At 28.6% G+C, this 109,186-nt stretch overlaps 20 protein-coding genes across 20 annotated transcripts; 11 read left to right on the top strand and 9 right to left on the bottom strand.

The window, feature by feature from the left end:
* Positions 1 to 22,489: 22,489 nt before the first annotated feature.
* On the bottom strand, positions 22,490 to 23,733 carry OCT59_013881 (uncharacterized protein; the record flags this gene model as incomplete). The annotated part of the gene is made up of 4 exons (XM_066141808.1): positions 22,490 to 22,902; positions 22,980 to 23,235; positions 23,425 to 23,637; positions 23,704 to 23,733. The coding sequence occupies 4 exons, from the start codon at positions 23,731 to 23,733 to the stop codon at positions 22,490 to 22,492; spliced, it is 912 nt and encodes a 303-aa protein (XP_066001903.1).
* A 53-nt stretch (positions 23,734 to 23,786) lies between these two features.
* OCT59_013880 (uncharacterized protein) lies at positions 23,787 to 24,305 on the bottom strand (the record flags this gene model as incomplete). The annotated part of the gene is made up of 2 exons (XM_066141807.1): positions 23,787 to 23,984; positions 24,057 to 24,305. 2 exons carry the CDS (start codon positions 24,303 to 24,305, stop codon positions 23,787 to 23,789), a joined length of 447 nt encoding a protein of 148 aa, XP_066001902.1.
* A 1,092-nt stretch (positions 24,306 to 25,397) lies between these two features.
* On the top strand, positions 25,398 to 26,473 carry OCT59_013879 (uncharacterized protein; the record flags this gene model as incomplete). Its single annotated transcript, XM_066141806.1, has 4 exons — positions 25,398 to 25,468; positions 25,576 to 25,655; positions 25,870 to 26,269; positions 26,470 to 26,473. 4 exons carry the CDS (start codon positions 25,398 to 25,400, stop codon positions 26,471 to 26,473), a joined length of 555 nt encoding a protein of 184 aa, XP_066001901.1.
* Positions 26,474 to 28,036: 1,563 nt separating this feature from the next.
* On the top strand, positions 28,037 to 28,766 carry OCT59_013878 (uncharacterized protein; the record flags this gene model as incomplete). Its single annotated transcript, XM_066141805.1, has 2 exons — positions 28,037 to 28,470; positions 28,763 to 28,766. 2 exons carry the CDS (start codon positions 28,037 to 28,039, stop codon positions 28,764 to 28,766), a joined length of 438 nt encoding a protein of 145 aa, XP_066001900.1.
* A 3,518-nt stretch (positions 28,767 to 32,284) lies between these two features.
* OCT59_013877 (NADH dehydrogenase subunit 1) lies at positions 32,285 to 32,542 on the top strand (the record flags this gene model as incomplete). The annotated part of the gene is made up of 1 exon (XM_025331195.2): positions 32,285 to 32,542. The coding sequence occupies one exon, from the start codon at positions 32,285 to 32,287 to the stop codon at positions 32,540 to 32,542; it is 258 nt and encodes an 85-aa protein (XP_025171569.2).
* Positions 32,543 to 35,240: 2,698 nt separating this feature from the next.
* On the bottom strand, positions 35,241 to 35,918 carry OCT59_013876 (uncharacterized protein; the record flags this gene model as incomplete). Its single annotated transcript, XM_066141804.1, has 2 exons — positions 35,241 to 35,359; positions 35,495 to 35,918. 2 exons carry the CDS (start codon positions 35,916 to 35,918, stop codon positions 35,241 to 35,243), a joined length of 543 nt encoding a protein of 180 aa, XP_066001899.1.
* A 582-nt stretch (positions 35,919 to 36,500) lies between these two features.
* OCT59_013875 (uncharacterized protein) lies at positions 36,501 to 36,866 on the bottom strand (the record flags this gene model as incomplete). The annotated part of the gene is made up of 1 exon (XM_066141803.1): positions 36,501 to 36,866. One exon carries the CDS (start codon positions 36,864 to 36,866, stop codon positions 36,501 to 36,503), a length of 366 nt encoding a protein of 121 aa, XP_066001898.1.
* A 161-nt stretch (positions 36,867 to 37,027) lies between these two features.
* On the bottom strand, positions 37,028 to 38,313 carry OCT59_013874 (uncharacterized protein; the record flags this gene model as incomplete). The annotated part of the gene is made up of 2 exons (XM_066141802.1): positions 37,028 to 37,876; positions 37,954 to 38,313. The coding sequence occupies 2 exons, from the start codon at positions 38,311 to 38,313 to the stop codon at positions 37,028 to 37,030; spliced, it is 1,209 nt and encodes a 402-aa protein (XP_066001897.1).
* Positions 38,314 to 43,907: 5,594 nt separating this feature from the next.
* OCT59_013873 (uncharacterized protein) lies at positions 43,908 to 44,309 on the top strand (the record flags this gene model as incomplete). The annotated part of the gene is made up of 1 exon (XM_066141801.1): positions 43,908 to 44,309. One exon carries the CDS (start codon positions 43,908 to 43,910, stop codon positions 44,307 to 44,309), a length of 402 nt encoding a protein of 133 aa, XP_066001896.1.
* A 935-nt stretch (positions 44,310 to 45,244) lies between these two features.
* Positions 45,245 to 45,739, top strand: OCT59_013872 (uncharacterized protein; the record flags this gene model as incomplete). The annotated part of the gene is made up of 3 exons (XM_066141798.1): positions 45,245 to 45,248; positions 45,342 to 45,652; positions 45,716 to 45,739. The coding sequence occupies 3 exons, from the start codon at positions 45,245 to 45,247 to the stop codon at positions 45,737 to 45,739; spliced, it is 339 nt and encodes a 112-aa protein (XP_066001895.1).
* Positions 45,740 to 51,875: 6,136 nt separating this feature from the next.
* OCT59_013871 (uncharacterized protein) lies at positions 51,876 to 53,092 on the bottom strand (the record flags this gene model as incomplete). The annotated part of the gene is made up of 5 exons (XM_066141797.1): positions 51,876 to 51,881; positions 51,950 to 52,223; positions 52,298 to 52,530; positions 52,600 to 52,871; positions 53,053 to 53,092. The coding sequence occupies 5 exons, from the start codon at positions 53,090 to 53,092 to the stop codon at positions 51,876 to 51,878; spliced, it is 825 nt and encodes a 274-aa protein (XP_066001894.1).
* Positions 53,093 to 54,838: 1,746 nt separating this feature from the next.
* OCT59_013870 (uncharacterized protein) lies at positions 54,839 to 55,240 on the top strand (the record flags this gene model as incomplete). The annotated part of the gene is made up of 1 exon (XM_066141796.1): positions 54,839 to 55,240. The coding sequence occupies one exon, from the start codon at positions 54,839 to 54,841 to the stop codon at positions 55,238 to 55,240; it is 402 nt and encodes a 133-aa protein (XP_066001893.1).
* Positions 55,241 to 55,959: 719 nt separating this feature from the next.
* OCT59_013869 (uncharacterized protein) lies at positions 55,960 to 58,265 on the top strand (the record flags this gene model as incomplete). Its single annotated transcript, XM_066141795.1, has 5 exons — positions 55,960 to 56,407; positions 56,462 to 56,914; positions 57,034 to 57,405; positions 57,569 to 57,689; positions 57,773 to 58,265. The coding sequence occupies 5 exons, from the start codon at positions 55,960 to 55,962 to the stop codon at positions 58,263 to 58,265; spliced, it is 1,887 nt and encodes a 628-aa protein (XP_066001892.1).
* Positions 58,266 to 58,359: 94 nt separating this feature from the next.
* OCT59_013868 (uncharacterized protein) lies at positions 58,360 to 58,737 on the top strand (the record flags this gene model as incomplete). Its single annotated transcript, XM_066141794.1, has 3 exons — positions 58,360 to 58,449; positions 58,520 to 58,654; positions 58,723 to 58,737. 3 exons carry the CDS (start codon positions 58,360 to 58,362, stop codon positions 58,735 to 58,737), a joined length of 240 nt encoding a protein of 79 aa, XP_066001891.1.
* A 4,010-nt stretch (positions 58,738 to 62,747) lies between these two features.
* OCT59_013867 (uncharacterized protein) lies at positions 62,748 to 64,145 on the top strand (the record flags this gene model as incomplete). The annotated part of the gene is made up of 3 exons (XM_066141793.1): positions 62,748 to 63,396; positions 63,580 to 63,833; positions 63,900 to 64,145. The coding sequence occupies 3 exons, from the start codon at positions 62,748 to 62,750 to the stop codon at positions 64,143 to 64,145; spliced, it is 1,149 nt and encodes a 382-aa protein (XP_066001890.1).
* A 496-nt stretch (positions 64,146 to 64,641) lies between these two features.
* OCT59_013866 (uncharacterized protein) lies at positions 64,642 to 65,312 on the bottom strand (the record flags this gene model as incomplete). The annotated part of the gene is made up of 3 exons (XM_066141792.1): positions 64,642 to 64,962; positions 65,026 to 65,145; positions 65,241 to 65,312. The coding sequence occupies 3 exons, from the start codon at positions 65,310 to 65,312 to the stop codon at positions 64,642 to 64,644; spliced, it is 513 nt and encodes a 170-aa protein (XP_066001889.1).
* A 6,247-nt stretch (positions 65,313 to 71,559) lies between these two features.
* OCT59_013865 (uncharacterized protein) lies at positions 71,560 to 73,846 on the bottom strand (the record flags this gene model as incomplete). The annotated part of the gene is made up of 10 exons (XM_066141791.1): positions 71,560 to 71,730; positions 71,875 to 71,943; positions 72,025 to 72,158; positions 72,220 to 72,322; positions 72,386 to 72,510; positions 72,590 to 73,013; positions 73,093 to 73,226; positions 73,292 to 73,351; positions 73,424 to 73,466; positions 73,676 to 73,846. The coding sequence occupies 10 exons, from the start codon at positions 73,844 to 73,846 to the stop codon at positions 71,560 to 71,562; spliced, it is 1,434 nt and encodes a 477-aa protein (XP_066001888.1).
* A 12,816-nt stretch (positions 73,847 to 86,662) lies between these two features.
* Positions 86,663 to 86,923, top strand: OCT59_013864 (uncharacterized protein; the record flags this gene model as incomplete). The annotated part of the gene is made up of 1 exon (XM_066141790.1): positions 86,663 to 86,923. The coding sequence occupies one exon, from the start codon at positions 86,663 to 86,665 to the stop codon at positions 86,921 to 86,923; it is 261 nt and encodes an 86-aa protein (XP_066001887.1).
* A 5,187-nt stretch (positions 86,924 to 92,110) lies between these two features.
* On the top strand, positions 92,111 to 92,520 carry OCT59_013863 (uncharacterized protein; the record flags this gene model as incomplete). Its single annotated transcript, XM_066141789.1, has 2 exons — positions 92,111 to 92,114; positions 92,207 to 92,520. The coding sequence occupies 2 exons, from the start codon at positions 92,111 to 92,113 to the stop codon at positions 92,518 to 92,520; spliced, it is 318 nt and encodes a 105-aa protein (XP_066001886.1).
* A 1,416-nt stretch (positions 92,521 to 93,936) lies between these two features.
* OCT59_013862 (uncharacterized protein) lies at positions 93,937 to 100,540 on the bottom strand. The gene has a single exon (XM_025321259.2). The coding sequence runs from the start codon at positions 100,417 to 100,419 to the stop codon at positions 94,420 to 94,422; it is 6,000 nt and encodes a 1,999-aa protein (XP_025169390.1). The 5' UTR covers positions 100,420 to 100,540; the 3' UTR covers positions 93,937 to 94,419.
* Between the last annotated feature and the right edge of the window lie 8,646 nt (positions 100,541 to 109,186).

Below are 109,186 nucleotides of genomic sequence, written 5' to 3'. Positions count from 1 at the left end.
ACCAGTTCGAGATTCAGCGAATTAATGAACTTGACTCCAAAGTACCTAAAATAAAAAAGTAAAAAAGAAACGTTAGAACGAACATTTCTTAGTAAAAAACAAAAATAAAATTAAGTTTTGTAATAAGAAACTTACCATTATTTTACTGTTTTGGAATGTTAAATCACAAAACCTACAAAAAAAATAAAAATAAAGAATGTTAGAAACGTTCCTTTTAAAAAGCAAAAAAATATTTTAAAGTTTCATAATGAAATCTGTACGAAACATATTTTGAAACCACCCGTAATAGCAATCCGAGATCAAAGTTACCTACAAAAAAGAATAAAGAAATGTTAATAAGACATTTTTAGAAAACTAAAAAGATAGCTTCTTCGAAGCTTACCTGGCATTCCAACCCAAAATCGAAAGCTGAAGGGAACCTACAAAAAAAATAAATAAAGAAACGTTACATTTCTTTAAAAATATTAAAAAAAAACTGAAGATTTGAAGTTTCAAAATGAAACTTCGAAATCTAATCACATAATCTGAAGAGTACCTACAAAGAACAAAAGAAGAAATGTTAGTATAACATTTCTCAAAAAAAAGAAATTAAAGCTTCACAATAAAATGAAACTTTGCGAAACTAACCATTTGGACCATTTCTCAGTTTTAAAACCGAAACGAACCTACAAAAAAAAAAGAAATGAACAATATTTCTTACAAAAAAAATAAAAAAAAAAGATACTCGCCTTTCAAAGAACGGCCGTCTATAAAATAAAAGTAATGAACAACTAGTTAGTAAACTTTGTTAAAGAATAACTTAAAGTAAAAATATTTAGCCTACCAAAATCCCAAGTTAAAAAAAATTAAATACACTAATCTCCTTTTCAAGACCGAAAGAAACGCCTAAAGAAAGAAGAAAAAATGAATGTTAACTTTCATTAAAGAAATAAAGAAAGAAAAATATCATCATATTGTCTTACTGAAATCCCTTGTTGAAGAGCTGAAGAACCGCCTAAAAAAGAAAAGAAATGAACTTTTAGTAAATTTCGTTAAAATAAAAAAAAATTAATAAAAAATTAGTGTTTTGTTAAATAGTAAAATCCTGAGTCAAAAAGCTGACGCGTTACACATTTTTTGGCCTTCTAAACAGAAACGCAAATTTCCAAACGTCTGAAGGCTAAAATAAAGACAAAATCTATAAAAAAAAAGAAGATTAGTACTAAATGCGAAAAAAAAATAAGTTTAAAATCTCAAAAATTGACTTACATTTCTACAAGGGACCACCGAAATGAAAACATAACTTAAAAAAAAATTTATAAAGGTGTTTAAATTAAGGGGAAGGTTGAAAGAGAGGAATGAAAGAGAGGAAGAGGGAGAGGGGACTAAACGGAATGAAAAAAAGGAAAGGGAAAAACAGAAGTGAGCCAAAAATGAAAAAAATGGAAAAATGAAATGAAACAAAAGATGAAAATGAAAAAAAAAAGAAAAGGAAAGCGTAAAAAGGGGTGAAGTGGTGAAAGGGAAAGTGTGAAATAGAGATAGGTTAGAGGGAGAAGGAAAAAGAAGGGTAGAAGAGTGTGAATGGGAAAGGACGAAAGAAATGTTTAATTAAACTTTAAAAAAAAGTTTAAAAAAAATACTTATCGCGTCACGTCTTAGGGTAGTTAAAATCAACGGAAAGTCATGTCACATAATATGATACACGTGATTGTTAAATAAAGAACCTCGTAACTTTAATTTTCTTGTGATTATGTAACAATTGTAACAGGACCCCGGATATCTAATATAAAGGTTATAATGGACTTTTGGCCAAAAACACCCCTTTTTGCTGAAACTCAAAAAATCGTTTTTTGTAAATATCTCAGCATCCAGTAATTCAATTTTAATGAACATTTTTTTATTTTGTAGCCCCCATTTAGCTCTACAATTTAAAAAAATGTTCATCAAAATTGGACCACTGGATGCCAAGATATTTACAAAAAACGATTTTTTGAGCCCCTGAAAAATGGGCCAATCTGCCAAAAGTGTGACTTGATCTCGATCTGCCAACTCTTTCTTGTAGATCCTTGGTCAAAAATTTCGCGGAAGAAATTTTTATTCTTCATATTAACACATCTCTTATTTTACTATTAAAATGCCTCCCAAAGGTAACAAAAAAGCTGGCAATAACCCTAACGGGGGACCTGCCAAGCGTCAAGACAAACGAAATAAAAATAAAGACTCTGGCTCTGACATTTCAAACTCTGATAATGAACAAACAAACAATAAAAACAACCCTTCCAAACGTACTCGTACGCTCCCAGATAATCCTATGGAAGAAGACTACATCGCCGACTCAGCGGCTGACGCTGAAGGTAGCAATACTACTCCTCCTCAACAAAATATAGCTGATAATTTTTTGTCTCCTCCTCCTAAAGATACTACTGCGCCTTCTGCGCCTGGTTCTGTCGCGTCTGGTACTGACGCGTCCATGCATGCTCCAAAAGACAAAGAAACTTCCCCTTAGACGCGTCTCCTAATAAGGACATTATGGATACCAATGATACTTCTCCTCTTCCCCCTGACACGCCCACTATTTCTATTCTTAGGCATGATTATCAGGCTGCTGCAGCACCTAATACTTCCCCTGAATTTGTCAAAAAATATCCTACCAATCGGGCTATGATTGATGCTGTCAACAATCTCCTTTTGGAAACCTATCACTCTTATACTGGCCGTGCTCGCATGTCTGGTTCTGGTGACCTCAAACGATTGGTTATCCATTTTAATTCAACCACTAAACGTAACGCCTGCCTTTTCCTCCAACATGATGATCTTACTGATCTAAAATTCTTCCTATATGACCCTCAGCAACTCCGAACCGATGAAGATCTCCAGGCTATTCAAGTTACTGACATCCCATTTTTCATCAAAAAAAGATGATGTCATTGCTCTTTTTAAAAAGTATAGTAACATACAATCCTGTCGCCTCTATACACGTGCCAATGCTAAGGTCCAACAAGCTCGTATCATTTATGATGATGCTTCCTCCATTCAACGCTTCATGGATAAACAGTGGGCGATCTATTGTTATTCCACTTGTTTACGCATTATGCCGTGCTCTCTCTCCCTTGATCAAAAGAAATCACGACGTGAATTCGTCGCTGTATTATCTCAGCTCCCTCCTAACACTAAAGATGTGCATTTAGCCCCCTTGGTGCGAGCAGTTGGCGCTATGGCTGTTAATATCCCCCTGTCTCTTAATTCTTATAAACCTAAACAATAAGCTTATATTACCTTCAAATCACAACAAATGATGGACACTGCAATGGAATAATCAATCGCTTTGCAAGGTCATAGGCTTCAATGGGAACTTCCTGAGAATACAAACAAGCTTTGCCATAGATGCGGTAAACTTGGTTGCGCTCCTACTGCTTGCCCGTTGAATAACTCTCAAGGTCGCTCGCGCACCCGTAACCCTGTAGCACATTTAAAAGAACGTTTTAATATTGGACAACCAAACAACCATAACTCTTCTGCTAATCGCAGTAGACGTCATTCCCGTTCTCGATCCAATGATCGTTCTAATTCTCGACAACGTAATCGTTCAGCCAATAACACTGGACGAAATAATAATTATAATAATAATACTTCTTCGCCCAATTCCTTTAATTCCAATAATTCTGCCCAATCTGCACAATGATCTCGATCTAATGAGTGTAAAGGCAAAGACCGTTCAGTTTCTTTTTCTACTTCCCAACGTAATAATACCTCTACCCCAACTCATCTGGTCAAAAACCTCCCTTGGTGGATCCTAATTGTTCCCAAATTCAAGAGATCCTTTCAGTGCTCAAAAGCCTTCAAGAAAATATGGCTAGTGTACGTGCTAGAATTCATGCTCTTGAATTAGCTGATCAAAGGATGTCTCGGTTAGAACTCCGTGTTTTTGGACATATACAAGACGATGTTCTCCCACCTGATCCCAATGATTCTTCACACTAGCCCGTAGGCCTGGGCGTTGCCCCGGGTTCGCCAACGTTGATGAAATTTTAAGGTATAGTTTATAAAGAGGTTAAATTAGAAAATAAATTGTAAGAATAATTATTTTTAAATTCAAATTTATATAAGATTAATATTAGTAATTTACTATTATAATTTAATATTATGATCAATTTTTAAATAATTTAATTCTAATCATTGTACTAAAATCCTAAGTCTAATAATCAATTTATTTTACTTATTCTTTTTAAACTTAACTAATACTAATTCTAAATCTCTTACTAATATAATTAGTGAAATTAATTTTGTTAGTATAATTTACTATGCAAAATATCATCTGAACTGCAAAGCAGTTCAGATAATATTTTGCATAGTAAAAGTTATCCAAATAAGATTTTATATATGAATTATATCAAATATATAAAATAAATTACTTTTTATTTTTATAAAGAATTTTTCTAATTAGGTGATGATTACTGGTAACTGAAATTATGATGATTGACTGGTATTATTAATAATTCTGGTTAATGGTGATAATCATTCTAATGATTTGAAGTAAAAATTTTTTATAAATGTAAAGAATTTTTAAATTATATATATAATATATTAAAGAATTTTATTATATACAATATTTTTTGTATATATATTTCATCTATTAATATTTTTTTACTAAAAGTTTAATATTATTTTTTAATTGAATCATTAATAATATTACTATAATTGTCATGAGCAAATATAGGATTAATTTTATATATATTATTATTTGTTTTTGAATTTTATTGATTATTATTATAGTAAAGGTTAAATAACCTGGAAATTAATTATGTACTAATTAAAATGATAAATATTGTTTGAGAAATATATATGATTTATTAAAATTTCTGCATGGAGGTCTGTATTAACCTCTATTTTAATTCTGTCTGACCTGCACTTGAAAATTAACCTAAAGTGTTAGCCTAGCTCAGACTTAATATATTAAAAACCCAGCCTAGATTGGACCCAGATTATTATTATAACATTTATTGTAAAAATAAAAAAAATCGGTAACTTAATTTTGACTCAGTTTAATTTCAGTCAAAATTAAAAAAATTTTAGTCAGAATTATGAAAATCTGGATTTAACGAAAAATCATGTGCCAGGCTGGATCCAGCCCAGGTAAATTTTGAAAAAAGTTTGCCAGCCCAAATCTGGATCTGGGTTCAAGGTAGTTAGGGTTTCTGGGTTTTAAATTCCATTTACAGACCTCTATTTCTGCATCTATTACATGTTGTTGAAATTTTTTAACTATTAATCTGGTATTATAAGATTCTTCTATTGGACTAATATTTTTTAAAAGTATAATAGATATAATAACTTTAAAAATCAATTTATGAAAAGGAGTTTTACTTGTTAAAGTGTTTAAGAATTCTATAGGATAAAGATTTTGATGAACTAAATCTTTATCTTTAACTGAACCTGCTAATAAGAATTCTTTAGCTTCTTTAAGAAAAATATAAAACATCATTTTTTGTTGAAAATATTACTTTATTTTTAATATAATTAATATTATTATCAGTATAATTAGAACATTCTAAATTAATTTTTAGTTTAATGTATTCCTTCCCTTTATATTAAAAATTTTAAAATAATTTTCATTATCTTAATATTGTTTATATTTGATATATAAGAATTAAGAAGTTATATGATAGATAACTAAATATTATGTCATATCATTAAGGCTACACCTCTAATTACAATACAACTATTTATTACTATAAGTCACGTCATAGACATATGTTGGATGCAACTCTAAAAAATAAAAATTTTATATGAAAAAAAGTGACGTGACATAATAATTAGTTAAGTCATGTTATAGACGTATATGGGATATAATCCTAAGGAGAGCATAAGACTGCACTTTTAATTGTAATATGTCTATCATCAGATAGATAAAATTAGATTTTTGACTTATAACCTTGAAGAAGTGTCATTGATTTAAAGTTTGGTATAATGCCAATTTATATCACTGGTAAAAAAATGGTCTATCCTACACATATTCTACACATATCTTACATATATCGGGTACTCAAAATGTAGAAAATCATACACAAATAATACACAATGTGTATGATATGTGTATTATTTGTGTATGATTTTCTACATTTTGAGTACCCAATATGTGTAAGATATGTGTAGGATAAATCATTTTTTTACCAGTGTATGTCATATATGCTCTTTAATTAGTAATAATAATAGAAATAATTTATTTATCGCATGTGCGATGCAAATTTTTGTGTTTATCATTGCCATTTTAAGGGGGATGGCGATGTATAAGCAGGTTGATCAACATAAATAATTTACAAAAGGAAAGAAAGTGCATGCATCGCACGTGTGATGAATAAATTTACTCATAATAATAAATTATTGATAAATAAATTGAAATATTTATAAAACATTGTTAAATTTAAATATTGTATTTTTATTATTTTTATTTATTAAAAATTAATTGTATTTATTATAGAGTATTATTAGAATTTTAAATATTGTATTTTTATTTATATAGAATTGTAATATTGTTATATAGTATTGGAATATATAGAGATTGTTATATGTAATATTAAATATTGTATTTGTATAAAGAATTAACGTTAAGTGATTTGCATAAGAATTTCGAAAATTTGCGTAATGTCACGTGATAGAGTTTTGCTGAATTAAATAAATCTTTAATTCCGGCCGGAATTAATTGATCTGCACAATAATTTCCTTTTTAGGAAATTTTGTGTAACCCAAAACTTTATTTTTCGTTAAAAATAAAATTTCCTTTTTTGGAAATTTGTGTGTACGACATCACGTGATATATTTTGCCACTTTCATTGCTTCTTTCATGGCTTTGTTCGACTTGCTTACGCGCATTTACATACACTTTATCACGTGTACATACTCTATATCTGATATGCACTAACATGAACGTGCGTATAATGCCCTTTTAAGTTGATAAAATTTGGCTTGATTCGCTTGATTGATCCTTTAAGCCGATATACTTTGCCTTACGATTTCGCTTGATAAGCCAATACAAGTTGGCTTGGGCGGCTTAAGTTCGGCTTGGCTTGCGGCTTGATCGGCTTGGCTTTGGCTTAAAGGTCCGAACCCACGATCTTGCGAAATACGTCAAAAAAATATATGTCAAAAAAATATATGGATTCGAACCCGTGTCTCGTGACCTCATCAAAAAAAAATGTAAAAAAAAATCATCCCCCGATTCGAACCACTGCGTCTTGCCTTCAACATGAAAAATCAGTGATACAGGGGGATGCGACGCGATCTTCACACCTTCCCCGTGACCAATCACATGCCTTCAATTTAATTAGTGACAGAGAATTGCCAGATATATATAGTGGTGACTAGTCCATAGAGGCCCCAGACGTTCTGTCGATCAACGTTCGATGAAATTTTAAGGTTTAGTTTATAGGTTTATAAGAAATTAAATTAGATGTTTTATTATAAATAAATTATAAGAATATTTTTTTAACTTCAAATTTATATAAGCTTAATATTATTAATTTACTATTAATTTACTATTATAATGAATCAACTTACTTTATTTTCTCTCCCTAAACTTAACTAACTTAACTAACACTAATCTTAAATCTCCTACTAATATAATTAGTGAAATTAATATTGTTAGTATAATTTATTATGCGAAATATCATCTGAACTGCTTTGCAGTTCAGATGATATTTCGCATAATAAATTATACTAAATGTAACCTAAATAATATTTTATATATGAATTATATCAAATATATAAAATAAATTACTTTTTATTTTTATAAAGAATTTTTTTAATTGGGGTGATGATTACTGGTGACTGAATTATAATGATTGATTGGTATTATTTAAAAAATATAGTACTAATAAAAATTAATAACTCTGGTCAATGGTGATGATCACCCTGATAATTTGAAGTAAAAATTTTTTATAAATGTAAAGAATTTTTAAATTATATATATAATATATTAAAAAATTTTATTATATACAATATTTTTTAAATAATACTACATATAATTGCCATAAGTAAATACAGAATTAATCCTACATATATTATTAGTATTTTTTTTTGGATTTTATTGATTATTATTATAGTAAAGGCTAAGTAAACTGGAAATTAATAATGTATTAATTAAAATGATAAATATATATATATGATTTATTAAAATTTCTGTATAGAGATTTGCATTGACCTCTATTTTACAATTCAGTCTGGCCCGCACTTAAAAATTAACCTAAAGTGTTGGCCCAGTCCAGCCCAAATTTATATTAAAAACCTGGCCTGAATTCAGATTATTATTACAAAAAAAATCAGACAACTTAATTTTGACTCAATTTAATTTTGGCCAGAATTAAAAAGATTTTGGCCAGAATTATGAAAATCTGGGTTTAATGAAAATTATGTGCCAACCAAATGTGCAGGTGAATTTTAAAGAAAGTTTGTTAGCCTAAACCTGGATTCAGATCTGAGCCAGTTAGGGTTTCTGGGTTCTGGGTTCCATTTGCAGACCTTTATTTCTGCATCTATTACATGTTGTTGAAATTTTTTAACTATTAATCTGGTATTATAATAAGATTCTTCTATTGGACTAATATTTTTTAAAAGTATAATAGATATAATAACTTTAAAAATCAATTTATGAAAAAGAGTTTTACTTGTTAAAGTGGTTAAGAATTCTATAGGATAAAGATTTTGATGAACTAAATCTTTATCTTTAACTGAACCTGCTAATAAGAATTCTTTAGCTTCTTTAGGAAAAATATAAAACATCATTTTTTGTTGTAAATATTACTTTATTTTTAATATAATTAATATTATTATCAGTATAATTAGAACATTCTAAATTAATTTTTAGTTTAATGTATTCCTCCCCTTTATTTTAAAAATTTTAAAATAATTTTCATTATCTTAATATTGTTTATATTTGATATATAAGAATTAAGAAGTTATATGATAGATATAGTAATAAATAGTTGTATTGTAATTAGAGGTGTAGCCTTAATGATATGACATAATACTTAGTTCGTTTCACGTCATAGCATATGTAAAAGTGACGCGATGTAATAATTAGTTAAGTCATGTTATAGACGTATATAGGACATAACCCTAAGGAGAGCATAAGACTGCACTTTTAATTGTAATATGTCTATCATCAGATAGATAAAATTAGATTTTTGACTTATAACCTTGAGGAAGTGACATTGATTTAAAGTTTGGTATAATGGCAATTTATATGTCATATATGCTTTTTAATTAGTAATAATAATAAATTATTGATAAATAAATTGAAATATTTATAAAACATTGTTAAATTTAAATATTGTATTTTTATTATTTTTATTTAGGGTTTTGTTTTTTATCGCACCCGCGATATGTCGCAAGGGCATGCGCCTCCTAATTTTATTGGCGAAAAATTTTTTTGTGGCGCGTCAAATTTCAATTGTAACACGATCTTAAAAAATTTTTTTTTAAAAAATTCTTCGATCTGTTTTGGTTTCTTTGTCCCTACCCTTTAATAAAAACAAACCTTTACATTTCTTTTCTAATTACGTTTTCATTAAAAACATTGTTTATCATGTTTATATTCGATGGTTGGTTTCTTTTTTCTTCTTTTGCTTGTGTTTTAAAACTACACTAAAGGTTTTTTTTTCTTTTTTCAGGTCCTTTGCGTTGTGGATTTTGACGTTAATATCATTTGAAAAGAGACTTTTCGTTCTTTAAAGACTCGGTAGGTGAAGTTTAATACACCGTGTTTAATAACCTTAAAAACACTATTAACGATTTTTTTTTTTACTTTAGATTCTTTCACTTTAGATTCTTTTCACAACGGAAGTTTAATGTCAATTTCGTTACTCTTCCTTCTTCTCATTTGGAAAAAATATTGGTAAGTGTCGGTTATATAGACTATGAACTAATTTAAACGGCCTCTTCAAAGTTTTTGTATATGTATTAACCTCTTGTAAACAATATTAACCAATTTTTTTTCTTTTTTTTAGGTTCTTTAATTTGATTTCCTTTCTAAAGAAGACCTCTTACTTTCCACTTTGGCGAAGTCTCGGTAGGTGTTATTCAGGTTGTTGGTGTACGCGAAGCTTTTAGAAACAACACTAACAGGTGTTTTTTCTTTTTTTTTTAGGTTTTTTTTCGTTGTAAAAGCTAAGATTTACCGCCAATTGTGTTTTTTTTCATTTCGGTAGGTGTTATATAGGTTAATAGTGTATGTAATAACCTGTTATAAATGATATTAATGAGTTTTTTTCTTTTTTTAGGTTCTTTCACGTTGTTAAAGCCAAACTTTAAAGCTGATCTCATTTTTAAGGTACCTTTGTTACCTTTCACTTCGGTAGGTGTTATATGGGCTAATGGTGTATGTAATAACCTATTATAAATGATAATATTAATGAGTTTTTTTTTCTTTTTTTAGGTTTTTTTCACGTTGTTAAAGCCAAACTTTAAAACTGATCCCATTTCTAAGGTACCTTTGTTACCTTTCACTTCGGTAGGTGTTATATGGGCTAATGGTGTATGTAATAACCTATTATAAATGATAATATTAATGAGTTTTTTTCTTTTTTTAGGGGTTTTCACGTTGTTAAAGCCAAACTTTAAAGCTGATACCGTCAGACGAAACATACCAGGTAATAAAGGACTAGTAGAAATTGTTTGGCGGAAAAAATTCTAACGCTCTACCAGGGATAAATGGTATAAATCCTTTTTTCTCCATTTTTTTGGTACCTTTGTTATTTTTACTTCGGTAGGTGTTATATGGGCTAATGGTGTATGAAACAGCCTTTGGAAATGATTAAAGTATATAAATTAGGAACCAGGATGCTTAACAATTTTTTTAATAAAGTAATTAATTACATACACATAAAATTCTTATATAGAAAAGGTCTAATAATTAATGATTAATCCTTACTTTTCTTACTTTCTTGATGGTATTGTCTTTTTATTTTGATAGAGAGTTGGTAAATATTATATTAAAAGACTTCTTTTATTGCAGAAGCTTAATTTTAATTTTAAATCTTGTTAAAAAAAGACTTTTCATTTTCGGTAAAGTGTTGATAGGACTAATAGTATATGTTATTGCTTTTATAAATGTCATTAACTTGGTTTTAGTTCTGAATAAACGAAAATATTAGTGTGCGGACAATGCTTAATTTTATTGGCTAGTAAATATATGAATTGTGATTGTAACACAAAAGTTACTATTTGTTTACCTAATTTTTTTGTACGTCCCTTTATTTTTTTTTGCTTTTTACACACCTTATACCTTTGTTTACTACAATGCAACAAGAAAACTCTGAACCAGTTTTGTATCAAGGAAAGGCTTTCACCACTTGGAAGCAAGCATTTGAAACTATTGAAAGTCGGGCAAAGCAGCAAGGGTTTAATATCATATATAGTCGTGTTGAGAAAAAATCTGATGGAACTTTTCGTAGACGTACTGCACAATGTGAACATCATGGTAATTATGTTACAAAATCCAATAAAGAGACAACAACAAAACGTCTAGGCTGTGCTTGGCATATTAATTTATCAGAACCTACCTCTAAAAATCCTTTTAAATATGTTTATATTACAACACTTCATGATATCCATTCACATAATCTTAATCCTAATATCATTCAATTTGGAGATAACAAATACATACCTCCTGAAATTATGAAGGAGATTGAATTTCTTACTATTAAATGCAGAATGGGAGCTGCTACACAAAGACAATATCTTGAAGCAAAGTTCCCAGGACAAATAATTTATGATAATGATTTGTATAAAGCAATTCAACATTTTCGTCCACAAAATAAAGATGATAGTAATGATGCAGCTAAATTGTATACGAAATTACTTGAATTATCACAAAATAATCCAATGTGGAAGGTTGCGATCAAATTTGATAATAATAATACTCTTACACATTTATTCTGGATGACGCCATCTCAGTTAGAATTATGGTATCGGTATTCAGATATTGTGGTACAAGATGTAACTTGTAAAACCAATAGGTATGAGATGGCTTTAAGTTTATTTATTATTCTTGATGAAAATCGGAATGTAAGACTTGTTGCACAAGCATTATTAATTGATGAAACAAAAGAATCACATGAATGGTCATTTGAACAACTCAATTTAGCAACAAATAATGTGTATCCACAAGTAATAATGACAGATGCAGATCCAGCCGTACATGCTGCGATTAGGTCTACATTTCCTACCACATACCCGATGCATTGCACTTTTCATATTAGCCAAAATTTGATTAAAAAGGTTCAAAAACTAATTGGAAATAAATTTCAAGAGTTTTTTACAAAATTTCATGCTGTACGTAATACACTAAACACACTTTCCTTTGAATCAGAATGGAGAAAATTAATTACTCAATATCCTGAAATACAGCAATATTTGATAAATACTCTTTATAATACTAAAGAATCATGGGCTCATCCTTGGACATGTCACCAATTTACTGCAGGACTCCATGCATCTTCTCCTGTAGAAAGCATTAATGCATGGATTAAAAGTTATATTTTTAACTCTAATATTTCTTTATGTGAACTTGGGGATGTAATAGAGAGAAGACAAATGGCAGAAAACAAAAAATATCAACTTGTGTTATGGAAAGCTGCTATTCCCTGTATGCCTACTCAGATTTCCACTGCTGCGTTCATGTTTACTTCTATTAACCAAAAACTTGAAGAATATTTGCCTCCTGCCATATTAGAACTTCAAAGAGATGAAATTCGTCAGTGTGTTTTTTATAATGCTGTACAAGTTACCCAAGAAGTAATTGATGAATTTGATAAAGTATATATTACAATAATAATTGTATACTTATTATATTTGTATTTTACTTGATTTAACATTGCTATTACATGTGTTTGCAGTATGATCTCTTATTAGGTCAATATTTGGAAGATGTATCTGATGCTCGTCAAATAACTGCAGCATGTATGATTTCCAACATTAATAAAGATCAAATTTCATCTATGTGGGCTGTAAATGTTGAAAACAAACTTGTTGAGAAACATTTTATTATCTTATTAATAAATGGATCTCATTATTGCTCTTGTCTATCTCTTATTAATCGAGGAATTATTTGCAGGCATTATTTTCAAATAATGCTTCGTAGTCCTGCAGCAAGATTCCATTTAAGACTTATTCCTTCACGATGGTATTATAGAGATAAAGATCCTAGTAAAGAGCAATTTTTAGTTGCTAGCAAATTTGAAAATGAGATTACACCTCTTATTCCTCAACATAATGTTCCATTTTTAACTGCAATTTGCAAAACATCACAAGAATTTATTACTCGGCATGAACAACTTACAGACATACAATTATATGGTAAAATTGCTGGCTTATCACATAAAGCTACTATGAAAGCTGTTAGTAAAAGGGATATACGTATAATATATATTTTGGAGAATTACTTAAAAGATGTTGATGAAGAACAAGATGAAGAACAAAAATGAAAATATCGAATTAGAAGATACAAAAGATGATGAATCTGATAAGGAAAATTTTCCTTTTATTCTCAATAATCAATAATAAACCAAGAGTCTAAGGACGCCCAAGAATACAAAACGAATTAAAGCAAGCCATGAAAAAGAAAAGGCTACGACTTCAGTAAATAGTAAACAATATAAATGTGGAAATTGTGGTGATATGGGTCATAATAAGCGAAATTGTAATATTTTAAGATAGTTATCAAATGCTAAAGTATCTTTAAATTTGACAATAAAGTTTATTAAGCCTCCTAATTAAATCTTCACTAATACTTCCCAAAGATATACATACACCACTAATCTATTTATTATCTCCGAAATAGAAGACATCAGAGTTTACGTGCATTTTTCATGTTCACTAGTCCGTACTTCGTTACACTTGCTGTATCATCATTGTCGGGTGAATTACATCCGTATGAATCTAAAAAAGAAAAAAAACCATTAATTCATTTTAAAGACTACTATATAGTACATACACCATTAGCCCATATAACACCTACCGAAGTGAAAGGTAACAAAAGTACCTTAAAGTGGGATCAGTTTTAAAGTTTGGCTTTAACAACGTGAAAAAAACCTAAAAAAAGAAAAAAAACTCATTAATATTATCATTTATAATAGGTTATTATGCACCATTGCCCATATAACACCTACCGTGAAAGGTAACAAAGGTACCTTAAAAATGAGATCAGCTTTAAAGTTTGGCTTTAACAACGTGAAAGAACCTAAAAAAGAAAAAAACTCATTAATATCATTTATAACAGGTTATTACATGCACCATTAACCTATATAACACCTACCGAAATGAAAAAAAATACAATTGGCGGTAAATCTTAGCTTTTACAACGAAAAAAAACCTAAAAAAAAGAAAAAACACTTGTTAGTGTTGTTTCTAAAAGCTTCGCGTACACCAACAACCTGAATAACACCTACTGAGACTTCGCCAAAGTGGAAAGTAAGAGGTCTTCTTTAGAAAGGAAATCAAATTAAAGAACCTAAAAAAAAGAAAAAAATTGGTTAATATTGTTTACAAGAGGTTAATACATATGCAAAAACTTTGAAGAGGCCGTTTAAATTAGTTCATAGTCTATATAACCAACACTTACCAATATTTTTTCCAAATAAGAAGAAGGAAGAGTAACGAAATTGACATTAAACTTCCGTTGTGAAAAGAATCTAAAGTGAAAGAATCTAAAGTAAAAAAAAAAATCGTTAATAGTGTTTTTAAGGTTATTAAACACGGTGTATTAAACTTCCTTCTACCGAAGTCTTTAAAGAACGAAAAGTCTCTTTTCAAATGATATTAACGTCAAAATCCACAATTCGCAAAGGACCTGAAAAAGAAAAAAAAACCTTTAGTGTAGTTTTCAAAACAAGACAAAAAAGAAGAAAAAAGAAACCAACCATCGAATATAAACATGATAAACAATGTTTTTAATGAAAACGTAATTAAAAAAGAAATGTAAAGGTTTGTTTTTATTAAAGGGTAGGGACAAAGAAACCAAAACAGATCGAAGAATTTTTTAAAAAAAAATTTTTTAAGATCGTGTTACAATTGAAATTTGACGCGCCACAAAAAAATTTTTCGCCAATAAAATTAGGAGGCGCATGCCCTTGCGACATATCGCGGATGCGATAAAAAACAAAACCCTTTTATTTATTAAAAATTAATTGTATTTATTATAGAGTATTATTAGAATTTTAAATATTGTATTTTTATTTATATAGAATTGTAATATTGTTATATAGTATTGGAATATATAGAGATTGTTATATGTAATATTAAATATTGTATTTGTATAAAGAATTAATGTTAAGTGATTTGCATAAGAATTTTGAAAATTTGCGTAATGTCACGTGATAGATTTTTGCGTAATTAAATAAATCTTTAATTCCGGCCGGAATTAATTGATCTGCAAAGAAATTTCCTTTTTGGGAAATTTCGTGTAACTCAAAAGTTCATTTTTCGTGAGGAACAAAATTTCCTTTTTTGGAAATTTGTGTGACATCACGTGATATTATTTTGGTTCCATCGGTGGTTCGGCTTAGGTAATTAGATAAACTGTACTGTACGGTCAGCTAAACTGTACTGTACAAAAATATTTTTGCTAATCATAGCTCATTGTATACTTTTCAAATTTTTTAAATTTTTTTGATTTATCGTACAGTAAAATCTGATTGGTGAGTTCTCACTTCGTACAGTACAGTTTAGTAACCGTACAGGTACAGTTTATATGTATACTCGTTCGCTTAGCATGCGCATTTACATACACTTTATCACGCGTGTACGTATACTGCATTTCCACTAACACGAAAGTATACGTGTATGAACGCCCTTTAAGTTGGCTTGATTCGCTTCGCTTAATTGATCCTTCAAGCCGATATACTTTGCCATGATTTCTCGATAAGTAATATCGTTAGGCAGGTTAATGAAGTTCGGCTAGAAGCGGCTGATCAAGGCTAGGCAGCTTAAAGATCCGAACCCGTGATCTTGCAATATTTATTTATTTTATGTGTGATCTTGCGAAATATGTCAAGTAAAAGAAATATCCCTGGATTTGAACCCGTGTCTCGTGACCTCATCAAAAAAAATGTAAAAAAAAAATCATCCCCCGGATTCGAACCACTGTGTCTGGCCTTCAATTTTATTAGTGACAGAGAACTGCGCAAAATATAGTCAACACAGGGGGATGCGACGCGATCTCCACACCTTTCCCGTGACCAATCACATGCCTTCAATTTAATTAGTGACAGAGAATTGCCAAATATATATAGGGTGACTAGCCCGTAGGCCCAGGCATTGCCCCGGTTCGTCAACGTTCGATGAAATTTTCAGGTTTGGTTTATAGGTCTATAAGAGGTTAAATTAGATGTTTTATTATAAATAAATCATAAGAATATTTTTTAACTTCAAATTTATATAAGCTTAATATTATTAATTTACTATTATAATTTAAACTGTAAACCCTATTATTTTTCTATTATATAAATTTAATATTATGATTAATTTTTAAACAATTTAATTGTAATTATCATACTAAAATCCTAACTCTAGTAATCAACTTTAACTCTAAACTTAATTTTAAACTTAATCTTAATTCTAATTCTAACTATATCTCCTACTAATATAATTAGTAAAATTAATTTTTGTTAATATAATTTATTTTGCAAAATATCATCTGAACTGCTTCGCAGTTCAGATAATATTTTGCATAATAAATTATACTAAAAGTAATCCAAATAATATTTTATATATAAATCATATCAAATATATAAAATAAATTATTTTTTATTTTTATAAAGAATTTTTCTGACTGGAGTGATGATTTATATATGAATTATATTAAATAAAATAAATTACTTAAATTGGAATGATGATTACTGGTAATTGAAATTATGATTATTAACTGGTATTATTAAAAAAATATAGTGCTATTAAAAATTAAAAATTTTTATAAATGTAAAGAATTTTTAAATTATATATATAATATATTAAAGAATTTTATTATATACAACAATTTTTTTATATATATTTCATCTATTAATATTTTTTTACTAAAATTTTAATATTATCTTTTAATTGAATTCTTAATAATACTACGAATAATTGCTATAAGCAAATACAGGATTAATTCTACATATGTTATTATTTGTTTTTAAATTTTATTGATTATTATTATAGTAAAGGTTAAGTAAACTGAAAATTAATAATGTACTAATTAAAATAATAAATATTGTTTAAGAAATATATATGATTTATTAAAATTTCTGTATAGAGATCTGTATTGGCCTCTATTTTACAATTCAGTTTAGCCCGCACTTGAAAATTAACCTAAAGTGTCAGCTCAGCCCGGCCTGAACTTAATATATTAAAAAACCCAGCCTGGGCTGGATTCAGATTATTATTATAACATTTGTTGTAAAAACAAAAAAAAATTGGTTAATTTAAATTTTGGCATAGTTTAATTTCAATCAGAATTAAGAAAATTTTGGCAAGAATTACAAAAATCTGGATTTAACAACAAATCATATATTGGCCTGAATTCAGGCAGGTAGAAATTAAAAAAGTTTGCCAGTCCAAATCTGGATCTGGGTCCAGGCCGGTTAGGGTTTTTTTGGTTTGAATCCCGTTTGCAGACACTCATTTTTGCATCTATTATATGTTGTTAAAATTTTTTAACTATTAATTTAGTATTATAAGATTCTTTTATTAAACTAATATTTTTTAAAAGTATAATAGATATATTAACTTTAAAAATTAATTTATGGGAAGGAGTTTTACTTATTAAAGTGTTTAATAATTTTATAGAATAAAGATATTGATAGTAATTTTTTTTTTATTTTATTTTATTTTAATTTTAATTTTAATTTTAATTTAAAAAATTGAAATAAAGAAGAAAATACTTAAAATGTTTTTTTTTTTTTTGTGATAAACTAAATTTTTATTTTTAATTGAATCTGTTAATAAGAATTCTTTAACTTCTTCAGAAAAAATATTAAATATCATTTTTTGTTATAAATATTGCTTTATTTTTAATATAATTAATATTATTATTAGTATTTTTATAATTAGGACATTCCAAATTAATTTTTAGTTTAACGTATTCCTTCCCTCTATTATTCCTTCCCTCTATTTTTAAAAATTTTAAATATATATGTTTATTTCCTCTCTTTTCTGAAATTGGGTATGGATGCTTTTCAGTAGAAAGGGATGAAACTACTAAATATTAAATCTGAATAAATTATAGCATTTAGAATATTTTTGCCATATAAAAGAAAATTTGAATATTTTAATAGTTTCATTCTTTTTTACAGCAAAGCATCCTTATACTGAATATTTCTGATTTTACTAAAAACTTCCAGGAATTTTGATATGTTTAAATATCATATTTGTTTAATTATTTTTTCCCCCTCAAATTTTTTAGTTGAAAAGGATGTTAAATTAATTATTAGTTTGGAATGGCTTTATTATTAATATTAGAAAAGATTTGAACCTTATATATTATAATGAATTTCTTTTAAAATGAACTTTTTTTTAATATAAAAAAAATTTTTGTAAAATAAATTTTAATATAAAGGGCAGTTTGATATGAAGTTTTTCTTAAATAAGCAATTTTTATCACTTTTAATTCATTTTATTAAAAGATGGATAATTTATATTTTGAAGTTTTCTTGAATATAACATTTTATAAATGTTTTGATTTTTCTTTATTTTACTGCATTATACTAAAATTTTTCAATACTGAATAATTTATTATAACATTATTGAATTTTCTTATAATGAAAGTTTGATAAGCTTGGACATCTATTTTATTATATTGAGAGCTAATTATATTTTCATTAATCTGAAGATTTTATTAATATGGATTTGTATTTAGTTGTAAGATGAAATATTTTTTGAAAATATATTTTGCAAGTATTATTGTTATGTTAATATTCTTTATATTTGATATATAAGAAGTTATGTGTTAGATAGTAATAAATAATTATATTGTAATAAGATAAATGAAATTAAATTTTTGATCTAGAAAGTCTTATAATTTTACCGGTTAGAGTGTTAGTTGAATTGTCATTAATCTAAAGTTTGGTATAATGTCAATTTATATGTACTTTTAATATATGCTCTTTAATTGGTAATAGTAATAAATTGTTAATGAGTAAATTGAAATATTAGCTTGATAACTGTACTGTTAAAAAAATCAAATATGAAATTTTGTATTGTTAAAATTTAAATATTGTATTTTAATATTTTTGTTTATCAAAAATCAATTGTATTTATTACAGTCAAACTTTTATATAACGATATGTCGGGACATATATGAAATTTTTAGAAAATATCGTTATATCAAAGTTATACCGATATTTATATGTCCTCACATATAGTGGGAAAATAAAATTTTATCGGTATATCAAGTTTTTAATAGTATATCGGTATATCGAATATCGGTATATCGAGGTTAGACTGTATAAAGTATCATTAGAATTTTAAATATTGTATTTTTATTAATATAGTATTGTAATATTGTTATATAGTATTGGAATATATAGTATTGTTAAAAGTTAAATATTGAATTGTGATTTGCATAAGAATTTTCTTTTGAAAATTTGCGTAATATCACGTGATAAACCTTGTGTAATTAAATAAATCTTTAATTCCGGCCAGAATTAATTGATCTGCATAATAATTTCCTTTTTAGGAAATTTCGTGTAACTCAAAAGTTCATTTTTCGTGAGGAACAAAATTTCCTTTTTGGAAATTTGTGTGACGTCATGTGATATATTAGCTCCATCGGTTAGGTCGGCTTGTTTGCGGCTTATTTATACGTTTACATACACTTTATCACGTGTACGTGTCTTTACGTGCACTAACACGAAAGTAACGTGTATGAATGCCCGCTTTAAGTTGATAAAATGTGGCTTGATTCGCTTGATTGATCCTTTAAGCCGATATACTTTGCCATGATTTCGATTGATAAGCCAATACGGGTTGGCTTAGGTTGGCAGTAAGTTCGCCGCTTGGCGCGATTGATCGGCTTGACTTGGCTTAAAGATCTGAACCCGTGATTTTGCAAAATATGTCAAAAAAATATACAGTATGTAAAAAAATATCCCTAGAGGCCTGGATTCGAACCCTGTGTCTCGTGACCTCATCAAAAAAATGTAAAAAAAATCATCCCCCCGATTCGAACCACTGCGTCTCGCCTTCAACAGAAAAAAAAAAAAAAAAAAAAAAAAAAAAAAAAAAAAAAAAAAAAAAAAAATCAGTGATACAGGGGGATGCGACGCGATCTCCACACCTTCCCCGTGACCAATCACATGCCTTCAATTTAATTAGTGACAGAGAATTGCCAAATATATATAGTGGTGATATGCTTGTTGACGATCACCAACGCACCCCCCCTTATCTAACACAATCTAACCCGCCCACCTCGACCAAGCCTCTTTCCGGCCCGGTTCTCCCTTCTCTAATGGTCCCTGTTCCCTGTTCCACTATTTCCTGCTCCCCCATCCCTGAAACTGCCGATGAAACTACCATTAATAAAGAACATGCTGAAATTTATTCCTTCCAACGATCTTTAGATAACAAATTTGAACACTTATCCGGTTCTATTAATAGATTTATTAGCTCTATTTCTGGTAGCTCTTCCTCGGACTTAGTCAATAAGATTTCGTCTGATTAATTTGTTATCCTCTTCTTTCACCCCGCAGTTTCTATCATAGTGTAATAATGATGAACAATAATATAGATTATGATACCTTTGTGCGAAATCCCCCAACCCCGTCGATTTTAGTGATATTTTTAATGATCCTTTATCTGATACATTATTTTCTTCTTCTTCCTTTACTTCACCCATCCCCAATTCTTTTAACATTTCTTCCTTTAATGTTAATGGTCTTAAAACTCCTATAGCGTTCATTTAAAATACCAAATTTTTTTCTTTTTTTCTTTTTTTTCTCATCACCATGTTTCTTTTGGTGGTATTGTTGATACTCATTTATCACCTAAACAAATGAAATTTTTATCTAAGCGTGTTTGTGATTATACTTCTTTCCATTCTGATTTGGATTCTACTAAACATGGCCGTTTTTCTGGTGGTGTTTCTTTGTTCGTACACAACTCTTTAGCTATTCACACAGGTCGAACAGATGTCATTGTCGCAAAATTTGCCTGGAATTTTTCTGGCAAATTGAGAATTATCCCGGTAAATTAGGGTAAATTGTGTTACAATTTTGGGATAATGGAGGTCTTACAATTTGGCAAATTTTGTCAAAATGGCGGAATTCCTACAGAATTCCTAATTCAAATGTTGAGAAATTTTTCAGTAAATTATCATCAAATTGTGGGAAATTTTAGGCAAATCTTTAGTAATGATATGCAAACGAAGTGCAAATTGTGGTGAATTTAGTTAAATTTTTAGTAATTTTATGCAAACGTAATGTAAATTGTGGTGAATTTTAGGCAAATTTTTAGTAATTTTATGCAAACGTAATGCAAATTGTGGTGAATTTAGTTAAATTTTTAGTAATTTTATGCAAACATAATGTAAATTGTGGTGAATTTAGTCAAATTTTTAGTAATGTTATGTAAACGTAATGCAAATTGTGGTGAATTTTGTTAAATTTGTAGTAATTTTATGTAAATGAAGTGCAAATTGTGGTGAATTTTGTTAAATTTGTAGTAATTTTATGTAAACGAAGTGCAAATTGTAGTGAATTTTGTTAAATTTTTAGTAATGTTATGTAAACGAAGTGCAAATTGTGGTGAATTTAGTCAAATTTTTAGTAATGTTATGTAAATGTAATGCAAATTGTGGTGAATTTTGTTAAATTTGTAGTAATGTTATGTAAACGTAATGCAAATTGTGGTGAATTTAGTTAAATTTTTAGTAATTTTATGTAAACGAAGTGCAAATTGTGGTGAATTTTGTTAAATTTTTAGTAATGTTATGTAAATGAAGTGCAAATTGTGGTGAATTTTGTTAAATTTTTAGTAATGTTATGTAAACGTAATGCAAATTGTGGTGAATTTTGTTAAATTTTTAGTAATTTTATGCAAACGTAATGCAAATTGTGGTGAATTTAGTTAATGCTATGCAAACGAAGTGCAAATTGTGGTGAATTTTAAGCAAATTTTTAGTAATTTTATGCAAACGTAATGCAAATTGTGGTGAATTTAGTTAATGCTATGCAAACGAAGTGCAAATTGTGGTGAATTTTAGGCAAATTTTTAGTAATTTTATGCAAACGTAATGCAAATTGTGGTGAATTTAGTCAAATTTTTAGTAATTTTATGCAAACGAAGTGCAAATTGTGGTGAATTTAGTTAAATTTTTAGTAATGTTATGCAAACGAAATGCAAATTGTGCTGAATTTTGTTAAATTTGTAGTAATGACGCCAAATTTACCAAATTTGAAATAAAAATTGTCAAAAATATTACATATATTTTGATATTTATTATATAATCCATTAATATCCCTACATATTCTTCCTACACCCCTTACTGTTCTTTTTCTTTTTCTTTTGAGGTTCTCTGGAACATTATCGTGAATATGTTCCGTTCTTGGGACGATGGTTTGGATGATGATTTTTTATTTGTTTTTTTCGATTGATCACGCATGTTGTCAATAACTTCCTGCAATTCATCAAGTGCTTCGTTGTTTTTGTTTGTGGATTTTTTATTTTTTGAAATTCTTTTTGATGATCGTGTTTGTTGAGAAGTTTTCCGTGATGATGGGGGTTTTTGCAGTGGTAATGGTGGGATTTTGGAGGATTGTTTAGATCGTTTGTTTGATCGTCGTCCCGATGTCTGTAATAATGACGTTTCCTCTTGCTCCAGCTCGTTTGCCTCATCCTCACCCTCTTCTTCTTCATCAGATTCAGCATTTATATCTAATTTATCGACGTTGAGACCTTAAAAGAAAAATTTAAAAAATTTTCTAAAAATTCCGTTCCATAAAAAAAAAAAGAGAACGGTAATACTCAATTACCATAACTTCGTTGACTTTGTTGACTTTGTTCCTCCTCTTCGCTCTCCGATTCCGACTCATCATCTGATTCTTCGTCAATAGATTTATGGACTGAGGGAGATTCTCGCTTTCCGTCTTTAAGTGTCCACCAAATTAAATTTGGTGGTGCTTTCTTATTTTTCCAAAATTCATCTTTAAGGATACGAGGACGTACTCTCTTATTTTCTGGAAAATATTTTTCCACGTACTTGTCAATTGAATGTAGAAGGTTCGTTAACTAAAAATAAACGTGTATTAGAAATAGATAAACTTCTGTTGTTTTTGAGGTTTGGCATTTTTCCAAAATTCGAAAGCATGCGAAGGAAATTGATATGTCGAGATTTGGCGAAACCAGAAGCACCAATCACGTATTGATAAAGACATTTTAGTGTCACTGCGCATAAACAAAATGAATTGTCTGACTTACTTCATCAGATCTCCATGATAATTTGTAAACAAAAAGGTTTTTGCGATCTGTGGATGCGTTTGGATCATTCTTCGGATCACTCTCTTCAGGAGAGTGGTATTCGTTCTTGTTTAATATTTCATTAATATCCTTGATCCCACGTTTTTTAAAAGATTTTCGATAATCGGGGTGATTCTTCATGGCTAATGCGCCCTTCATCCTTCGTTCCCGTTTCTGAAATTAAAATAACTATTATTAATTTTCAATATTACCTAAAAATTTGGAACTTGATTAACTTACTTCTGATAAACGGTTGATTATATGGCTCATTATTTTTTTTGTTTTATTTTTGCCTCGTTAAGCTGGCTTTCTTTCCATTTACGTCAGCCATTTTTATGCAAATCTGAGAACACATCCCGAACTATACTTAATATTGCACGAATACCACGTTGTTCAAGAAGTGATTGGATACGGGGGATCAGATCCTTTTCCAATTGTGGTGCAATCTCGCCGAACTTCTTCGTATAATCGATGGGAATTTCATCGATTTTTGCGCTACGAATTAGAATTTTAATTTCGTTCTATAAAATGAAAATTGATAAAATTAATGAGTTTAAACGTTACATAAATAATAAAAATATACCAAAACAAACTTTTATTTTTTTTCGATGCTTCTTATTATATTGTTTTTGTGCTGTCTCTTGCAACAAATGTAGATCTTTTTCAGGGATATATTCCTCATTGTCTTGTTTATCAAGTTCATCTTCATCATCGTCATCATTAACCTGAATATATTCTATTTGTCGATTTTGTCGTGAACGTTCTTGTGAGTTCAGAGAACGCTCCAGCATTCTCGTTATTTGCCCGAACCCAGTAGACATTTGTTCTTGAATTGACGACATTCCCCGTTCAAGTCGTGAAATACGTTTTTAATGTACAAAAAAAATAGTAATTTTTAAATTAAGTTTGCTATTTAATCAAAATTTCGAATGATCTGCCAAATTATCCGCCAAAACGTAAATTATACCTTCAGTATCCAGACTTGATGACCTATTTAATCGATTACGATTGTGTATTTGGTCGATGGATTTGGCTGAATTTAAGTGTGATAAAGAGCGAACTGTCCGAATGCCCTGTCCATCATGAGAAGCGTCGATGGATAAAGGAGAATGTAGTGTACGAGTACGACACGTTAACAAACTTCTTTTTTTGGTCATTATCAGAAAAGAAATGAAGTAAAAGCTAGAAATGTGGAAGGAACGAACGTAAAATTGAAGAAACGTAAAGTAAAAAAAGAGTTGAGTAAAAAAAAATTAGAAAGGAACAAAAATAAAATAATTTGAAAATTGTAAAGACGATTTTAATGTAAAGGAACAAAAATTGCAAAATCGACGTTTGTATTGTAAAAAAAAAATCACTCTTTATATATTTATTCCAATTAAATGTTTTCTTCGCGTAATTGTTTGAAATAATTAAATAATTTTTGAATTGTTCTATTTTGGTCATCGCTGATTTTGGAAAATAGTTAAATAGTTAAATGATTTGAATTGTTCTATTTTGGTCATCGCTAATTTTGGTATAATTAAGAATAATTTGGAATTTAATATATAAATTTAGTCAAACAAGGTTACGAGGAGTATACTGAAAGTTAAATTTATTGTTATCGCTGATATATTTAAGTATATAATTAAGAATAATTTGGCTATAAAAAGTTAAACAAGGAGTATACTGAAAGTTAAATTTTATTGTAGATCTGTTAAAATGTAACGTATTCACTTTCGATTATGTATTGATCTACAATTGATGTATTGATGTTCGAAAAAAATATACAATTGATGTATTGAAGCTCGAAAAAAAATAAAAATGTATATACAATTGATGTATTGATGTTCGAAAAAAATAAAAATGTATCGTCTGATTATTTATTACAGCGAAATGCTGGTATTTTGGTTAAATTCACATTTTGTAAAATTAAATCAAAATTTGAAAAAATGATGAATGTTAATGAAAGACGCGTTAAAACAAGAACTAAAGAAAAATGTTATTGTAATAAATGCAACGGAAAGTATGTTGATCCAAGAACCAAACAAAAACATTCGAATGTCTAAGTCTTGATGATGCAACTACTTCAAATGACCCTAACGAGTATTGGATTGTCATTCGTTAATGAAGAAATCTCTATCGACCCTCAAGAAAGCACATCATCATCAGAAAATTTGTCAACATTTTCTTCGAAAAGGAAAACGAAGCAGGTATAATACTTATTTGGAGCGTGACACTCAAATGCAAAATATAAATGACAGTGATGATAACAATGACAGTAACGAAGAAACTGATAATTATGGCGATAGCGATGATGGGGATGATAGCGATGATAATGATGATGGGGATGATGGAGATGATAACGATGATGGGGATAACGATGATGGGGATGATGGGATGATAACGATGATGGGGATGATGGAGATGATAACGATGATGGGGATAACGATGATGGGGATGATGGGGATGATAACGATGATGGGGATGATGGGGATGATAACGATGATGGGAATGATGGAGATGATAACGATGATGGGGATAACGATGATGGGGATGATAGCGATGATAACGATGATGGGGATGATGGGGATGATAACGATGATGGGGATGATGGAGATAATAACGATGATGGGGATAACGATGATGGGGATGATGGGGATGATAACGATGATGGGGATGATAGTGATAATGGGGATGATGGGGATGATAATGGCGAAGAAACCAACATTTTTGAAGATTACTCTCCACCGAATTATGATTTTCCAAACAATATTAATGAAAATCTGCAAAATATTGAAGATTGGATAATTGTATTTGTTTTGAGGTATCAAACTAGGTTTCAACTAGCAGATACCGCAATCGATACATTAATTAAATTCATCAAACATATTTTAACAAATTTTAATTACGATCGTTTTAAAGATTTTCCTACTTCGTTGTATACTGCAAGAAAGAAATTAGGATTGAAGCATCAATTTGTCAAATTTTCCGTATGTCCTTCATGTCACAAATTACATAATATAGATGATGTTAAACAACACACAATCCAACAACACAAAGCAATAAAAAAATGTGGTCATGTACAATTTCCAAATCATCGTTCACTTCGACAATGCAATGCTCCATTATCGGAACAAAAAGAACTAGACGATGGTAAAGTCGTTAATGCGCCATTATTAATTTATCCGATCTTCCCAGTATAAAAGAGCAACTTTTACAAATGTATCAAAGGCCAAACTTTGAAAAAAATCTTAAATTATGGGCCGATAGAAGCGTCGACGACCGAGTCTTATGTGATGTATATGATGGTGAAATTTGGAAGAATTTCTCAAATAGTGGAATAATAGTAGATGATGAATCGACGAACAAAGATTTTTTAATAAAGAACATGCGGATGATCATTTGGGTATTATGATTAACGTCGATTGGTTTCAGCCATTTGAAAGGACAATTCAATAGTTCTGGTGCTATATATGGAGCTATTTGCAATCTCCCAAGAGAATTGCGCTTTAAACCCAAAAATATGCTCATTTTAGGATTAATGCCAGGCCCTAATAAACCAAGCCTACATCAGATAAATCATTACTTGGCACCAATTGTTGATCAATTTCAAACTTTTTGGGAAGGAGTGGGATTAGACAGAACTTCTGAACATTTATCCAGAAGATTGATAAAATGCGCAGTAATTGCTTGTTGCTGCGATATACCAGCTGCTAGAAAATTATGTGGCCATTATTCAGCCAATGTGCTCGTCGCAGATGCTTAAAGGTTGCAAGAAATAGAAATTTTAGTGGCATGGATGATATTGACGAATGGTTTGTTGCTAAAAGCGTGAATAGTCATCGAGAAATGGCTTTGGAATGGAGAAAATGTAAAAGCAACGAAGCTAGAAAAAGACATGCGAAGCAATATTACGCAAGATGGTCAGAAATGCTCCGTTTGTCTTATTTCGATCCGATACGATTTTTACCTGCGAATTCGATGCATAATTTATTTATAGGAATTGCATCATTTATCGTAAAACGGCTTTGGTTAGGACATGGTAAAATAAATATGGATGATCTGACGAAAATTCAAAAAAACATGAACAATATTTATCCACCATCAGAAATCGGTCGAATTCCTCATAAAATAGATATTGGGGAAGGATTTTCCAATTTAACGGCTAACGAATGGAAAAATTTTTTCCTGATTTATGCCAGAGTCGTTCTTTGGGATTTTTTGGACCAAGAAGATCGGAAAATCTTAGTACATTTCAGCCAAGCTTGTTCTATATTAGTCCGAAGGATTGTTACAATCAAAAATTTAGATGACGCACATGAACATTTAATTGAAATTTTGAAACTTATCGAAACGAATTACGGAGAAGTTTCAATAACACCAAATTTACATCTTTCATTACACTTGAACAAATGTTGTAAAGATTACGGTCCTCTTTACTCATTTTGGTGTTTCTCCTTTGAAAGGATGAATGGAATTCTTGGTTGGTATTTACAATAATATTATTCAAATTATTCAGAATTATTACTTACGATTTTACAATTATACAGGGAGTTTACCTAATAGTAGACGAAAAATTGAACCGGAAATTATGCGATTTATGATGCAGAGTTCTCAAATTGAACGAAGATTCAATACATTGGCTCTAAATCATCAGGCCATTTTTCAAATACTTGATTTAAATGATGATACAACTGACGATAACGAAAATGAATCTCTCGAAAGTGAGGAATTACAGGCATTTTTAGACATATCCGAAAAGCTGGTTTCTGGCGGGGCAACAGGAACAGAGGAATATCCTGGAGAACTTTTAAGTCCGATAAAATTGAATGTCATATTACCGGATGATATTTTGGATTTACTAGTTGATTACTACAATCGCGCTTATGAAGAATATAATTTTAGCCGACCACAGTTAGATCCTTCTTCATCAACCGAAAATTACATTGCTGTAACTGGAAATATCACACAATGTGGCAGATTGCGCATCGGTGCAGAATATTTTGGGTCAATATTATCCAAAAGGTATATTAGAAGCTCTTATATTTTAGCACGTTTTATAGAACAACGTGGAAATGATATAGACACATATCCCGGCCAGGTACAATTCTATTTCAAACATACAGTTCATCTTCCGAATGGTCTGACGGAACATTATTTGGCTTTTGTGAATTGGTATAAACCCGCTGCGACCGCAAACATCAGATTTTTTTTTCCAGCGAAGATTCTGATGATTTTACGAATGATCCGGAACTTTGGAAAAAGGAGTTTTTTAATTCTTCGGTTGATAGTATAATTCCGGTTTATCACATATTAGGTAGATTTGTTCCAGCAAAATTTAAATACAAACGTACTGAATACTTGGCCATTTTACCGTTAAATAGAAGATTTCACATTTAAATTTACCATAATAAATAATTTTTTTTTTTTTTGTGAAATTATCCGATTATTATATCAAATTACTCAATATTCAGTAAATAATGTCGCATTTTTTTAGTAAATGATCTAATTTTTCGATAAAATGTTACATCTTTCTAGAAAATGTCAACAAATGTACATTTTGCAAAAAAAGTGTCGAAAAAAAATAACATTCTAACGAAAAATGTAACATTTAACCAAAAAAACATGAAATTTGCATGAAATTTGCTAAAAAATGCGGAATTTTCATAAAAAATGTACCATTTGGCAGAAAATCGGAATATTTGACAAAAAAAAAGCAAAATTAGATTTTAATTGACAATGTTATTACAATGTTATGAAATGTTGTTACAATGATATTACATTGGTGGCAAAATGTGGAATTTTCATAAAAAATGTACCATTTGGCAGAAAATCAGAATATTTGACAAAAAAAAAGCAAAATTTGATTTTAATTGACAATGTTATAACAATGTTATGAAATGTTGTTACAATGATATTACATTGGTGGCAAAATGCGGAATTTTCATAAAAATGCACCATTTGGCAGAAAATCAGAATATTTGACAAAAAAAAAGCAAAATTTGATTTTAATTGACAATGTTATAACAATGTTATGAAATGTTGTTACAATGATATTACATTGGTGGCAAAATGCGGAATTTTCATAAAAATGCACCATTTGGCAGAAAATCGGAATATTTGACAAAAAAAAAGCAAAATTTGATTTTAATTGACAATGTTATAACAATGTTATAAAATGTTGTTACAATGATATTACATTGGTGGCAAAATGCGGAATTTTCATAAAAATGCACCATTTGACAAAAAAAAAGCAAAATTTGATTTAATTGACAATGTTATAACAATGTTACGAAATGTTACATTTGAGGTGTAATGTAGCATTTTCCCAAAATTTCATAAGATTTGCTAAATCGAACAATGTTGTAATAATGCTATTCCAAAAAATTGCTCAGCGTAATGTAGCATTTTCCACAATTTCCCACCATTTTCCAGAAAAATGGGGAATTTGCATTTTTTGAATTTTGGACAATGGTGCCCCTTCGACCTGTGCCACGTCCAATTTTACCAATCCCATTCTTCCCGAATTCTTTCTGTAGACTTATTTTTTAAAGGCAATGTTAAATTGCGTATATTTGTAGTCTATATTCGCATACAAATGATCTTGTTAATACCAATACGAAGTCGTTGATCAATTAATTCCTTATTTCTCAAACTTATTTCTACAAAATTTTCACCATGCTATTTGCGGTGATTCAACATGAATTTGGAGAAATTTTACCCCATATTTTTGCATCAACCTCAGGTTGCCGTTAAAAGAATTCATAAATTATTCCATTATTTGCTTTCTCATAATTACGAGGATTGTATTCCCCTTAATTTATCTAGTACTTTAGGTACTTATCACCACTTAAACACTATTACCCGAATTGACTTTGTTTGGTCTTGCCCGCTTCTTCGCCGCTATATGTTAACATCAACTATTTTTGATGCCTATGATCTACACATATGGGCTGATTTGATTACTCACCCAAAATTTAAATTTTAATTATTTTTTAATATTTAAGTATTACCAAAGCATCACATAATATGCAAAATTTTTATATTATTGACTTGAAAATAAAAATTAATACATGCTACTATAAAGTTAAGTTTTGGCTGAAATTATGTTAATACCGGCCAAAATTTACATTGTTTAGGCATTACGATAGAAAGTGAAATTGATATAAAATAATGCAAAATAACATTTTGTTTTTTACTTTCATTTATTATTTATTTATTTAATTTACAATTATTTATATGTTGCTATAACTACAAGAAACCAACCAAAAATCCAACTAAAAATCCAACAAAGGACCCAATCCAATAAAGAATGCATGTTTACTTTAGTCTTCTTACTTGTTGTCTATGGTGTAAATGTAATTCCAGCTGGCTTGACTCCATAGTTTTTTATTAACCTTTTAAATTCTTCACGACTTCAAATTGCAGAAATCCTTAAATCATTTTAATTTTAGTCCAAATCTGAAAAATATGAAAAAGGTATTAATAATATTTTATAATACAGTCATTACTCATCCGTTTACCCCAAAAAACTTACTTTTATCACTTAATCTTCTAATCTTTCAGAAAATCTGAAACCTAAAAATAAAAAAAAGACATTAATAAATGTCTTTAACACCATTATACCATCACATTTAGGAAACTTGTTTAATCTTCTAGAAAAGTCTGTTCAAAATCTAAAAAATAAAAAAAAGAGAGGATTAATGTCATTTATAATGCTATTACACTACATACTGCATATTCACTCCACTAAAAAAAACTTACAAGATTATTAATTATTTCTACAATTAACATCAACCGGTTTAAAGGCAAAACTAACCGTTCCTAAAAAAAGAAATTAAGTGTTATACTTCTTAAGTCAATATTGAATAAATGAAAACGTACTATAGTTCTTATTTGTTGTTCAAGGTGTGGACAAGTTCCAGTTGGTTCGACTCCAGCAAACAACAAAATACCTACTCGTATCCTTGGTACTCCCAACCTAACCAGTAACCAATCCGGTAATATTTTCGCTGTCAAATCTTTCTTGATATCGCTACTTGTGATAGAGACACTTCTAATCGCTCTCCTCTGTTTTTCATTTTCTGTCTAGTTAATATGGCAGTACCACTAACAGCTAACTTCTTAGGAGAGTTCCTTTCTTTTGCAGGTGCCTATCAACGAAACCCATTTATCTCCATATTGGCCTCTTCCTCAGTAGTCTTAACTGCAGCATATACTATTTGGACTTACAATTGGGTTTGCTTAGAGAGTCCTAGCCGTTACCTTTATCCTTGTCTAGATATCTCTAGAAGAGAGTTCTTCATACTACTTCCTTTTCTTCTGTTAATTTTCGTACTAGGTATTGTTCCTTTCGTCATCCTAGATTCTCTGCATTTTTCTGTATCATCCCTTATTTACTCCAAAATCTCCCGTAGTTAGAACGGGCTAACCTAGGAAACTCCCTTTTTAACCAATACTTGCTAAGCAACGAAAAGGATAGCCAATAAGGAGAGTAGTTTAATGGTAAAATGGTAAGCTCCAAGCTTCTTGTTGGGGTTCGATTCCTCCCTCTCCTGATAGCATCTATTAACTTGATATTATTTGATTCCTAAGATAAAATCAAGGTATTCCTCTCACTGTTGCCAACCTTGGCTTGGTTACTTAAAAAATAGTTACACTTTTCCTTATATCTACTCCCCTCACTAACTACCCAGTCTCTATCTGATGTACTTACTCCACTTTTATTATTGAAAATACCCCTTACTTAGTGATTTATCTTCCCAATCTGTTTAATATGCAATTCTTCTTACTGGAATCCTTCATAATTCTACTACCTTTGTTAGGGAGTATTGTTTTCATGACTCTTGCTGAACGGAAAGTAATGGCTTCTATGCAACGAAGGGTAGGACCTAATGTCGTAGGGTTTTACGGGATTCTTCAACCTTTTGCTGATGGGTTGAAACTTCTGTTTAAGGAAGCTGTAATCCCCAGTCACGCTAATAAGATAATCTTCCTAATTTCACCCTTCATTACCCTGTCATTAGCCATTATGGGTTGGGGGGCAGCGATTCCATTTGCCGAAGGGAACAGCCCTAGTGGATCTCCAAAAATCTAAGAAAAAAACACATTAAGAATGATAGTAACGTTTCTTAAAGAAATAGTAAAAAAAGCAGTTTGTTTCACCTTCTACTACTATGTCATTTTTTGATGTTCATTTCCTAAGCATAATAATCATGTTCTTTTTTCGTTTTACTTGTATCAACCGGAAGATCTAATGAAAAAAGAATTTAGTGCAAGAAATGAAAAGTGAACCAAAATACAAAGCAGAAAAAAATACTTTACCGATCCACCTATTCAGTTTATCAGCCAACCTAGAGAAGAAAAGACCGGTAAATGCCGAAAATCTAAAATAAATAAATAAATAAATAGAAAACGATCAGTGAGATATGATCAATCGATGATAGTCAAAAAAAAAAATAGATACACTGCACATTAAAATCGCACTTTATCCTTACCTTGAAATGTTGTTAAATACTCCTCCCCCTTGCTAGTTACATGACGACACCTCAAAAGGAGCCTACGTAAAGTTTTCAGCACTCAAACTGAAACCCGAAAGATCTACAAAAACAAAAAAAAAGAAACGTTATTTTTATTAAAAAAAAAGAGAATAGTAAGGAAATTTACCATTTCCAGCGTTTCTAATCGATACTCCGGAGGACCTACAAAAAAAAATAAAATTAAGAAACGTATAAAACTGTTTCGCAACGGGATGCTGCGAAACTTAAATTTCAAGAGTCCCCAACCCGAATCTAAAACCTACGTAGAAAATCTCACGTGTCCAGTCAGCTGTCTAAAAAAAAGAGAAAGTCGAAACGTTGGTAAGACGTTTCGTTATACAGTTTCGCAATGGGGATTACAAAGCTTACCACTATCACTTTCCCATTAACCTAAAAGTCCGAAACCTACAAAAAGGAAAAAAGAAACGTTAGATGATGTTTCTATTTAAAATAAAATAAAATAAAATTCCCAATTATTGCGAAACTTACCACTTCAATCTTGAACCTAAACTAAACTTATCTAACAAATTCTTTAGGCGTCATCAATTTCGTCGAGATCTATAAAAATAAATACATAAGAACGACGGAGAGGGTAATAATAATAATAGAACCGAAAATTTAGAATGTTTTACCTGATTCACTCAATTGGCAATTAAAACATTCCAAAACTATAAAATTAAATAACCTGAAATCTAGAAAAAAAAAATAGAACGTTATAAATAAGCGTTTCATGATTTAAAGAAAAAGAATATATATAACAGATAAGGCATTTAATAAGCCTAAAAATATGGATATTCGTACCACCAGATTCCCACACGTCCAAATACCTGAAAAGCAACCCGTCTAAGATCATCAATCCACCCAGAATATTGTTTTAATACGATTACGGATTGATATCTCTAACATTCCCGAGCCTTTCATTTATAAACTATATTTTTTTTACGAAACTAAAAAAAAAGAACGCAGTAATTAGTTACAAAAAATGAAAGAAATAAAAAAATGCTCTTCTAGTTTTTACCAAGACTTGACTTACCCGTTGTTTATGGTTTGGACATATAATATAGTCTAGTTGGCTTGATTCAACAAGATTTTTTTTTTAAAAAAAAAAATTATTTATTGTTATTGCATCACAACAAAAATTAGAAATTACTTACGTCTATACTGCCTTATAGGAAAGTTAAAAAATGTAAAACAGTTTTCTTCAAAATGCTTCGGTACAATCTCACTCGCTTTGTTGGTATCTAAAAGTGATAAAAGAACATAGAAAAATAGTTAATGTCCTTTCAAAATGCAGTTATGTCACCATATATTACCAAACTATACTTGCCAGATGTTAGTTCTAGCATTAATACCAGTCTAAAAACGCTATGTGTCTACCCAAGTATATTTACCTCTCAAGAAGCTAAGAAAATTGCGCTTTAAAAAAATAAACAGTATTAATATTAAAACTTTAAAAAAACAATAATAAATACTAACATTTACATACTTCGTTAAGTTTATTCCACTGAATAAAATATAGTTTAATGCTTTATATGTGCATTAAATTACCTGTACATTCAAGTCATTAATTCTACAAGAAAAAAGGAAAGAAAAAACATTAAAATACATTAACTGAAAGTGTGGTTTCGTCAAATTCCAAAAAGCTGGTGTCCTTATAAATATAAGAAAAAGGAAAAGAGAATTGTTAGAATATTTCTTACTTAAAATACACGTCCTAACTATCCAAGCCATTTGTCAAAGAAAAACAAATATAACAAATTGTTACTAATATATCATTTTATTTAATCAGTTCTATCACTTCTATGTAATACAAATAAATTAATTCTACCGCTCTAACCAAAAAATATTACTTTAAATTTATTTTTTTTGGTTTTGGTGTTGAAGTTTCAACATTATCAAATAAATAAAATAGAACCCTATTTTCATATTCAAGAATATCAGTTATTGCTGATTTTTTGTTTTTCCCTCCATCTTTCATTGTCTGTCTAAAAAAATGTGTTACTTGCTGGTGATTTTTTTTTTCAACAGCCGCGCACGAAAATGCCTTTATGCCAAATTGTTTATGTCTTTCCATAAACTCGGACATATGGCTAGGGTTGGTAAAATAACCGTTAGTTATGAATTTGGTTAATTAACCGGTTAATTAACGGTTAGTTAACGGTTAATTAACCCATAAATAACCTGTATATATAATTTTAAGGAAGTTAAAATAAATTTATAATTTATTAAATATTATAAAATTTTAATATATTTTATTTATTCTTCATCATCTAAATTAATAACATTTGCTTCAAATCCAAATATACTATCATTATCAGAACTATTATTATTATCATCTTCTTTATTTTCATTATCAGAACTATTATTACTATCTTCTTCATTTTCATTAAAATTACTACCCATTTAGCTGTATGAGATTCTTCACCAGAATAAATAGCATCGAAAGAATAATGGTTTTGGAGTACAAATAACAAAATTTTGAACTGATTCTCGATTAATATTAGACCAACCATCTGAAACCATTGTAAGAGATTTAGCTTGTAAAATTTGTTCATTACATTCAGCTTTAACTTCATCAAAAACATCATCAAGTAATTCATCAGCAAGTTTTCTTCGATTAGGTAATTTGAATGCTGGACGTAATTGTTGAAAAAACTGAATAACATAATTATTTTCAAGAAAAGAAAAAGGAACTCCAGCAGCAAATAATGCTTGAGCTAGTAAAATTTCAAGAGTATCTTGTTCTTCTTCACTCATACGATCAACAAAATTCTCAATTGTTGTATTTTTTAAATGCTTTTTTGATGTTTTTACTGTAGGAATAAAAGTAGAAGTAGTAGCATCAGAAGTTTCTAATAGTTCAGGAATTTGTTGTTTCTTTGTTTTTGCACTTTCTGGAGCTACAGGACAACTATCATTAAGATGAACTTGCATTCTTTTAGCTGTACCTTGTTCAAAAACTTTAGAACAATAATTACAACGTACAGAAGGATGTGTTTTTTTCTTAGACCTACTACTTTCTTCATTACTTTCTGCTTCAGTAATTATTGTCCAATGTTTCCAAACAGTTCCCTTTTTTTTACCATGATAATGAACAATAAATTTGCAAAAAAAAAGTGTTTTTTTAAAAAAAATTTATCTTAAAAAAAAGATCATGCAATATGTAGATCATAGATTTAATCAATATTTATATTAATTAATATTTAATTGTGTAACAAAATAATGGATTATCATTTAATCACATGATTTAAATTCTGCATTTTGATTGGCTAATTATAAATAACGGTTAATTAACCATTTTAAATCAATCATAACTAACAAAATTAACGGTTAATTAACCATGGTTAATTAACCGTGGTTAATTAACCCCCATCCCTACATATGGCAGACAAGAACATGCATATATGGAGTTATATCACTTGGCATGTATAATACCTTAAATAATTCCAACCAATCCTCGGCTTCGAATCGAAACTGTTGTGCATCATAATTCTTCAATTTAAGATTGAGATAAATTTAATGAAAGTGATCCCATAATTCTCGGATTGCATTTGCACGTGAAGATGGTAATATACGCTTAAAGTTAAAATTTTTTAAAACTTTCTTTTTGTCATCACCCATCAATAATGTGTGGTTCCACGTATTGGATTTTTCTTGCCAAAACTGGAAATTAACACCAATCCTATTCATTTCTTTAACAATTTCATCACGACATATATCATCAAATTGATTAAATTCTTTTAATTCGGCTAAAACTAAACACCAGAGACGATCCCAAATACGAAGCAAAATATGAAGTTCATCTGGTACCCAATTATCCAGTGGAATCATATTAAAAAGTGGCTTCCTATTATGACCTGGATATTTATGAATGTTTTCCATTTTCTTACTTATTTTCCAATCATTACATTGGTCATATTTTGATACTTGGCACCATGGGCAAAAAAATTTCGAATTTGCTGAATTGAATCCTAAACATATGGATAAAAATTTCCAGTCAGAACTGAAATAAAGTACAAAATTCCATATAATTTTGCCAATCATTAGCCCATTTTTTTTATTTTATCTAGTTCTTTAATAAAAGATGCCATCATAATTTCTAAAACCTCATATTTCTCCACACCTGAAAAGAGAACGGTTGTATAGTAGTGGTCAGGTTTATGGATATTTTGTATGTCATTCAAAATTGCTATGGTTATCATTACATGCTTAATTTTTCTACCTACATTCCGGCCATCGCCAGAAACTCTTAAGTGGATAATTGGATTATTAATATCCAATATTTCATTAGAAATAAGGGTGGGTACAATATACTTTAAAATGTCTTTAACGCTCCGAGTTCCACCTTTTTTGATATTTTGAATTATTTCAGAGTTTGAATATTCATCAAAATCCAATGGAAGATTGATAAGAGCAATTGGTATTTTCTGATTCATTTCTGTTGTTAATTTAAGTCGTTGTTTAGAGATGGCCCATTCACGTTGTAAATTAGATTCTACTGCAGCTAATGCTCGATAACCTTCACGAGGAATATAATTTAAATCAATAGCTTGTACTGCTGAAATAAGCTTTTTTTCTTTTATATCGTTTTTTTCCTCATAATCAATTTGGAAATCCATATCTCTAATGCTATAAGAAATTTGCTTAAGAACAACTTGATCTTTACCATAGATTTTGGATCCTTCAACTTGAACATGTTGTTTCAATTGATTTCCAAATTTATGCTGCCTTTTATTTAATGTTGATTTACTACAATGTTCAAGTGATATTAATTGAATATTATTTTCCTTTGTACTTCTTATGTTTTCTCTAGCTTGCTTTAATGTTATTAGATGAATGCCAAAAAGATGTACTCCAGAAATTAATGATTTTTCATTTAAGGGAAAAAGTTTCTAAAAAAAGATAATAAAATTTAATTATTAAATATATTTAATTCGATTTTAACACAAAAAAAATTCGATAAGCTAACCCTCAGAACTGCATTTGCTGCTGTTGTTGAAGATATATTTGATTGGACTTCTTCTGAGAAATTTATACCATACATAATTTTAAAAAGTGGCTTTCCTTCTACATAATTAATAAAGCACTTTACAGTTTTCTTTTTTTCCCCACGACCCCAAGTAGTTTCCACACAATATCCATTTGGAATTTTATATTTGTTTTTTCCTTGGGTATATACCAATATTGGAGGTTGAGGATATAAACCTTCTTGCTTAATTTTGTAATTATAACTCCTTTTTCCATCTGTATATAATATAGAATCTGTTTTAGGATAGTCAGTAATTTCCTTAGGAACATTTTCAATTTTTTTACTTTTTACTTTTGGCATTGTATTTAAGAGTATTAAATACTATTTATAGGAATTTAAAGATTATTAAAAAAAAGTATTGACGAAGACTTGATAAAGATAAAAAAGTATTGACAAAACTTGATGAAGACAAAAGAGTATTGATGAAGACCTGACGAAGATAAAAGAATATTGACAAAGACTTGACGAAAATAAAGGAGTATTGGCAAAGATAAAAAATATTGATGACGATAACAAAAAAATTATCTCTGCTAAATTTGGACTGAATTACATACTTTTTATATCATATAACTCTAATATAGCTGTATAAATAATCGTGTCAGATTCAATATTACCAAAAATAGAATATTTGTTTGTTTATAAACAGTACAGTATACATTATACGTAGTATTATAAGAAAATTTTATACTAGTTGAAAATGACCAGTAAAAATAATCCAATTAAACCTGCATTTTTTGAAAGTCTAAAATAATAATAATAATAATAAATAATTACAATCTTTAAGAAGGTAATTTTAATTATCACAATATATTTTGTATTTACCACTTAATTTTTTTATTGCAAATAATGTTATTGGATAACATAACATAATACAGCATATTACGAGATGAATTTGCGGAGTATGCAAGGATATGAAAACTGAGTTTGTTTGTCCAAAAAGAAACTTGTGTGTCACAATATTTTGTTATTTTGCTATCGAAATAGATGATGTTAGGTTTCGCATTTATTATTTTTGTTTCAAATTCTTAAAATTCTTATATGATTGAAAAAGTGTAAAGTAACAATCAGTATTTTTATTACTATTAAAATATTTACTAATCAGGTTTCAAAAACTCGGTATATAGAAAAGCAGGTTTTAAAACAAGTTTTCAATAAATAGTAATATGACACGTATATATTATACACTTTATACGCTTTATACGTTGGTTATGCAAAATTACCTTCTGACCCGTGTAACCATATCATCACCCCTCTGCATAATATAAATAAATATTTTATAGCAAGGGGGTCAGTAGGGTGCGATGACTTATGCAGTGTTGATTCAAGAAGGTATTCTTCTGAAGAAATTTTCCCCAAGAATCACCATTTTTGGATTAAGTTCGAGACGTATCTATAGAAATTCAAAGTACCTACAATATCAGATATATCATTATATACAGTAATATTATATAGAGTATCTCGTGAAATAAGAGTAATTCAACACATTATATTAGTTTTAATCAATCAATGGTATCTCGATTATATAATGGTGTTGATGTTCCTAAAACATTAACTGCGGTTAGAAATTGGATTAGTAAAGAGTCAGAAAAAATGAAAAAAACGAGAGAATTTAGGTTGGAATTATAATATAATGTAAAATGAACAGGTTTGCACCTATTAACTCGGTAATCTTAGTATGGATAGAAATCCTAGTTCCGAATTTCACGGTAGTTCCTTTTTATGCAGGATATAAAATAATATAGTCTAATTTAATAACTAAATACTTGCAAAAAATTTTAAGTTCAATGTTTATTTATTAAGTCACGGGTTCAATCCAAAAATGGTAATTCTTAGGGTAAAATTTTTTCTTCAGCTTGTGTAGAATTAGGAAAATTTCTTCGGAAGAATACTGTACATGATTATAATTTTTGCCGCTGTCAGAGATTATTTAATTATTTGATTGGCTGACTAAACTAAAAAGATTGATTATTGATTTATTCTAATTGTTTCAGATTTAACTTAGTTATAAATCTGATAATTTAAATACATTAAATACATGAATCTTCGTTCGCACTTTAGATTGAATTCGTCATGTGAGGTGCGTAATGTGAATCATTGATAATCTGAGGTGCCTCAATTTCGATCTGAGGCAAAAAAATAAAATTTTAATAATTACAGTTTTACGTTTTGTGGTAAGCTTCGAAGATTTTTTTTTACTTTTTTATTTTTTATTATTTTTTTTTCTTTAGAAATGGTATTTAACTATACCTTTTCCATTTCTTTTTAAATAGGAACGGGTATGTTTTTTTATGCCTTTAAGGTAAATTTTAGAATTTTTTTTTCCATTTTTTTCTTTTAAGAGCGGTATTTACCATTCCTTTTTATTTTTTTTAGATAGGGTCGGTTGGTAAACTTTTTTTATACTTTCTTTAAGGTAGAGTTCAGATTTTTTCTTATTTTCTTTCTAGAAACGGTATTGACCATTATTCCTTTCTTTTTTTTTTAGCATTTCGTCCTGGACTCTTCCCAAGTGAACTTGTAGTGAGTGGTGGTGTTGGACTGTTGGCTCCTTTTCCTAAAATGGTTACTAACCGTTTTTTTGTTTTTTAGAATTTCATTCTGGATTTTCTAAGTGGACTTGTGGTGAGTGGGTGGTGTTAAACTATTGAATTCTTTCTCACTTGAATGCTTACTAATTGTTTTCTTTCTTTTTTTTAGCATTTCATTCTGAACTTCTATATGGTGAGTAGGTTGGTTTTGGACTGTTAGTTCCTTTTCCTAGAACGGTTACTAACCATTTTTTTATTTTATAGAATTTCATTCTGGATTTCCCAAGCGGACTGTGGTGAGTGGGTGTTTTTAGACTGTTGAATTCTTTCTCATTTGAACAATTACTAACCGTTTTCTTTCTTTTTTTAATAGGAACGGGTTAATACGTCGACTTAGAACTAATCTCAAGACTTTTTTAAAATTTTTCTTTGCAATAGTTAAATAAAAATTTTTATCTAATAAACATAGAAACAATATGGGAATTTTTAATTTAAGGTTAAATAATATAACAACAAACCGCTACACGAATTTACTTCAATATTGTCAGGTGATATGTATGATGCAAATACACATTTTTATAAAAACACGTTTATTAATTACATTGCAGTTTGCAGAAACAGATATAACTTTATTAAAAAAAAATTTGATGCTATTCATATGACTATATACATTATTTTTACTATACATAATAAAGTAATAACTAGCGGTAGGACTTCAAGGTAGTCATTTACACTGGTGATGCTAACCATAATATGCATACTTTGATTGAACCTACCAAGCGAGAGGTCCACACCTTCTATACAATCAGAAGTATGATATTCCTCCGTAGCAGGTCCTATTGACCCCTTCTCCTCGGACTGATGCTATTCACCACCTGTTAGACTTCATCGAAATATCATGTACTTCTATAATTCTGCTTCCCTAAAATGAAATGTTTGTCCCCTTCCCAATTCTCTACCATTTAACTCAAAGTAACCTAAAAGATTTGAAGTGTGAAATTTTGATAAATTGAACTTTATACGCCTATAAAATAGAAAGTAGGGATATTAATTGACTAGACTGTATGGCTGTACTATAGTTATAGAACCGATTTTGGACTTTGTCTGTTCGTTCTTTTTCGTTCTTTAAAAAAAAGAAAAAAAAATATTAATATATTCCTTCATAATAAAAAGAAAAGTAAAAAAAAATAAATGAAATGAACTAACTGTAGTTCGTTTGTTTGTTCAAAATTCCAGTCATTCTGAAAAATTAGAAAAAAAAATATTTTATAAAAAAAAAATTGAGAAATAAAAAAAATTGGGTGGTGCCGAAAATAAATTTTTTTTTCTCAACTGAATATAATAGTGGCTAGTTAACGGCAAATTGCCTAATTAAGCGACAGTTTAAGTAATACACAAGGATTTTTATGGAATATTGCAGATACTATTCTAAATTTAGTAATATTATAGGGAATATTCAGTATATTATATAACAAACATCATTACGTCATACCGAATGAATTAAAATTGTTGAGTACGGTACTATAAATTTTTGAAGTACACTAAAATATATAGCAAAATAGTACTGTACAGTACTACAAATTTGGACAGACGTCTGAAAAAATTTTTTAATTTTTCCGTACTCAAACGGACTATTAAAAATAAATTTTGATTTACCGTACTAATAATTTTGCATCGTAGCATCATGAAATAGAACTTTCGGTAATGAAAATGGTACAATTACATTTTGAGTAACATAATTGATCTGATTAATTTATATATTTGTAATGTAATGATTTTAGCGTTTTATTTATTATATATTTGTCATAAACAATCTTTACTACTTTGAAGAAGAAAAATAATTGTAAATATGAATATTGATAATATATCTGACTTTCTAATTGAATTGATAAATCCTGAATTTGAACAGGTTTATATAATTATTATGACTTAATGAGTCAATTTTATTATTATAGAACTGAATATTGTTAAAAAAAATGGAAATTTAAGAGTATTATTGATATATTTATATTTTTTAACATAAAGTATTTTATTAAAAAACAAATCATGTATGAAAATTCAAAATTGTACGAAAATTCAAAGTCATACGAAAATTCAAAGTCATACGAAAATTCAAAGTCATACGAAAATTTTTTAAAGCATTCATACGTACTAAATTTATATGTTAGAAACGTACGTACGAACAAAAAGGATTGAAGTCCGTCCGAATTTGTATTACCATACAGTACTACTTAACTTAATACCTGTGTATTTTTATTATTTAATTGTACATTCAGTTAAAATATTCTATTTTCAATTCACGTTCTTTTTAAATGTTAGATAATTCTATAATACAAATTAAAAAGCAAAAAATTGTTTAAAATTCAAAAACGAATTCATAGTATAATATTACATAATAGTAGGTTTACGAATCCGGTAAGACAAAAAAGGAGTGGTATCGAGTTAACCAAAAAAGTATAGTATGGCGCAAAATCAATATTTGTGTATGATTTAGATATACTCAACTGTAATAGTGTATATTATCAAACGAAAAAAGTATTGTATATTTGTATTTATTTTTTTATTTATTATACTCAACTGTGAATTTTTTTATTAAAATCTTTAATTAATACTAATTCTTAATTAGCCAATTTCAATTGACGCGCTTCTTTTAGCGAAATATTATTCTATATACGCAAAAATAATATTTCTTTTACGTGGAATGAGAAAGACTTTTTTTGACTTTATTATCGATTATATAAATTATACAATAATTATTTATTATACATACGCAATTTTACAAATCATATTGTTGAGTAGATTATTTCATGTGATATACTATACTTTTTTACACCACTCCTTTTCGTATTACTCTTACAAATCACATTTTCGTAATACTTCATATGACTGTACTCCACTCATTTGGTCAACCGGACTTCATAAAAAAATCAGAAAAATAGAATCACTAAACTATTCTTTTTAAATTACTGTTAAAAAGTTTCAAAAAACTGCTATGATGAATGAGAAAAGACTCTAAAAAATAAAAAAAAATAAACAGCTTTCCATAATCTGATATATAAAAAAGCAGTGAAATTTCAAGCAGATTAGCTTAAAACGATTGATATTTTATTATATAAATATATAAAATAAGTTATGAATTGATCGTGATTTTCTATTTTTATTACAGTACCACATGGCGCATATGATACATATGACGTCTATGACGTCTCTTGTTTATTTTAGTTATTTGATCTGAACTAAAACTTTATTTTTTTAAACACACGATAAGTTTAGTGGTAAGTTTAAAAATATGCTGTAAGTATTTTTTCTTTTTCTTATTTTTTTAACCGGTCCTTTTTTCTTCAACTTTTAGTTTCCGGGTTTATAATGAATAAAGAAGATGAAATTCCTCCTCTTCCATTTATAATTATTAATAACACTGAATGTATTGTTTGTAAAAAAAGTTTCAAGTCTAGTCGTGGTCTCTTTCAACATAAAAATATAATCCGTAAATACAATGAAATACCTGCAAGACAAGAAAAAATTCCAAGTTTTTTAATTAATAAATTTAAAGAAAATATTGTTTATTTGATTCATAGACGACTTGGAAAGAAAAATACTGGATTACAAACTGTATCTATGGATTGTCCAGTGGATTTATTTAAAGAAATTTTTAAAAATTATATTCACTATTATACGAAAAGAACTGGAGCATTAAAGTGTGTTTTTCGCGGATCTACAGGTTATCAAGAATTATCCAATATTTTTGATGATTCCAATTGGGGGTGAAATATTATCAGTAAAATCAAAAAACATTTGTTCAATTAAGCAGTCAAAACCAAGAAGAGAGCCCATTAAGTAAACTTAGATTAAAAAAGGCAATCAAGAATCCAAAATATTCTTATGGAGAACTCATAGTTGAATGGAAGCAAAAAAAGGACATTGATGCTAAAAAAAATGTACATAATGGTGGATTTATGTACATACATTTTTTTGTATCAAGAGGATTGTATATTTGAAAAAAAAAAATAAAAAATAATTTAGATATAAAAATTTATATACATGTAATTAAACTTATTTTTTAAAGGTTCAACATTAAATTTATTAAATTTATATATCTTTTCCACAAAAAAAATTAACAAAAGACGTTCAGAAAAATTTCAATAAAAAGTGTTTTTACCAGTTTTTTTAATATGAAATGAGAGTCTTTTTTAATCTAAAAATAAATGCACTTCTATATCTTCTTAAGAGGCAATACCCAATAAAAATCCATGAGGAACGATTCTATTATTGGTTTAAATATAAAAAAGTATTGAATGCGTTGTCAAAAACTGAAGAGATCGGCTAAGTCACATATTGATCATATAAATAAAATAATATCCAATCAGATTTTCTAATCAAGTGATTATAAAATCCATCACACCACCACCCGCTCTAATATAAAAAAAGTAATACAACTTATGAACGAGGACTACATGGCGAATTTTATTACCCTATCCGAAGACATGGGAAAAAAGTCTACCTATAGACATATTCTCCTTCATAAGAGGGAGTATAAATACTGAAGAATAAGGAGAAAGAATTATATATTTATTTATACTGATGAAATTATGGGATTTAAGCTAATCAACGTTTATGGAAATCCTCCACATTTTTTTTTGATAAAAAAAAAAAATCTTTTTTTTTAATATCTGGTTCTTTATTTCTTTATTTTTGTCTCCAATATGGGTAAACCTTCAAAGGCGTCACGAAGAAATGGAATCACTCGCCTACGACAATGACAAAAGTTAAAGAAAACGTCTCACATAAAACAAATAAAAGCCAAAGAGGAAGAAATAGGTGACTTGCAAATTGAAGTGCAGAAACTTAAAAAATTTATTGAAAAAGCTAAAGAAAAAGTAATTGATGAATATATGAAATCTGAACGTGAAAAACAAAATTTGTTGAAATGGATTGATTTCTATACTAAACAAATAAAAGATATGGAGGAAAAACAATATTTAAATAGTTTGAAAACATATATAAATACGTCACAACCATCTTCACAACAATCACAATCATCACAGTTTCCTCAACCATCATTTAAAAGTTTGGATGAGTATTTCAAGTGTGAAATGGAACAAAAGAACAAGGTAAATTTTTATTATTTATTTTTTGATAAAATTTTTTATTCATTCTATAAAATTCATATATAGGAAAGTAATACGAAATCTGATTAGACCACGTTACAAAGCAAGAGAAAGTTTGAAAAATTTTATCCTAGGTTTTGCTTTTGTTAGCTCTTTGTTGACCTCTTTTTTTTCAATTCTATTTGATTAATTTTGTTGAGATTGGATCTCCTTTTTTATAATAAATAATAAATAAATCCATTTTAATTCACTTTGTAGACTTCTGTATAGCTTAATGCAGTTATATTTTGTTAAAAGAGTAAATTCATTCATCATGCATGCAATGTTAGTGATGTTACTAAGTATACGATTATTAAAATTATTAATTATTTTCAAATAACGTCTACAAATTTCTGGGGTTTAGTTAAATAATCAAAATTCGAAGATGGAGTAAAAGATCAAAGTTAAAAAATCAAAGGCGGAATAAATTAAGCTTAAAATGCCTTCTTCTCTTTTTCTGTCATTAAAAAACTTATTTTTAAAACCCTAGATCTCCTAAATACAATAACTTTCTTCAGTTATAAAATCACTTACCAACGAAATTAAAGAAAATTTAGGTTTTTTCTAATCTTTCCTTTGGATTAATTAATACTTCTCATTCGGTTATTGGTGATCTTCATGATAATCCCATCACAGTATATCAAAATCTACTTAAAATGGCTATCTATAATATATTAGATCTCATTCAGCAAATATGTGTGTATTTTTTTTTAAAAAAAAATCTTTTTTGTTTCCTTTTACTAACACTTCATTTTTTACTTTTTTAAGCGTCTTTGAGTATAGGATTTCGGTAAGTAGTTTTTTTCTTCATTTCTTTAACAAAACATTTACTAACTCTTCAGTTTTCTCTTTTTTAGACGGTCTCTAACGGGTATAGAAGATATAACAGGACTCATATTAAAGTAGAATTAAAAAATAGGTAAGACATTTAGGATCGGAGTTTATGTTATCATAAGTGAGTATCCCAAGTAATCATTTTAATGGACCACTCACAAAGCAGAGGCCGCAATTGATAGACTTCTCACTTACTTTATCTTTACTATTTATTTTATAGGTAAATAAAGGCCACTTTTTAGAAGTGAAAATTTATAGAAGGACATGATATTCCAATGAAGTCTAACAGGTGGTGAATAGCACCAGTCCGAGAAGAAGGGGTCAATAGGACTTGCTACGGAGGAATATCATACTTCTGATTATATAGAAGGTGTGGACCTCTCGCTTGGTAGATTCAATCAAAGTATGCTTATTATGGTTAGCATTACCAGTGTAAAATGACTACCTCGAAGTCCTACCGCTAGTTATCATTTTTTATTTTTTATGTATAGTAAAGATAATGTATAGATGGTGAATAGCATCATATTTTTTATATTAAAATTTATGCCTTTGGACGAAAAGAAAATTTTACTTTATGTTTAGAACATATAATAAGTAATAACAAATAACAAATAATAATAAATAAATTAAATCTTAATTATAACAATCATTAGTGAATCAAAAAATCAATTAATATATTGTTAATAGAATTATTTAATAGTAATACGGCGAACTGTTAATTTAGATAATGAATGATCGCCACAATTAGTATCCAATCAGAATGTTGTTTATATGTTTATATTTCACAAATAATCACATGCCTGATTTTGATACTTCCGGGGATCCAATATGTCGTATTAATTGAACTTTGTATCACGTATCAAGTTAAAACATCATCTCCGATGCTTTTTTGAAAGCCTTCTCTTTTTCTTCGGGTTGACCTTCCATTTATTTCCTCTTGTTCTTCTTCGTTTACCTTCTTCCCTCTCTAACTTTTCAGAAAATCCAGAAGTTAATAAGCAACTGAGCTGGAACATTCTTATATTGAAAAAAAAATCTCAAATATATACTCTTTCTCTTTCCCTTTCCCTTTCCTTCGTCTTCTCCCTCTCCAACGAGACATTAGGTTAGTGTTACTAAAGTTACGTTAGAGTCTTGTTGGGCGTGTGTAATTTCGGGTGATTTTAGCAAATGATCCAGCTGTTAAAGCATTACAAAAGTTGCTCATTCACACAGTCAGGGAACGTGATTTTTCGGCGCAAGAAACTTGTCATCATTTTCAATTACCGCTCTATCATAGTAGCCGAAATTTTGTTAGTCTAAAACTTAACAAAGAGGCGAATCAACAGCTTCGTGATAGTAATGAAAATGTTCCAAATAATGAGAACAATGGAATTATGTAAACGGATCTCTCACCTCTACAAAGATATTGTAATATACCTGCCGAACTTGAGAAACTTTCATTGTTCAAATTGGAGCAGCAATATAAATTCAACTGGTAGAATGCTCTGGTGAAAACATTGTACGTATTTAGCCGCGTCCATCTCCCATTCGAAATAGTTCGTTATAGAGACCTTCTTAGCCTCACAGAAATCACACTTTTTCATGGATTAATTTATATAACCAATATCTTGTACAAATCAATGATGACCCTAATGATTTAATTGGACCTGCTGTGGATGATATTCAAGAAGTTGATGGTAACGATTCTGATTAAGAAGACGACGACACACCACAGGAAGCGTATGAACTTCGAACTGACTGTCTGAAATGATGCAAAATAGACAGATGCGTAGCTTAGATGACTTTAGTGCCCGTGATATTGATAGAAATCACGACTGGGTTAACGAAAGTTTGTTATGATATCCTGAAATTGAAGAAGCAGAAAGCTTCATCCAGCAGGCAATTGGTAACAACGAAGTAACTCAAGTTGGAAATAATCTAAGAACAAGCCGTCTAAAAAAAAGAGAAAAAAAAATGAAACATTAGCTTGTAAAAGTTTCGTCAAAGAATAATTATAAAATAACCCTTTCCTACTTCGAAGAACCGGCCAATGATGAACGAATTACTTATGTTATTTTATAGAACCATTGTGTGTGTCAACCTCATTTCGTGCAAGATGGACCAAGTGTTTTAGAATTCAAAGAACTAAGACACCCTTATGTTACGCCTAGGTATGTTGTTTTTAATACTCCTAATCGTCTTTTTGAACGTGGATATCGGCATGGAGAGGGAGTTTCTTTTTGGATATTTCTTTATTGGAAACTAAAATCAAGAATGGTATCAACATGTTTTTTAAACTTGGAACTTAGTTAATGAGAATAAGCTTTTTTAACGCAAAAATCTTAGTTTAAAGACAAATTATTTTCGAGTCTTTAAACATCGGTGGGTGGTTTTTATTCTTGAAATTATTTCTTTAAACGAAACGGTTGAGTTTTCCTATTTAGAGTGGATTTGTTGGAAACTCGTGGGTTCTTTTTTACTTTAATATCTTAACCTTTAATATTTTAACAACCTGTTACTTACAGTTCATTTTTTTTTCATTTTTTTTTTTAGACGGCCAGTTCTGACTTTTGAAGAACAGAATCATAGTAAGTTTTCGTAATCTTTCGAAAACTTCTTTAGAAACTTACATCAACGCTTTTTTATTTCTATCTTGTAGGAACCCAGTCAAATTCCGATTTCGGACTCCTGAAGCGGAAAAGAAAACAAAAGAGGAAGCTGATGGAAAGAAAGCTGAAGCAGTCCTTTGGCTTTGGAACTTTGGATTTGGTAAGTTTCGTTCGAGACGAAATTTATTTTAAAAAAGTTTTTTTAAAAAAATTTCTCTTTTTTGTAGGTATCGGACGTTTGTTTCTTGTTGGATTTCATGCCTTGCTGTAGATCGGATGGTAAGTTTCAAAGCATCTCGCTCTGTTCGAAACTTTTTTTCTTTTTTTAATTTTTTATTATTTTTTTTGCTAGTATCGCTTCCTGGATCCTGGGATGATAAGATCGTAAGTTTTGTAATGGTTTGTTTCGAAACGTTTTATTAATTTATTTTGAAGAAACTAACCGTTTCTTCTTTTGTTTATTTTGTAAGCATGTTTTCGGCTTTTGGGTCAGTTCCTTGAGTAAGTTTCGAAGTAAACTTGATCTTTGAATGACTACTGAATTGTTTATTAAATAAGTTTTGTTCTTTTTTTTAGGATTCGACTTTAAATTTAGAGTATATAATAAATAGAGGTAGATGTAATTTGTACATGCATAAAAGAATAAATGAAATGAAATAAAAATTACTTAATAAATAGAATCAAACCACCTAAAAATCAGCGTTAAAATCTGATTTTTTTACTGCCAATTGCTATCTGATTTCTCACTGAACTGAAGTAGTTTGGTAAATTCAAATATCTATTGATTGTATAACCAGCATGGAGATGAAAAATACTATAAAAAATTTGGTCTTCGCTTATTATTCAATGTTTTTTCAAAGAATTTGTTATTAAGAAATGAAATTATTTAAATACTCCTAGTATTTTCTTAGCGTCGTTCGTTCTAACTCCCTGATCGCTGCCTCGAATTAGTGCATGAATAGAACTGATGCGTTTAACAATCAAATAAAAAATTGAAATAATTAATAATCTGCTGGTTATTTTTAAAATACCATATGAAAAATCTATGAAATTATTCCCAATGCCAACGTTTAGGGCTGCATAATAATTGTCTCACTCCCATGTAATATTGATTCTGCTTCTAAACTATTTTGTTCCTTGTATTTCTAAGTTATTGTTTTAAACTCATTTATCTGGAGATCAAGTTTTTTGATAATATACTTCCAATTGCATTTTTTCTAAAATTCGACATAATGTCATAGTGGAGAGAACAAATGCACATGCCGGGTATAATAAACATAAATTTACAGAGTTATATATTTAAGTTATGTTAATTTCTTTCTTTTTTATTAATATGTATTTAAAAAAAAACTTAAATGTTAAACTGACAGCTAACTACCTAAGCGAAGAGTGAGAAATGGGTTTTTCATAAGAGAAATGGGTTTTAAGCGACTATGTTTTGTCTGATTATTTTGGTTTCGAGATATAAAAATTTTTTATCTTAACTGATCATTAGTCAGATGATAAATCATCAGCTGGTTTTCTGTGCTACAGCATAATTTTGAGTCCGATTTATTCTGAAAATTGCCTACTTTAAACTTATTAATCCCAGATAGACAAATCCGCCGATATGGAATTCTCATATGACTAAATTATTGTTGTTTGTAATTTGATCCATTGAATCCACTATAAATTGCCAGGCAAAGCGAATTTTTATTAGACAACCATAGCTTCATCAACAAACATTGCAATGTGTTTGGACGAATGACATCCTGTTTAATAAATTTTAAATGGGCAAACGTGGACCTAAAACCCATTAGAAGATAGGCTGCAAGAAGTGCAAAGCAACCTACTTAACCCACGAGTGGGTCTAAGGGTTAGGGAATAAATTAACGCCCAAACACACACAAGTTGGTATGGAGTTAAAGTCTTACAAACTAAAAATTATTTTTGCCACTTAATTCTCCAATAATCAATGTTATAAAAAAGTTACTTACGACTTAAGCCTACTTAATTAGTATATATAAAATGACACTTCGAACAGACAGAGCTCATGATATATGAGAATATCCCATCATGCCTATTTTAAAGGATTTTCGTTGCGTTATCAAACTGATTATATAAGTTTTACGCCTATATAACATAAGCTTATGCCCATATAATCAATCAAACAAGTCCGCCTTTTCCTATAACACACTATGCACGATGGCAAACGGTATAGGAGGAAGACTCTACTTTCCAGAAAGAAAGTTTTTTTTTTTCAAAAAAAAAACGTACAAATAAATAGCGGTTAAATAAAATGGTGGTTGAATTGACTTTTTAGGAATTAATAGGTCTTATACGTGATCATTTAATATATGCGATCATTTAATTACGCGATCATTTAATCAGACAATTTTATAAATTTGGTATTATACGAACTTGATCAACCAATAATTGTTTAGGTAATGCACGGATGAGTTCTTTATAGGTGGATATTATCAAAATAGAGCCAAATTAACTTTACACAGTTTATATAGATAATTGATTATTTAATGGTAATAACACAACAAGTTAAAGAAATTCAAATATGATTGAATCTCAACAGATATTCAAAACTTTTAAAACTTTTTGTGATTTTTCGATTGAAGCTAATTATTATTAAAGTCTATACCATTAAAAGAATATAATTAAATAAACTAAAATGAAATACTCAATAAAACTCAATTTTATTTTTTTATTAAAATTTTATAAAATCATTTATTAATGATTCTTCTTCGTCATATAATTTTATAAGAACGCACCTAAATCTATAATTTAATTTTATTAATATATTATTATCAAAGGCGTGATGTGCGAAATAAATAAAATAACTTACTTGTTTTAGGGTATTTACTATATCACTTCCACTTCGGGAAGGGATAATTATATTTTTAGTTATGGTATCCAACTCCTTTATACCAGGTAAGTTTTTACCGTCCCAAGAAACGCAGACGGCTTCCTTAACAAACTCAACAAACGTATCCATGCCTCCATTATTTGTCAATTCCAAAATATTGACAGCTGCGAGTTGACGGTTTAGAAGTTTTTGCACCACGTTTTCGTCAACGTAATCTTTAATTTCTTTTTGGGAAAGATTTTCAGTCGTACCCCTATAATTAATTAATTAATAATTATACAAATAGCACTATTTTGTTGACTATAAAACAATAAAATAAACAAATACCTGCTCTTTCTGATTTCTTTGTATTCCCTCACAAAATTTAGAATATTTTGGTTGAATTTATTCCTGAAGTCTGTTAAAGACTTACGAGTTTTATCTAGATATCCTCTAGCTTTGCTAGTGTAAATTTTAAACTGAAAAATTTTCACAACCAAATTGTCAAGTGCTTCACTACTCGGATTCCTCACTCGTAAAAATAAGCACTTTACCGACTCATTCCATAGTCGTATTTTATCCTAAAATATTGAGATACGTTATTTGAGATTTAGACATAATAAATATTATCATATTGTATTAATACTAACTTCAGTATTCTTTGAACTAACAACATAAGATGATTCGTTCATCTCATTCGCTAATTGTAAGATTTCTGGATTTTTTACAAGCCAGTTACATATGTCTAATTTGGTACAAAACTGAAACGGATCCGGAATTGTTTTAGCCACGCCTAACTTGTCGTTATCATCATCATCATCATCTTCTTCTTCCTCCTCTTCTTCTTCACTTTTATCCCTTACATCCTCTTCTACTATTACTTCCTTTTCACTTTCGTTATGTTTTTGCCTGGTATTCATATCTGTATGTAATATATTATTTCAATTATTTCAATTAAAAATTAATAGAATAATATTAAAGAGCTAAAGCCTATATAAATTAATATTTACCTAATAATAATTGATTAGTTTCTTCAATATTTATTTCTCTCCTCTTTCTCGGTAAGGTCCTTTGAAACTTTTACGGAAGAGTTACATATATACCTGTTTCGATTTCTATTTCTTTATTATTACGTTTAGTCATAATATCATAATGAGAGAACAAGAGAAAATGAGAGAACGAAAAAAAAAGTGAAGTAAACTTCTCATAAGATTGTCATGATATAAATGAGATCTCCTTGATCAAAAGAGCGAGATTGTCGATATAACTCCTTGATCAAATATGGGATATAAAACGAAGTTGTCATGATATAAATGAGATTTTGGTTACTGTAATTTTAATTATAGAACGTAATTGGAAAGTATGCAGGATCTCAATATCGTTGTGTACTGTATAAATTGAGGGGAATGCGGGATCAGTTGAAAATGTTGAAAGATGGAAAAAAACTATGATTTCTAGAGGATCGGAAATTAAATTTAGTTTATATAAATAAATTATTACAATATCGAATTTCATTCAGTGACATTTTTTTTTATATGGAAGATTACCTCAAATCGATTTTACGGTTCCAAATTTTATTATATTTTCAGGCTATACGTGGAATGAGAAGAAAAATAATGGAAAGGGGTGAGAAGAAAAATGATCGGTAGAAGAAAAAGGAGTGAGAAGAAATTAATGGAATATTACGTTTTGAATTTCCATTTTTATGTGTGATACGATGACATGCAAGAAAAATTAAATTTTTAAATAATTATACTCTTGACGATAAAATATAAAATATGATCAGAAAAAAACCAATCAATAAAAAAGATCGATTATTTTTTAAACTGAACCATGTGATGATCCTATCTAACTAAGCCATATCTAAGCCTTATTTAGTGTAAGCCCCTGGATTGATTACATAAAAGAATTTTTTAAATAGATAGATGGGATCTACAGTAGTCAACTTACAACGATATTTGAAAAATACCGATATATTGATATTTTATACTGTAAGAAAGAGTTTTAATACATATTGGTGTAATCAAATATTGGTATATAAAGTATCAACTATACAAATAATGCAAGTCATGTGCAACTAATCATTTGTCTAATTGTTCGGTAATATTCTAAACCGGAGTAAATTAAGATCGAATTAAGTTCCTTACGGTGTAAATTAAGGTTAGCTTAAAATTTAGTATAATTGTAATATATCATCGCAGTGTAATATGAAATATAATCAAGGAAGGACATGCGTGGTTTAAAATATTACATTTTCTTTTACCTTAAATATAATTTGCAGATTACTTTCGTCTTCTTTATTGCTTTTTTTAATGTATAATTATAAATAACATTTTTAACTCACTTTTTATTAATAGAATTTGTTTATTTATTTTTATTTATATATATTAATTAATGCCGTGATGCAGTATTACTGTAACTATATTTTTAAAATAAATTAATAAATCAAAAAATTATGTGTGTATTCAATGTTAAATAAATTAATTAAAGATGATTGCATTAGAACTAAAAAATTTAGACAAGATCATAAAAATAAACTCATGTTAAATAAATTAATTAAAGATGATTGCATTAGAACTAGACAAGATCGTAAAAATAAACTCAAAGAAATCAAAAAAAAAATTATGTGTGTATTCAATGTTAAATAAATTAATTAAGGATGATTGCATTAGAACTAAAAAATTTAGACAAGATCGTAAAAATAAACTCAAAGAAATCAAAAAAAAATTATGTGTATATTCAATGTTAAATAAATTAATTAAGGATTGCATTAGAACTAAAAAATTTAGACAAGATCGTAAAAATAAACTCAAAGAAATCATAATAAATTTATTATAAATATAGAGCCTTTTCTTGATATTTTTCCCATCAAACTAATAATATTTAATAATGGCAGTATTAAACTTAAACGCAAATCTTCCAGTATACATTCAATGGCCCGATGACGCTGCTTTGATCTTAATTCAGCGTCGTTGGGCCTATCAGCCCTTATTCATCACAATGAGGTTACATGACCAAAAACAATTATGGTGTGGAATTGCTTGTGATATACAAAACAACCACACATTCAGGCCAACTAGAAAACAATGCAGAGAGAAGTGGAATGCACTAAAGGCGGGGTACAAGAATCTAGAGAGGCTAATCAATAGAAATCCTGATGATTACCTACTTGTACCCCGTCTTTGCACGATGAGAGGTTCCACTAAGAACTCTCAGACGAGTTCTGGAGAGTTGAGCATAAGTATTTATTATTTAACTGATTTTTTCATTAATTCATTGCATTTATATTAATAATTGCTTTGTTTTAAGCATTACCTACCACCACCGAGAGCGCGGGCGCTCTCATTCTCGATCTCATCGTCACCGACGTCATTAATATTTTTATTTCATTTTATTTTTTATTTTATTTTATTATATGTTTTATATGTTTTATTTTATTTTATTATTATGTTTTATTTTATTTTATTATTATGTTTTATTTTATTTTATTATTATGTTTTATTTTATTTATTATTATGTTTTATTTTATTTTATTATTATGTTTTATTTTATTTTATTATTATGTTATATTTTATTTTATTATTATGTTTTATTTTATTTTATTATTATGTTTTATTTTATTTTATTATTATGTTTTATTTTATTTTATTATTATGTTTTATTTTATTTTATTATTATGTTTTATTTTATTTTATTATTATGTTAAATTTTATTTTATTATTATGTTTTATTTTATTTTATTATATACTTATTATTTTATTCAATAAATGACATTATTCGATAATATTATTTGTCATACCAATTGTCATTAACCATATACAGTATAATTGACCCTAAATTTTGTGTATCCATTAATAGCCAAATCGGCATTAATTTAACCGAAGTGATTACTTAATTGGCAATTGCATTTTTTTTTTTTTTGCTGACACGCTTAATAAATTTAAAGTTCTAATTGAATTAATAAAATTCTAGTTAAATTTAAATTAATTTAAATTGTAATTGTTATAAAGATGAGGAGACAATATAGTCACGCCAAACCAATAAAACCAATTCGAATTCAAAATCAGTTTTCTTACAGCAATCTTGGTGAGACAACTACTTCCGGTGAGAGACGTTCACCTGTACGTTCACCTGATAATGATGATGATAACATGGACTTTCAGTATAATCACGAAGATAATGATTTAAGTTTTCAGGACATTAATGATGATGATAATGAATATGGATCAATTGGTCCTCAGTATTACAATGATGAGATGGAAGATGATGATCAATCATTTGATAATGAAGAGGAAGAAGAAACTGACAATGAATACAATAGTGATGAGGAAGAGGAAAATGACAATGAATACAATAGGGATGAGGAGGAAGATGATGATAATGGAGACAATAATGAAGAGGAGGAAGAGGAAGGTAATAATGAAAAGGAAGAGGAACGTAACAATGATGAAGAGGAACGTAATGACAACGAAGAGGAAGAAATACATTAAATTGTTGAAGCTTTGGATGAAGACAAGATACCGTCCTGCAATGGTGAATTTGCACCGTACTTTGATAATTATACAACTACGGCACTATTTTGTTGGCTTCAGAAGCATAATGTTTCTACAAAAGCATATGAAGACCTTGTTGATATCATTCACAATCCTCAATTCGAACCTACTCATGTAGTAAAAAATATCCGTAGATTCCAATCATGGAGAAAACGTCTTCCTCTCCTACCAATAATAACAAAGCCTATTCAAATTTTACCAAAAAAAACTCTGTCAACTTTGCGAGATTCAAAGCTTTCATATCAACTCTCAATTAGTGATATTATATGGCATGTTCTCAACAATCCAATGCTGATAAAGCATATGTATTTCGGACCCGGTGTTAATTCTGAAACAAAGTCAGAATATTGGCATGGAACTTTATGGGGAGAATCACCACTTTTTGGACAACATGAAATAATAATATCAGAAGGTAATAGGACAATATACTTTGGTATAATTATGATTTGTTAACATTAAAATGTTTATTTTAATAAAATAGTAATATATCAATCTGGTGATTTTGTCTACTATCATGAGCAATTTTAAAAGATGAAAATGGAAACTATGAGTTACGAGTTCAACTAATTTTAAATTATGATGATTTACCTGGAAATATAAAAGGGCTATCAAGACGACGTCGTTCTCTAACTGGGGAAGTATGGTTTCAGGATGATCCATTTATAACCATAATTACCTCTCAAATTTTAGAGAAAGTAACTATAATGATGACGTATAAACACCAAATTATTCCAGAAGGTTCATTACGAATTACTGAAATAATTTATAAATGTAATGACCATTGGCACGTTCGTGATGCAAAGCTTTCATACCAACATCCTTCAGATTACATTTCTGTCAGAAATCCACCGTCGTCTATGCCAGTCTATAAGCTGTTTTTAGATCTTTACTATGATGATTTTGGTACATTTAGAAATGTATACCATTCCTTAGGTGGCGTCTATATACAGTATACAGTTTGGTAACATGCCAACGCATCAGAGAAAGCTAATCAAGAACCATTTTGTTCTTGGATTTATTCCTTTTGGTGGAAATTTTTACGAGTTTATGGTACCATTTGTTTCAGAAATAAAAAAATTTGAGAAAGGAAAGATTATGACTGTTCAAGGACAAGTTGCATGGGTTATTGGGTTGGGCCTTGTTACAGCAGATCTACCTCAAGGTAATGATATGGCAGGAGTACTGAGGTATTTTTCAATTTAATTATTAATCTTAATAATATATTTTCGTAACAACTATTAAAATGATTTAAATTTAAAAATCAATTTAGACATAATGCAAATAAAGGTTGCCGTACTTGTACAACTAAAAAGGAATCATTGAGTACCTATAATCAGGATAGTGTGACAACATTACGTTATCATCATATCACAGATGAAGAAATTTCAAAAATTTCTCAAGAATCTGTAATTTCAAAAAGAGGACAACTTTGTACAGAATATGGCTTAAGATCATCACCTAGTATTTTGGATAAATTAAAACGTGAGAGACATTTACAGACGCCACAGGATATTTATTATGCCACCGCAGGAAAGATTGGGCGGTTGCTAAAACTAACCTGTGAATTATTTTCACAAGAAGGAGAGGATGATTTTGCTAAAATTTGGAAAATTTTTGAAATTCCAAAAAAGTGGTCTCGTCTACCAAATCCAATTAGTCATTACAATAGTTTTATGATGTCTGATCTTCTTAGACTAGCTATGATTATGCCATTTTTATTAAATCGATTTTTAAAGGAATCAAGCCTCAAGCCTCAAAAATAATGAAGCAGCCACTATTCGACAAAGGATTGATGTAGTTTGAATTAGCTTAGTGCTAAAAGCTATTATATCTTGTTGGGTACATGTTGCAAAGACTATGAAAGCAGTTTTTAATAAGGAATTTACGTTAGATAGCTATGAGGAATTACAGCTATGTCTTAAAGAAGAGTTTTTAATTCTTCCAAAGGTATAATTATAAATTTGAAATTCATAACATGGAATAATTCATTAATTAACAATATTTTATTTTTTAATAGGTTTTTGCAAGTTTTGTTAACTTACCAAATATACATATTAATATGCATCTTTTGATGCATGCTAAAACTTTTGGTACACTTGTCAATTTTCAGGTTGGTATAAAAGAGATGGTTCATCGTATCTTTAAAGGAATGGTACCAAAAACTAATTGCAAAAATATAGACCTGGATTTATTAAAACGTTACAATACTTCGACATTTAGCAGATGGAGGTATAGATCCAAGATTAAATAGATCTTGTTCTGGGTTCACAAGTTCAAATTTTGATCAATTATTTTCGAATTGGTATGTTACAGAAGATAAATATTTAATTGAGGAACAAATTCAAAATGATGACGTAAAAGGTAAGATAGCAAAATATTATAGTACTTCATATTTATTTTTTCACATATGCATAATATTTACTAATCTTTTAATTTAGTTACTTCACCAGTAAATTTTATTTCCAATATTTCCTTAAAAAAAAGAATGTCAAAGCAGGAACATGATAAACTTCTCTTGACTTTGCATAATTTTAAAATTGAATTGTTTTTATCTTATGTGGATATGAAGTTTGAGGCGGCACTTATAAATTCTTCAATTAGTTGGTACAAATTAGCATCATATACAATTGAAGAAAAAAATGGTATTCTTTCAAAAGTTTACCTACATCTCGGTGATTTCATCACAATTTATGAAGAAGATCATGATATTATGCATTTGTTGTTGTAGATTGGTTTGAAGATACTATGGTTGAACATTCAGTATTAAAATGTCCATTTACCGTCTTCAAGCAACAGGAGATAAATGGAGACGTATTTTTCCAATTACTGTAATAGATAATGTTCAAAAAGTACACTTTATTCATAATTGTAATTCAGAAAGGTGCCAACTACCAAATCATGATACTACAAATAGAATTTGGATAAAAAATAATTTTTATTTTACAGCCATATAATTATATAAATTATATAAATATAATAAAATAATTATTTAATTTGTATCGTATAAAATTTTGGTTAAAATTAACCTTAAATTAACCAATTAAAATTACTTTAATTGCATGCATGTGATATCTAAAAATAGCTAAAATTCGCGTTTATTAATACAAGATTTTTTTTGTTTATTTTCAAAAATACACTTTTCTCTTCTTATACTTGTCTTTTATTAATACTTTACGGTATTTTTGGTTCGTCTCTTCTTTTTTCTTTTACCCAAGTATACTTTAATTATCTTTTACAATATTAACAATACTTTGGCACTTTAGTTTATATATTTGACATAGTAAGACACCCACATACGAAAAAAAAGGAACCACTCACGTACAAAAGAAAAGAATAAAAGAAAGGAAAAATGTACCCAACTATCCACATACAAAAAAGAGAAAAGCTGCTTTTAAATAAATAGTGGAGCTGTTAAGCAAGGTATGAAAATAGGATATACGCGTATTTTTCATATTTTCAGACTCTACCACAATCGTAAAGTCTACTGGTTCTGGAGGAGGGATCGGTTATGTACCTTCTTTACAATAGGTTCTGGTTTGAGTCTTTCTTTGTTAGACTGTGGTATTACTTAAGGGAGTGTGTAAAATGTATTCTCAAATGCCATGTTCAAATTGCTGAATATATTTGAAGCTTTCTTTTGTAATATTTGCTTTAGCCCGGAAGAAAATGTTATAAAATAGGGCTGGATATTTATGGCATTTTCCGGCTTCTAATTACTTTGTCCAGGGGTAGCCTTACAATTTGTCATTGTTCGTCAGTCGTAGCAACCAGCATTTTTTTACAATATTATGATTTTAAGAAACAAAACATTTTCAAAAAATTTAAAGAAAGAACTAACTTAAAAAATATTATCATTTTTATTATTCTTTACAAAATCTCGGAGATTACCTGCTCTAACTATTATCCCAAGGTTATGTATTAAAATTTAAATATATTTTACAAAGAGTACATTTTATTAATCATGATTGTTTTTTTATATGTATATATATATATTTTTTAAAATTGAAAATGACGTATCCATCCACTCACATACGAGAAGAAAAGAATAAAAAAAGAGAAGAAAAGAATAAAAAAAAGAAAGAAACGTACTCCACTCACCCATAATAATCCACTAATAAAATTGTAATAAAACATATTATATAATAAAAATATTTTTGTGATGTTAATTCGATGTTAAATAAATGGAAATCATTTTTTGCAATGTTAATTCGATATCATTATGATGTAGTTACGATATTAAATAAATGTAAAACATTTTTGTAATATTAATTCGATGTTAATACAATATCACTACGATGTAGTTACGATATCAAATAGATGTAAAATATTTTTGTAATATTAATTCGATGTTAATACAATATCACTACGATGTAGTTACGATATCAAATAGATGTAAAATATTTTTGTAATGTTAATTCGATGTTAATACGATATCACTACGATATGGTTACGATATTAAATAAATGTAAAATATTTTTGTAATATTAATTCGATGTTAATACGTACGATATCACTACGATGTAGTTACGATATCAAATAGATGTAAAATATTTTTGTAATGTTAATTTGATGTTAATATGATATCACTACAATATGGTTACGATATTAAATAAATGTAAAATATTTTTGTAATGTTAATTCGATGTTAATACAATATCACTACGATGTAGTTACGATATCAAATAGATGTAAAATATTTTTGCAATATTAATTCGATGTTAATACGACATCACTACGATGTGGTTACGTGATAATATTTACATCGCATAATGATCGCAGCGATATCGCAGAGATATCGAACTAAATCAATATCAAATAAATACAGTTACGACTAACTTAATGACGTCGAATCTATTTTTTATCAAAATATCGTAATGATATCGTAATGATATCGTTGCGATATCTAATCAATATCGATTGTAAACTCCAAGTTTCAGCAAAGTAATTGGTTAGCTATAACCCCCTACTTATTTCTCAGTCCTCATTTACACTTCTAGCTTGAATTTATATACCATTTTGGCTGGCTAATCTTAGTATACATGCTGCCCAAATTATTTTGGGATGCCATAATTATAATTTGGGATGCCATAATTCATTCGGTTTATATATAATTTACTATGTAAAGTGCCAAAATAATTTGGGATGCCATAATTGCATTTGGGATTTTACTTATAATTACGACAGTCCAAAATAATTTGGGTGGCATGTATAAATCTTAGTAATGGAGGAATTTTGCAGATGTAATAGCAATCATCTAGATACTCTTTCATACTAACCATCTACATTTATTTTAGGACTGAACTAATAAGGTTCATCATTCAAGACTAATAATAAAAAGTGGAACGAAAAACTGTTACAACTGATAAATTTTTTTTTCTAAATTCTATTTTTGTTTGAAAGTATACGTGTACAGGTTAAAATAAGTAGATCATCACATGCTCAATTAACTGATCGTGTAATATAAGAACCAATTAAACGTCAACTCACAGATCAAGCAGGCGGACAATGGGATACTTTGTACCACCGTGGCTAGAACATATATAGTCCTTCACTACGTTCTGGACTAATATAAAATGTATTTTAATATTATTTTACTGGATTATAACCACCAGATAATAGAATTGCTGTTTCTGGAATTCAGAAATTTTATGTAGAATCACACAAATTAAACATGCTAGTAAAAGTCTTGCAAAAAAAGAACAAGTACACTTCGAAAACTCAATTATGACTTTTACAATCCCAAAGATCGAGTAGTTTTAAAGGCTTTGGATTTGCATTTTTTATTATTAAAATGAATAACACCCACTATCATTTTATCTCTGAAATATTATGTCTTTTCACAATATTCATGCCGTAAAAGTCTACTTTGTTTCTTGACAAGTAGAATAGATAAATTCTGATGTAAGTATAGTAAAGGCATTATAACTGTAGTAAAACTTGTATTAGTACTTGATATATTTATTGAATCTTAAAAGTATAAAAAATATTTTTAATATTATTTAAAAAATAAAAAGAAATTTTTCAAAAACTAATTTTATATACAGTTATCGCCGTTTTCAATAAAATGTGATTAGCTGATCAATATAGTTTTACCAAAAAAAATTTCGATCTTTGTGTAATATTATTTTTTAACCAATCATGTTTTTTCAATTTTTCTCTGATTTTGTAGTTTATACTGTATATAGAAATTCACGCTCATTACTGCGTCTAATACTACACATTTTTTATATTGCTGACGCGTTAAAATGTCACTTAATGAAAATGAAGTATATGAAATACAAGTATATACAAGAAAATATCGAATAGGGACGTGTTTTGCCTGTCAAAAGTGTTTATACTGTGGAAAAGACCTTACATTTGAAAATTGTCATTGTAATAAGTATGAAAAACCAACTAAAAATAACCGAACAGCCAAAGTACGTGGCTATAGAGGTTTGTGCTATGACGCAAGTAACGCTCAACCATTTTTAAAAGAATTTATGAAGAAAAGTAATCTTAAGTTTGGTTATGAAGTCAACCTGGCAACTTCCTTTTATTGTTCACTTTGTACAGCTTGTAATAGTAAAATAAGCCGAGAAAATAACAAATTTGGAAAGGAAATAAAAAAAGAAAAAGATATCATAAAATCTGAAGTGAATCAAGTAATAGAATTACAGCTTCGTATATCAATTAAAAATGAAAAAGAGATTTTACCATCTATTTTAGTCAACTGGTCTTTTGATGATATAAAATATAATGATCTTTCAACAAAAATTGAACAACTTGTCTCTGAACATATAGGATTAACCTTTAGTAATGAATATTTTTTGGCATATAAGGGTAGTTCAGAAGTTGGGGCAGGAACACTTTTAGATAATGAAATTACTTTTGAAGAATTTCTAAAAGATTATAAACGTTACATCTCTAATAATAAAAAAGTGATGATAATTGTAACTATGAAGGATAAGAAAAAAGATAAGAAAAAACGAGAATATAAAGTAAATTTTGGGTTCAATCTGAATTCTTAATTGATTATGTGTTGTATTAATTTATAATACTTATTATATTATAATAAATACGATGATAATTTGGAATTAGAAGTGACAAGCGAAGAAACAGAAGAAGAAGCACCAAAATCTAAATCAGTTAAAACTAAAAAAAAAGGTACAGCAATGAATAGAGTCCCGAAAGAAAGTAAACTTGATGAAAAGGAGAAAATGATTGGTGAAATTATGATGCAATTAAAAGATAAATATGTTTGTAACCATTATAATCACAAACATTGTTTTGTAAAAGATGGTCGTCATTTATTTTTATCAAATGTATCATTTTCAATGTGGGCTCAAGATATTGTAAGTATTTATCAAAATAATTACCATATTATATTATTTATTATAACTAATAGAATTTTTTTATAGTTTAAAAATAATACAGATTTCGAAACACCTCCTAATCATGCAATTTTTAGCATGTTACATTCTGTTAAACCCACTTCTTATAACTCTAATAACAAAAATTCTTTAACAATTCCTAATGTAATTCAAGAGGAGGAAATTCGGGTTAACCAATTATTTAAATTATCTGATGCAGAGTATAATTTGATAGGTATATCAAAAATTGGTATTAGACAAACATTACGTGATGAGTCAAAGAAATTTGAATAGATTTACACTGTATTGCTTTGTAATTGTTATAAATTTAGTAAATAATCATTTGAAATTTTGATAAAATAAATTTTCTGCATGTGATTATCAATTTCTTTGTACGTTTATCATGCATTGTATAAAAAAACTATTACATATAAATTGATTGTTGAAAATATTGTTTCGCCATATTGGGAGTAGTTTGAGATAATGCCACGAAAAGTATATAAATAGGGTCATCACAATTATTAACAATATCTCTATATCTTTTTAGCCAACTTTTTAATGCTGAAAATGCAGTTTCTATTGGATTTAAATCGGGTGAATACGGTGGTAAATAAAGTATCCTACACCCAAATTCTTCAACTGATTTTACCAAATCTTCATCATGATGAATACGAGCATTATCCATAATAAGTACACTATTTTTACCAGGATATGGATTCATCTGTGGTAACTTAAAAATAAATAAATAAATAATTTTTTTTTTATGTTAACAAAGATACAATAAATATTTTTATAAATAAATAATTACCACTTGTGTTATTATGAAGGTTCGAAATCTATCTTTATCACAACTACCTTCCATTATATCAGCCGCAATAAATCCATCAACTGTCAATGCAGGTAATATTGTGTAGCGCTTGCCCCTTATAAATACTACCTTTTTTTTTGCTCTACAATTTTTATAAGAATAACCATATAAACGTGAAATGCTTCTTTTATTTTTAGACGTCTCATCAATAAAAATGAGTTGTTCTGCATTATATTCTATCCCTATTTGATACATAAAAAAACCACGTAATGTTTCATTCTGTTCATGTGCTACTTTTTGCAACTTAATATAAATAAATTATAAATTAATAAATAATAATATAAAACTTAATTTCGTAATACATACTTTCTTTCTAGTAATACCACAATGTTGAAGAGAGCGGCATAATGTTGGTATTGAAACCAACTTTCCAGTTTTTATTTCCATTTCATAAATTAATTCATCTAAATAATAATCAACTTTTTCCTAAACAATATCTTGCAGTATCTATAAAATAATTTTAAATTAAAATTTTTAATACGAAGTACAGTATTTGTATTTGTTAATAGTAGTTAATTTACCTGCATATCTTCTGATGTAAATATCTTTCTTTTTCCTGACTTTCCGGTAAATAGATCATTAACACATCCCATTTATCAAAAATTTTACAAATATTAGTAACCGTTGTTTTACTGACGTATAACCTCTTAGCAATTTCTTTTGATTTATAACCTTCTTCATAATAATAGATAATACGCCATTTTAAATCTTCACTCAACATTTTACTGTAATATATTGTAAAATATATAATTAGATACAAATTTTATAATAATAAATTTTATAAAAGACTATTTTGAAACCTTTATTATGTAAAAATCTGAGAAAAAAGTAAAGATCACGAAAAATCACTTTTTTTAGATTGTAAAATCGCTAAGATTTCTGACAAATATGCTTACAATACCTTTGAAACTTCTATGCAAGTAAATTTCAAGTATATTTATTTGAAATAGAAAATAAAATCGCAGTGTTGAATAGTAAATTATAATAGTTGTTTTTGACGTGAAAATAAAATATCGCAAAAATCAGCTTTTTTGGTAGTACAAGTCCCGTGATGCTGATCAAAACGGCGATAATAACCGTTAACATTCAAAATCGCGAGTTGCTAATTGCCTTTTACTGGTCTTTCACTACTCAAACTCATTGGTTTTAGACTGTTTGACGCGTATTTTAATATGTTATTTTTTTTTTTCAGGGTGCGTTCGGTACGTTCGCTAAATTTGATTTTTTTTACTAATTGTGATAGTGTAATGTTGATCAAAATTACTATATAAATGTAGGCCCAATTTTTATTATTAGCCGAAATGCATTTTATATACATTGTAGCTTGCAATAAATTTATTTATGCTTCATCTAGCGTGATAATGTATAATTGTAATGCCAACGAAATGAAGTGAACAATCACCAATAGTTGATTCAAATTTTCTCTATACATTCAGATGTTTAGAGTTGTAAAATTTTTTTTAATCTTGCTTCTTCCTTGTGCAATTTTGATGATTTATTATCCACAATCTCACTTAGGCCAAAATCAATAAAAAAGTAATGGCAACTTTTTGGCTCATATAGTATATTTCTTGGGGAAATATCGTTGTGTAAGACGCCAAGATTATGTATTGATCTAAGTTGATTGACTATTAACTCTTTCTCCTTTTTTGTGAGTCTTGTCAGATCAATATGGCGGGAGTCCTCAATTAACTGTAACGCTAATGCAAAAAGATATCCAAGATATCCGTCATAAATGTAACCTTTATAGAATAAACGTGGAACATCATGACCTAATATCAATATAGCAATAGACAAGTTAATAAATATCTAAAAATATTATGAATGAAAAAAAATTGTACCTTGACATTCTTTCAAAATAGAATATATACAAGCTTCATGATTTAGCGTTTTCATCTCATCTTGTTGCTTATATGCGTCACAAGTCTTCCATGCTACAACTTAATTATTATAATGCCCAGAAAAAACTTTTCTGAAGGACCCGCCACCTATGTACTCGTCTACAGTAGTAATTCCAGTTGCAACTGATTTACTACTGCTCTCTGATGCTCTCTTCCTCTTTCTTCCTGAAGAAACATAATAATAATAATCATCATCATCAGAGGATTCAGAGTCATCAGGGTAGTAAGGGTCAACATTATCAGTCACTACATGTCTTAATCTATTGCCAACATTATCATTAATGACTAGTTGGCTAATATAGTAAACGCATTCGCGTAAAGTTGGATCAGTATCAGTGGATTGAACAACACGAGTAACATACAGGGTGGTTGGAGATGTTTCATCTCATTTAAGAAAGTTAGTAAATGCCATAATGGAGGCCATTACAGGCCATTTGACCAAATATCTGCGATAGGATCCTTAAATGATAACCAATTAAGTTAAGATTGTGACGCGTTTTATATTCCACAGGCATCTTGGCCACTGTGAAATTATTAGTGCTTAGAACATGATCAGAAGAGCCCACAAATCTGGGGGTTGTAACTCCAAAAAATGCTCCTGGTGGTAATAATACTTGGACAGGCGCTAAAACATTCAAATAAAAATGATCTTTTACATCTCCTTCAAGTCTGAGAGGGACATTTATAGCTGGATATGTATCAAATTGTCCTCCCGGAGGGGGAAATTGTCCACCAGCAGTAGTAAGTTTGACATTTCGCTTGAATCTGATCCATTCTCTCACTATTTCTGGAAACCGTTGGTAAGCAGCTATTGTTGAAGTTGAATTAGAATTTCGTGGGATCCATTGGCAATCTAGAACGGCGTGACCTAGTATTTGACCTGCTGTTTGAATTATAATAGAAGACTATTAGGAAAGCAAGAAGAAAACTATTGTCCTTATATACATTAATAATTAACTTCTTGATTCAAATTCTGAATCAGTTTTATTTGATACAATTATGACACTGTGCCCCAAAAAGGTCAGTTCTACAATCTGCAAAAATAAAATCATGAAAATCATTCCTTATATATATTTCCTGGTAGAAAGGTATTACCTTTTTTGAAAAAAATGCGTACTGCTTATAGTAAATTTTTTTGGCCACCAGTATTTATATTTCGTTTGCGCAGACGATTATCTATATGGTATAAACTTCGCTTTGTACATACAATTTATGTGTGATGTGTATCTGAGAAATATTTTTTGTGTAATTCCAGGAATAAAATTATATAGATGATTTGGAATGACTGTATATGGGTCATTGAAATACCTTAAGGCAATTCTCTTCGCATAATTCTTTCTTGAGTTGATCCTGTGCTTGATAAAATTATTTGAAAAGAATTCTATATAATTTTCATGCTGTTCTCCTTGCACTTCGATTGCAAAACCATATTCTGGATGAATATATCAAGTAACTCTTGAGAGTATTTAGGTGTTTTTAAGAAATCTGGCCAGCAATTTTTCTGAGTAGTTAGTTACAATTTCACGTCCAACACATATGGGGCACCATGAATATCAATTTTTTACATTTTCAAGTGTTGCATTTCATTCATAATCTCTTGCACATTTCCATCTCAAATGAGGTGAACCATTAATATATTTATTTGAAATACAGTCTCCACCTTTATTAATTGCAACCATCTTAGCAATATTGAGAGTATTCTTAGGCAATATGGACACCATAACCTTTTATTTTTTATGCTATCAAATGATGCAGTCCATCTATGTTCTTTAGTACATTTCCATAGCATAGGTAAATAATTATTAGTATATTTATATATCTGGAATACACATCTCTCCTCATTGTCTGACAATTTCTTTTTTTTTTATTTAATATTAACCTTTTTGGCATTTTGCAAATTTTTTTTAAGACCTTTCAATACTTCAAATATGGTTATACATCATTTAGGCAAGAAGTATCCAAGTTATACTATGTTGACCATGAGTTAAAAGATGATTGTAGACCTAGTATTCATAAAAATCAAATGGCTATCTGCTTCAAATAAGTCTGAAGATTTGATGAAGACTCATTGGATAGAGTCATAGAAGTACAATTTGAATCCTATCAATCCAGAATCATCCGTAAAAATGCAGATTACAGATTGATCAGATTATCCATTGGATTAACCAGATGGTTCATTAGATATCTAGTGAATCTGATGAATGAATTGAATGGATGGGTCAGATATTTATGGCAAGTCAAATCAGACAAAAGTCTGTCAATGCACAAATAAATTATTACAGTTATTTCTTTTCATTTTTGGGATCATCTAAAGTGAAGTCAAATCACATGATCTGAAACAGGTCACGTGACACAACCAATATCATGATTGGTCCATATTAAAAATATAATTTAATAAAATAATGATAAATTTAACAGTTAATAAATTTAATTTTTAATGATAAATTTAATAAATTTTAAGTAAATTAAGTGATAAATTTGATAAATTTGGGAGTTTTTATTTTGACTTTTTTTAAAAAAAATGAATTTGCTGTAAAACGAAAAAAAAAATATATTCATAATGAATAAAATTTCATTATTATAACTGAAGAATTAAATTTTTTTAATTTGATTTATCAAAATTTGAGATAATCGGATTTAGAGAAATTTTAAGCATAGAGATAAAAGCATCTGTTTTCTCAACATCCTCAACTCTTTAATACGCCAATATTTATTACAAATTTTTTTAGTTAATTCCACCACAGTAAGCCTTCTGTCTTCAGCTTCTTTAGCTATTTTGTTTGTACAAATTCTATTATTGATTCACGTCTCTCATATATTTCATAGTCATATTCTTTAGAGAAAATGGTATTAAATGTATTAATTTAAAATAATTTAAAAATTTATTTGTTTAATTTACAAAAACAAATAGTACAATTGAGATATTAAAAAAAACAATTCACTTCTGTTATAGTGTAAGATAAAAATATAAATAAATTATGTATCAAAAACTATAAAGTAATTATTATTTATTAACAAAATATTATAAAAAGTATATTAATAAACATTAAAACTTTCACAAGTTTTGAACTTCTAAAAATTTTTTTAATTTATTACACAAAAAAATTATATAAATCTGATGGCTATTACCCAGATGATTATTTGTTAATATTCAGATAATTATCTGTTAATTTACAGATAAATTATCTGTTGAAGTTCAAATAATAAAAAATGAGAAAATTCAAAAAAAAACATCTGTAAAAATTTTTGAAAAGTTTTTGCAGATAATAAATAGATAATAAATGCATCACAGTTTATCTGTGAAAAATCACCAAAATTAGGAAAAATAACTGTAATAATTTATCTGTGTATTGACAGACTTTTATCTAAAATGGCGTGCCATATAAATATTTGATGAATCTAATGAACGGATTAAACAGATAGATCATCCTGTGAAATGTTAATTAAATTTTTTATTAATATTGTGTTAAAGGCCAGATTTTAAGGTAATTGAGAAATGGACTTTAAAGTATGTGAACTGAAAGAGTCTTTTCCTAATATTTCTCCTTTTTTTAGGATGAACTAAATTTGTTTTTGAGGTATAAATATGGAACAAATTTTATTTAACTTTTTTTAAAAGACATTTACTAATTCACTAATACAGTATTTTTTTTCTATTTTATAGGCGCTAGACTTGAATGAACTGGATTTTAAGGTAATACAAAAAGGAAAAGGTCTTTTTTTTAATTATTTAATATTTTTAGAAACACTTTCTAATGCTTTTTCTTTCTTTCAAAACAGACTAACAGACATGAATGAACCAAATTTTCAGCTTTAAGGTAATATTAAAGTAATGTGAATAAAGGATATTGTTTTTATTTAACTTTCTATAAGAACTTTTTATTAATAATTATTTTTTATTTTATAGGTGTCAGAACTGGATTTTGAAAAGGTGAAGACCATCTTTACAGAAACTTTAAGTTTTCAAGCAATATCCTTTTGATATCAAAATGATATCAAAACAATACCGTTAAGATAAATTTAACAATATTGATTCTATATTGATTAAAAATGTTAAGTTTCTGTAATTTTAGAATGCCAGATCTGTATAAACCAGACTTTGAGGTAATGTGAAAGGGGATCTTATTTTTTATTAACTTTCTTAACATTGGAAAATTTTTTGGGATGCAGAACTGCGGAAATCTGTAAAATTAGCAGATCTCCACTTTTTTTTTGTCATTTTTTGTGTATTTCTGCGAAGTTCGGCAAACTTTGCAACTTCGCAGATAATTGAATATTTTTATCTATAAAATCAGCAAAATTCTGCAATTTTGCAGAATTTCATTTAACAGAAAATTTAAAACATGCCAGTTTTGCAAAGCTTTGCGAAATAGCAGATCTTCACTTTTTGTCCTTTTTTTTGCAAAACTCTGCAAAATTCTTTAACTCAAAATTGCGGGTTTATAATTGCATTTAAACTTTGAGTAACTAACTAATTAAACTTTTCGATTTCAATTAGTAATTAAGCTTAATTAAGCTTTTCGATCATTTCCGTTGACAATTTATTTTCGCTAAAGTTTTTAATAGTTTTTTTTTAATACTTTCGTTAAAGTTTTTCAACAAATTTACAAATTTTATTTTTTAAACTTTCTGACTTTACTTTCGTTAAAGTTTTCCAGTAATTTTTAAAACATGTATTTATTTAACAAATAACGATTTACTTTGCCAAACCTTGGAACTATATGAACTTCTTGGTTAATTGAACCGATTGGTATTGTGTTGTATTCTTTGGTGTAATACAACTGCGGACACCCGTACAGTTCAAGTTCCTCTGTAATAATATCAAACTAATGAACCAGAGCAAGTTTGAAAGAACCTCGGAAGAATTTAAATAATAACAACATCTTATAAAGAAAATTGATTAATGACATACAACACTTTATCAATCTTAATCATTCACTTACTTTTCCATACCAAGCTCCTTCATCCGCCCTTGATCTTCCGCAGGAGTTACCGCAATATTACCGAACCATTCTTTACCTTGGAATTCTCCTGTCGTTCTTAAAATATGTCTATCTTCCAGGTGTACTGAATCATAAATTTTAATGTAAAATTTGTCACTTTCGGACTCCTGTGAAGATGTGTCCAGAAAGGTATCTAAAGTTGAAATTAATTGCGATAACCCTTCAATGAAGTTTGAATGTGGTGGATTTTCAGATTTTTTCAACGATTTTATTTTTTGGTCGATATTATCTAATGTTAGTTCTCAAAGTACTTTTCCAAATCCTTTGACTTTACGATGAATAACTTTTTTAGCAGAAGATGTCAATTCTTTGTGTTTTACCTATAAAAAATATTAGAATTTATAATTAAATGTATGTATATTTCAAAGAAATTGATTTCAGTCATGTCAGATTCAACTAACAGCGTTCACCAATTGTCTCATTACGTCTTTTCTGTTTAATAACCGATATGGGGTTTTGACATATGATTTGTGAAGGGTTTTGTATGTTTCCGTTGACAACCCATTCAATGCACCATATTTTCTAATAGCAGGCACTGAAAACAATCAAAATAAATTAGGATAAAATCATATACTGTATGTTTACTAGCGTCCTACCTGTGTGATACTGCCAACAGTGTAACTTCAGAAAATTGCAGTCAGTAGTGGACAATGGAAAGAAGATCTTTTTGAAATCAATGCACCAATCAATAATTGCTGACTATAATTGATAATCTTTAGTGTGTTGATGATTTCCAATGTGACTTTATGAACTTTGACTTACTTCAAAAATTTTCAGATCTTCTTCAGTGTACATTTCTTTCCTGCTCATTATGTACATCTTACTAAACTTTGCGTAAAGTTCGCAAAGTTCTTTACAGGTTATTTCGTTCCCTTCAAAAATTTCATCTAAGGCAAAAAGGGCAATTTATGATAGTCTGACGCAGTAAGTATGTTTAAATGTCCTAATTATGTAAGAGTTTAAGACCCAGGAAGCGAGGAATTTGACGAAGTTGATCATCAAATTTTTTTTGTAGTTCTGTTCCTCCGACTGCCTTCAAAATATCTTGTGTAAATTCCAATTGGTATTTGAAGAGTCCAAGATCGATATGGTGCATACAGTCAGGAACGCAGGCTTCGTATATATTCAAATTTCTGAAACAAATTATACGTGCGTAAAAATTTACATCTTTGAAATTCATTACAGAAATATAAAGATATTTACGGAAATTTCCAGAAGGAATTTTCATTTCAACAGAATGCACAGAATACTCCTTTCCTTGACCATCGTTGATTACTTGCTTCATATTTTCATGAGTTCTATGAGGTACGTTTTCTAGTTTAAGACTCATATTGTTCAGATCACTTTTGCAAAACCATGCAAGTATAGCATAGCATTTTGCACCGTGCTCCTTTATATGTCGCAGTTATATCATCAGCTTCAAGCATATCTGCGAGAAAAAAAGATATCTGTGCAGCGAAAGTAATCACTTGTCCATTAATTCCAAAATATAGCGCTTCAGATTTTTCTAATAAAGGTTGGAGCATAATTTTGAAGCATTTATGATATACATCGCGCTGTAAGCTTTGAAAACTTTCTGTTGTTCTGATTCCTATATCTTGAACTTTAGGGAGAAATCCTAAAAGAATTTTAGCCTTGGCAAATTTCGAACATGATTTGGAATGCTACCAAGAGTTAAAAAAACTGGATGGCCTAATGATTTCCCAAGTCCATCGAAAGTTGTTGCGTCTGAGTATAAGATGATGGACAATAGTCAATTTAATTATGGAAGGTTCTTTTCAGTTTCTAACCACCAGTTACCTTTGAAAGGTTCGCCAAATATTCTTGTTTCACCTCTATCATCCTGAGAATATAAACAACTAAATAAGCATAAATAATGTAATTTATCATTGCAGACGGAAATCAAATTATTATACAGACCTTTATTTTATTTTGGATTCCTTTATGGACGAAGTTATTGGTTACTTCCAGTCATTACAGAAGAGCTTGAATAGCACGAAAAAGTGGGCAATAGTAGAGGGTAAAATTAATTTCATTATAGGTCGCAACAACCTTTTCTTTAAAGTCTATTAAAGGTAAATTTATTTGATTAAGATAATCCTTGCCATTTTTCGTTGAACTTGGCAATGGTGATTTGTCTAAATTACTATGTTTGTTGAAAAACTTTATTATTTTATCACCTACTATCAACTCCAAAAAGTCACGATATGCATCATTCGGCATTTCACTACGCGCTCTGGTGTGGGTTTTCCATCAACTACATCTATGGCATCATCTAATGTCGCACCCTGAAAGTCTTCAGGATCAATGAATTCAGTATCTTCAAAGTTTACTAATTATGATTCTGCTTCCGATTCTTCAAAATTTGTTTCGACCCTCTCTTCTGACCGTAACCTTTTTCACAAATGATAACGTGGTTCATCTTCTAACTCATCTGCAATATTTACTAAGTCTTCATCTTAAGATGAAGGTTCAAATTGCTTCATCTCATCATCATCATCCTGTGATGTAAGCTTTTCTTGCGAAGTAGTTGGGTTTGGCATAATAATTGACGTGCTCCAAAGTTCTGCATCATGTTCTGATTTTATCATTTCTCTTAATGGCTGCAACAAAGATCTTTGCTGTACTGGTGACTCATTTAATTGGAAGGATCTCATTTTCCCGTGATGTTTAGCATTGGCATGTTATTTTAAACCGCCGTAAGTTGAAAATTCTCTTTTACAAATTTGGCATTGATATCTAACCATTTTTATTTGAAGAACAATTTATGAGGATTTATATAAATTTGTGATTAAAATCATCGGCTAGTGAAACTAAATTTAAAAATTATTAAATTCACCAGTGATGATTAAAATTCGAATTTAACCATTGGTGAAATTTAAATAAATCTTATATAATTAGTTATTTTGAAAAAAAAATATCTTATTATTCATTTTACAACTATTTTTTTTTTTTTTCCATAACGCATTTGCAGTTTTATTAAAGTAAAAAAACAAATTAGAAGAAACTATATATAAAATAAAGTTCTAATAATATCTACTCTAATATAATTAAACTACTCGTTATACATATAGTACCCATATGTGCACTATCGAGTAATAATTTGATTCTGTAGGTAGATTTCATTTAAAAATGGATTATCTTAGCCATAAGGCCTATCACAGAACCCATTTTACAACTATTTTACATTATAATTATTTTTTATTTGCATGTATTTTTTACAAAGAAAAAATAATAAATTAAAGCTAAAAATTATGTTTTTTCTATATATTACTACTAACTGCTATATGCTTATAAACTTTTTTGTTACATTTAATAAAAGTGAATAGAAAAATAATGAAAAAGTGATAGGCAGTGATAGGGAAAAAAAAGTGGTTATTACTATTATTTTTTAAAAAAAATTTTTTACATAAATATGTAATACATATTTAATTTAGATTTGTGTAATGTTAATCTTACTAAAATATTAAATTTTTATAAAAATCTTAATTTAAACTAATTCCAAAAATCAGCCCATATGTTAGCTATTTATTTTAAATTTTTAAATAAATTGCTTATATTACGACTTCAATCAGCTACAAGAATTATTCAATTACATATTAATGTAATTTACAAAATCCAATACCTACGTAAAGTTGAAACCAAAGAAATTTATTTAAGTTAAATATAATTATATCCCTTAAATTGTAAGCAATTGCAGGCAAATTTGCTCCCAATTTTACCAAATTTTGGCTCTCATCTAATTTTATGAAAAATAAAGCAATTTTAATAAAATTTTTTTTCAAGATAGTTTAAATTATATATTGTGCAGCAATTATTATCATTTATTAATTATATATTAAAAAATCGAAAATTACCCATTGGTCAAAAGTTGTATTTTAGGATAATTACAAAATTTTAAGACAATTAATTGTAGCTATATAAAAGCTTAATAAAATATGTAGAATTTGGTATGAGAAACAACTTTTGTTAATATGATTTTGGATGTTTAAAAGTAGGATTTTGACTTTATATAGAAATTTTATTATACATTTTAATTATATACTCATAAAAATTAATTTTTTTTATTTCTATTTTGTTTATTATAATGCAAAATTTTTATAATGAAAATAAAAAGTTATAATAAATATTCAAATAGAAAAAAAATATGGTAAGAAAAGTTTAGATTTTATTATATAAAAATTCTGATACTATTTTTGCAGGTTAATTTCTTATCCAATTTTAATGATCAATAACTCATACAATTTATGGCCAGAATGTAGATCAATTTGACTGCAAAATTATGTGACAATTTGGTCAAAATTAAACAATTTTTTATAGCATCATTTATTTTAATTTAGAAATTACAAGCAAATTTGCCTACAAAATAGTTTAAGGAATAATAAATAAAAAATATATATATCTATAAAATAATAATTACAATATTAACTTATTATATTAAAGACTATTTCTATTTGTACATACTGTATATATGTGAATACAGATTACATAATTATTGTCATTTTTTAGTGATCTGAAAATTATAGTAATTTTTGGCTGGAATTATAAAATTTGGCTGAAATTATGAAGTATGACATATAATATATGACAAATAACCTAGAATAAATAGTAAATTTGGAAAACTATAAGGGTGTAACATAGTATATGTATTTCATATACTAGTGTACATTAAGAAATTATCTATATTAAAATATTTAAAATACAGTCAACTCTCTTTATAGTCACACATTTGGGACAGTCCATATTTGGTGATTATAAAGAGATGTGACTATATAAAAAATTTCTTATATTAGTATATCATAATTCCGGCCAAAAATTAACATAATTTTAGCCAAAATTATACTCAAAACTTTATTGTATCGTAACTCCGCCAATATTAATCGTAGAGAGATGATCTTACCGCCATTCGATTCGTCTTGATGAGACGGTTCTAATGGTATAAAATACATCGAAATCCAATCACTAGATTAATTTCCGAAATTAAAAAATATTAATGGTTTTTGTGTAATAACTCTGCCAATATTGATCCTAGAGAGACAATCTTACTACCATTCGATTCGTCTTAATGCGACGAATCTAATGGTATAAAATACATCGAAATCCAATCACTAGATCATTTTCCGAAATTAAAAAATATTAAATGGTTTTTAAGTAGTAACTCCGTCAATATTGATCACAGAGAGATGAGCTTACCACCATTCGATTCGTCTTGATGAGGCGATTCCAACGAGCTATTAATTGTCTTTTTACAATCACTAGGTACTGAGAAATTTAGCAAAATGTTAAATAGCGCAGTAAACGTAAATCAAGAAATATAATAATGCCGATGCTTAACATTTTGTTGAATAACTCATCAGCCAGTGATCGCAAAAGGATAAAACTACCACCATTCGATTCATCTCAGTGAGACGATTCTAACAAGCTATGATACATCTTTGTACGATTATTAGATGCCAAGTTATTTAATATATTCTTTATATAACTGTGATTATAAACGGTTCTTTTTAATATAAGATTTTTGAGGATAGGTGTGATAGTGACTATAGATAGATTGTGACTATATAGGATAGTTTTTAATAATAAAGTGTTGTGAACATTCAACTGGTGTGACTATATAGTAGAATGTGACTATAACGGGAGTGACTATAGAGGGAGTTGACTGTATTTACATTTATAGCTGATTGCAAAATTGTAAGACCACCTTATAATTTTTAATTTGAAAATTTGACATTTTGAATTTTTCAAGAATTAGTAAAAAAGCAAGTTAAATACCTATTTTGGTAATAACTTTAACTCCTTAAAATTAATGAAAAAATGTATTTGTAACAGCCTGTTACATATCTTATTTGTAACATCCTTTTTTTATTTTTTTTTAATAATAAATTTAATATGTGTTTCACAAATAAAATTTTTATATGCAAAATTTAATTTGGAAAACTTTTACTTAATGTATTTAAGACAGTTTCATAGACAAAATTTTAAGTTATAAGCAGTTTCTTGAAATTTTTTAAAAAATTCTTTTGTCTTAGTTACACGACTGATCTTTTGTTTTTGTTTACATTACGCCTGATCTTAAATTTTAATTGGATAAAATTGGGGGTTGTTACAAATAAGACGCGTAACAGGCTGTTACAATTAGATTTATCCAAAATTAATAATGATTTTAAAATAATTTATTTATATTGAATTATATAATATATTTCTATTTTTATTTAAGGAGTTGAATAAACAGATTTTTAACTTGATTTTTTACTAGTTTTTGAAAAGGTCTTACAATTTTGCAATCAGCTATAATTAAATTTATTCATAAGGAATATTTTCTTTTTCTTCCAAAATAATAGGATTTATATAAAGTAAAACTATATCAGATATTATTTTTTCATATTTTTGAATATTAATATCTTTATTAAGATTATCGAAATTCTTGTAAATTTTTAAAATTTTAATTATATATTAGAATATAAGAATTAAATGAAAATTTTCATTCTGGAGATGATTTTGACATCAGAAATGTTAATGCTGAGGAAAGTAATAATTGATTGACATATATTGAAAGTGATCTTAAAAAATAATTAAATAATAAATTCTTATTACTTTTATCTTGAATTAAAGAATTTACTATACTATTAAATATATTATAATTTTTTTTATAATTTGTTTAATATAATAAATTTTTTTTTTATTTACTTTTATAGAGGCCGATATTTAATTATAATAAAAAGTTTATGTAATCATAAACATCAACTTTTAAAATATCCAATAAGCTATAAGTTATATAAAATATCCCATTCAACTAGCAAACCTAATAAATAAAAAATAAACTCTTTTCAACAATTATATTATGTTGTTATCCTATTAATGATTAAAGTTAACTGAAATAGGAAAGTCTTAAGTTTATCACAAATAATCATGTGAAATGATGTTGGATGTTCAATAGGTTTTTATTAAAATAATGTAAGATTTTAGATATAATGAAAAGTATAGATAATCTTTTAGTTGTGAAATTAACTATTTTGAATTATATTACTGGGAATAATACTCTTTTTGTATAACTCAAATATTACAATACGATTCTTAACTATTAAAGCTATTTGTAAAACTTACTGACTGACTGACTACTCCTTTAACTTAGTAAAATCCTAACACTATTTATAATAAAATAAAAAATAAAAATTAAGAATATTTGATAAAATAAATAAAATAAATAAATAAAATAAAATAAATATAACAAATAAAATAATTAAAATTAATAAAATAAATAAATCAAATATCAAATTTATTAAATACACTACTAGGACAAAAGTAGCAGATCTTATATTTATGTTAATCACTCAAAATCGTACATAATAACAATACTTGAAATTTTAATATGTAAGAATATAGATTGTAAAGAATATATGTTTAAAATTTCATAGTTCTAGCTTTTATATAACTGTATTAAACTTAAAAGAAGTTTTAATAATTATTATGCCTATTCATATAAATTAAACAAATAGTACAAATAGTTCAATACATTGCCAGTTTATTTAAAATTATACATAATAATGATGCCTGAAATTTTAAATATGTGTTAGTACAGATTCCTGATTAATATATATAAATGAACTTTTTTTGCTAGTTTTGATTTTATATGAATTATAACAAAAAAATTGTTTCTTAAAATTTTACATAATAAAATATTTTAATTTTATATTGTTTGAAAGCCATAGTTTTGGAAAATAAATATGTGAATTTTTATATTCATATTATTCCTAGAAAGCTAATAGTTAAAAAAATAAAATACCATTCAGAAATTTTTAATTTAATAATTATTAGTAATTTTTAAATTGGTTTTAATTGGCATGGCCATATAAAGGTTAAAGACATAAAATTTTGATTATATATTCTTTTGAATATATGCTATTACATATTTAAATTTCAAGTAATTTTATTATGTATAATTTTATTTAATTAATAAAATAAAGAATTTACTATATTTATTTAAGTTAGTACAATAATTATCAAAATAATTTTTTTAATTTATAAAGCTAAGAATGTAAAATTTTGAATATATAGTGATTAGTATAAATATACTTTTGTCCTAGTTGTGTATATCAAATAAATCAAAAAAATCAAAAAAAATCAAGGGATCTACAAAATGATCTATAAAATGATCTGGTCATTTTGTAAAATAGTTCATGGTGACTGATAACTACTGGTGTCCTTTAATGTCAATTCCTATCCTGTAAAATAGTCCTTTGACCAGTATTGGTATGAGTTCTTCTCACTGATTTGTGTGTTCTCTTCTTTGACAAATATTGCAAGTTCTGATATATTCTTTTACGTCTTCTCTTAATTGTGGCCAATAATATCGATTTTTGATTTTTCCAATTATAGCATCTATTCCTAAATGAGCACCGCTCATATCTGTATGAAAATGATATAAAATAGGTTCTACTTGTTCACATAAAATTACTTTTCAAATACCATCTTTTGTTTTCTTAAATAAAATATTATTATGATAAATATACTGGGTTGAGTTCTTTCAGTTATACCATCCATAAAAGTGAGGGTTGTTAAAAATAATATTAATTTATTATATAATTGTTTATCTATGATCATTATGTGAGGTTGAGGGATTGGTATGATTATTAATTAAAGTTGAGTCAAGATAAGAGAATGCATCAGCATTTGCATGTTTAGTTTCTTTCTAGTATATAATATCATATTTATATTCTGACAGGGTGATTTTTCATCTTTCTAACCTTTTATTATTATTTTCTATTATTGTTGAGTGCATCATGATCAGTGATAATGGTAAATTTACTTTCACAAAGATAATGTTGAAAGTATTTAACTGCCCAAACAATTGCAAGGCATTCTAATTCTGTAATGGTATAATTCTTTTCAGCTGGTATTAGAGTTTCACTGGCATAAGCAATTACATGCTCTTGATCATCATTTTTTTGTGCTAATATTACACCTAATCCTATAATTAAAGCGTCAGTATATAAAAAGAATGGTTTTGAGAAATCTGGGTATTGTACAATAGGTGCTGTTGTTAATTTATCTCTTAAATTCTCAAATGCTTCCTGTTATAAGTTAGTCCATTCATAGGGTGCATTCTTTTTTAATAACTTATATATTGGATCAGCAACTTTAGCAAAATCCTTGATGAAATACTGTATCGATAATAAAAGAATAATCCTAAGACTCTGCGCAATTCTCTAATGTTTTTAGGCTCTGGATAGCTTTTCCTACAATATGGCCTAAAATTGGAATTCAGCTGCTGCAAAATGATACTTTTTTTGCTTTTAATCATAGATTTGCTTTACGAATTCTATTCAAAACTTCTTCTAAATATTGGAGATGATCCTTAAAAGTTTTTGAATATATGATAATATCATCAAGATAAACTAAAACAAACTTTTCTTTTATTTCTTGCAACACTTTATCTATAGTTCGCTGGAATGTTGCAGGTGCATTGCAGAGTTTGAAAGGCATGACTTTAAATTCATACATTCCAAATTTTGTGATAAAGCTGTCTTTTTCTGATCTTCTGCTCTTACTTTTATTTGCCAATATCCTGATGCTAAATCTAAAGTGGTGAATCTAATAATTCATTGATTTCATTGATACTTGAAAGTGGGTAATTATCCTTTTTCATAATATCATTAAGAGGTTTATAGTTAACACAAAACTTAAGTTTACCATTTGGAAATGACCATGGGCTGGTTGAAGGTTCTACAGTATTAGTCCTTGTTCTAACATATCATTAATCCCTTTGGTGTCATCCTATAAGCTCGTTTTTTAATAGGTGACACTTCTTCAGTAATGATGATATGTTCACCTTCTGGAGTTTGTTTCAACTTTTGTAATGACTTAGTGAATAAATCTTTATTATTATCCAGTAGTTGATGAAGTGATTGCAGTTTCTAGAGACATGTCCTTTCCTTTATTATTCTATTGATTATTTCTTTAATGACAATTTTTCGCAATATGTCCAGTTCTTCTACAGACAAAACATCCTGAATTATTTCTGGATTGATTATTATTATTGTTATTCGAAATGTGGTTGGTTGGTTTAGTTTCTGTATGCATTTGACTTAATGCTGCAGTAATTCCTTCACTAATTTTTCATTCAACTATCTTCTCTACACTTTCTGGCTGTGAATAACTCATTGAATAAGCAGGCTGGTACATGGCTAGATTATTTTGAGCAGGAATCATTCCTCCATTCATGTTCTGCAAATAACCTGGCATCATTGAGTACCATTTCCATTGAAAAAGCGGTTTTCAATGCCTATGCTTTTTTCATTGCTTCTTCTACATTTGAGGTATTGCAGATTGTACTGGTACAACAAATTCAGGTCTTAAACAATAAATTCATGAATCTTATCCAATTCCATTCGTCTATCAGTAGAATCTACCCTTTTCCATAGTTCTGTAATTGCTGCAATATACTCTTTAATTGTTTCTTTTTGCTTTTGTTTTCTATTTCGCAATTGATGCTTCCACTGACTAATTCTGAAAGGATTACAAAAATGGTCTTTAAATAAGTGCATGAATGAGTGTTGAGGACTATTATCATTTTCCCAAAAGGTAATAGTTTGATGATTATACCAAGTTAATGCTGTTCCTTTTAAATATGATGCTACTAAAACAATTGCTCATTTTTCACTGACTTTATTAGCCACACAAGCTCAACTAACAACTAATCTGGATTTTCTTGGTTCCATACCCTTTGCATAAAATTTTTGTGCTTGCTGAAAAAATTGTAACATAATTTTATTTTGTTCATTTTCATCAAGAGGAGTTTGTTGTTCATCAGGTTCTCTCTCATCTTGTAAGTTATTACCAAAGAAGTCAAGAAGGTAGGTTGATGTTCTAATACTAGGAGAACTAAAAGAATTCTGAAATGGCTTTGTATTTATGAATGGCTTAGGATTTGATGTGAAAATGTCCTGTATCCCATTTATTTGAACTACCACTAGTTTTAGCTTTTTGTTTATCTTTCTCATCCTTTTTTGGATCATAGATTTGATTATTTGATGTATCAGCTATACCCAAGTGACTATATCCACTATCTTCACCATTTTTGAGTATCATTTCCTGTGATGCCATACTTTCTGTCTCCTCTTTTTCCCCTTCTTCATTTTGTTGATTTTGCCATCCTTTATCCTGTACATTTGGTGTAAATCCAGTTCCTCCAAATGATTGACTACTACCTGAACTTTCATCATTATTATCTGTTTTCTTTTGATTCTCTTTTCCTGACATATTGCTTATACTGCTAGCTGAATTTGATGCTTGATCTGAGTAATATGCTTCCCAATTATTAAAATGATCTGTAACTTTCCAATAAAATTGTATTGTCTCAACTAATGTATCAAATGCTAGGATTACTGTGCATCTGATGGTCTGCACTAATTTTTGGATTAATCTGTAATTACTGTAATTTCCTAAAAACTCATATAGTATTTTGTGTAAAAATACTAACTGGATACTTAGGTAAAATAACAAATTGCCAAAATTCTCTAAATCTGGAATTCTCTAATAATCCTAAATTCTGATCTTCTGGATAGTAATCTGCACATGATAAATCTTCAATTAAATCCTGTTTTCCTTGACTATGATCTTCCATATGCTGAAAAATCTGTTGTAGATACTGAAATTCCTTATTCATTCATGATTACTATTTTTCTTTAAAGCTGACTGAAAAACTTTAACAGGTTAACTTAATAGGAGAGTCTTAAGTTGATCACAAATAATCACATGAAATGATGTTGGATGTTCAGTTAAAGAAAATTATTAAAATAATGTAAGATTTTAGATACAATGAAAAGTATAGATAATCTCTTGGTTGTGAAATTAACTATCTTGAATTATACTACTGGGAATAATACTCTTTTCGTATAACTGAAATACTACAATACGATTCTTAACTATCAAAGCTATCCATAAAACTCACTGACTGATAAAATAAAAATTAAGAATATTTGATAAAATAAATAATAAAATAAATAAATAAAATAAAAAAAATCAAGTGATCTACAAAATGATCTACAAAATGATCTTCATATCCATTTTTTTAGCAGAATAATAATTTTATTTTTTTTATCTTAACAGGAAAGAATCTTCTTAAAACACTTAGTATTGCCTTTCAGTAAGGTTGCTGGTCTAAACCTCTTGCAGTTTCAGCATTTATAATAAGTTTCAGCAGTTTCAGTTTTTTAATATAACTTTAATATAGTTTCGGCAGAATTTCACTTTTTGGCGAAACGCCATCTTGCCTAAACCCCTAGGTTTTGGCAAGCAACCTTACCTTTCAGAAGGTTGAACTTACTTGTCTGAACAATATTCAAGGATATGTAGAGCGTATTTTACCTGCTGAAGAATATGACAATACTGAAAATTATGTTAAAGACCATAAGGCAGTACTTAAGGAACTTGGTATTAAGAATGACATACAACTCACCTACTTGTTGTTTACTTTTGTCACTTTTGCTGATGAGTACAAAACCTCCATGAAGAATTTTATTGATAAACCATTTCAAGAACAAGTGGCACAGTTTGAATCAAGTAATCAACAGAACTAATAATCAATGATACACCAGTATCAACACAGGTACAGCCAATGGAAATGGAAATTTTTGAAAATACTGAACACTAATCATACCAATTAATGGATGTTACCAAAAAGAGTTCTACAAAATTGAACGCCAAAGCCATACCCTATACCCCAAAAAGGGGTCTCCAGGAATCTAGATGTCTAAAGGTCGTAATCAATCATTAAGAAGTAGATACAGCTAACAAGATTGGACAAACTACTATGAATAATAAGACTAAGGAGAGCAAGCCAAAACTCTTGGAAAGATTAAGAAAGGTTTGGATGGTAGTGATACTGGAAAACTTACTTTGTTGGCAGAAATTAGATCACTACTTAGAAGACTTGAGAACTGAGTGAACTATAGGCAGGATGCAGTGTTGTGACTGGGACTGGGATATGTCCTTGGGTAGGACAGGATGGGACAAATGAAACTAAAATTTTTATTTAGTTAACCCTGTTTTATTTTTATTTTTTTCTGTAGTTGCTGTCTTTGGAGGTACTCATGGTGTAGACCAGGAGGAGGGGGACCCCTCTAAGAATGCCATCCCCTAGCCTAAGTCCTTCACTGACAGTACACATATGGTTACTTCATCGTGATATAGTTCTTAGTGTTTAATTATGAAAATCTTAAATAAAGAATTAAAACATCTGATGGTGTTGGCATTATCAAAGACAATTCAAACTTGCTGAACTTTAGAATTGATGTGCGTGTGAAGAATGGAATATCTGTGATTTGTATAGCATGCAAATCTTCAGCAAGTTTCAGGGTGGGTACCATTAACACAGGTGTCATGGTTTTCTGCAATGTAGATTCATCTTTACCGATGGTCTTGACCTTACCAATATAACTATGGTAAGTTTCTAGAAAAAAATTATTGACAGCATCGATCATTGCCCTACTAGTTAGGTATTTTTTAATAAATTCAGGGACACATTGGGAGAGGCAGATTCTTTGTTAGATAACAAGTTTTGTGACTGCGCATTTTGCATAGTACCATCTGGAGAGAAGAAGGGCCAGCAGGAATGAAAACTATGGGCTGGGAAGTGAAAAGTTCCAAACCCATATCTGCTGCTGCTGTATTGGCAGCAAAATCTTCATTCATATCATCTTTTGAAGTAGTTCTAGTTCTTTTTTAAGGAGTTTTGTCAGTTTTATTGTGTTCAGTATCTGAACTGGAAGTATCTGAAGAAGAGCTGTTGGCTGCTACTTTTCTTTTTTCTTTTTGAACAGCAGGCCCCCTCTGGTCTCTGGAGTTGCTATTGTTATTTTTACGTTGATTAATCATAATTAAGTGAGTTGTAATGGGGTTATATTAGTACAAAGTAAAAATTTTCTTTAGTGAAATTTTGGCGAAATCTGTAAGAAAGAAGTCTCCTTTTTTTCTTCAGAGGTTACCTTTTCACAAATTGACCCTAAATTTTAAAAAAAAATCAGGTTTTTTGCGATTATTTTAGCATCTAGTGGTCCTACTTTTTTTTATTTTGTAACTCTCATCTAAGGTTGCTTGCCGAAACCTTCTTAATAACTGCCGAAACCTATACGGAAAATGCTGAAACTATATTAAATCATATTAAAAATCCTGCCGAAACTTTGCCAAAATGCCGAAACAGCCATTTGCCGAAACTGCCGAAACCCTGCCGAAACTATAGTAAACATATAGTAAAATCTTGCCGAAATTTATCGCAGGATTTTGGAGAGGTTTTGGCAAGCAACCTTACTCTCATCAAGCTCTACAAAATAAAAAAAATTCGCATAAATCAGATTACTAAATGCTAAGATAATCACAAAAAACTGAAAATAAAAAAGAGCAAATTGGAAAAAAGTCAGTTATAAGTTATATAAAAGATGTCCAGGTCCTACCAGCAAGTAATTTATATTATTCAAGAAGTTTTCTAAAAGAAAAAAAAATACCATTGCAGAAGATTTTCTTATTTTTGTAAAATCATTAATTTGTATCAATTTTAATAATTTATATATTGTATATAATGTTTAAAAAATTACACTGGGAAGTGGGAACACGTAGCATTACTTACTTACTCTCAGTTAATACCAAAGATATTGATTTGGCACTAGTTCTCAGGAACTCCTAGATATCACTATAGAACAGACTATTGCTTTTCAAAGGCATAACTTCAGATGGGAACTTTATCATTGTTGTGATAAACTTTGGTTGCAATCCACAATCTTACCCTCTACGTGGTGGTAGAGGATGCTCACGCATTGCCAAACTTCAATATTAATCAGGCTAATAAGAAAAATGCTAGTTCAAACCAATCCAGGTCTAGATCATATTCTAAATCTCGTGATTGATCCTAAAAACACTAATCCTGATTAACAATCTGAAATTTCCTACTAATAATAGTAATCAAAATCACCCATCTGGCCGTGCTCATCATAAATCTAAGGACTGTAATGGCAAGAAACATTCTGTTTCCTTTTCTACCAATAAATGTGGTTTGTACAATTACCTATCTTAAAAGCTTCTGGCGATTCAGATCAGAGAATGACAAAAATAGAACACTATATCTTTGGAGAAAAAGCTCACCTTTCTTCTACTTCCTCACATCCGCCTCCTATACCTCCAAGTAGTCCTCCTATCCAGTCTCCATTTCCTAATTATATTCTGTCTCAACATTTGCTTGATGATTCTCAGATGTCTTCTGGATTGACCTCAAACATTTATTTTATTTTATTTATTTATTTTATGTGAAGCAGGTAGGGAATACACATGTCAACACCAAAGTGCCGAACTCATCCTAAAAAAAAACCTATCATCGATAACCAGAAAAAACTGAAAAGAAAGACCTATCTATAAGCACTTTCACTTACATCTAGGCAAACACACCAGGTAAAAAAAAACAAAATGGAGAGAACAAGTCCCCTTTTCAAGAAATTGTGGTACTAAACATAAAAGGATTTGGCTATGCTAATAACAAGTACAAATAATTCTAAAATTTTTGCTAAAACCTCTTTGTTCAAACTATTACCACCCTTCGCCTTCTTGTTTGAATTGTCCAATTTCTCAGATGCTTTCGCTTTCTGGTCCAACGGTTTCTTCAACTTATTACTTGTATTAGGAGCTTTAACTGAGGACTTATCATCCTTCTTTTTTGACTTCGCATTACTGGAATGAGCCTTTTTTCCTCCAGAATAATCTTTAGTCAAGGGCACTTTCTTTAGGTTAGGTGTAGAGTGTTGACACCATTGCAACCTGATCCCTTCCGAGCTCAAAACTTGATGATTATCTAAGACCTTGCGTACAGCCTCCCATTTCTTGAAATATCCAACAAGCTTCCTCTTACCTTTACCTGTTTGTATAATCTTAAACGACTTGGCCCCAAGTTCGCATAAGTAAGTAGTGGTTTTCGGTCATTCCACAAGGTGCATATAGTAATTTCTTTCAGAATGTTATAAACTACGGCCTGGAATTTCTCTCTTTGTTTTCGTTCGCGAAGACTCCAACTTGCAGAAAACCATCGCACTGGTATACCTCCTAAATCTGTAGCCCAATTATTATTAAACTATGGTGAGGAAAACGAGGACAATGCTATTTTCACTCTAAAGGTTTGGTATTTGTGCTGTCTTTTTATTGAAAGCTTAATAGGGTTGCCCAAAGTTTTAGTTCTGCTGCGATCTTTTTAGCAGACCAGGTATATGGAATGTTATATACTATTATGTCACGGATATGTTCATGTTCTTCCAGACTTATAATCACACCATTGGATGGTCCCGAGGGGTGTGATTGTAGAGGGGCTGACTGTATACGAAAAATATAGAGAAATGGGGTTTATGGACTTGTCAACATTCCCCCTGCTTTTACAAGTCATGTCAACGAATTCGTTAGAATCTTTTCATAGCGAATTAAAGAAAATAACATCTTCGTTACATGGTTTGATTGGTGCTGTTCATGGGATAGTTAATATCGATTGCAAAAAGAGATCCAAAGCCGAAAGTGCATCCTTTGATTTTCGCATCAAAAAAGTATCCACCTATGGTGTTGATGATGATATTCTCAAAAGTTCCCCTTTCCATTTCAACAATTAATCATCAAAGAGGCCTGTGCTATAATGAATCGACTTGAAAAAGGAAAAGGTGTTCCGGGTCTTACTTCTCTCAATTGTTTCTGCTTGTTTCACCATCGATATTTATTGCCGTGCAAACATATTTTTCACAAACACATGTACGGCAATAAATTGTTAACCGCCGAAGTATGGAAAATGTTTCATCAAATGTTTGAAGAAAGTGGGTTCAAGGTATATGAAAGTTGAAAGTCCTTCATAGAATATGTTCAAACAGAGCAACAAAAAGGCGCTGAAAGTCAAAAAATTGCTGTAGGTGAATTAACCAAAAGAATGTGCGATAGGTACTGGCATGTTGAAGAGATGGGTGATGTTGAAAGAATGCAATCTTTTATTTCTATGTTAGAAGCCTTTGTGGATCTGATCATCTCGCGTTTTGATAATAATTCAAGTGGAAAAACTTAAGATTATTTGATGCTTAATGCTTGGAATTCGCAATAAATTTCATTGATATGAAAATACATTTTATGATTTTTCACAAATTTTTTATGTAAATATTAAAAAAAAGTTACATTTAAAACTTAAATAAAACAATAAATATGGATGGCTTTTTATTTGATTTTTTATTTTTTTATTTTTTTTGTTTATAGAATCTTACATTTTATTTAAAATTTAAAAATTTTTTTTTTATTGATTTATTGATATTTTTAAGAAATTTTACTTCGCGGCACACATTTTTTTTCCGATAAAACACGTAACATATATGGCAAATCCCGAAATCAAATCACGTGATTTCTCCAGCTTTAGACGACCTCCTTTTTTGGTTTTAAGTAGAGTTACACAATTTAAATGATTTATTTATATGTATAGTTAATCTAAACATAACACCCACATAATTGCAGTGTTTTTTAATATATAGAAGATTAGGTATTCAAAAATAAAAAATAAAATATAGATTTTTAATTCTGGACGACTGACCTGGAAGGTATACCCGTAAGATGGTTTCCCACAAGTTGGACTTTACAAGAAAGGAAACAATGTGAAAAGTTTCAAGCCGTTATTCATGACATTCTGAAGGATATGATGATGGCTACCTTGTGGATTGTCTGTAAACTGGCTGAATTTTTACGAAGTGTGGTGTTAGCCAAGTAAAGGAAAGAGGAAACTTGTGGCCTATTTTGAGAATTGGGAGACCACACTTAAGGCCTTAGATACACCACAGTTTTTCATACCTGATGATAAGGAGTTGAAATGGTGTCAACACACCTAAGGTTGCTTGTCTAAACCTCTTCAAAATCCTACGATTAGTTTTATCAAAATTTTACTATAGATTTATTATAGTTTCGGCAGAGTTTCGGCAGTTTCGGCATTTATAATAAGTTTCGGCAGTTTCGCCTTTCTCCAAAGTTTCGCCAGTTTTTTAATATAACTTTAATATAGTTTCAGCAGAATTTCACTTTTCGGCAAAACGCCATCTTGCCTAAACCCCTAGGTTTCGGCAAGCAACCTTAAACACACCATTCTGAAGCATGAAGACTAAAAATACCCTGGACAAGAAGAAATCTGTAAGAAGAAGGATAAACAACAATCCTTGACAAAAGCTTCTATATAATTTAGATTATTTTTTTAAGCAGAATAGTTTTTGATTTTTTTATTTCTACTCTATAAGCCTGATGCTTAGGAGCAGGTTCATCACTGTTTCCCTTTTTTTTTAACTACCCAGTGTGTATGGGCAGTTCTTTTTTCGGCGGAGGGCAAGGTTTTGTACCAATGTATACGTAATTTATTATCATGTGCGTCTACACAGAATTGTAACTTTAGTGTCTTAGATGCTTATTAGACTTTATATGTACTGCACCTTAGGTAACTTCTTTTTAGAAATAAAATAAAATAGATTTTTATTCCTATTTCTCCTTTAGAAGTCTCAGATTGGTCCCATTGGGCCTCTTTATTTTCTTTAAAAAAACTATATTGCTTGCACATTAGCGCTCCTTTCATCTATTCTGATGAAACTTCATTGCACTATCACTGCTTCAATGGATCTATACCTATATTCAATTGCCTTATTTACTTTGCACATTCCCATACTACAAAAACGTTTAATCTTTATCCTATCAGATTTGGTTGATGAACAAGTTTCTCATCTTCTTTTATAGTCCTTGTATACTTTGTGTTTTTCCAATAAATGAGGTCTGGGAAAACCTTCCAAATGGTTTTTTGATTTAATGAACCATGTCACAGTCTCTGACACTAACGGTCTTTTGCAAGATTAATTTTTTCCTACCACTTCTACTGTGTCTTTGGTCAAGTCTTTTCTCTCTTCCTGTAATCAGTTTGACAGCCACAAGAGATGTTGGGATTGTCTTAATTAATCCTAATTTTTGGTAAACAATTAGCGATCTAACTTCAATGACAATCTTGTATAGTATTACACTAAATTATAGATGATTCTTATCTCCCAATAAACTGATTCATCTACATTGGTGCAATAGATGTAATCTCAATACTAAGAAAACTTATTATAATAACTCTACTACAATATTGTATGGTCACAGTCTCCTTGCTCACAGCTATGGTTTTTTGACCAAACAGAAACATGTCACTGCTTTATTGATGAAAATTTCTTCTACAATTTTATGGTCTATAATCAAGAAGCCTATTCATGAATACAAAGAGCATCTGTCAATCCTTCCTGATTTTCTATGTTAGCCCTCCTTATACTAACAACTTGCTTACTCCTGCCTCTTTGGCTAAATGTGTTTATGCTGATATTAACCTTATGCATCTTGATGATGCTTATTACTCTTTTTATACTGATGGTTGGAGGTTTTTATGGGTTGGAGCTGGATTCAGATTCATGATTTGATTCTGTTGCCACATATGCTCATGGTCCTATTAGACATTGGTCATGCATGGAAGCTGCTGTTTATGCAGCCCTTAAGCCCTTTCAACTGTTCCTGATGGTGCTTGTGTATCTCTGTACGAATTCTCAAGCTAATCTCTAATTATGTCATTTTGAATCCCTGTCTCACTTACAAAACCAAAAACTTTAAGCTTTGGTCTTCAATAAAATAACTCATAATCTCTAAGCATTTCATGATTATGTCTTACAAAATTACAGCACATTCTGATAACTACTGGAATGATTTTGCTGACTCCCTTGTCAATTCAGCACATACTGTGGATTCTGCCATTCATATCTCTCAATTTGAACAATCCTGTAATCACGAACATGTACTTTTTTATGACTGTTGATAGAAATGAATTTGAGACATTTATTGAAACTACCATTCTTTGCATCGATTGGGATTTTACTTGAAAAGCTTTAATTCAAGTATCAGTTATTTTTGACACATTTATATATGTGCAATCAGTAATCAATTTTCTTTTTTTATCAAAAACATCTTTTTCAGAAACTTTTCAAAGCAGTATATATATATATATCTTACATATTTATCCAAATTACCATGTTGGAATTTTTCTTCCACTAATTGGTCTACTCATGGTCTCATGCATGGATTTATTCCTGCACAATTTTCTGATATTTTTTCTGACCTGGCTCTTTCATATGCAAAGTTATTTCTGCTATTCATAACAATTTTATCCACAAATTACGCAGACATGTATGGGATGCCCGTATCATTGATAAAAGCCATTGGAAATGTTCTGTTAATATCTCAACCACTCTCAAAACTCAACCAAGGCTTTCTAATTTGCCTAAGTTTACATATTTATCTTTTTCAACTTTACCATCTCCAGACAATAACATGTTCAAGGCTTACATTGGTTTAATCACTATTCAGGTTTTCTGGGTCATCTAATGGTGCTATTGGATAACTGCTTTTTTAGTAGAACTGGTTTTGGTATCAATTTTAATAATGGGTGCACTTTTATAGCATAGTTGCATCTACTGTATTTAAATATATCACAGAGGATGATCTAAGGAGTTTATTTTTATTTTAATCACTTTTTAGGAGTCTATATAGCTTTTTCACTAAAGAAAATTCGCTTAATTATACCTAATCAATGTAAAAATAACAACAGTAATCCCAAAGGAGCCCTGCTATTCGAAAAAAAAGAAAAAGCAGCCAATGGCTCTTCTTCAGATACTTCCAGTTCAGACACTGAACATAATAAAACTGACAAAACTCCTCAAAAAAGAACTAGAATTACTTCAAAAGTTGATATGGATGAAAATTTTACTGCCGATATAGCAGTGGCAGATATGGGTTTGGATACTTTCACCTCCCAGCCTATATTTCTCATTCCTGCTGGCCCTTCTTCTTAAGATGGTACTGTGCAAAATGCAGTCACAAAACACTTCACCTAATTCAGCCAACGTGTCATTATAGAGATGTGATCTGGATGAAATTTACAATCTGTAATCTGCCTAGATCAGTCCAGATTATTATAGGATTATTCAATTTTTTGGGTATCTTGGCATTCAATAATTATACAGAGATGCACAATAGTTCATTGGCAAAATATAAATTTCACATTATCATAAAATGAAAATGCCAATTTTTGACATTTTGCTAAATATCTCAGCAACCAGTGATTGTACAGAAGTGTACACACCATAAGGGGTAATCCTGGATACTTTAACTCCTTAAAATTAATATAGATTTTAAAGTAATTTATTTATATTAAATCATATGATATATTTCTATTTAACTTGATTTTTTACTGGTTTTTGAAAAATTCAAAATATCAAATTTTCAAATTAAAAAATCATAAAGTGGTCTTACAATTTTGCAATCTGCTGTAATTATATCAGTTGGAGGTCTTCTGACGAATGAGATTTTTCAGGATAGTGGTTGCGATTTAGATTAGAAAATATTTAACATTATCAATTATGGTTGATGTCATGATTTGAATAATAAAATTCACACGATTTTTTTATATTGCCATCAGATTTTTTTTTTTATTAATTAAGTTTGATCTTAGCTTTTGACATATAAAAATTTTTTACTCTCAATTATTAATAAGTTAATTTTTTTTAATAATAAAATTATATTTTTAAAAGTTGCAGGCAAATTTAAGCATAATAAAATACTCTAAAAGATAAGTAAATGGAGTCCTATTTTGACCTATATCTTTTCATAAAATAAGCATATCATAAAATCCAATGTATGAAATTGATATTTTTTTTCTAAATTGATATAAATAAAAGATGCATATACAGTCATCCTCCCATATAATCACACCCTTCAGAACCATAAAAAAATGGTATGACTATAAAAATTATATATGATATGATTAAAGGAAAGGTTTTTTTAATAAGTTTATTAGTAACTTAGAATTAATATAAATGTGCTTATAAGGGAGTTGTGATTATACAGGGAGTAACTATATGGAAAGATGACTGTATTTTGCTATTTTATTTCTATCTGTTTAGTATAATTATTAATTACTTAACAGTACATATATAAAGTACTTTAATACTATTTTAATAATATAATAAGCAGTTTAATAAATTAATTATATTAGAATAATCCTGTAATTCTTTACTTTTTGTATTTATATTATACAAAATATTTGCAGAAAAAAAAAGTTTATATAATCAAAAATAGAATATAAATAGAATATAAATGAATAAAAACATAGAATTTTCTTTTATTTCTGATAAATATTTTATTAGCAGATGAATTTTACTATAAAATTATGCATAAAAGCATAATGTAAATTATAAATTTACCAGAGGTAAATGTAAAATTAATCCTTTTAATAATATATTTTTTTTTAATTTTTTTAGTAAAAAAAGTAATAAAATTAAATAAATGACTAAAATAGGTTTTGTATCAAAATAATTACTGCATTCCATCCTATTCTGGATTTTACTTTTCTAAAATATTTTTCTTCTACTGTTATTAATAATTTTTAAAATGGATATAATGCAGTAATAGTAATATATAAAACAATGCTTTTTTTCTAATAATATTTAGATCAAATGTATTTAAAAAATACTTTTGCAATGTTTTTTACTAATTAAAATTTTAGAAATAAAAAATAATTTTTGATAAAACTATAATACATTTTCAGTATAATAGAAAAAAAATATTATTAATATAATAAAATAAGTAAATGATTATCTATTATGCAATCAAACTAACAGTTAATGGTATAATTAAAACATTAGTATTACATGCTTTCAATAAATATTACATTTATCCAATAGTCTTTACTGTTAATTATCCCATCGATCAACATTCAAAAATTCATTTCCAACTTTTTCTAAAAATTCTTGAAGTGCAACCCTAACATCTGATCCATCCACACCAATTATCTTAATTGCTAATTGATAAAAATCTGGTATTTGTTTCCTTAATCCGACTAATCTTGTAGTTCTTGTATCATGAATTTCTCCGGCATCATCATCAAACAAATCAGCATCACTATCTGCTCGCTTTCCAGAATCCCATTTCGTTTTACATAATTCTCTTAGTACGATTATTACTAATGGTGACCAATTTGTCATTTCTCGTTGTTGCTGACTAGATACTGGTTCATTAATTAATCGTATAAATTGCTCAAGCACTTTTGTTGATTCTTCTACAAGTGGTGGTAATAAATCCCGGTCTGCATCACCAAATGTTCGGTATAGATCATAAAGGATCGAAAGAAATACAGATAATGCAGATGTTTCTTGTTTCGTAAGGTTTGGCATTTGCTGAACATATCCTTCTTTTAATAATGCACGTCGAAGGTCATGGTTTGCATTAAAATCATATGCAAATTTATATGAATTATAAAGACATCTCAACCATCGATTTCGATATTCGGCTGGCATTCGCGCAAGATAATGAACTTGTTCTCCTTGTTCTCTTGACGCTGCGTCATTAAGAGCAAGATCTCGTACTGACTGAATGGCAGTAAGTTGTGCCGCACATTTGATAACTGCATGAGCGAAATCGATATCAACTTTTGTAGTTATAGCTGCTGTCTGAGCAGGTGGATATGGATTCTCATTTACTAGAGAATCTATAGAATCTTCTTCAGATCCATTTGGAACTTGGTTAACTTGGTTGTTACCGCCTACATGATTCAGTCTAACGTTAATTGTTTCATCCCTGTGGTTATCAGACGCAACTGTATCCACTTCCAAAAGCTCTTTTGGTGTAGTCCATTTGAAAATTTCCTCAAGTGTATTAGTCACTATTTTCCATGTTACGTTATCGAAGCGAATTCCATTTCTGGCTATTAAATTATGGAAACATCGAATACCTGTTTGACCCAATTTTTCATTTCTACGTTTAAGAAGTGCCACAAGTAAATCTAATAGTTCTACTAGAAATTCAGGCTGTGTAACGAATATTTCATGAAATCGAGCATAAAGATCTACCATCAGGCGTATTGTTTGAATCCAAACTTCTGCTGTAGATTCGCGTCTCCTAAAATCAACCGTTGAAGTTTGTTGTGACGGAGTTGGCTCCTTAAGATCTTCAAATATAGGCATAATAACATTTCTAAAAATCTTTATCCAATATGTTATCTCAAAAAGATGACCAGTAGATTTTAATATGTCGAAAAGAGCTTCTAACGCTTTATTTCGGACAGTTTGAGATTCTGAATCTATAACTAACCGAGAGAGCCCTGAAACAACGGGGAACCATTTCAAAAAGAATTGTTCTTCTTCAATATGTTGTAATTTCTTTTTTGTCAGCGTAGATTGTTCAGTGGTTTGTGGTATTACTATCATATCTCTCTTGTTTTCAGTTTTCCCAGATGTACTATCCACATCCTTTACTAAAACTTTAACACACCCTTGTAGCATTCTTATTGCTTCATTAACAAGTTCCTCTTCCTTTGCATTAAAAGCAAATTCCACGATGCAGTTTACAAAATCAACAAAGGCTGGTCCAATAAGATCCAGATGTTTTTGGTAGACTAATCTAGCAACGGCAAAAGTATTCTCTACTAATTGAGGATTTTCATCAGATGCAGCACGACCAAAAACTACAAAGATGCTCTTCCAACCAGATTTAATGTTTTTTGCACGAGCAGAAATCATTTGAGTAAATGATTGAATAATAAGGTCATGTATATTTGGTGATGGATTATTTTTAATTATGTGTTCAAAAGGTTTCATAAATTCACTCTGGGTATTATAATGTGATAACTCATCTCTTTCCAAAAATTTCATGCTCAATTGTCTGAGAGAATCAATAGCAAAAATAGCAACAATATCATTAGGGTGACATCCAACAGTATTGAAATGAGGTTGGAGAATTTTCCAAATTTGTGTCCATTCAAACCGAATTCTTGACATATTATAATATGCAATTTCAACAATACGCTGCAAGCTGTACATTCTTGGTGACGTTCTTGAAAAATTTACTTCCTCAAGAGAAACTGAGCACAATGCACCGAAAAAATGAACAATCGCATCGCCACTCAATTTCACACTGTTTGTAAAAATTCGGTCGATAGCTATTATTGTACTTTGTGATTGAAACTCCTTCATAACACCCCCAAGTGAACCACGACGTGTTTTGCTAATACTCTGTCGTGAGGCAGAAGTTATGGATGACGGATTACTTGAAGAATTTGTAGTAGATTGTACGACATTTTTATTATTTTGTGGAGAATAATCCAAACCACTTAGCCCTTCTGTAGTATAAACGACCGATCCTGTTGAACTATCAATAAGTTGATATCGCTCCATCGTAGATATTGTCTTTAAAACAATGAGCCATGAAGATTGTAGACCTTCACCGTAGGAATTAGCAGCGGAAAGTAACGTTTTTATCGCTGTTACATTTTTGGACCTCATTTCATCAACATGATTTAAACCCGTCAACTTAGCTAATGAAGACACAAAAGCATCTCTTTCAACATCCATTCTAAAGATACTACTAATTCTTATAGCACCAAGAAATCCTTCAAGACAAAGTTCGACTGATTCTTGATTTGCTTGTATAAATTCAGCTGCTTTAAAATACCCATTTGCGTCAGCTTCTTCAAAAACAAGGCTAAGAGTAGCCATTAAAGGCCAACATACAATTGCAAACATTGGCTTAACATGATCTGCGTGCGAAGCACTTCGCCAAACAGCTGGCGTATGACCTTCCCTGTTACTCTTCAACAATGCCTGACTTTTCTTTTGCATCTGTGAAATTTCTCTCTCGTATAGTTCTTGACGTTCCCGATCATTTGCATGGCTAATTGCAGTTTTTGCCACTTCTGATATTTGTTCTTCCTCCATAACAATTTCGTTATTTGCAATCTCGTCAAATATTTCCCCCAAAAATTCATCAGGTAAATCATTATTATTATTAATACCTCGATTATTCTTAGTGAATTCGGATTTATCCATGCGTCTCTTAACTTGTGCTGAATGCTGATCAGTATTTAGCATAATAACGGAATAGGCAAGAATATATGCAGTATCTGCATTTGCGAATATATCTGGATTATTTTCACAATAACGATCAGCAAACTTTTCCATAATCCGATCAATTTTTTGTGATTCACCGGGTAATCGAAATGTCTGTAAAAATACTCTCAAGGCATCAACAAACCCCAATCCCATGAAATCCATACGATCCACAAAGGCATGCATGATTTTGATAGCTTCTGGATCACCTTCGCCTAAATATTCACCTATAGCAGCTTTACTTAAACCTGGAGTTGAAGATAGGAAAGATATTATGCTAACACTATCATTTTTTAAGAAACCATTCCCTATTAAAAAATTAAGCCCCTTAGTTGGTTTTGCGTTGAATAGCTTAATACCTTCACGTAAAGTTTGTTTACGTGACATGATTTCTTGGTATTGTGCTGGATTATCTTCATAATCTTCTATACCAACGCTACTTCCACTAGAATTTGCATGTAATGTAGAAAAATTTACATTAAGCAAAGGATTCTTCGAAAAAATTACTGGAGTTTTGTCTTCTGAAATATCAGGCGAAGGATTACGAGGTGAAGATTGTGGAGTCTTTATGCCATTTTTTCTTTCCAAATCCTTACACCATTCAATCAAAGATTTGACAATAGCTATTAAACACCTTAATCCTTTCACCTTCAGTATCTTATCCTGTAATGCCACCAATTCTAGATTTGACGAATTTGTACCCATTAAATTACCCATTGTCGACCCGCTTTGACTTTTTGTGCGGATTTGCGAGATTTTAGACAATGAAGTTACTATATGTTCGAATACGCTAGCCATTGAAAAATCACAATCGTAATTCAAATAAATATCCAGCAAAATCTGCGGCTTTTGACATATCTTAATTAGACCTTGTAATACTAAATGTTTTTGCTGATAAGTCGCATTTGACATATCTAAGAATCTTAGATAAATTTCGCTAAATAGTACTTCCAGTTCTGTTTTCAAAGGTGCACGATAGTATCGTAATAACATTAAAAAATTAGAAAGTGAAAGTTCAAAAAGTTGTTCATTAGATGAAACCCCATTCTGTGATAATGAAACACAAAGAGATTGACGAATTAAATTAATAAATAGTTCATCAGACTGAAAGATTGGACCGGAATTATCCAACATTGATAAAATTAATTCTAATACTAAAGAGCGACCGCGAAGATTTATTTCTTCATTTTGCAAATTTTCGGTTGAATCAGACCGCATAGATAGTTTACAAAATAATTTAAAGGTTAAATAAAGATCTTTACGTAAAATAACCAAGGTTTCATGAGACGCGTCTTGTCGATTAGGTATTGTTTTAGATTTCTTTCCAGTGTTGAGAGGAGGTATCGTGATCTTAAGATCTTTTTTGGATGCTAAAGATGATCTCCTTCTTTTTAAAGGCGCTTTATCCTCGTTTAGTATCTCAGATGATGTATCCTTTCCTTTAATTGTTGTAACAACGGGCACGGCATCAGAAATTTCATTTTTACTTTTAACCCCATTTTCCAATTTCTTGTTTAATGAATTTTGTTCTAGATTTTTATGTTCCAATTCAAAAGAATTATCATCTTTTTTGTTATTTCCTTTCTCATCTCGCATTTTTTCAATTATATCCTGTGAGTTAGAATTTTCGTCATTAATAACTTCATTTTCTATTAAAGTACTTTCGATAATTTCTGACGACGATTCGGAAATTTCCCCTATACCATTTACTGACTTTGAACCAATAGTTGATTCCGATTCAAAAGTTTCAATACTATTGTTCTTATTTTCAACACCATTTTTTTCCACATTACTTTCATTATCTAACTCATGATTATCGTTTTTTTCTTTGGTTAATTTAATTTCTGAAATTGTTTCTGCGCTTTTCGCAGCTTCCTGTTTTGATAACTCAATAGAAAACTCCTTCCATCTCGCAACAATTGCATTTGAAATTTGAGTTAGTTCAGCTTTTGCGGTTGCTTGATTTACTTGACTTTTTGAGAAACAATAAATGTTACAACACGTTTGAATAATTTTTAGTAAACTAATTCCGTGAACAGGACATTGTTCTGTAGTAACAAGTGTAAGTAAAACTTTCAATATTTGAAGCTGAACAGTATTATCAGTTTGAGGACCAACAAAACCAATACAAACTGTATGGACAACATCATCAATTAATCGGGCAGGATTAGGAAAATTGGAATAGCTACTTTCCTCAATTTCATTATTATCATCGAAGGGCGTTGATACATCGATATGTGATATATTATTTGTCTCACTAAACCCACCATTATTATTATTTTTTTTTACTTTTGAATCTTTCTTCTTTGTTTGTGTATCTTTTGGAGGTGCAATTGGATTTAACCCTTTAAAAAGCCCGTGAGCAATTACTTTTTGTAAACAATCTAGTGCTAAGATCCTTATATTATTTGGCATTGAGTTACCACAAGCAAGCCTAAATGGTTGCCAATAATTATCGGCCATGATTTTTGGTAAATCTTCTCCAGCACGCGCAAATAAACTACTAGAAATGGATATTCGTCCGTTTCCGCCAGATAATAAACTAGGAGATGCATTTTCGATTGATTTGCCCGGCGAAGAACTACTTTTTGTTTTTCCCTCCTTCTCATTAGTTTCACCGGAAACTTTTTCACTAATTTCATTCGTAATTCCGTTTTGTTTATTTTTGTTTGAAGCATTTTCTTTTGTGATTATATCTATATTTTGTAGTAATTGTTCCAAAGCTGTAGAACAAACTTGTTCGAGCTCTTTTTGCTTTGATGATTGAGCCTCGGCTAACAGCCTTTCCAATGCACCCTTAAGGATGCTCATTGGTAAAGTTTACTGTAAAAATGTAATCGGCTAATTTTAATTCTCAAAACAGTCCCTTTGATTAAGCTCTAACTTTTCATATTACAGACAAATAATTTTGTAAAAAGATGTTTAATCATTCAAGCCACAAAACGCATAGCCTGAACTAATTTTAACCGCAGTTCCGTGAGGCAGTGCAGTTTCAATAATCACATGCCAAAAAAAGCCTCATACGAGTTTACTTGTTTATTTGTCACGTTTTGTTTCACCAAACTAATAAAATTTGTATAACATCAATTAAAATTATTTGAAGATCCTTATTTACTAATAATTTAAATCGGCTATTCTACGTATATATAGAACTTTTCATTTTACCAAACCTGCAGTAAACTATTATTATTTTTTTTTCTTAAAGGGAGTGATGGTTATAACCTTGGAAAAGTGAATATTATACAAAACAAAGCTGGTATCCTACTCTACAAAGTTTTATTGGCAATGTAAAATATACCTTATAAATATAAACTAAGAAAAAATGGGAGTGAGTATACATGCTGTCCAAATTATTTTGGGATGCCGTAATTCATTCAGTTTATATATAATTTACTATGTAAAGTGCCAAAATAATTTGGGATGTTATAATTGAATTTGGGATTTTACTTATAATTACGGCAGCCCAAAATTAATTTGGGTGGCATGTATAGGAGTGAGAATTAATAACAAATTCTAATTGACTAATAAAAATGAAAAATTCTGAAAGAATCAAAAATTTCTATTTAAAAAACAAATAAAATAAACCTATAACTAATAAGTTAAGAATTTGATTAATCACTAAAGATTACATCCTATTCATTATTTTTTGGTAAAGTTTTTGTTTAGAGATTCTGAGAATTTTCTTTACTTTATCCTTCTTGGATTGGAACTTGCTATTCTAGTTGAAAGATCCTCTTGGATTTTTTTGCTTCTTTTCGATTTTATTGCTTTTGAATATTTATAAGAATCTGGTTTATAATACTTATAATTTTATTCTTTAAGTTGGAATTCTTCATCTAGGATTTTTATTCTAAGATTTTCTGGTAAAGCATAAGGAAGTATAATGGCAGAACCCCATACTATTATTAAAATAGGCCATCTTACAATAATTTAAGGTAAAATTTATATATAATACTCTTTAAAGATCCTACTATAAAAGAAAATTTTATGTTATATTGTTATAATTTTTTTTCTTTTTAGTTAATTAACCAATAAAATTTAAAAAATCATAAAATAAAGTTTATATGAAATGAAATTTCTACTGGTAATTTATTTTAGCAATAGGTGGAATAGAACCCCAAAAAATACTTATATAGGTAAGGTCCCAAAAATATTTTTTATTAGTGGCTCTAAGCATAGGTTTTACTATGATCACTAAGCATTGTTGATATCTAACCTTAAAAATTATATAAAAATAAGCAAATCAATCTTCTAATCTAATTAAATTTTTATTATAACACATATAATTTATAAAATATATTTATTAATTAAATATATTTTATTAAATCCAATTTTAAATATGATCAATACATTGTGAAGCTAAACTAAACATAATATACAAGTAGATTAAAAATATTTAATTAATAAAGTTAATAAATAGTAAAAGAAAAATTCAAAATTAATACTATTACAAAAAATGTAAATTTCTTCATAAGTATTATACTTACACCTATAAAAATTAATATGTAGGTAATTTCGACCTTACTGAACAATTTTCAATTAATTTTGAAAGTCGATTTCATTTGACCAAAGAGATGTAATTACGCTCTGAAGTTGTAAACGGAGAAATAAAAAATTCAGAAGTTAGTACCATTATGAAAAATGCATTTTTCTCCATAAGTATTATACCCACACTCATGAAAATTAATATCACTGGTAAAAAAATGATTTATCCTACACATATCTTACACATATTGGGTACTCAAAATGTAGAAAATCATACACAAATAATACACATATCATACACATATCGGGTACTAATATATATATCATACATATATCGTACTGACAGGTATACTATATATATACATAGCTTTGATATAGTATATTTGTATTATTTCGTACATTTTCTACATTTTGAAGATCGATATATGTAAAATATGTATAGGATATGTGTAGGATAGACCATTTTTTTACCAGTGTATATAAGTAGTTTCGACCTTGCTGAATAACTTCAATTAATTTAGAAAGTTGATTTCATTTGACCAAAGTGGTGTAATTACGCTCTGAAGTTGTAAATGAAAAAGTGAAAATTTAAAAGTTATTATTATTAAAAAAAATATGCTTTTCTATATAAATATCATACTTAGCATTATGAAAATTAAAATACAAGTAGATTTAACTTGCTGAACAATCTTATTTAAGTATAATAGATAATTTGATATAATTAAAATGGTAAGTAGTGAAATTATATTTTAAAGTAAAACATATTTACAGTAATTTTATTTAACAAAATAAACATGTATAATATAGTAATTTTATATTAAAAATAATACACTGAGTTTATAAAATTAAAAAGATACTATTGAAAGATAATTAATAAAATATTGAAAAAAAAACTGAAATTTCATCAAAAAAAAATTTTTGTTTATGTATTTATATAAAATTGTGAAATATAGTACAAAATTAACACTCACCGTTAAAATTATAAATTTAATATATAATATTTTAAAAAGTTCTATAAATATAAAAAATAAGCACCTAAAACTCTTAGTATTTTAAAATAATACTAAAAATATGCAATTTAATTATCTTACATAGTATAAAATTTTCTCAAAATTAAGCATTATAAAATTCTTACATCATAAAATTTTTCTATGTTGACTAAGCACCTTAGTACTTTACATATATAAGCATTTTTCAGGGTTCTAGTGAAATCCTATGATGGTATCAATTTAAACTTATACCATCAATATCAAACTTTCTACTTATAAGACTATTTATTTTTTTTTAAATATAGAATAAGCTTATACTTTTTTTTTGATAATAATAATCTTAAAAACTTTATAGCTAAATATAACCATTAAAATTGAATAAGATTTTTAAATTACTTTAATTTAATACACTAAACTACAGTAAATTACCGAATTTTATAAAATTTATTTAGTAATATATAGTAAAATTGAAGATTTTTAGGTTGCATGAAAGTTTATAAATTTTTAATAAAGTCAGTCAAAAAATTTTTTATTTGAAAGCCAATTGATTATAGTTATTAAAAATATGATCAGAAATATCCAATTTTAAGAATGCAGAAAATGATTTATTTATAAAGTAACAGACAAGATAATTTTATATGTAAAATGAGAAAAAACATATAGAAAGATCATTACTTATACTTTGTAATAAGAGAATTTTTTTACGCTTTAAAAATTTTACTTTTTAATACATAAAAACTAGAAATGGTTGGCTATCAAATAAAAAAAAAATTGGCTAGATTTATTGAAAATTCATAAACTTTTAAGCAATATGAAAATCTTTAATTTACTATATATATATTACTAAGTAAATTTTATAGAATCTGGTAATTTATTATAGTTTAATGTAGTTTGTTTAATATTTTAATTTTATATAAAAATTGAAAGGAAGGAAAGAGTCAAATTAAGTAAATATTTAAAAATTAAAAATTAATTAAATAATTTAAATTTATTTTTTTTTTATCTAATTTTTAATTTTAATCTTTCCTCTTATTGGCTAATTGTATATGTTTGCAGAATATTTATGTTAATTTATTTTAAGTTTTTTCTTTAAAAAATTACTTCTGTTTTTCATAAGAAATTGTAGATTAAAAATTTACAGGAAAAAAACTATTTTTTCAATATTTTTAAACTATTATAATAAAAATTTTACTTATTTTAAATTTTAGTATTTTGTATATAAACTTACTTAAATTTTTCTCTTTACTAATAAATTTATTAATTTTTTAGTCATTTTTTTTCAATTTACATATAAATTTATCTTATAAATAAAAATAGAAAATTTCTAAGTTTACATGGGGTGTTTGTACACAGGTCATATAAACATAATTTTTAATAGACTAATTTTTTGTTTTTTAATTTGAAATTGAATGTTACCGACATTATACTCTTTTACTTTTTATTCTTATTATATTACAGATAAATATATTATATATGTATTTTCACCTACTCTACAAGTTTACTTAAGGCATTAAAGGAGGTTTTGAATGCCGTTTTTAATCTACTAATATGACCTGTGTTTAAACACCTTGTGTACAAATAGAAATTGCCATAAAAATATTATAAGAAATTTAAAAAATTATTTTCAAATTACTATATTATTACTTTATTTATTTCTGATGATAAATTTGGCTTTAAAATATTAAATATTACCAATTTTTTTTTTTTTAACTTTTAATAATATTTGAATAACTGTTACTGAAAATATAAAAATAAAAATCATTTATGTAGTACTTGTAAAAAGAATTAAAAAATAAAGAAAAAAAAATAATATAAATACAAATGAAACAAAGTAAATAAAACATTAATAAAAACTATTAAATAAAAATAAATAAAATCAAATTTTTTCTTTAACTACTAGTACCTACAACTCTAAAATTTAATTATAACAGTATATTATTTTTAATATTATATTAATTTACTAAATTTCTTTAATTGCTAATTCGGTTAAGATCGGCAGTGTCTTACTATGTAAAATCGGGGCAAAAAAAGAAAATAATTATCTCTTGATCCAATGATCCAATTTCAATGAACTTTTTTTTGTTTTATAGATCTTGATTTCCTCAATAAAATAAAAAATTTATTGAAATTGAAATACTAAATTATAAGAAAATCGTGAAAAAGTATTTCATATTATTATTATGACTAAATTTTAGTAAATCATAAAAAAAGAATTGATTCCTAATTCAGTGATCCAATTTCAATAATTTTTTTTTGTCTTTTAGGTCTTAACCTCTTCTTCACAATAAAAAAAAGTTTGTCAATATTGGACTGCTAGATCGGAAGATAATCACAAAGATATATTTTGCCATATCATGAATCTAAAAATCGTCGCAAAATATGTTTTCGCAATTATCTCACGATCTAGAGGCCCAATTTTGACAAAATTTTTTTATTATGTAGAGATTATTGAGATCCAAATAACAAAAAAAAGTTTATCGAAATTGGATCACTGAATCAGGAGAGATAATTGTCTGCTTTGTTATTAATGGAATCTGATCGTTGTTAGTAAAATATGTTTTTGTGATTATCTCACAACCTAATGGTCCAACTTCAATGAAATTATTTTTATTTTATAAAGGTAATCCAGACTTACAGAACAAAAAAAAGTTCATCAAAATTGGATTATTAGATCATATGATAATTATTTTTATTATTTGCACCAATTTCCCCAATTTTACATAGTAGGACACTGCTGATCTTAACCGAATTAGCAATTAATAATTTTGCAAAAATTTGCTAATGTAATCCCATTTATTTCCTTAAAAGATTTTGAATTTTAAATATTTTTAATTTAATTCAATTTACTTTTTAATTAGCTGCATATTTATAGGATTTCACTCACTTTTAAAATAAATCACCTTTAAACTTAAGGTAAAGTTTATATATAAAATTTGTTAAAAATCCTACTATATATAAAAGGAAATTTTATGTTATATTGTTATAATTTAATTAATTAACCAATAAAATTTAAGTATATTCTAGGGTAAAGTTTTATATAAAAGTTAAAATTTTTTATAGTGACATTTATTAGTAGTAGTAGATGATAAGATTCTATATTTACTAAAAGTAATATTTTTAAAGCTAATTTTAGTTTTCTTTAAAGATAGTTTTTTTAAAAGTAAATAATAAAAGGATAATTTTTATTTGCATATAAGGTATTTAAATATAGATTTTTAAAAAGTAAATTGTTTATGCTAATCATTTAATATTAATTAATGAAAAACAAGAAAAAAAAAAATTAAATAAATTAAAATTAATATTCAAAATTAACTTTAATTCGTGATTCACATAACAATCAGAGAAAATTTACGAAATTACTATTCAATTTAGGGGGAAAAAATAAAAAAGTTATTTGCGATTATATCATTTTACAGTAATTCAATTTTGATGAACATTTTTTTGTCGTGTAGCTCTCTACACCTTCTATAAAATAAAAAAAGATCATCGAAATTGGACTAATAGAATGTGAGATAATCGCAAAATCACTTTTTTCCAGAGTATATCAGATTCAAAATTTGGAATATGCCCTGGAAAAAATTGATTTTACGATTATCTCACATTCTATTGGTCCAATTTCAATGATCTTTTTTTATTTTATAGAAGGCGTAACTGAAAGAGCTACACGACATAAAACTTTCGTCAAGATTGAATTACTGAATCACAAGATAATCGCAAAAAACGTTTTTATTTTCTTCCTCAAATTTGAATAGTAATTTTCTCTAATTGTTACATGAATCACGAATTAACATTTTAAATAAACTTGCAAAACAGATAAAAATACACATATTTTATATTCTTTTTAAATTATATTTATTAAAATTTTTTTTATATAATTTTTTAATAAAATCATATGTGGGTCTCATAATTATCTGATATTGACTTAAGGCTAATAAGGTTGCTTGCCGAAACTTAGGGGTTTAGGCAAGATGGCGTTTCGCCAAAAAGCGAAATTCTGCCGAAACTATATTAAAGTTATATTAAAAAACTGGCAAAACTTTGGAGAAAGGCGAAACTGCCGAAACTTATTATAAATGCTGAAACTGCCAAAACTTTGCCGAAACTATAATAAATCTATAGTAAAATTTTGACGAAACTAATCGTAGGATTTTGAAGAGGTTTAGACAAGCAACCTTAAAGGTTAAAATGACACATTATAAATAACGTTTACCTACAGAGTCAAACAATTACTTGACAGTGTATACGTGAGATACTACATAAGTAGTTTGTAGTTTAATGATATTAAAGTAGTTTCCTTTTATTTAATTCATACTTTATATTTAGAATTCTTAATATGTATATAAACATCCAGTATAAATTATATATAAAATATACAAAAATTAATTTTTTAATGTATTTTAATTTTTTTTTTTTGGCTACAACACATTTGGGACCTTTATTAGAAATTTAACTGAACTATTACATTGAGATACATGAATAGAAAAAATAACTAATATTATTAGGAACCAAACCATCTGTTCACCACTCGAGATAACCATATGTGCATTGTCAGGTCAGAACTTTGGATTAGTAGAGTAAATCTGCTTTCTAAAGCATCTTTTCTTAGAGGGATGCCTAAAGCTCCTAATGATTCAGGCTAAACCAGAAAACTGATCTGAAACTGGCCTAAAATTCAGTTCAGTTCGGTTTGGGTATTAGAACTGAAAAACTGGCAGTTCAGTTCAGTTTAATCCAATTTTTTATAAAAATGCAAAAAATTAAATAGCTGCCCATCTAGTGATCGTACAAAGTCAAACCATATATCATTGGATTCATCTCGATGAGATGCATCGAATGGTGGTAAGATCATGTCTCTAGTATCGATAGATCACACGTTAACCTACGCTAAATGATTTATCAATAATTGGAATTATCAAGCTATCTATCAATGCTAGAGACATGATCTTAGTGTCATTCGACGCGTCTCAGTGAGACGAATCCAATAAATATAAATTCGTCCATATACGACCACTGGATGGCGAATAATGTTAAGTTTCGCATTTTTATAAAAATCAGATTAAACCAAACCGAACCGCCAGTTTTTCGGTTCAGTTCTTATGGATTTTAGCTCTAATCCGAACTGTCTATAATCCGGACCAAACCGACCTATTCAGAGCTTTAGGGATGCCCTCCTCCAGGTCTTTATCCTGTGAGCACTTGACAAGACTCACTGTAACTGTAATATGAAACCTAAAACCAAAAAAATAATAAAAAAAAGGGAATTAGTAAAATCAAGTAACGAGTAACTACTATAGCTTTTCTTTCCGCCTATAGTTCACCTAAATTTTAATGTATTTTAAATATACAATCAACTCTCTTTATAGTCACACATTTGGGACAGTCCATATTTGGTGATTATAAAGAGATGTGACTATATAAAAAATTTCTTATATTAGTATATCATAATTCTGGCCAAAAATTAACATAATTTTGGCCAAAATTATACTTAAAACTTTATTGTATCGTAACTCCTCCAATATTAATCGTAGAGAGATGATCTTACCGCCATTTGATTCGTCTTAATGTGACAGTTCTAATGGTATAAAATACATCGAAATCCAATCACTAGATTAATTTCCAAAATTAAAAAAATATTAATGGTTTTTGTGTAATAACTCTGCCAATATTGATCCTAGAGAAACAATCTTACTACCATTCGATTCGTCTTGATGCGACGAATCTAATGGTATAAGATACATCGAAATCCAATCACTAGATCAATTTCCGAAATTAAAAAAATATTAATGGTTTTTGTGTAATAACTCTGTCAATATTGATCCTGGAGAGACAATCTTACTACCATTCGATTCGTCTTAATGCGGCGAATCCAATGGTATAAAATACATTGAAATCCAATCACTAGATCAATTTCCGAAATTAAAAAATATTAAATTGTTTTTAAGTAGTAACTCCGTCAATATTGATCACAAAGAGATGAGTTTACCACCATTTGATTCGCCTTGATGAGGCGATTCCAACGAGCTATTAATTGTCTTTTTACAATCACTAGGTACCGAGATATTTAGCAAAATGTTAAATGGCGCAGTAAACGTAAATCAAGGAAT

The sequence above is a fragment of the Rhizophagus irregularis genome, chromosome 21, assembly GCF_026210795.1.
Source record: "Rhizophagus irregularis chromosome 21, complete sequence".
In the NCBI taxonomy this organism is placed as follows: Eukaryota; Fungi; Glomeromycota; class Glomeromycetes; order Glomerales; family Glomeraceae; genus Rhizophagus; species Rhizophagus irregularis.
This window is presented reverse-complemented; position numbering and strand designations above follow the sequence as displayed.

What these genes read in the sequence shown, in the direction of transcription:
- OCT59_013862 (XM_025321259.2), bottom strand. Translation starts at nt 100,419, where the DNA reads ATGAGCATCCTTAAGGGTGCATTGGAAAGGCTGTTAGCCGAGGCTCAA.